General features: G+C 42.8%; 1 protein-coding gene across 1 annotated transcript; it reads right to left on the bottom strand.

Annotated features, from left to right (window-relative positions):
- Positions 1-54,797: 54,797 nt before the first annotated feature.
- Positions 54,798-130,626, bottom strand: LOC118370199 (neuroligin-4, X-linked-like). The gene is made up of 6 exons (XM_052499111.1): positions 130,265-130,626; positions 119,762-120,545; positions 99,105-99,257; positions 66,517-66,702; positions 62,306-63,095; positions 54,798-59,224 (listed from the first exon to the last, which is right to left on the bottom strand). Exons 2-6 carry the CDS (start codon positions 120,267-120,269, stop codon positions 58,330-58,332), a joined length of 2,532 nt encoding a protein of 843 aa, XP_052355071.1. The 5' UTR covers positions 120,270-120,545; positions 130,265-130,626; the 3' UTR covers positions 54,798-58,329.
- Positions 130,627-140,000: the final 9,374 nt, after the last annotated feature.

The following is a 140,000-nucleotide window of genomic DNA, read 5'->3' as shown; positions in this document are numbered from 1 at the left end:
CACATACAGATACCCATATATATACAGTTGAAGTAGGAAGTTAACATACACCTTAGCCAAACACATTTAAACTCAGTTTTCATAATTCCTGACATTTAATCCTAGTAAAAGTAGTCTACACTGCTATCTGCCCAGCAGCTAGCCAGCTAGCAAACGTCCACCGTCTACCGAATAGCAGCACTGTAGAAACTATTACACTCAACTGAACGACTTGATTAGTGTAGTGTTAGCTAGCTACATAGTTGTCTTTGCTGTCTTCGTATCCAAGATAATTGTGTAGTTTAGAGCGTGTAGTCTTAGAGTGATTATCTTAATTTACCGAGGTTAGCTAGCCAGCTATTTGTCGTCCTTAACGTAGGAGACACTGCTAGCTAGCCAACAGCTAGCCAACGTCTACTGAATAGAACTTCCGCACTCAACAACCCGGTCGCATTCCGCTTCGCTCCACAGGTAGTATCACATTTTCATTTCATTTCATTACAGCACAACGGTTTGATTTGTTTGATCGTAGCTAGCTACATAGCTAGCTACATAGCCGTCTGTGTATCAAAGATAATTGTGTAGTCTAGAGCGATTTTCATGGTTAGCTAGCCAGCTATTGTCGTTCTTTTAACGCAACGTAACGTAACGTAATCAACACTGCTAGCTAGCCAGCTAGCCCCCGAATAGCAGCACTGTAGAAACTATTACACTCAACGGAACGACTTGATTAGTGTAGTGTCAACAATGCAGCCACTGCCAGCTAGCCTACAAAGTCAACAACACAGCCACTGCCAGCTAGCCTACTTCAGCAGTACTGTATCATTTTAATCATTTTAGTCAATAAGATTCTTGCTACGTAAGCTTAACTTTCTGAACATTCGAGACGTGTAGTCCACTTGTCATTCCAATCTCCTTGCATTAGCGTAGCCTCTTCTGTAGCCTGTCAACTATGTGTCTGTCTATCCCTGTTCTCTCCTCTCTGCACAGACCATACAAACGCTCCACACCGCGTGGCCGCGGCCACCCTAATCTGGTGGTCCCAGCGAGCACGACCCATGTGGAGTTCCAGGTCTCCGGTAGCCTCTGGAACTGCCGATCTGCGGCCAACAAGGCAGAGTTCATCTCAGCCTATGCCTCCCTCCAGTCCTCGACTTCTTGGCACTGACGGAAACATGGATCACCACAGATAACACTGCTACTCCTACTGCTCTCTCTTCGTCCGCCCACGTGTTCTCGCACACCCGAGAGCTTCTGGTCAGCGGGGTGGTGGCACCGGGATCCTCATCTCTCCCAAGTGGTCATTCTCTCTTTCTCCCCTTACCCATCTGTCTATCGCCTCCTTTGAATTTCATGCTGTCACAGTTACCAGCCCTTTCAAGCTTAACATCCTTATCATTTATCGCCCTCCAGGTCCCCTCAGAGAGTTCATCAATGAGCTTCATGTCTTGATAAGCTCCTTTCCTGAGGACGGCTCACCTCTCACAGTTCTGGGTGACTTTAACCTCCCCACGTCTACCTTTGACTCATTCCTCTCTGCCTCCTTCTTTCCACTCCTTTCCTCTTTTGACCTCACCCTCTCACCTTCCCCCCCTACTCACAAGGCAGGCAATACGCTCGACCTCATCTTTACTAGATGCTGTTCTTCCACTAACCTCATTGCAACTCCCCTCCAAGTCTCCGACCACTACCTTGTATCCTTTTCCCTCTCGCTCTCATCCAACACTTCCCACACTGCCCCTACTCGGATGGTATTGCGCCGTCCCAACCTTCGCTCTCTCTCCCCCGCTACTCTCTCCTCTTCCATCCTATCATCTCTTCCCTCTGCTCAAACCTTCTCCACCTCTCCTCCCTTTCTGCATCCTTTGACTCTCTATGTCCCCTATCCTCCAGGCCGGCTCGGTCCTCCCCTCCCTCTCCGTGGCGGGAGGGGAACAGGGCTCCGGGCAGCCGAGCGGAAATGGAGGAAAACTCGCCTCCCTGCGGACCTGGCATCCTTTCACTCCCTCCTCTCTACATTTTCCTCCTCTGTCTCTGCTGCTAAAGCCACTTTCTACCACTCTAAATTCCAAGCATCTGCCTCTAACCCTAGGAAGCTCTTTGCCACCTTCTCCTCCCTCCTGAATCCTCCTCCCCCTCCCCCTCCTCCCTCTCTGCAGATGACTTTGTCAACCATTTTGAAAAGAAGGTCGACGACATCCGATCCTCGTTTGCTAAGTCAAACGACACCGCTGGTTCTGCTCACACTGCCCTACCCTGTGCTCTGACCTCTTTCTCCCCTCTCTCTCCAGATGAAATCTCGCGTCTTGTGACGGCCGGCCGCCCAACAACCTGCCCGCTTGACCCTATCCCCTCCTCTCTTCTCCAGACCATTTCCGGAGACCTTCTCCCTTACCTCACCTCGCTCATCAACTCATCCCTGACCGCTGGCTACGTCCCTTCCGTCTTCAAGAGAGCGAGAGTTGCACCCCTTCTGAAAAAACCTACACTCGATCCCTCCGATGTCAACAACTACAGACCAGTATCCCTTCTTTCTTTTCTCTCCAAAACTCTTGAACGTGCCGTCCTTGGCCAGCTCTCCCGCTATCTCTCTCAGAATGACCTTCTTGATCCAAATCAGTCAGGTTTCAAGACTAGTCATTCAACTGAGACTGCTCTTCTCTGTATCACGGAGGCGCTCCGCACTGCTAAAGCTAACTCTCTCTCCTCTGCTCTCATCCTTCTAGACCTATCGGCTGCCTTCGATACTGTGAACCATCAGATCCTCCTCTCCACCCTCTCCGAGTTGGGCATCTCCGGCGCGGCCCACGCTTGGATTGCGTCCTACCTGACAGGTCGCTCCTACCAGGTGGCGTGGCGAGAATCTGTCTCCTCACCACGCGCTCTCACCACTGGTGTCCCCAGGGCTCTGTTCTAGGCCCTCTCCTATTCTCGCTATACACCAAGTCACTTGGCTCTGTCATAACCTCACATGGTCTCTCCTATCATTGCTATGCAGACGACACACAATTAATCTTCTCCTTTCCCCCTTCTGATGACCAGGTGGCGAATCGCATCTCTGCATGTCTGGCAGACATATCAGTGTGGATGACGGATCACCACCTCAAGCTGAACCTCGGCAAGACGGAGCTGCTCTTCCTCCCGGGGAAGGACTGCCCGTTCCATGATCTCGCCATCACGGTTGACAACTCCATTGTGTCCTCCTCCCAGAGCGCTAAGAACCTTGGCGTGATCCTGGACAACACCCTGTCGTTCTCAACTAACATCAAGGCGGTGGCCCGTTCCTGTAGGTTCATGCTCTACAACATCCGCAGAGTACGACCCTGCCTCACACAGGAAGCGGCGCAGGTCCTAATCCAGGCACTTGTCATCTCCCGTCTGGATTACTGCAACTCACTGTTGGCTGGGCTCCCTGCCTGTGCCATTAAACCCCTACAACTCATCCAGAACGCCGCAGCCCGTCTGGTGTTCAACCTTCCCAAGTTCTCTCACGTCACCCCGCTCCTCCGCTCTCTCCACTGGCTTCCAGTTGAAGCTCGCATCCGCTACAAGACCATGGTGCTTGCCTACGGAGCTGTGAGGGGAACGGCACCTCAGTACCTCCAGGCTCTGATCAGGCCCTACACCCAAACAAGGGCACTGCGTTCATCCACCTCTGGCCTGCTCGCCTCCCTACCACTGAGGAAGTACAGTTCCCGCTCAGCCCAGTCAAAACTGTTCGCTGCTCTGGCCCCCAATGGTGGAACAAACTCCCTCACGACACCAGGACAGCGGAGTCAATCACCACCTTCCGGAGACACCTGAAACCCCACCTCTTTAAGGAATACCTAGGATAGGATAAAGTAATCCTTCTCACCCCCCTTAAAAGATTTAGATGCACTATTGTAAAGTGTCTGTTCCACTTGATGTCATAAGGTGAATGCACCAATTTGTAAGTCGCTCTGGATAAGAGCGTCTGCTAAATGACTTAAATGTAATGTAAATGTAAAAATTCCCTGTTTCAGTTAGGATCACCACTTTATTTTAAGAATGTGAAATGTCAGAAGAATAGTTGAGAGAATGATTTATTTCAGCTTTTATTTCTTTCATCACATTCCCAGTGGGTCAGAAGTTTGCATACACTCAATTAGTATTTGGTAGCATTGCCTTTAAATTGTTTAACTTGGGTCAAACGTTTCGGGTAGCCTTCTACAAGCTTCCCACAATGAGTTGGGTGAATTTTGGCCCATTTTGGCCATCTATTTTGTGAAGTGCACCAGTCCCTCCTGCAGCAAAGCACCCCCACAACATGATTCTTTCACCCCCCGTGCTTCACAGTTGGGATGTTGTTCTTCGGCTTGCAAGAATCCCCCTTTTACCTCCAAACATAACGATGGTCATTATGACCAAACAGTTCTATTTTTGTTTCATCAGACCAGAGGATATTTCTCCAAAAAGTTCCCATGTGCAGTTGCAAACCGTAGTCTGGCTTTTTTATGGCGGTTATGGTGCGGTGGCTTCTTCCATGCTGAGCGGCCTTTCAGGTTGTCGATATAGGACTCGTTTTACTGTGGATATAGATACTTTTGTATCTGTTTCCTCCAGCATCTTCACAAGGTCCTTTGCTGTTGTTCTGTGATTGATTTGCACATTTCACATCAAAGTACGTTCATCTCTAGGAGACAGAACGCGTCTCATTCCTGAGCGGTATGACGGCTGCGTGGTCGCATGGTGTTTATACTTGCATACTTTTGTTTGTACAGATGAACATGGTACCTTCAGGCAATTTGAAATTTCTCCAAGGATGAACCAGACTTGTGAAGGTCTACAATTATTTTCTGAGGTCTTGGCTGATTTCATTGGATTTTCCAATGATGTCAAGCAAAGAGGCACTGAGTTTGAAGGTAGTCCTTGAAATACATCCACAGGTACACCTCCAATTGACTCAAATGATGTCAATTAGCCTATCAGAAGCTTCTAAAGCTATGACATCATTTTCTGAGATTTTCCAAGCTGTTTAAAGTCACAGTCAACTGAGTGTATGCAAACTTCTGACCCACTGGAATTGTGATACAGTGAATTATAAGTGAAATAATCTGTCTGTAAACAATTGGAAAAATTACTTGTGTCATGCAGAAAGTAGATGTTCTAACCGACTTGCCAAAACTATAGTAACAAGACATTTGTGGAGTGGTTGTAAAACAAGTTTTAATGACTCCAACCTAAGTGTATGTAAACTTCCGACTTCAACTGTATATGGCACAGCTGTACATTTTGTTTGTCCTTAAATTTAGACATTACGTTGGTGAAAGCCATCACCAGGCAACAATCAAATTTTAAGACAAAAATTTCAGCTGCCTGGTCTCGTGAAACCAAAATAGGCTCCTGTTTATCTGACTGTCCAGCAGTAGTATTGAACATTAAAGGTGGATATGATCAGTCAGAGAGTACGTGTTGATAATGTCAGTCAGATCTGTCGGTTAGGGGAGCTCGATTCCTCCCCAGACTGCTATACTTTCCTGATATCTGACCTTTATTGTAATCTACCCATCTTTAATTGTCAGAGTGAACTTTATCTGAAATAGATTAATTATTGTACCCCCTCAGTGCTCCAACCATCTCTTTTCTCTTGCGGTGATGTATATTGATATTTTTTTAAATCTTATTCTTCAGACGGCACCGGTAACCCTAGAGATTTTTACAATTTATTTTTTCAGGAACTAAAAAACTGTCTGAGAGTGAAAGTGTTGGTTGATTTCTCTGTAATTATTTGAATTTCAATTCTGTCCTTAAACTGACTGAGTTGATTGAATGTAAGTGAATGTAACGTGTCAGTCATAGTAAAGATGGTAGAGTTGTTTGTAGTATCTTGGCAGTAATACATGTGTTCACCTCTTCAACACTAAGGGGCAAACCCCTGACTTGAGATTTACACACACACACTAACACACACACACTAACACACACACTTACCACTTCACGCACTCCTGCACTTGCCAAACACATGCTTATTGACACACACAGACACACACACACACACACACACACACACACACACACACACACACACACACACACACACACACACACACACACACACACACACACACACACACACACACACACACACACACACACACACACACACACACACACACACACGATCCTGTGCTGTTTCACCTGGAGGGACAGACTGTATACATGCTTATACATACCGTCTGCTGACGGTTGAAATCCCATTTTGTTTTCATCTTTACGGGTTTCCCTGTTGAGCTTCCATATGTAAAGCCTGCAGACATTTCTATTATAAAAAATGAATCTCTCCAGAAATAAGTCTCTCACTGTTGCCACCTATTATAGACCCCCCCTCAGCTCCCAGCTGAGCCCTGGACACCATATGTGAATTGATTGCCCCCCATCTATCTTCAGAGTTCGTTCTGTTAGGTGACCTAAACTGGGATATGCTTAACACCCCGGCAGTCCTACAATCTAAGCTAGATGCCCTCAATCTCACACAAATTATCAAAGAACCCACCAGGTATAACCCTAAATCTGTAAAGATGGGCACCCTCATAGATATTATCCTGACCAACTTGCCCTCCAAACACACCTCTGCTGGTTTCAAACAGGATCTCAGCGATCACTGCCTCATTGCCTGCATCCACTATGCGTCCGTGGTCAAACGACCACCCATCATCACTGTCAAACGCTCCCTAAAACACTTATGCAAGCAGGCCTTTCTAATCAACCTGGCCAGGGTATCCTTGAAGTATAGTGCCCTCATCCCGTCAGTCGAGGATGCCTGGCCGATCTTGAAAAGTAATTTCCTCACCATCTTAAATAAGCATGTTCCTTTCAAAAAATGTAGAACTAAGAACAGGTATAGCCTCTGGTTCACTCCAGACCTGACTGCCCTCGACCAGCACAAAAACATGCAGTGGCGGACTGCACTAGGATCGGATAGTCCCCGCGACTTTTCAGGGAAGTCAAGAACCAATACACACAGTCAGTCAGGAAAGCAAAGGCTAGCTATTTCAAACAGAAATTTGCATCCTGTAGCTTTACTTCAAAAAGTTTTGGGACACTGTAAAGTCCATGGAGAATAAGAGCACTTCCTCCCAGCGGCCAACTGCACTAAGGCTAGGAAACACTGTCACCACCGATAAATCTATGATAATCGAGAATTTCAAGAAGCATTTCTCTACGGCTGGCCATTCTTTCCTCCTGGCTACCCCAACCCCGGCCTATAGCTACCCCCTGCAGCAATTTGTCCAAGCTTCCCCAGCTTCTCCTTCACCCAAATCCAGATAGCAGATGTTCTGAAAGAGCTGCAAAACCTGGACCGGTACAAATCAGCTGGGCTACACAATCTGGACACTCACTTTCTAAAATTACCCGCCGCCATTGTTGCAACCCCTATTACCAGTCTGTTCAACCTCTCTTTCTTATCGTCTGAGATCCCTAAAGATTGGAAAGCTGCTGTGGTCAAAGGGGGTGACACTCTAGACCCAAACGGTTACAGACCAATATCCATCCTGCCCTGTCTTTCTAAAGTCTTTGAAAGCCAAGTTAATAAACAGATCACTGACCATTTCGAAGCCTGTTGTCCGGACCTCTGGCAGTCTCTATGGGGGTACCACAGGGTTCAATTCTCAGCATGACACTTTTCTTTGTATATATCGACTGCTGCGGGTGATTCCCTGATCCACGTCTTTCTGTATACATCTTCTTTGGACACTGTGTTAACAAACCTCCAAACGAGCTTCAATGCCATACAACACTCCTTCCGAGGCCTCCAACTGCTCTTGAATGCTAGTAAAACTAAATGCATCCTTTTCAACCGATCGCTTCCCGCACCCGCCCACCCGACTAGCATCACTACTCTGGACAGTTCTGACTGTGTGGACAACTACAAATACATAGGCATCTGGCTAGACTGTAAACTCTCCTTCCAGACTCATATTAAGCATCTCCAATCCAAAATTAAATCTAGAATTGGCTTCCTATTTTGCAAAAAAGCCTCCTTCACTCACATCGCCAAACTTACCCTCATAAAACTGACCATCCTACCAATCCTCGACTTTGGTGATGTCATCTACAAAATAGCCTCCAACACTCTACTCAACCAACTGGATGCAGTCTATCACAGTGCCATCTGTTTTGTCACCAAAGCCCCATATAGGCCAGCAGCATACCACCCTGCATATCACTGCTGGCTTGCTTCTGAAGCTAAGCAGGATTTGTCCTGGTCAGTCCCAGGATGGGAGACCAGATGCTGCTGGAAGTAGTGTTGGAGGGCCAGTAGGAGGCACTCTTTCCTCTGGTCTAAAAAATATCCCAATGACCCAGGGCAGTGATTGGCAGGGTGCCGTCTTTCGGATGGGACGTTAAACGGGTGTCCTGACTCTCTGAGATCATTAAAGATCCTGTGACACTTATTGTAAGGTAGGGGGTGTTAACCCTGGTGTCCTGGCTATAATTCCCAATCTGGCCCTCAAACCATTCACGGTCACCTAATAATCCCCAGTTTACATTTGGCTCATTCATCCCCTGTAACTATTCCCCAGGTTGTTGCTTTAAATGAGAATGTGTTCTCAGTCAACTTACCTGGTAAAATAACGGATTTAAAAAATAAAAAAAATGTACTACCCATCACTGTATGCTCTCGTTGGCTGACCCTCGCTACATATTTGTCTCCAGACCCACTGGCTCCAGGTCATCTTTAAGTCTTTGCTAGGTAAAGCTCCGCCTTATGTCAGCTTATTGGTCACGATAACAACGCGCTCCAGCAGGTATATCTCACTGGTCATCCCCAAAGCCAACACCTCCTTTGGCCGCAGTTCCTTTCAGTTCTCTACTGCCAATTACTGGAACGAATTGCAAAAATTGCTGAAGTTGAAGACTTATATCTCTCTCACTAACGTTAAACATCAGCAATCTGAGCAGCTAACCGATCTCTGCAGCTGTACACAGCCCATCTGTAAATAGCCCATCCAATCTACCTACCTCATCCCCATATTGTTTTTATTGACTTTTTTGCTCTTTTGCACACCAGTATTTCTACTTGCACATCATCATCTGCATATCTATATCACTCCAGTGTTAATTTGCTAAATTGTAATTACTTCACTACTATGGCCTATTTATTGCCTTAACCTCCTCACGCCATTTGCACACACTGTATATATACATATTTCTTTCTTCTTCTATTGTGTTATTGACTGTACAGTACATTTGTTTATTCCATGTGTAACTCTTGTGTTGTTGTTTGTGTCACACTGCGTTGCTTTATCTTGGCCAGATCGCAGTTGGAAATGAGAACTTGTTCTCAACTGGCCTACCTGAATAAATAAAGGTGAAATAAAAAATGTAAAAATAAATTAAAATGTGTTTTGTTAACACGGCACGGTAAGATGCAGTTTTGATTTATTTTATCGCATCTTGTCTCGGGTCTCTCTCTTGATTCCCCTGTTCACGTTTTTTTCCCACCCCCTCTGGACATAATGTATGCACCAAGCATGTCGGCCAGTAAATGGAGCATCAAGGTCATCGTTAGATGCAGGAAGCCTACAGTAATGAACCTTACAATCTACGATCTAGGAACCAGACTGCCTCAGAAGGCACTGCATTCTTCTCATTACAGCATGTTAACCTTATAAACAGTCAAAATACAAAATAAGGTAAGACTTTATTTGGGGCTCCCGAGTGGCACAGCGGTCTAAGGAACTGCATCTCAGTGCTAGAGGCATTATTACAGACCCTGGTATGATCCCGGGCTGTATCACAACCAGCCGTGATCGGGAGTCCCATAGGGCGGCGCGCAATTGGAACAGAGTCGTCCGGGTTAGGGGAGGGTTTGGCCTGGGAAGGCCGTCATTGTAAAATAAGGATTTGTTCTTAACTGACTTGCCTAGTTAAATAAATAAAGTAACACATTTAGATAGTCCCTCTGTAGATGCTCTACAGACTATCAGTAACATTTCAAGTAACTATCTACTAACCCTTATTCTTTACCTAACCCTAACTGTAACCTTAGCAACCAGTTGCTTATCAAAAGATAGTTTGTTGATAGTAGGACCATCTGTAGAGCATCTCCAGATGGACAATCCGGACTATCCAAATGAAAAGTGTGACCAAATAGCAATTTTACAATGAATATGATTATTTGTATTAGCTAGTGTACAACTTTTGACAACAATGATCTTTCTATTTTGGAAAAATACAGCCTTCACGCCTGAAATATTTGTGATGTTTGTTAAAACCTCACTGACTATAGTAATTTGTGTTGTCATCTTTGGGCACGTCTCCCTTGTAGAACACTGTAGTTGTGTAACGATCACTGGAGGTTTACAGGTAACTGCCGAAATAATGGAAACACTTGAGTAAATGAGGGATGCAAAGTATATTGAAAGCAGGTACTTCCACACAGGTGTGGTTCATGAGTTAATTAAGCAATTATGTAAAAAAAAAGGCTGGGCAGACCATTATCTTAGCTACCATGGCTATGCCCCCGTAGAATGACAATAGCCACAGCGCACGAGTGGTCACTGAATGTCTTGATGAGCATGAAAGCGATGTAAACCATATGCCATGGCCGTCCCAGTCACCAGATCTCAACCTAATTGAACACTTATGGGAGATTCTGGAGAGGCGCCTCAGACATAATTTTCCACCACCATCAACAAAACACCAAATTATGGAATTTCTTGTGTAAGAATAGTATCGCATTCTATTGGTAGAATCTATGCCAAGGTGCATTGTAACTGTTCTGGTTCGTGGTGGCCCAATGCCCTATTACAGGTTTTTACAATTGCTAGCAAGCGTTTACCTATACTTAAGATACTTTTTCTAAACTCTTAACACAAAAACACGCCTACATCATACAATTAGCCAAATAGTTGTTGCTCAAAACCACATTTTGTTCATTAAATACCAACTCTACATTTCAAAATGCAAAAAAACTTTCTCTACACACACTAACTCTATCAAAACACGGCAAACCCGACTCCATTTCTAATCGTTCTGTCTCAGCACTAGCACATGTTTTCTATCCAAGAGGAACATACAATCAATCACAGCACAACGACTTTCAAAATACTAACTGATGGTATTACAAAAACTGCACTGCTTTTCATGTTTCAGTTCTACCTGCATACAATAGACAATATGAAATACATAGTTTTTTATAATACAGTTTCCTCCTCCTTTATTACCTGTCCTATATATGTCACTCCCTTAGGATACTTCCCCATGTATCATTTTTTCTGTTCCTGTGTCTTGTCTGTGCGTTGTTTGTGTTTTAGATTATGTTACGTTTATTTATTAAAACACTCTGTAACGTTTGTCGTTAAGGGTAGAACAAGGCGCAGCGTGATTTGAGTTCATCATATTTGATTAAAATGTGAACCAGCAAAAACATAATTTTTAAAAAATATAACAAATTAAAAGCTTCGTCGTGCAAAAATACATGCAACCAAACAAATACAAGATCCCACAACTGAAGGTGGGAAAAAGGGCTGCCTAAGTATGATCCCCAATCAGAGACAACGATTGACAGCTGCCTCTGATTAGGAACCATACTAGGCCAACAAAGAAAAAGAAAACATAGATATACAAAAATTAGAGTACCCACCCTAGTCACACCCTGACCTAACCAAAATATAGAGAATTAACAGGGATCTCTAAGGTCAGGGCGTGACACACTCACTCCCTGAACTTGCTTCCCCACTCTTAGTGCACACGTTACAGTTGAGTGTCGAATGTGTGCATTTTTGGTAACATACTATCTAAAAGTGAATGAGTCATCTTTACTTTAGAGAATGTACAGTAGAAAAAAAATAGTAAGTGACAGAATTGCTGCAGTAAAATCTTTATTAGCAACATGAAATTGCTGCCAGTGATCAACACATCCAACATACATGGCCTTTGGTTCAACAACACATCCAACATACATGGCCTTTGGTTCAACAACACATCCATCATACATGGCCTTTGGTTCAACAACACATCCATCATACATGGCCTTTGGTTCAACAACACATCCAACATACATGGCCTTTGGTTCAACAACACATCCATCATACATGGCCTTTGGTTCAACAACACATCCAACATACATGGCCTTTGGTTCAACAACACATCCATCATACATGGCCTTTGGTTCAACAACACATCCAACATACATGGCCTTTGGTTCAACAACACATCCAACATACATGGCCTTTGGTTCAACAACACATCAATCATACATGGCTTTGGTTCAACACCACATCCAACATACATGGCCTTTGGTTCAACAACACATCCAACATACATGGCCTTTGGTTCAACAACACATCCAACACACATGGCCTTTGGTTCAACAACACATCCAACATACATGGCCTTTGGTTCAATAACACATCCAACACACATGGCCTTTGGTTCAACAACACATCCAACACACATGGCATCTGCCTGGTCCAACTACTCTACTCCTCAGCCTGGTTCAGCTACTCCTCTGCCTGGTCCAACTACTCCTCCCCCTTTGTCCAGCTACTTCTCTGCCTGGTCCAACTACTCTACTCCTCAGCCTGGTCCAGCTACTCTTCTCCTGGTCCAACTACTCCTCCCCCTTTGTCCAGCTACTCCTCTGCCTGGTCCAACTACTCTAATCCTCTGCCTGGTCCAACTACTCCTCTGCCTGGTCCAACTACTCCTCTCCCTGGTCCAATTACTCCTCTGCCTGGTCCAACTACTCCTCTGCCTGGTCCATCTACTCCTCTGCCTGGTCCAACTACTCCTCTCCCTGGTCCAGCTACTCCTCTGCCTGGTCCATCTACTCCTCTGCCTGGTCCAACTACTCCTCTCCCTGGTCCAGCTACTCCTCTGCCTGGTCCAACTACTCCTCTCCCTGGTCCAGTTACTCCTCTCCCTGGTTCAACTATTCCTCTCCCTTATCCAGACATTATCCAGACATTATTTTGTCTCTCTCTCCTCCTCTGTCTTGTTCTGTATCCACATTGAACAAAATCAATCCAAAGAGTCCCCCTTTTTACTGTGTATGTCCATGTAATTGAAAGAACTTCAACACCTGGCTATGTCTCTGATTGAGATTGAAATCCGCTGTGGTTAGCCAACTTTACACAATGTACAGTAAATCAGCTATTTTTCAATGTTTCAATGATCTGTTCATTCAAAAATGCTTATCAGCTGTTTCAATATAGCTTTTGAGCTGCTGTTGTTGCAGAAGTAGAGGCTTTGTACTATATTCAAGGTTTTGAACATTACGTCTTCATTTCTGGAATGTTGTGTGCAAACATTTGTAAATAAGACAATAAATATCCATAATGTTGGTATTGGGTAAGCTTGTATGTAAATAAAATGTACGCATTTTTAGAAACGTGTTAATTAACTGCATATTCTGTGAAAACAGCATGAATTGTGTTAATGGTATGGTCCTCAACAGACGGAATGTTGTGCTAATTGTGTTTAGAGTTTTGAAAATGTGACTACAGATTGGACAAAAGGATGTTAGCGATTGTAAAAAAAAAAACTGTAAGACACTTTATGTTGGTGTTTCACTTATTTTGGTAACCCAGCAAACCAAAATTGGTTCTGTGAAAGTTCCCAGAACATTCATTAGGTTGCGGCAAATATTCTCACAACAAAGAAACCTGTCCAGTTGTGCTGATAATTCTACAATGTTTGTATAAAACATTTGCCTGATGTTGCAAGAACATTACCAGGTTACCTAAATGAGAACGTTTGGAGAATGGTGGTTATTCTGTGGTGGTTGTTGCAGATGTTGTGCACAACATTTCAGTGAATGTTAGGAGAATGTTCCAAGGATATTTCATTTAAAACATTTCCAGATGTTTTTTTTATTTTTTTAATCAAAAACGTTATTTGTATATTAGGGTGTTATCATCCTAATGTTAGATAAAACCCCAACTTGAACTTAATGGGAACTTAATGGGAACTTAATACACAGTATGCTGGAAATACAGTATTCCCAAATGCCTCTTCTGATCTGATTTCTTTCAAGTGTGCCACTACAACTACCACTGAGCCTTGAGCAGGTTTACTTTGTTGTTGAGTTGTGTTGCCGCACCTACGGATCAGTCAGGGAGCATTTACATTTCACGGGAAGATCCCAGACAAGATTGACTCCATGACCAGCCATTCTGGCTCCGCAGCTCCCCAGGCAAAGCCAACATGGCCATCAGTTTCCAAACAGGAAGTGTCAGAACATGCCAGAGGGCAGCGACAGGTTGCCTGTCTGTCTGTTCCTTCTGCACCATTAGAGAGCAATGCTGCTCCCAGGGGCCATTTAACTCACTTTAAGTCTCCCTGGCATGTGTGATACTGTGACCATGGTGAGATATCACCAGCAGCACTGCCACTGACTGAAAGAAGTACCATGTCATAGATGTGAGAAGGATTGTGTTGAGAGATCTTGAGAGATCAATCATCCATGTCCAGATTCAAATCACATAGTATGATAACCTGCCCTCGGACTAGACATATTGCAGCTGCTTTGTAAACCAAATGACAAACATAAATCAAATCTAATTTTATTAGTCACATAAACATGGTTAGCAGATGTTAATGCGAGTGTAGCGAAATGCTTGTGCTTTAGTTCCGACCGTGCAGTAATTCTAACAATTAATCTAACAATTTCACAACAACTACCTCATACACACAAGTGTAAAGGAATTAATAAGAATATGTACATATAAATATATGGATGAACGATGGCCGAACGGCATAGTCAAGATGCAGTAGATGGTATAGAGTACAGTGTATATACATATGAGATGAGTAATGTAGGGTATGTAAACATTATATTATGTGGCATTGTTTAAAGTGACTAGTGATACATTTATTACATCCAATTTTGTATTATTAAAGTGGCTAGAGATTTGCGTCAGTATGTTGGCAGCAGCCACTCGATGTTAGTGATTGCTGTTTAACAGTCTGATGGCCTTGAGAAGCTGTTTTTCAGTCTCTCTGTCCCTGCTTTGATGCACCCGTACTGACCTCGCTTTCTGGATGATAGCGGGGTGAACAAGCAGTGGCTCCGGTGGTTGTCCTTGATGATCTTTTTGGCTTTCCTCTGATATCAGGTGCTGCAGGTGTCCTGGATGGCAGGTAGATTGTCCCCGGTGATACGTTGTGTAGACCACACTGCCCTCTGGAGAGCCTTACGGTTGTGGGCAGAGCAGTTGCCGTACCAGGGGGTGATACAGCCCGACAGGATGCTCTCGATTGTGGATCTGTAAAAGTTTGTGAGTGTTTTTGGTGACAAGCCAAATTTCTTCAGCCTCCTGAGGTTGAAGAGGCGCTGTTGCACATTCTTCACCACGCTGTCTGTGTGGGTGGACCAATTCAGTTTGTCTGTGATGTGTACGACGAGGAACTTAAAACTTTCCACATTCTCCACTACTGTCCCGTCGATGTGGATAGGTGGGGTGCTCCCTCTGCTGTTTCCTGAAGTCCACAATCATCTCCTTTGCTTTGTTGACATTGAGTGTGAGGTTATTTTCCTGACACCCCACTCTGAGGGCCATCACCTCCTCCCTGTAGGCCGTCTCGTCGTTGTTGGTAATCAAGCGTACCACTGTAGTATCATCTGCAAACTTCATGATTGAGTTGGAGGTGTGCAAGGCCACGCAATCTTGGGTGAACAGGTAGTATAGGTTGAGGGCTGAGGGGGAGGGCTGCACCTTTGTGGGGCCCCAGTGTTGAGGATCAGCGGGGTGGAGATGTTGTTTCCTACCCTCACCACCTGGGGGTGGCCCGTCAGGAACTCAGTTGCACAGGATGGGGTCGAGACCCATGGTCTCGAGCTTAATGACGAATTTCGAGGGTACTATGGTGTTAAATGCTGAGCTATAATCGATGAACAGCATTCTTACATAGGTATTCCTCTTGTCCAGAAGGGTTAGGGCAGTGTGCAGTGTGGTTGCGATTGCGTCGTCTGTGGACCTATTGGGGCGGTAAGCAAATTGGAATGGGTCTAGGGTGTCACGTAGGGTGGAGGTGATATGATTCTTGACTAGTCTCTCAAAGCACTTCATGATGACGAAATTGAGTGCTATGGGGCGATAGCCGTTTATCTCAGTTACCTTAGCTTTCTTGGGAAAATAACATAACATTAACATATAAATTCTCATAACATCATGCATATCCATGCCAATACATGATTTTAGTGTTTTTAAAAATGTTGTATATATATTTTGCATCACACTACTCACAGGTATTTGACATAGTGACCTGAAAGATTGAATCAAATAACCTCTAGATCTCTAACATAGAAGGCAATCCTGTGTGACAGATTATTAATGAGATATGGCTTATGTCCCAAATGGCACACTACTCCCTGACCTTAACCCTGTTGGCCCTGGTTAAAAGTAGTGCACTATCAAGGGAATAGGGTGCCTTTTGGGATGCACATACAGACAGACAGAAGAATCACATGATTTAAGAACATGAGAGCAACGAAGCTGCTCATTATCATTCAAAAGGAGATGTAAGACAATGACCTTTCCTCTGTCTGCATGCTAAAGCCATGTTGTATTGCTAAATCACAAGTGGACAATCATTAGCCACAGGTTCTTGAATGAAGAAAAACCCCTAGACTTTTACCATTCAGGATTATACATTCAAGAAATCGTGGACCTTGTGATGAAGGCTTGTTTAAAGTGTGTATTCAACCTAATGTAATGGCTTTTCTTTCTTTTTCTCTGCTTGATATGCTAAATGTTTTTACCTGATGATAAAAACAAATCTGTCCATCATCATCAAGTAACACAAAGCACCAGTGGACAAACTGGACCAGATTGAGGGGTGGTACAACACGCAATAGCCCATAATGACGAAGCAAAACAGATTTTTTTATTTATTTATCAAATGTATAAAAAATAAAAAAATAAATACCTTATTTAAATAAGTATTCAGATCATTTCCTATGAGACTCAAAATTCTCAGGTGCATCCTGTTTCCATTGATCATCCTTGAGATGTTTCTAAAACTTGATTGGAGTCCACCTGTGGTAAATTCAATTGATTGGACATAATTTGGAAAGGCACACACCTGTCTATATAAGGTCCCACATTTGACAGTGCATGTCAGAGCAGCAAAAACCAAGCCATGAGTTCGAAGGAATTGTCCGTAGAGCTCTGTAACAGGATTGTGTCAAAGCACAGATCTGGGGAAGGGTACCAAAAAATGTCTGCAGTATTGAGGGTCCCCAAGAACACAGCCGCCTCCATCATTCTTAAATGGAAGAAGTTTGGAACCACCAAGACTCTTCCTAGAGCTGGCCACCTGGCCAAACTGAGCAATCAGGGGAGAAGTGCCTTGGCCAGGGAGGTGATCAAGAACCCGATAGTCACTTTGACTGAGCTCCAGAGTTTGTCTGTGGAGAAGGGAGAACCTTCCAGAAGGACATCCATCTCTGCAGGACTCCACCAATCAGGCCTTTATGATAGAGAGCCCAGACGGAAGCCATTCCTCAGTTAAAGGCACATGACAGCACGCTTGGAGTTTGCCAAAAGGCACCTAAAGGACTCTCAGACCATGAGAACCAGGATTTTCTGGTCTGATGAAACCAAGATTGAACTCTTTGCCAAGCATCACATCTGGAGGAATCCTGGCACCGTCCCTACGGTGAAGCATGGTGGTGGCATCATCATGCTGTGGGGATGTTTTTCAGCGGCAGGGACTGGGAGACTAGTCAGAATTGAGGGAAAGCTGAACAGAGAAAAGTACAGAGGTCTTTGATGAAAACCTGGGGCGAAGGTTCACCTTCCAACAGGACAACATCCCTAAGCACACAGCCAAGACAATGCAGGAGTGGTTTAGGGATAAATCTCTGTATGTCCTTGAGTGGCCCAGCCAGAGCCCGGACTTGAACCTGATTGAACATCTCCGGAGAGACCTGAAAATAGCTGTGCAGCGATGCTCTCCATACATCCTCAAAGAGGTTGCAAGGATTTGCAGAGAATAATCTGAGGATCTCCCCAAATAAAACTGTGCCAAACTTGTAGCATACCTAAGAAGACTCGAGGCTGTAAATGCTGCCATAGGTGCTTCAACAAAGTACTGAGTAAAGGGTCTGAAAATGTATGTAAATGTAATATTTCCATTTTTTATTTCATATACATTTGCAAAAATGTTTTTGCTTTCTCATTATGGAGTATTGTGTGTAGATTGATGAGGAAAATAAATACATAATACTTTTAGAATAAGGCTGTAACATAACAAAATGTGGAAAAAGTCAAGGGGTCTGAATACTTTCCGAATGCACTGTACATACAGTAGGCCTACCTTCTCATTCCCAGACTAATAACTCAGCTGTCAAGCTAGAGTTGACCTTCTGGGTGATCTCAATTCAACCTATCATAGATTATGTGTGCCCCTGCTAGCCTCCCCTCAGCCAGTGGACACCAGGGTCAGATGCTCACCCAATTATCCTCATTCTGGAGCTGGCTGGATGATTGCCAGGCAGTAAAAGCACATATTTCTGGTCTTTATGCATATTAGGTACAAGCAACAAAAACATATGAAAAATGTTACAACAACAGAGTAAAATCTTTCTAGCAGCCCTGTGTCACGTATTATTGTCCCCCTCAACATCCACATCTGTGATAATATTGGCGGATTGTCAAAAAACTCTCACACACAGTGTTGTTGTCATTGATTTGGTGTGTGTGTGTGTGTGTGTGTGTGTGTGTGTGTGTGTGTGTGTGTGTGTGTGTGTGTGTGTGTGTGTGTGTGTGTGTGTGTGTGTGTGTGTGTGTGTGTGTGTGTGTGTGTGTGTGTGTGTGTGTGTGTGTGTGTGTGTATTTAGAACCCAGCCTCAGTACTAAGCCTTAATTTAACAAAAGCTACCCCCTGTGGTGAGGGTGGGGTACAGATGAAAGATGCTCTGTCCTACTTTGTTTGTGTTTTTTGTGTACATGTGTGTATTTGTGCCTGCCTGTGTGTGTGTGTGGCTGTGTGCGTTGTGTGTGTGAGTGTGTGCGCGTACATGCATGAATGTTTGCATGCAAGTTAGTGTGTGTATTTGCCTGTACGTGTTTTCGCTTGAGTATCTCAGCCAAGTAAAGTGTTGATTAGGACTCACACTGTGTGTCTCTGTAGCAATTAACCTATACTCAAAATGGCTAATTAGTCTGTTTTACTCTCTCTCTCTCTCCTCTCTCGCTCACACTCACACTCTCTCTCCTCTCTCTCTCTCTCTCTCTCTCTCTCTCTCTCTCTCTCTCTCTCACACTCACACTCACACTCACACTCACACTCACACTCACACTCACACTCTTCTCTCTCCTCTCTCACACTCACACACACACACACACACACACACACACACACACACACACACACACACACACACACACACACACACACACACACACACACACACACACACACACACACACACACACACACACACACACACACACACACACACACTCGCTCACTCACTCGGTCTTGCTCTCATTCAGACTGGCAAGGACATCCAAGAGCTCAAGGCAAAAGAAATTGGCCACAAAAACCCCCAGATACAGTTCCTGAAATCTTTGGTTGAATTTTATTTGTTATGTCATGACTCAAAGGAAGTATATTTTTTAAGAAAGGAACATTACTGAATTCTTGGGTACTGAAAACTGTTTCAGGAATCCCATACTGTGAGTTACCTCTCTACCCTGTATGTTTTCTGCCACTGTTGCTATGGTTTTTGATGAATAGAGAGATATAATGACAACAATATGGCGGTCACCTAAGTCAGAAAATGAAACATTCTCCTCTGCATTGAATTATCGAGAAAGCACAGATCATTTACCTACAATCCAAGGAAATATAATGAATTTCTTTGGCATTACATGACATACAGTTCTCTTTCAATCAAAGGTCAAATAGAGGGTGCTTATATTTGTGCTGTTCCACACATGTAACATGACTCATGGTAAGACCAAGATGCAAACACAGGCGGCAGACATTTAGAATCTCAGATGTTTATTAAAAAACAGGGGGCAGGCAAATGTCAGGTCAAGGGCAGGCAGTGGTCAGTAATCCAAGGCAGAGTTAATCAAGGGCAGGAAGGCTCAGGGCAGGCAGAATGATCAGAACCGGGAAGACTAGAAAACAGAAACTAGAGATACTGGAAAATGTGAAAACAAGCTGGTAAGACTTGAAAAGACAAGTACACAGGGGATAATGGGGGGAAAAACGGAGACACCTGGTGGGGGGTGGAGACAAGCACAAGACAGGTGAAACAGATTAGGGTGTGACAACATGTACAAGTATGTAGCCTGTACAAGTGTGTGGTGTGAAATGGAAATATGTGTCTAGCATATCCAAATTCCCCCTGAGACACCCTCAGAGAGGGGTAATGCCTCTTTATCATCTTTATCAGTGAGTGGTATTTATGCTGAACTGTAAATGGCCCTGAAAGAATTGTGGGAAAGGATATTAGTGATTATAGTTATTACATACAGGCATGTAGGCTTTGTATGGTGATGGCTGAAGAACATTGAAGATTTTTTTTTTAAATTGCTGTGGGAAATATGGTCAAAGATTTTTCAACGAATACTGTGAATTCAGAGGAAGCTCGTGGGAGGAGCTATAAGAGGACTGGCTCATTGTAATTGATTCCATTCCAGCCATTACAATGAGCCTGTCCGCCTATAGCTAGTCCCACCAGCCTACTCCAAGTGAATTGTAGGCCATTTCTGTCATACTGCAGTGTGACAAAGTCAACAAAGCTCCCAAGCTGCATATTCTTACCTTGTGTGCTGAACTCCTAGACATTTTCAGTGGGTACATGTAAGCCTTGGTGAGGGTACTCACACACCTATCTCTCAATCAATCGTAGGTCTAAGAGTAATATTCATTAATTAACTACATTTTACATTTTACATCTACAGCGTCATTTAGCAGATGCTCCAGAGCGCATACATTTTCATAATGGTTCCCCGTGGGAATGGAACCCACAACCCTGGCATTGCAAGTGCCATGCTCTACCAAGACTACTAGCTTAAAATTGTCTAAACAAAATATCTGAAATTTAACAGCAAATCATATTCACCGATATGGCCTGACATCATCGCATGTCATTTTCCCTTCTTACTTTCCTAATCAACAGACTCCCAGTGGAACTTTAAAGGGCATTCCATTCTGTGGTGCTATGCAGCTGGAACAGGAGCTGGGAATGCAACGTCTTGATTTTAGTTGACAGGTTTCCTTCGCACTGCGGCTTGTGTTCCTTGTGAGCTGCAGTGGATCCCATGTTTATAGACCAGAGGTCTCTCTCCGAGCAGCTCAAGGACAATAGATGGAGTTACAGCCGTTCATTTCTGCTACACTGCTCCTTGATGGGTTCGCTGGACAGAAAAGCAGACGCTGTGCTAGAGGGAAATCCTTTGTGGGAATTGTGTGTTATACCACTACGGTGTCAGAGACACTAAAGTTTGTCAACCAAATCAGGAGAGTTGTAAATCATATATGTTAATATAGTACAGTCAAATATTGTGTAATTATACAGTACATAGCATATACAACCCATAATTATCCTTCCCTGTGACATAAATAGAGCATTTGACAAATACATTTAGAAATAATGGAGATAATAGATCCCCTAAAAAAATAGATAGTGAGATAAAAGTGATCATATCAAACGAGCCCCTCCTATTTGTTTCATCAACTGGGTTGGCTACATCCAAACCAGGTCGTTCATATTTACACGTTACCCGGAGAGGGAAACCACATGATTGTAAACGTCCTGGAGTTCTCATTTTCTTTCAGCAGATACACAGGAGGTGTATCTCCGCACGGGTTGTGAAAAATTAAACGTAGTTACATTTGATGGGGATGGTGAAGATGGTGCTGGGGGTTGATTCGTGACATACATTCATACATCTACCACTTTCAAATCATGTTTTGTTAGCACTTTTAATTTAATTTATTGGGCATTTATTTATGTATTTTATTTTTTATTATTTCACCTTTATTTAACCAGGTAGGCAAGTTGAGAACAAGTTCTCATTTACAATTGCGACCTGGCCAAGATAAAGCAAAGCAGTTCGACAGATACAACAACACAAAGTTACACATGGAGTAAAAAAAACATAAAGTCAATAATACAGTAGAAAAATCAGTCTATATACATTGTGAGCAAATGAGGTGAGATAAGGGAGGTAAAGGCAAAAACTTTTTTCTTTTAAATAAGGGCCATTGTGGCGAAGTAAATACAATATAGCAAGTAAAACACTGGAATGGTAGATTTGCAGTGGAAGAATGTGCAAGGTAGAGATAGAAATAATGGAGTGCAAAGGAGCAAAATAAATAAATACAGTAGGGGGAGAGGTAGTTGTTTGATCTAAATTATAGAGGGGCTATGTACAGGTGCAGTAGTCTGTGAGCTGCTCTGACAGCTGGTGCTTAAAGCTAGTGAGGAAGATAAGTGTTTCCAGTTTCAGAGATTTTTGTAGTTCGTTCCAGTCATTGGCAGCAGAGAACTGGAAGGAGAGGCGGCCAAAGGGAGAATTGGTTTTGGGGGTGACCAGAGAGATATACAGTGCCTTGCGAAAGTATTCGGCCCCCTTGAACTTTGCGACCTTTTGCCACATTTCAGGCTTCAAACATAAAGATATAAAACTGTATTTTTTTTGTGAAGAATCAACAACAAGTGGGACACAATCATGAAGTGGAACAACATTTATTGGATATTTCAAACCTTTTTAACAAATCAAAAACTGAAAAATTGGGCGTGCAAAATTATTCAGCTCCCTTAAGTTAATACTTTGTAGCGCCACCTTTTGCTGCGATTACAGCTGTAAGTCGCTTGGGGTATGTCTCTATCAGTTTTACACATCGAGAGACTGAATTTTTTTCCCATTCCTCCTTGCAAAACAGCTCGAGCTCAGTGAGGTTGGATGGAGAGCATTTGTGAACAGCAGTTTTCAGTTCTTTCCACAGATTCTCGATTGGATTCAGGTCTGGACTTTGACTTGGCCATTCTAACACCTGGATATGTTTATTTTTGAACCATTCCATTGTAGATTTTGCTTTATATTTTGGATCATTGTCTTGTTGGAAGACAAATCTCCATCCCAGTCTCAGGTCTTTTGCAGACTCCATCAGGTTTTCTTCCAGAATGGTCCTGTATTTGGCTCCATCCATCTTCCCATCAATTTTAACCATCTTCCCTGTCCCTGCTGAAGAAAAGCAGGCCAAACCATGATGCTGCCACCACCATGTTTGACAGTGGGGATGGTGTGTTCAGGGTGATGAGCTGTGTTGCTTAGAACGCCAAACATAACGTTTTGCATTGTTGCCAAAAAGTTCAATTTTGGTTTCATCTGACCAGAGCACCTTCTTCCACATGTTTGGTGTGTCTCCCAGGTGGCTTGTGGCAAACTTTAAACAACAATTTTTATGGATATCTTTAAGAAATGGCTTTCTTCTTGCCACTCTTCCATAAAGGCCAGATTTGTGCAATACACGACTGATTGTTGTCCTATGGACAGAGTGTCCCACCTCAGCTGTAGATCTCTGCAGTTCATCCAGAGTGATCATGGGCCTCTTGGCTGCATCTCTGATCAGTCTTCTCCTTGTATGAGCTGAAAGTTTAGAGGGACGGCCAGGTCTTGGTAGATTTGCAGAGGTCTGATACTCCTTCCATTTCAATATTATCGCTTGCACAGTGCTCCTTGGGATGTTTAAAGCTTGGGAAATCTTTTTGTATCCAAATCCAGCTTTAAACTTCTTCACAACAGTATCTCGGACCTGCCTGGTGTGTTCCTTGTTCTTCATGATGCTCTCTGCGCTTTTAACGGACCTCTGAGACTATCACAGTGCAGGTGCATTTATACAGAGACTTGATTACACACAGGTGGATTGTATTTATCATCATTAGTCATTTAGGTCAACATTGGATCATTCAGAGATCCTCACTGAACTTCTGGAGAGAGTTTGCTGCACTGAAAGTAAAGGGGCTGAATAATTTTGCACGCCCAATTTTTCAGTTTTTGATTTGTTAAAAAAGTTTGAAATATCCAATAAATGTCGTTCCACTTCATGATTGTGTCCCACTTGTTGTTGATTCTTCACAAAAAAATAGAGTTTTATATCTTTATGTTTGAAGCCTGAAATGTGGCAAAAGGTCGCAAAGTTCAAGGGGGCCGAATACTTTCGCAAGGCACTGTACCTGCTGGAGCGCGTGCTACAGGTGGGTGCTGCTATGGTGACCAGCGAGCTGAGATAAGGGGGGACTTTACCTAGCAGGGTCTTGTAGATGACCTGGTGCCAGTGGGTTTGGCGATGAGTATGAAGCGAGGGCCAGCCAACAAGAGCGTACAGGTCACAGTGGTGGGTAGTATATGGGGCTTTGTTGACAAAACAGATGGCATTGTGATAGACTGCATCCAATTTATTGAGTATGGTATTGGAGAATATTTTGTAAATGACATCGCCGAAGTCGAGGATCGGTAGAATGATTAACTTTACAAGGGTATGTTTGGCAGCATGACTGAAGGATGCTTTGTAGCGAAATAGGAAGCCAATTCTAGATTTAACTTTGGATTGGAGATGTTTGATGTGAGTCTGGAAGGAGAGTTTACAGTCTAACCAGACACCTAGGTATTTGTAGTTGTCCACATATTCTAAGTCAGAGCCGTTGAGTGCATCCGGTTTTCTCTCCACTGGCTTCCAGTTGAAGCTCGCATCCGCTACAAGACCATGGTGCTTGCCTATGGAGCTGTGAGGGGAACGGCACCTCAGTACCTCCAGGCTCTGATCAGGCCCTACACCCAAACAAGGGCACTGCGTTCATCCACCTCTGGCCTGCTCGCCTCCCTACCACTGAGGAAGTACAGTTCCCGCTCAGCCCAGTCAAAACTGTTCGCTGCTCTGGCCCCCAATGGTGGAACAAACTCCCCTCACGACGCCAGGACAGCGGAGTCAATCACCACCTTCCGGAGACACCTGAAACCCCACCTCTTTAAGGAATACCTAGGATAGGATAAAGTAATCCTTCTCACCCCCCTTAAAAGATTTAGATGCACTATTGTAAAGTGGCTGTTCCACTGGATGTCATAAGGTGAATGCACCAATTTGTAAGTCGCTCTGGATAAGAGCGTCTGCTAAATGACTTAAATGTAAATGTAAATGTAATGTAAATGAGTGATGCTGGATGGGCAGGCAGTGTCCCAAGTGCAGGCAGCGATCGGTTGAAGAGCATGCATTTTGTTTCACTTGTATTTAAGAGCAATTGGAGTCCACGGAAGGAGAGTTGTATGGCATAGAAGCTCGTCTGGAGGGTTGTTAATTAACACAGTGTCCAAAGAAGGGCCAGAAGTATACAGAATGGTGTCGTCTGCGTAGAGGTGGATCAGAGACTCACCAGCAGCAAGAGCGACATCATTGATGTATACAGAGAAGAGAGTCGGTCCATGAATTGAACCCTGTGGCACCCCCATAGAGACTGCCAGAGGACCGGACAACAGGCCCTCCAATTTGACACACTGAACTCTATCAGAGAAGTAGTTGGTGAACCAGGCGGGGCAATCATTTGAGAAACCAATGCTATCGAGCCTGCCGATGAGGATGTGGTGATTGACAGTCGAAAGCCTTGGCCAGGTCAATGAATACGGCTGCACAGTATTGTTTCTTATCGATGGCGGTTAAGATATCATTTAGGACCTTAAGAGTGGCTGAGGTGCACCCATGACCAGCTCTGAAACCAGATTGCATAGCGGAGAAGGTATGGTGGGATTCGAAATGGTCGGTAATCTGTTTGTTGACTTGGCTTTCGAAGACCTTTGAAAGGCAGGGTAGGATAGATTTAGGTCTGTAGCAGTTTGGGTCAAGAGTGTTCCCCCCTTTGAAGAGGGGGATGACCGCAGCTGTTTTCCAATCTTTGGGAATCTCAGACGACACGAAAGAGAGGTTGTACAGGCTATGGGTTGCAACAATTTCGGCAGATAATTTTAGAAAGAAAGGGTCCAGATTTTGCAGCTCTTTCAGAACATCAGCTGACTGGATTTGGGAGGATACATGGGGAAGGCTTGGGCGAGTTGCTGTGGGGGGTGCAGTGCTGTTGACCGGGGTAGGGGTAGCCAGGTGGAAAGCATGGCCAGCCGTCGAAAAATGCTTATTGAAAATCTCAATTATAGTGGATTTATCGGTGGTGACAATGTTTCCTATCCTCAGTGCAGTGGGCAGCTGGGAGGAGGTGTTCTTATTCTCTATGGACTTTACAGTGTCCCAGAACCTTTTTGAGTTTGTGTTGCAGGAAGCAAATTTCTGCTTGAAGAAGCTAGCCTTGGCTTTTCTAACTGCCTGTGTACATTGGTTTCTACCTTTCCCTGAAAAGCTGCATATCATGGGGGCTGTGCGATGCTAATGCAGAACGCTATAGGATGTTTTTGTGTTGGTTAAGGGTAGTCAGGTCTGGGGAGAACCAAAGGCAATATCTGTTCCTGGTTCTAAATTTCTTGAATGGGGCATGCTTATTTAAGATGGTGAGGAAGGCATTTTTAAAAAAAATAACCAGGCATCCTCTACTGACGGGATGAGATCAATATCCTTCCAGGATACCCCGGCCAGGTCGATTAGAAAGGCCTGCTCGCAGAAGTGATGAGTGGAGGTCGTTTGACCGCTGACCCATTACAGATGCAGGCAATGAGGCAGATATCGCTGAGATCTTGGTTGAAAACAGCAGATGTGTATTTAGAGGGCAAGTTGGTTAGGATGATATCTATGAGGGTGCCCGTGTTTACGGCTTTGGGGTGGTACCTGGTAGGTTCATTGATAATTTGTGTGAGATTGAGGGCATCAAGCTTAGATTGTAGGATGGCTGGAGTTTTAAGCATGTTCCAGTTTAGGTTGCCTAGCAGCATGAGCTCTGTAGATAGATGGGGGGCAATCAGTTCACATCTAGTGTTCAGAGCACAGATGGGGGCAGAGGGTGGTCTATAGCAGGTGGAAACGGTGAGAGACTTGTTTTTAGAGAGGTGGATTTTTAAAAGTAGGAAGTTCAAATTGTTTGGGTACAGACCTGGATAGTAGGACAGAACTCTGCAGGCTATCTTTGCAGTAGATTGCAACACCGCCCCCTTTGTCCGTTCTATCTTGTCTGAAAATGTTGTAGTTAGGGATGAAGATAGGATGGCTGGAGTTTTAAGCATGTTCCAGTTTAGGTCGCCTAGCAGCACAAGCTCTGAAGATAGATGGGGGGCAATCAGTTCACATCTAGTGTCTAGAGCACAGCTGGGGGCAGAGGGTGGTCTATAGCAGGCGGAAACGTTGAGAGACTTGTTTTTAGAGAGGTGGATTTTTAAAAGTAGGAAGTTCAAATTGTTTAGGTAAAGACCTGGATAGTAGGACAGAACTCTGCAGGCTATCTTTGCAGTAGATTGCAACACCGCCCCCTTTGTCCGTTCTATCTTGTCTGAAAATGTTGTAGTTAGGGATGAAGATTTCAGAATTTTTGGTGGTCTTCCTAAGCCAGGATTCAGAAACAGCTAGAACATCCGGATTGGCAGAGTGTGCTAAAGCCGTGAATAAAACAAACTTAGGGATAACGGTTACAGACGTCATCAAAAGAGAGCGCCTGGCGAATAGGAGTGGAGCTAGGAACTGCAGGGCCTGGATTCACCTCTACATCACCAGAGGAACAGAGGAGGAGTAGGATAAGGGTACAGCTAAAAGCTATGAGAATTGGTCATTTAGAACATCCAGAACAGAGAGAAAAATGAGTTTTCTGGGGGCAATAAAATAGGTACAAGGTATAATGTACAGACAAAGGTATGCTAGGATGTGAATACAGTGGCGGTAAACATAGGTATTGAGTGATGATGAGAGAGATATTGTCTCTAGAAACATAATTGAAACCAGGTGATGTCATCGCATGTGTGGGTGGTGGAACTGAAAGGTTGGATAAGGTATAATGAGCAGGGCTAGAGGCAATACAGTGAAATGAGCCAATAAACACTAACCAGAACAGCAATGGACAATGCTTATTGACATTAAGGAGAGGCATGCTTAGTCGAGTGATCATAAGGGTCCAGTGAGTAGTGAGGTTGGTTGGGGTCACGGCAATTCAGACAGCTAGCCAGCAGCTAGGGACAGACAGCAGCTAGGGTATACCTGTGAGACGGTGTTGTTTATTGCCTCTATGCGTCTCTTCGTTGCCATTTGTTTCCTACTGCATAATACAGGAGCTTTGTGTACATTAAACACGTAGAGGGATGTGGTGAACTGAAAATCAATACAATCTCCTCCGGCTGTCACTATCTTCCTGTCTTCCTCCCACTTTGACAGGTCTTTACCTGGCCCTGATTAGATCCCTTGGCATCCTACGGGCAATGCTCGCTTGCATGATAATGTTGTCCACTTAGAATAGAGAACAGGGGCCTCAGGTGAAGAGAGAGTGAGAAAGAAAAAGAGAAAGAGAGAGGCAACAACTTTGTCCTCTGTTAAGAACCTTTCAAATAATTTTGTTGGATTGCTGCTTGCTTCCATCTTCTCTCTTTATCTGGAGTCCCAGGAAGGGGCATGACGTTACATTAATGGCATGATAATTACGGGTGACCCCATTAACCACAGGATAGTTCTACGGGAGAGAGGAAGAGCTCTAGATGATTATGTCCTTGCTAAGGGTTTTCAATGCGCTCATTAACCAATCCTAAAACTCCTAAACTTTAATTCGTAATGAAAAGGAGGAAATTAACATGACATTTTAAGGGGATTTAATAAAGCATGTATTCCTCTGCCTTTGACATAGCAATGCAAAATGTTTCCCCCAATCCTAGTTTTTGTTCAGCATCAATATCAAAATCAACTTAGTGTTCAATAAATATATCGGTCTGCATGTACTCCTGCAATTGGAACGCTGAAATATCAGTTGGGTATACAAAATATACATTTTCATGAGATTCAGTGGAATATACAGTATGTCTGCCAAATATATATATATTTTTAAATGTCCTTAAAAATAAATGAGAATGCATAAGACCTTTTGGTCATGTGTGAATCCTTTCTTTTTAGAAAGTTGTTCTCATTATCTCTTGTAACATGTGACCATACCATGGGTTTATTGACAGGGGTCAGAGGCCTTATTCAGCACTCTACGACTAGAATACCAATTGTATTAGACTATCCATAAACCAAGCAACAGCTGTAACCACATGAACATGTAACTTTCAATTACTGTGATAGAATGTAGAACTTAGAACATTAAACTATTGAATGGAAGCCCTAGAACATAGGTAACAAACTCATTCCACGGAAGGCCAAGTGTCTGTGGGTTTCTGTCAAAGGAATTTAACAATTCCTATATGTGTTCATTAACCAATTCAATTAAAATAATTCTGTCTGTTTCTATGAATTTGTAAGATCCTTATTTGCATGAAATAGACAGAGACCAGTCTATCAAAATTAGCCAATAGCATTTATTCTCGAGAGCGCGCTGCTCATAGAACCCTGTACAACAGTTTATATATAAAATATGACGTCATAGGTTTAAAATGTCCTTCCTCCTCTCGACAAGGACAAAGCAGGTTCAAAAGTTCATTCCAACTCACTAGCGCACATACATGACACACAATATATCTGGATTAACTCCTGAAGTCTCACCATCATTTATTACCACTTTAGCAGACAGTTCCAGATACGGAAATCCCGGAGGGGCTCTCGCTGTCTTATTTGATCGCCACAGAGTTATAGTTGAGCAGGTTCAAACATAGGTTAATGAACCTCTTTGCTTACTTAAGACACACACACATTCCTTCCTACACAATGGTTATCATTTCCAATTATCCCTTGTCCATGCTACATAACCTATTTCTTAGGAACTAACATTATTAAGATATTGTAAAACAGGGTAGAGTTTAATTAGTTATAGTTCTATTTAAATGTAAATATTGTTTAGTCATTATTCATAAAATTCCTAACAGTTTCCCCTCCTCCCTTGTACTTGATTGATGAATTAAGGTGACTAATTAGTAAGGAACACCCCACACCTGGTAGTTTAGGGCTTATTACAGTTTTTCTCAATTGCTAAAACACTAAAACCCATTGGCTGAACAAAGTTCTCAGTTGCCTGGACTCATTTAGCTAATTATGCAGTCTGTTGTCAATACCTTAACCTCTAGTGACACCCCATCCCTTGAACGGGACCGTTTTCATCATCTTACACTAATTAGCATAACGCAACGGACATAAATCTTCCTAGAAAATCTTCCTTTTCATGAAGATCACAAGTGAAATATATTGGAACACAGCTTAGCCTTTCGTTAATCACCCTGTCATCTCAGATTTTCAAAATATGCTTTACAGCCAACGCTAGATAAGCATTTGTGTAAGTTTATAATAGCCTAGCATAGCATTATGCCTTGCTAGCAGCAAGCAACCTTGTCACGGAAATCAGAAAAGCAATCAAATTAAATCGTTTACCTTTGATGAACTTCAGATGTTTTCACTCACGAGACTCCCAGGTAGATAGCCAAAGTTAATTTTTTTCCAAAATATTATTTTTGTAGGCGAAACGTTTGTTCTTCACGTTTGGCTGAGAAATCGCCTGGAAATTGCAGTCACCACAACTCTGAAATGTTTTCCAAATTAGCTCCATAATATCGACAGAAACATGGCAAACATTGTTTAGAATCCATCCTCAAGGTGTTTTTCTAATATATATTCGATAATATATCCGTCGGGACAATTCCTTTTTCTCTAGGACCGATTGGAGTAATGGCTACCTCTGCACTTTATGTGAGAATCTCTCTCGGAGCCACCATGTGACCACTTACGCAATGTGCATACAGCTACTCTTCAACAGAAATGCGTAAAACTACGTCACAATGCTGTAGACACCTTGGGGAATATGTAGAAAGCGTAAGCTCATTGATGGTACATTCACAGCCATATAGGGAGTCATTGGAACGCAGCGCTTTCAAAACCTGGGGCACTTCCGAATTGGATTTTTCTCAGGCTTTCGCTTGCGACATCAGTTCTGTTATACTCACAGACAATATCTTTACAGTTTTGGAAACGTTAGAGTGTTTTCTATCGAAGGCTGTCAATTATATGTATATTCTAGCATCTTTTCCTGACAAAATATCCCGTTTAAAACGGGAACATTTTTTTTCCAAAAATGAAATTACTGCCCCCTAACACCAACAGGTTTTAAAGCATTTCACATGATAAAACACAATTTGCAGATCTCACTTAGACATTTCAGCAAAACTCTAACCACATTCTCATTCTCAAAACACATTCTGCAATCTAATGCATATGTCATCCATACTGATAAACACAAGGGGCAACAATCAAATACAAATAGCGAGCATATGTCATTGATTGAACACAACCACTCAAAATTGATTTAACCTGTTTCAAATGATGCGACACAACCAATATAAGCCAGTTCAGAGAGCAAACAGGTTGTTGAAGGTGGGAAGGAGAAAGTCTGAGAATGGATACTGAAGTACAGTGCATTGTAGGCTGTATACTGTACAATGGACAAATTGTATGGCCCTGAACATTGTGCTTTCCATTTATTAACAGTACTGACTGCTCAATAGATTTTGACTGGTTGCAGGTTCATATCAACAAAGAACAAGAATTACAGTATCACAGAGACAAAGGACAAGTTTGTGAGATGCAGGGTACAGTACTGTAAAAATAGGGGTACAAGGAGGAGGAAGAACAAAAAACTAAATTGCAAAGAGCAAAGCAGAGTAGTAATTTCTGATCAATTTTGAGCTACTATGATAGATCATGTTTTCATTCATCAAAAGACAATGAGGGAAAAATATGTTTTTTTTTTTAGATTAAAAATGTACTTCTCCCTGAGAATTGTATGTTTTGAACAATGTGTTTTCTATTTTTCAGTGTATTGTTTACTGACTGCTTGAGAGTGTATATCATTTTGATCACTTTGTTTATGATTTGATAGCAGTGTTTGATTTTGAACACAGGTAAAACTGTTTTGAGGCGAATGTTTCATTTTGCAAGAGGAGTCAGAGGTTATGTAAATAGTGCTTGAAGATGAGCTTTTGTGTTTAATGTTTTCAGGAAATGGTGCAAGGTTTCAGAAATAGTGTTTTAGCAATTGAGAAAAACTGTAACTGAAGGGAAAAAACTCAAACCTGCAGTAACTAGGCCCTCTATGGAATGAGTTTGACACCCCAGCCCTAGAAAATAATAAAATCCCCTAAATATAACAGAGTAGAATGGAACAACTGTAGCGAATGTAATGTGCATGATACATTCTCTTATTTACAAAAGCCTATTTTACAGCAATAGAATTGGCCCTTTGAAATGAAAGAAAATTATTCTAATCTCACAAACACACTACTCCCTAGAGAGAGAGAGAGAGAGAGAGAGAGAGAGAGAGAGAGAGAGAGAGAGAGAGAGAGAGAGAGAGAGAGAGAGAGGGGGAGAGGGAGCTGCTGTGTGTAGTATAGGCTGTGTGCAGAATCATCTTTAAGATCCATAAGAGGATCGAAGCCAGGTAATTACAGATTTCTGATCCTGCAAATTGAAGTCAGTCACTGAGAGCACGGTCTATCAGATTTGATAAAAATATAGCAAATACGATGTGAAAATAAGTGCCATATCATTCATTCACACCCAAGCCTCACACACAGAGAGGAGAGATTTGTTAGCCTGTAAGACCATGACAAATACTATTGTAATACCTGCCATTTTTGGCATTACCCCTTCATCGGAACAATGAGGTATTCCAGTGTTCATACAGAATTATGAAGCTAATCCACTACAGGAATTTGACTACCACAGTAACCTACCAGGGTTGATGCTGAGTTTCTGTGAAGGAGCTGTCCCTTGCTGCGGAAGCCTACATTAAGCAAATGTTGAAGTGGCCGGAATTCTAAATTACACAAGAGGAATTTAAACACCTCTCGAGGCCAAAGATACAGTAGTACATGATTAACGTTAGCTAGGCTAGGGGTTAGGTTTAAGGTTAGGGTTCATTTTAGGAGTTAGGTTAAAGGGTTAAGGTTAGTGTTAGGGGAAGGGTTAGCTAAAAGGGTTACGACTAGGATTAGGGGAAGGGTTAGCTAACATGCTAGGTAGTTGCAAAGTTGTTAAAAATGTGTTAATTCGATCGCTCATCAAGACCAGTAACATAGGGCTGCTTGGAATCCGTGTAGCTGTTCAATAGTGTTTGATCTGTGAGCTAAGCCCTTAGACAGATGATCACTGAATGCCTTGCATTTGCTCAATTTCATGTCCATTTTACATTTGCGCAAAATGAACAGATGTTGATATTTAAATGGAGAAAATAGTACAATAAATACCCATAAATTAATATTTGTATGGAGAGGATACTATAGTGAAGGTTTGAATCAATACGTTCGTCATTGTCGGTAATATGATTTTCAATATGTGAAAGAAACGCCTCAATTTAACACCAATACCCGGCAACAAGCATTGTCCACAGATTACACACCAGCAAGGGCAAAAAAAATATCATATTTTTGAATTCCCGAAAGAGGCAGAGGAAAGATTACATTTTGTGTGGCCAGAGAGCTCCCTGTCATCCCGCATTATTAAAATGACCCCGTGGGAAGGAGTGACTGATTGAATTTGTTAGCCTGAGACAGAACCCTTTGCATTTTGTGAGTGACCCAATTTTCTGTTGCATCTGCTAGGCCACTGAAAAGTTGTTCGCCGTGGTCTTGTCATCCTGAGATGCAACATAAATCATAGCCGCCATTCTCACTGTGGAAAGCGACAGGGCAAAAATAGTCCCTGGCGACCCTTTTGTCATTCAGTGTGTGCATTTTATGTGCACTTATACAGGTACTTGATTTTTGATCACATCAGTATTGATTTGAATGTTTCCATAACAACCTATATTAACACACATTTGACTGATGTGTTAAGTTCAATGGTTATTGTTAAAAGGGCTAAGCATAATCTGTTTGTTTTTTAAACTGCTGTGTCTAGGAATCAAATGGGACACACAAAACAACAACAAGAGTGACATTCTTGGTCTCAGACAAATCTAGTCTCAGAGCACTTCGTATTATTCAGTATAGAAATCCGAAAATCCCAATTTAGAATGATATGTTACGTTTCTTATGGCATGTATTCATTTGTGGATCCATTTCGTATGATATGTTATGAATTGCAATTCGTATGATTTGTTATGAATTGTAACTCATACAATATGTTGTGAATTTGCAAATTTGCAAAACATACAATATGTTATGAATTGGCAAGCGTATGTTACTAATTCCAATTTGTTGTAGCTAATGTTAGCTAGGTGGCTAACGCTAACTTTAACTGGCTGGCTAATGTTAGCTAGGCTAGGGGTTAGGATTAGGGGTTAGGCTTAAGTTTAGGTTTAAGGTTAGGAGTTAGCTAAAAGGGTTCGGATTAGGGTTAGGGGAAGGGTTCGCTAACATGCCAAGTAGTTGCAAAGTAGCTCAAAAGTATTAAGTAATTGAAAAGTTGCAGATTAGCTCAAGTGATAAAGATGTCCATGATGAGATTCGAACAACATTTTCATTATACTGCCACCATTCACCCCGACCAACCACCCTACTTTCAATTTTGCCATAAGTAATCTTCTATCTTGTGTAACATACCAAACGTAACATATCTCACTAAATAAAAATATAAACCCAACATGCAAAAATTGCAAAGATTTTTCTGAGTTATAGTTCATATAAGGAAATCAGTCAATTGAAATGAATTCATTAGGCCCTAATCTATGGATTTCACATGACTGGGAATATAGATATGTATCTGTTGATCAGAGATACCTTAAAAAAAGTAGGGGCGTGGATCAGAAAGCCAGTCAGTATCTGGTGTGACCACCATTTGCCTCATGCAGCACCACACATCTCCTTCACATAGAGTTGATCATGCTGTTGATCGTGGCCTGTGGAATGTTGTAGCACTGCTCTTCAATGGCTGTGCCATGTTGCTAGATATTGTCGGGAACTGGCATACGCTGTCCTACACGTCGATCCAGAGCATCCCAAACATGCTTAATGGGTGACATGTCTGGTGAGTATGCAGGCCGTGGAAGAACTTTGATATTTTCAGCTTGTTTTGTACAGATCCTTGCGACAGGGGCCATGCATTATCATGCTGAAACCATGAGGTGATGGCAGCGGATGAATGGCATGACAATGGGCCTCAAGATCACGGTATCTCTGTGCATTCAAATTGCCATCGTTAAAATGCAATTGTGTTTGTTTTCCGTAGCTTATGCCTGCCATTCCATAACCCCACTGCCACCATGGGGCACTCTGGTCACAGCATTGACATCAGAAAACTGCTCGTCCACACGACGCCATCTGCCCGGTACAGTTGAAACCTGGGAGTCATCTGTGAAGAGCACACTTCTCCAATGTCCCAGTGACCATCGAAGGTGAGCATTTGCCCACTGTAGTCGGTTACAACGCCAAACTGCAGTCAGGTCAAGACCCAGGTGACCCTGGTGAGGATGACAATCACGCAGGAGAGCTTCCCTGAGACGGTTTCTACAGATTCATCAGCTGTCCGGGTGCCTGGTCTCAGATAATCCTGCAGGTGAAGAAGCCCGGATGTGGAGGTCCTGGGCTGGCATTGTTACACGTGGTCTGCGGTTGTGAGGCCGGCTGGACGTACTACCAAATTCTCTAAAACAACGTTGGAAGCAGCTTATAGTAGAGAAATGAACATTCAATTATCTGGCAACAGCTCTGATGGACATTCCTACAGTCAGCATGCCAATTGCACGCTCCCTCAAAACTTGGGACATCTGTGGCACTGTGTTGTGTGACACAGCTGCACATTTTAGGGTGGCCTTTTATTTTCCCTAGCACAAGGTGCACCTGTGTAATGATCTTGCTGCTTAATCAGCTTCTTGATATGCCACACCTATCAGGTGGATGGATTATTTTAGCAGAGGAGAACTACTCACTAACAGGGATGTAAACAAATTTGTGCACCAAAACAATGTATAAATATGCTTTTTGTGTGTATGGAAAATTTGTGGGATCTTTTATTTCAGCTCATGAAAACATGCGTTTATAGTTTTATTCAGTACAATTAAGCGTCTCGGATTTAGTTTACTTTATTACGTCTAGTCTATGAGACCAGGCTGCTCAGACAGAAATGCAAGAACAAACCATAATAATACAGTCTATCTGTCTTTAACGCCTCACACATGTCTGCCATACGCTAAGGCGAAAAGTTGGATCAGATCCATGGCAGAGCTGCTTAGCACACAAGATGGCACTGCATCTGTGCTGTGAAGTCACAAGCTTCCAATTATGTAATTATATTTCACCCCCCCTGAAAAAACGTTTCTGATTAATTTCCACCCTCTCTCTGAATCCGTCTGTCTGTCTCTCTCTCTCTCTCTCTCTCTCTCTCTCTCTCTCTCTCTCTCTCTGCATTTGCTATGTACACTATACATTATTTAATTGACTGGTATTAGTTGAATGTTTCTGTGATGTGACGTTGGGAAAGTAAAACATTGAGAGAAACAAGCTACATTAAGGAGGCACTGCTGTCTGTCCAGATGCCCAACGCAATACGTCCCAAATGGCACCATATTCCCACTCCTTTTGAACAAGACCCACAAGGCTCTCATCAAAAGTAGTGAACTGTATAGGGAATAGGATGCCATTTGGAATGCAAGCTCAATCTCTCAATCTTTCAGCCAAATGTCCTGCAAAAAGTATTTGCTCAACCTCACTACTTCCTACCAAGCAAATCAATACAACTGGAAATCAGAAGCTACTGTGTAGTCATGATAGTATCCTTTCAGTAACAATGCTGTGAATAACAAGCGAAATCCTTGACCCATAGCTCAAATATAATGTTTATAAAGGAAATACAGTACTAGACACAAACAGGACTTGTTTTATTTACTGGTGAGTGTACAGTCACACTACTGTATAGAAATGTACAGTATATACAGTGCATTTGGAAAGTATTCAGACCCCTTGACTTTTTCCACATTACAGCCTTATTCTAAAATGGATTAAATCTACACACAATGCCTCATAATGACAACCCCCCAAACGTTTCTTTGAACATTTTCCAAATGTATAAACAAAATAAAACAGAAATATATCATTTACATAAGTATTCAGTACTTTGTTGAAGCACCTTTGGTAGCGATTACAGCCTCATATCTTCTTGGGTATGACGCTACAAGCTTGGCACACCTGTATTTGGGGAGTTTCTACCATTCTTCTCTGCAGATCCTCTCAAGCTCTGTCATGTTGGATGGGGAGCATGGCTGCACAGCTGTTTTCAGGTCTCTCCAGAGATGTTAGATCAGGTTCATGTCCGGGGTCTGGCTAGTTCACTCAAGGACATTCAGATACGTGTCTTGACTAGAGGTCGGCCGATTAATCGGAATGGCCGATTCATTAGGGCTGATTTCAAGTTTTCATAACAATCGGAAATCTGTATTTTTGGACACCGGTTTGCCAATTTTCATTTTTTTAAATTATTTTATTTTTATTTTTTACACCTCTATTTTATCATTATTTAACTAGGCAAGTCAGTTAAGAACACATTCTTATTTTCAATGATGGCCTAGGAACGGTGGGTTGACTCGTTCAGGGGCAGAATGTCAGAGTCGTGTGTGTAGGTGGGAGGGAAGTCAGGCGCAGGAGAGTCAAACGGAGTGTAAATGGAGTCTTTTAATATAAGTCCACTTAACATGCTCCAAACACTAAATACGTACATACATAAACGAACATGGGTACGAGGACCCGTCGCGCACCTATACAACATAAAACAACACTTGACATAAAACAATCTCTGACAAAGACATGAGGGGAAACAGAGGGTTAAATACACAACAGGTAATGAATGGGATTGAAAACGGGTGTGTGGGAAGACAAGACAAAACCAATGGAAAATGAAAAATAGATCAATGATGGCTAGAAGGCCGGTGACGTCGACCGCCGAGCACCGCTGTGTGACACAGAAAGACAGATTTTCCCCTTGTCAGCTCAGGGGATCCAATCTTGCAACCTTACAGTTAACTAGTCCAACACAATAACGACCTGCCTCTCTCTCATTGCACTCCACAAGGAGACTGTTACGCAAATGCAGTAAGCCAAGGTAAGTTGCTAGCTAGCATTAAACTTATCTTATAAAAAACAATCAATCATAATCACTATTTATTACCTGGCGTGTCCTGTGTTGAATATAATCTGACTGAGCATACAAGTATCTAAGTATCTGACTGAGCGGTGGTAGACAGCAGCAGGCGGTAAACATTAATTCAAACAGCACTTTTGTGCGTTTTGCCAGCAGCTCTTCGTTGTGTATCAAGCATTGCGCTGTTTATGACTTCAAACCTATCAACTCCCGAGATGAGGCTGGTGTAACCGAAGTGAAATGGCTGGCTAGTTAGCGCGCGCGAATAACGTTTCAAACTTCACTCACTCTGAGCCTTGGGGTGGTTGTTCCCCTTGCTCTGCATGGGTAACACTGCTTTGATGTGGTGGCTGTTGTCGTTGTGTTGCTGGTTCGATCCCAGGGAGGAGCGAGGAGAAGGACGGAAGCTATACTGTTACACTGGCAATACTAAAGTGCCTATAAGAACATCCAATAGTCAAAGGTTAATGAAAAACAAATGGTATAGAGGGAAATAGTCCTATAATAACTACAACCTAAATCTTCTTACCTGGGAATATTGAAGACTCATGTTAAAAGGAACCACCAGCTTTCATATGTTCTCATGTTCTGAGCAAGGAACTGAAACGTTAGCTTTCTTACATAGCACATATTGCACTTTTACGTTCTTCTCCAACACTTTGTTTTTGCATTATTTAAACCAAATTGAACATGTTTCATTATTTACTTGAGGCTAAATTGATTTTATTTATGTATTATATTAAGTTAAAATAAGTGTTAATTCAGTATTGTTGTAATTGTCATTATTAAAAAATACATTTTTTAAAATCGGCTGATTAATCAGTATCGGCTTTTTTGGTCCTCCAATAATCGGTATCGGTATCGGCGTTGAAAAATCATAATCGGTCGACCTCTAGTCTGTACTGTGTGCTTAGTGTTGTTGTCCTGTTGGAAGGTGAACCTTCACCCCAGTCTAAGGTCCTGAGCACTCTGGAGCAGGTTTTCATCTCTCTGTACTTTGCTCTGTTAATCTTTTCCTCGATCCTGACTAGTCTCCCAGTCCCTGCCTCTGAAAAACATCCCCACAGCATGATGCTGCCACCCCATGGGTCGCCGTAGGGAGGGTGTCAGGTATCCTCCGGACGCTTGGCATTCAGGCCAAAGAGTTCAATCTTGGTTTCATCAGACCAGGGAATCTGGTTTCTCATGGTCTGAAAGTCCTTTAGGTGCCTTTTGGAAAACTCCAAGTGGGCTGTCATGTGGCCACTCTACCAAAAAGGCCTGATCGGTGGAGTGCTGCAGAGATTGTTGTTCTTCTGGAAGGTTCTCCCTTCTCCACCAAGGAACTCTGGAGCTCTGTCAGTGTGACCATCAGGTTCTTGGTCACCTCCCTGACCAAGGCACTTTTTCCCCGATTGCTCAGTTTTGCCGGGCGGTCAGCTCTAGGAAGAGTCTTGGTGGTTCCAAACTTCTTCCATTTAAGAATGATGGAGGCGACTGTGTTCTTGGGGATCTTCAATGCTGCAGACATTTTTTGTTACCCTTACCCAGATCTGTGCTTTGACACAATCCTGTTACAGAGCTCTACGGACAATTCCTTCAACCTCATGGCTTGGTTTTTGCTGCTCTGCCATGCACTGTCAACTGCAGGACCTTATATAGACAGGTGTGTGCCTTTCCAAATCATGTCCAATGAATTGAATTTACCACAGGTGGACTCCAATCAAGTTGTAGAAACATCTCAAGGATGATCAATGGAAACAGGAAGCACCTGAACTCAAATTTGAGTCTCATCAAATGTTCTAAAATTCTTATGTAAATAAGGTGTTTCTGTTTTTTATTCATAACACATTTTTGAAAATGTCTAATAACCTGTTTTTGCTTTTTCATTGTGGGCTATTGTGTGTAGATAGATGAGGAAAACAATTAATTGAATACATTTTAGAATAAGGCTGTCACGTAACTAAATGTGGAGAAAGTCAAGGGGTCTGAATACTTTCAGAATGCACTGCATAATGGTGAATGACGGCAAACCAAAGAGAGAACATAAAAGCCCATAGGTATTATCACTTGGATTGACAGCACATCCAGTCACATCAACCTCTGCATCAGTGTAGTGCATTCTGTGTTACTCAGAGGCCTGTCAGCTAGGAAGACAACAACAGACAAGCTGGAAAGCCTCAATGAGACAGACAAAGCTATCAGGGCGTGTCATTAGTTAGCAATGCCACAGATTTTAAGATTAAGACAACATACCAGTTAGAAACACATGTGAATGCCAATGAACAATCTTGCACACCCGGGCACCATGCACAAGCCTGTGCACGCACGTCCACACATACACACACACACACACACACATACATACACACACTTACACTTGCACATGCACACACACACACACACACACACACACACACACACACACACACACACACACACACACACACACACACACACACACACACACACACACACACACACACACACACACACACACACACACACACACACACACACACACACACGTACCTGATGTATGACTATCTGAGTCATCAAACAGCAGGCAGTCCGCTGATGGTTATTCTGTGGGGGCGTGAGTGTGTTTTTTATGACAGAAGCTGCACTGCTAGAAACCCGAAAAACTTATTTACATAAGGAAAGAAATTGGTCACACTTTACTTGCCACCCAGCGTCGTAACACGTTATGACACGGTCTTAACCATGTCATAATGGGTCATAACAGCTGACTTAACTTGTGATAACCAATTATAACATGGTCATGACACTGTCATGACACATATACTCAGACCTGTTGTTGCAGATATCGTGTTATTTTACGACTGGTTATGACACCTACAAAAGAGTGTCAAAACCCATATAACCTATCACACAAGGCAAACGTTCCATTACACCCTAACCTACGTGTCAACAGTATGTAAATTGACCGTATGAAATGATCAATGTAATTCCGCACATATTGATGTCAGACATGGACCAGCCCCAATGCTCTGTTGCTGATGACTGGGATGAATGCAGGAGCAGATTTCAGGAGCAGGACAAGACATCCTCTTTTTGACTGAAAACTGATATGAGGGCATGTTCGTGAAAGGCCTATCTGGCATTTAGATGGTCATAATGCTTCTTGACAGTTTCATAAAGTGCATCTTCTTCGTCCAAGTAAAGTGACACAGGATGATCAAGATGCTTGTGTCAGAACAAAGAAAAGGAACTTGGCAGGAAAAAAACTCATTGGAATAAATGTGGGTTTTGAAACTCTTATGTAGGTGTCATAACCAGCCATAAAATAGAGCAATATATGTCACAACAGGTGTAAATAAATGTCAAGACAATGTTATGACCATATTATGAACGGTTATGACAAGTTATGTCAGTTGCAATGACATATTATGACACGGTTATGACAGTGTCATAATGTGTCATGACACTAAGTGTCAAGTAAAGTTTTACCGAGAAATTAATTCTGCAAATTCCCCTCTCTCTCTCTGTGTCCCACAGTAATAGACTCTCTCTCTCTCTCTCTCTTTCTCTCTGTCTCTCTCTGTCTCTCTCTCTCGCTCGCTCTCTCTCGCTCTCTCTTTCCCTCTCTCTCTCAATTCAATTCAATTCAATTCAATTTGCTTTATTGGCATGACGTAACAATGTACATATTGCCTAAGCTTATTTAGGATATTTACAATATGAAAAAGAATTTGAATCAAAATTATCAACGGGACAACAGTAACAACAATAACCAAGGGTCAAAATAACCATACATTGAACGGTAACAATAAGCATACAGTAGAAGACATGTGCAGGTTGATTGGTCTGTCAGACACTGTCCCTCAACTTATGGCAAGCACCAATGTAGTGCGCTGCCAACCCACAGCTCTCTGTGTCCTCCCCCAAAAGGACGGGTAGCCTACTCTCATCAGAGAGGTCTTTGAAACCTTGAAAAAGGTTTTCAAATTTGGGGAAATGACACTCTCTAATTGTTTTATATTTTTCACATTTTGTCAGGAAATGCAGCTCCGTCGCAGGTTCTGCTCTCGCTCTCTCTCTCTCTCTCGCTCCCTCTCTCGCTCCCTCTTCACCGTTCTCTCTCGTTGTCTGAATCATTGAAATCATAACTTGAACTTGCATTTCATTATTTGAAACTTAACTGAATGAATATTGCATTAAGTTTTTAAATAAAATGTACATTTAATTGAACATTTAAATGTAATATTTATATATTCAGTGTGTATTTAGAGTTGATCAACCTTTTATATTTTCATTCAGATTCAGCTTTCAAAATCAGAGACAACATCCTGGTACTTTACCAGCTGGAAAGGTCAAATTAAGCTTCTGGTGGTGTCTGAAGCTAATGTTGCATATTCATTTATTTTTCTTCCTATTCATTTGGCTCCAGTGTTTGCACCATTATGGCTATAAGATGTGGTGTGTTTACCCCATTCCTGATAGCTAAGACTCTCTGGAACACGGACATGCCTTCTGTTCCCGCTAAGATAAAGGTCAAAGAAATAAGATGATCACAGGCCACGCAGGATAGGTTGGAAGGGAGTGTCACAAAGAAAACCTACATAGCCTTTCCACTCCCTGTTTAATATTTGAACTGACTGGATTCGAACCAGGTCTCCTGCATGTCACAAGATTGTGTTAGCCCACTTAGCTAAAGGCGAAAAGGATAAGTTCAGGAAGTTCATGTAAAGGACGACATGCTGCTTGATTATCGATTAACGCTTCCCCCTGATTCAGCTCATATCGGGGCTCAAACTCAGGACATCTGCCTTGCAAACAAGAAGAGATCCAACCCACAGCGCTGTTGAAAAAGGCCTTCTTCAATTGCGTAAGGGGCGACACTTCTGGCTGATGAGTGAGTTTCACAGATCCCATCTTCTGCATTCACCCCACAAACTCACTCCACAGCAGCTCCAGTGGTTGAGCTGAGCGCAATTGTAGATCTGAGTCCAGTGGCAACATTGTAAAGGACATCACACTGCCTGCTTAGAGAGTACCGCTCCCACTGCTTCAGCTCAAACGGAGACTCAAACTCAGGACTTGAAAACACATGTGACTGCCCTCATGAAGTATTCCAACGCATCGTGCTATTTAAGAAGGTCTTCTGCAATTGCGTAAGGGGGGACACTTCAGTCTAAGGAGGGAGTTTCACAGATCCCCATCTGCCACATTAATAAAAGTCCTCAAGATCCAGCAAGGTTACCCATCAAAAGAGCGCTGTTTGATGATACATGCTTATGTGATGATCAGCCGGAAGACATAGTTTCAAGTCTCCGGGCAAGGGTAGTCATTATAAGGGTAACATTTTTATGTTTGTGCTATTCTTTGAACTAATAATATTCTTGCAACTCATTTCTGTGTTACATTCATGCTCCAGACTTATTATGGGCAAGGCCTTTAACCTGTTGAATCTAGGGGTCTTTTTTCAAATTTATTTTTTAAATAACGTTCCCAAGGTAAATGGGCTATTTTTCAGGACCAGAAAATATAATATGCATATAATTGACAGCTTAGGATAGAAAACACTCTAAAGTTTCCAAAACTGTAAAGATATTGTTTGTGAGTATAACAGAACTGATATCGCAGGCAAAAGAATGAAAAAAATCCAATCAGGAACGCAGCGGTTTCTAAATAAGAGTCCCTTCCTATGCTTCCCTATTGAGCAGTGGATGGGATATCAACGAGATTCCTTTTCTATGGCTTCCTTAATGTGTCTAGTATGACAAGACATAGTTTCAGGCTTTTATTTTGAAAAATTAGCCTGAACGACAACATTGTGTTAGTGTCCACCTGATGGCTCTTCGTGTATTTCTCGCGCAAAAGACAGAGGTAGCCATTTTTCCATCCGGTCTTACTGAAAAAAGATCTGACCCGGCGAATAGATATTTGAAAAACACCTTGAGGATTGATTATGAACAACGTTTGCCATGTTTCTGTCGATATTATGGAGCTAATTTGGAATATTTGTCGGTGTTGTCGTGACCGCAATTTCCGGTTGTTTTCTCAGCCAAACGTGAAGAACTAACGGAGCTATTTTTGGCTACAAAAATATTTTTTTCTGGAAAAAAGGAACATTTGCTATCTAACTGGGAGTCTCGTGAGTGAAAACATCCGAAGCTCATCAAAGGTAAACGATTTAATTTGATTGCTTTTCTGATTTTCGTGACCAGATTGCTGCTAATTAGGCATAATGCTATGTTAGGCTATCGATAAACTTACACAAATTTTCTTGCTTTGGCTGTAAAGCATGTTTTCTAAATCTGAGATGACAGGGAGATTAACAAAAGGCTAAGCTGTGTTTGAATATATTTCACTTGTGATTTCATGAATATTAATATTTTCTAGTAAGATTTTTTGTCCGTTGCGTTATGCTACTTAGTGTCAGTTGATGACAATTCTCCCGGATCCGGGATGAGTAGTTACAATTAAATAATCATGTTTAAACAATGTTTAAATAATAAACATTTAATAAATATTGAAGAATATCCAACAGAGATTGGTAATAAAAATATTGAGTAACTTTTTGAAGGTATACTAAAATGAAAACAATGCCTTACAATATGGAGACAGCTTTCATTTTTTGCTTTGTTTTGTTTTAAACCTTGCAATAGGGAAAAAAGACAAATGTGGTTTGAGAGTGATCTGTGTGTGTTAGGAGTATTGATTGAGAATGTTTTTTTTCTACTGGAAAGAGTAGAAGGGTTTTAGTTGAAGGAAACAGCTTATGGAGATGAGTGAATGTAACAAAGTGAATGATTGGCTTTCAGATGACAACCTAATGATACAATATCTTAGACATTTGAAGGAGTAAGACAGAGGGATTGAGCATTGGGACTGATATTAAATTAGAGGCTGCTCACTCTTCAAGGCCTGGTCCACTGCTCTCGTGTTTATGACATCTGTTGTTTGGATTTGAGATCACCTTCCTGTGGAACAATAGATGGCCGCCAGTACACACTGAACTCAAACAGGCTGTGAGAGACACAGTGGGGAAGTTTGGGATGGTTTGTACAGAATTGTATGTCAATGCAAAAGGTCAAAAAGATTAAGATTACAAGTGTTTACTTTAGAAGGTGCCCAATTCAGCTATATGGGGCATCGTAAAGCTAGAGCAGAGATATCATCTGATATGTCTGAAGTATAAATGTGTCTGAAGTATAATACTGTATACGCATGGGTTTATTGAGACTTCCTGCCCAAGATGCAGCAAACTCGATTAATGATTAAGATTTTTTTAGGACTGATTAAAGTGTAGCATAAGTACATATTTTTTTTCTTTCTTCCGAGACTGATGGAATGTCCGCTATCAATTTTTCTTTCATGTTTATCAATGATTCTGTATCTCTCCCTTTGAAAGGCTTCCTGAGGCAAGGCCTTGGGAGAGCAGCACCACATCTACCGTGAGACATGAGTCCGAGCCAGCAGCCTGTGAGCATGAAGAGAATGGACAAAGAAAATGGACAAAGAACATTGGCGGCTCGGGTGAGAGACATTATCAAGGGCCATTCACTTTGAACATTTGTCAGTAAAAAAAATAACTGATACACTATCTGAAGAAGAACATGAAGAAACAAGAAGAAGGATGAGTACTGGGGAACGAGGGTGGTCAACCATGCCCGTAATTGATTTAGGCTTGTTCAAAATTGTTTATTTGGGGTATCTTCTTTATCTGGGGTATCAGGTTGATTGTGGAGGTCTGCACACTTAAAAATATAGTAGTTTAGACTAAGAATGCATTGAAATACCAATCTGTCATTACCACAGGTGATAAGAAAAGTGAGTGTAAGGGGCGCGTACTGGCGGCAGGAAAACAAAATGTCACGTTCTGACCTTAGTTCCTTTTTTATGTCTTTATGTTAGGTTGGTCAGGGCGTGAGTTGGGGTGGGTAGCCTATGTTCTTTTTTCTATGTTGTTATATTTCTATGTGTTTGGCTTATTATGGTTCTCAATCAGAGGCAGTTGTTGTTCGTTGGCTCTGAGTGAGAATCATACTTAGGTAGCCTGTTTTCCCCATTTTGGTGGTGGATGTTTAATTTCTGTTTAGTGTCTGTTCACCTGGCAGAACGGTTTCGTTTTCTCTTCGTTGTTATTTTGTGTAGTGCCAGAGCCGCCCGTCAGTCAGGAGCTGCCAGAACCGCCCGTCAGTCAGGAGCTGCCAGAGCCGCCCGTCAGTCAGGAGCCGCCAGAGCCGCCCGTCAGTCAGGAGCCGCCGTAGCCGCCCGTCAGTCAGGAGCCGCCGTAGCCACCCGTAACTCCGGCGCTGCCGGAGTCGCCCTTCACTACGGCGCTGCCGGAGTCTCCCATCTATTCGGGGCCCGCCGAAAGGGTCCCCAGTCTGAGGTCGGCGGCGAGGGTCGCTGCTCCAAAGGCGCCACTTAAGCGGGCAAAGACTATGGTGGAGTGGGGCCCACGTCCCGCGCCAGAGCCGCCACCGTGGACAGACGCCCACCCAGACCCTCCCCAATAGGTTCAGGTTTTGCGGCCGGAGTCCGCACATTTGGGGGAGGGGGGTACTGTAACGTTCTGACCTTAGTTCCTTTTTTATGTCTTTGTGTTAGGTTGGTCAGGGCGTGAGTTGGGGTGGGTAGCCTATGTTCTTTTTTCTATGTTGTTATATTTCTATATGTTTGGCCTTGTATGGTTCTCAATCAGAGGCAGGTGTCATTCGTTGGCTCTGAGTGAGAATCATACTTAGGTAGCCTGTTTTCCCCATTTTGGTGGTGGGTGTTTAATTTCTGTTTAGTGTCTGTTCACCTAGCAGAATTGTTCCATTTTCTCTTCGTTGTTATTTTGTGTAGTGTTCAGTTTGTTCAATTAAAATATGATGAACACTTACCACGCTGCATTTTGGTCCTCCTCTCCTTCCACCAACGAGAATCGTTACACAAAAACTGTGTTTACAACGGAGCAGTTTAACAATAAAAACCACCGGAAACCAGAACAATCAATGGGTACAAACCCGTCGCACACCAGATAAACGTGCACATGCACATGCACTTACAATAAACAATTCCAGACTAGAACTTGGGGGGAACAGAGGGTTAAATACACAACATGTAATGATGGAATTGAAACCAGGTGTGTGGGAAGACAAGACAAAAAAAAATGGAAAATGAAAAGTGGATCGATGATGGCTAGAAGACCGGCGACGCCGACCGCCGAACACCGCCCGATCAATGAGAGGAACCAACTTCGGCTGAAGTCGTGACAGTGAGGGTCTTAAATTAAAGTGATAGAACCAACGTGAAGCACAAAGGACAGTAATTCTGAATTTAGATTGAGTAATATATCAATAATTATAATTATGATTTGGAAAGGCAAGGCTTCTAGAGACAGAGCTGTGCCCTAAAAATGTGAGGAGAGACTAGATTGTAGCTTAGGTCCGAGTGCAGTGGCACCATTGTGAAGGACGTCACACTGCCTGCTTAGAGAGTATCGCTCCCCCTGCTTCAGCTCAAATGGAGACTCAAACTCAGGACCTCTGCCTTGAAAACACACATGACTGCCTTCCTGAAGTATTCCAATGCATCGTGCTAAAAGTCTTAGGGATAGCCCCCTTTTTTTCAATTTTCGCCTAAAATGATATACCCAATCAAACTGCCTGTAGCTCAGGCCCTGAAGCAAGGATATGCATATTCTTGGTACCATTGCAAAGGACACACTTTGGCATTTGTGGAAATGTGAATTGAATGTAGGAAAATGTAACACAATAGATCTGGTAGAAGAAAATACAAAGACAAAAAAACTGTTTTTTTTTCTACCACCATCTTTGAAATGCGACAGAAAGGTCCCAGTTCTAGCCATCACTCTGGTTGTAACTCAGGTAGTGTCCACACGATGACAGCAGTATATTTGCAAAGTATCAGATGGATAACTTGAAGTATGAGCGAACTACATGACATTTAGTTTGAAGTCACCCAGGTACAGTTGGGCAAATCGTGAAGGAGACATTTGCATTCATATTACATTTTTCTGCAAGAATATCGTTAAATCTGTATACTTGGACTTTGATTTAGCTTTTACAGTATTATTAGCCATATTATAAGTTCAACATTTGCAAAACAACCAGTTTTCATAAATTCATAACTCTGAATATTTGTTTAATTTTTGTCCAAAAGGAAAGGCCTGCTGTCGCACAAGGTTAGTAGCTACATTTTATGACAGATACAGGGTTTCCGGATACAGCCCAGCTCATTGGCTATCTAGCTAGCTTTGTTTGACCCGGATTGGTGCTTATTTGACAAAGTTAGAGTTGTTCAAGTGAAGACCACCTGTGTCATCAGCGTGCCATGAAGGCGTTGCTCTCTGACAAAATTTGGTGTCCTATAGGGTATACTACACCCCTAATAATATAGTGAAGTCTGGATACATTCTAGGATCTCTGAGGAATATATATGAACGTGATTTGACAGGTTGAAACAACGTTTAGGGTTAGATTTTCAAAGATTCCTTTCTTTGCAAATTGAACGAGAAGAAATACAAAATCGATCGTGCATGCTATATGGATCTTTTTAGGATATGAAAAAGGATTTTATCTAACCAAATGAAACTTTATTTTATCTCTGGGACCCTTTGGATGATAAATCAGAGCAAGATTTCAGAATGTAAGTACACATTTCACCTTCAGAGGTGAATTTATCAAACGTATTGTGGTGAAAAAAAGTGTTTTGTTGTTAGAAGCTCTCTTCAAACCATGGCATGGCATTTTTTCACAGTAAAAGCTACTGTAAGTTGGACAGTGCAGTTATATTAACAAGAATTTAATATTTTGGCAGATATAAGACACATATGTACGGACATTTGTTGTTTCTCTAAAATCTGCAATCGTGACACAAGCTGCTGCATGATTTACAACTGTCGGTTGACGAGACGCCTATTGCGTAAGGGGGGGGACACTTCAGTCTAAGGAGTGAGTTTCACAGATCCCCATCTGCTACATTAATAACAGTCCTCAAGATCCAGAAAGGTTACTCATCAAAAGACCGCTGTTTGGTGATACATGCTTATGTGATGAGCAACCAGAAGATATATTTTCAGGTCTCCGGCAAGGGTAGTCATTATAAGAGTAACATGTTGTAAGGGACATTTTTATGTTTGTGCTATTCTTTGAACTAATAATATTCTTACAACTCATTTCTGTGTTATATTCATGTGCCAGACTTATTATGGACCGAGTGCAGCATCTACTGTGGATGAGAAAGTGCCAATCCACTTAATACATATGGATCCCTCCAAAGCATTACATATGAATCTTAAAATAATAAACATTTAATAAATATTGAAGAATATCCAACAGAGATTGGTGATAAAAATATACAGTAACTTTTTGAAGGTGTACTAAAATGAAAACAATGCCTGACAATATGGAGACAGCTATCATTTACTTTTTTTATTTTAAACCTTGCAATAGGGAAAAAAGACAAATGTGGTTTGAGAGTGATCTGTGTGTGTTAGGAGTATTGATTGAGAATGTTTTTTTTACTACTGGAAAGAGTACAAGGGTTTTAGTTGAAGGAAACAGATTATGGAGACCAGTGAATGTAACAAAATGAATGATAATTGGCATTCAAGATGACAACCTAATGATACAATATCTTAGACATTTGAAGGAGTAAGACAGAGGGATTGAGCATTGGGACTGATATTAAATTAGAGGCTGCTCACTCTTCAAGGCCTGGTCCACTGCTCTCGTGTTTATGTCATCTGTTGTTTGGATTTGAGATCACCTTCCTGTGGAACAATAGATGGCCGCCAGTACACACTGAACTTCTGTAGCTCAGTTGGTAGAGCATGGCGCTTGTAACGCCAGGGTAGTGGGTTCGATCCCCGGGACCACCCATACGTAGAATGTATGCACACATGACTGTAAGTCGCTTTGGATAAAAGCGTCTGCTAAATGGCATATATTATTATTATTATTAACTCAAACAGGCTGTGAGAGACACAGTGGGGACATTTGGGACAGTTTGTACAGAATTGTATGTCAATGCAACAAGTCAGAAAGATTAAGATTACAAGTGTTTACTTTAGAAGGTGCCCAATTCAGCTATATGGGGCATCGTAAAGCTAGAACAGAGACACTAGATTGTAGCTTGCGCTAGCTAACCTTGCAACAATCTCATTCTTAGCAAGTTTGGTGTGAAACTGTTATAACGTGTTCTCTTTTTCTTCCCTGTGAAATGTTATCAGCATGCTGTAAGGCGATGTGCCTCTCTAACTGATAAGATTTCAGCAGCTATCTTGTTTTCTACTCCTCCAGAGGATGGTGAAACATTTAGATTGAAGGTTGTTTTCTTTTAACAAATTGAGGGTAAGTTATCTAAACCCTTAATGTCACGCCCTGGCCATAGAGGTTTTTATTCTCTATTTTGGGTAGGCCAGGGTGTGACTAGGGTGGGCAGTCTAGTTTCTTTATTTCTATGTTTTGGCCGGGTGTGGTTCTCAATCAGGGACAGCTGTCTATCGTTGCCACTGATTGGAAATCATACTTAGGCAGCCTTTTTTCCTTTTGTATTTGTGGGTAGTTGTCTCCGTTTGTGCATGTATAGCCTTACGGAGCTTCACATTAGTTTTTGTTGTTTATTGTTTTGTTGGCGAAATTTAACAATAAAGGAAAATGCACGCTCACCACGCTGCACCTTGGTCCGGTCATTTTCAAGACAACTTTCGTGACACTTAAAATTGAAGGACTATTATCAAACAGAGTGATAAGAGAAAGGGAATGTTTGTTCTATTCTTATAACTAATAATAATATCCTTATAAGTAATCTCTGTGTTCTTTTCATGTGCTGTTCTATTAACAAATTGCTGTGTTCATGCAAGTGGCTGACTGTACAAATCACACCTATCAGTAGATGCAATTTTGCAGCACGCCCAGACCGGGTTTTGAGAACGAATGATCGTGTTTTGAGATCAAACGAAAGATATCTCAGTTGTTGTTCTGTCACATATTATGAAACCGTATTGGTCGGTCACATGAATGAAACAAAACGGTAATGATTAATTAATTATGCTGAATTATGCAAATATAACCTGTCTGTGCATAGCCATATTTTATTTATTTATTTTTATTTCACCTTTATTTAAACCAGGTAGGCTAGTTGAGAACAAGTTCTCATTTACAACCTGGCCAAGATAAAGCAAAGCAGTTCGACACATGCAACAACACAGAGTTACACATGGAGTAAACAAACATACAGTCAATAATACAGTAGAAAAAGCCTATATACAGTGTGTGCAAATGAGGCAGGATAAGGGAGGTAAAGGCAATAAATAGGCCATGGTGTTGAAGTAATTACAATATAGCAATTAAACACTGGAATGGTAGGTAGATATATAAGACTGTTTGGACTGCCCCGACAGAGTTCTCTGACAGACACGTGTACTATGGTGCATTGAGTTGGTTGGAACCTCTCCAGCGTGCAGACAAATAAACAATGATTCATTTAAGATTGACTTTCAGTATCCCTGTGTAAGAATTTCCACAACAATGTGATTGACTGGGTTAAGACTGTGTTGGCCTGCTGATCTAAAACCTAGGCATTGGTCCTGTGACTTGGATGGGTCTCTTCAAGGAGGTCAAAGGGGAGTGAAATGTAAAACAGGTGGTTTGGTGACCACACTCGCGTGATGAGTTACCTTTCTGAGACCTGAAAAGTTGCATTGTCTGGTGAACAGGAGACCTGGGTTAGAGCCCCATCAGTCAAACTAACACTTGTCTTCAGGTCTCAGGTATAGTTGACCATTAAATGGGCTGCACAGATCCTTCTATCACGACTTCTTCCAAAAGTCGGTCCCTCTCCTTGTTCGGGGGACATTCAGCGGTCGACGTCACCGGTCTTCTAGCCATCGCTGATCCACCTTTCATTTTCCATTTGTTTTGTCTTGTCTTCCCACACACCTGGTTTCAATTCCATCAATTACATGTTGTGCATTTAACCCTCTGTTCCCCCCATACCCTTGTCCGGTATTATTTATTGTAAGTGCTTGTGCACGTTATGTCTGGTGTGCGTCGGGTTTTGTACCCATTTATTTATTGTTCTGGTTTCCGGTGGGTTTATATTATTAAACTGCGCCGTTGGAAACACAGTTTTTGCTCTCCTGCGTCTGACTTCTCTGCCGCCAGTACGCACCCCTTACATCTTCTGCTTCTGTTTGCCACAGAAAGTGATGTTGTGGGCCTGACATCGAACCCAGTCAGTTATTAATGGTGCCGTGATCTCTGAGTATGAGGTCAAAAAGTGGTAAAATGTGGCCGAGGTGGTTTGATGAACCACAATCTTTTATTAGTAACTTTGCTGGACACTTGAAGACTTGTGTTAGTTTCCTGAGCTCCTCCCCATGGGCTTTAGCTAAGTGTGCTAACACAGTCTTGTGACATGCAGGAGACCCGGTTCAAACCCAGTCAGTCACAAGAGCAAGATGAAATAGGGAGTGGAAAGGCTATCCTTAGAATGGCTATGACAGAGCTATTCAATTAAATTCTTATTGAGGCCAAATTACATTTTTGGGGGGACACTTCCTTCTAACATGTCTTGCGCGGTCTGTGAAAATCATAGAGGGTAACAGAAGGCACGTCCATGTTCCAGAGAAGCTTAGCTTTCTTGAATTGGGCCATATTAACTTATACCCAAAACGGTTCAAATGCTAAAACCAAATTCATAGGAAGAAAGTCAATTCTACATGCCACATTGGCTTCAAAAGCTGCCAGAAGCTTCTGTTTACAACAAAGAGCATTTAATTATATCTGTTACCTACCTTATATCTGTTACCTACCTTTCCTACCTGGTTGGAAAAGTGCCAGGATTTTGTCTCTGGTTTTGAATCTGAATTTAGAGAGTTACATTTGTGATCTGAAACTGAATGCCTCTGAGAAGTTGAATATATGGATTTTTGTTTTCTTTATATTACCAGGTAAGTTGACTGATAACACATTGGCAATTACAACAGTGACCTGGGGAATAGTTACAGGGGAGAGGAGGGGGGGATGAATGAGCCAATTGCAAGCTGGGGATGATTAGGTGGCCATGATGGTATGAGGGCCAGATTGGAAATTTGGCCAGGACATAGGTGTTAACACCCCTACTCATATGATAAGTGCCATGGAATCTTTATTGGCCACATAGAGTCAGGACACCTGTTTAACGTCCCATCCGAGGAAAGAGTGCCTCTTACTGACCCTCCAACACCACTTTGATGAACTTGAAATTATTGTTTGTAACCTTGATACACAGGTAATGAATGCAATATAAACCATTTTGAAACGGACTATATAAATACTGAATTTGAATATTCAATTAAATGTGACCGACTGCATCGATTCGGTCTTATGTAGCAAAATTTGAAATTGTGTTTTTTACATTGGAGAAAAATAGAGCTAGACTCAGAGCTAGAAAATGGTATATACTGCAGTTGAGGAACAATGGGAAAGTAATTCTGCTTTGAAAGTTGACCTTTAGCCCCACGTTTGAGAAAATACCCCTTGAATGTTTTGTTACACCTACTGGAGAGCTCTTCTTTATCTACATCTATTCCAAATAATTGACAGCCTCTTAAGCCTTAGCTCCACCCATCTCTTTAAGGATTTACATGGCCAAGTGCTAAACAGAGTGAGTAAGGTAGTGTAGTAAACAAACAATGTGGTGAAAGTAGTAGCGCACAATAAGGAAAACTCCAGGCAAAAATACACTTTATCTAGTTCTTGGCCTATATTCCAATCTAACATTGAAATTGTCCAGACACAAATAGATGGCCTTAATCACCCCCAGACACACCTGGCTAACTTGATGAATCATGTAATTATCTGGCAAAGTAGACTATTGTGTTTATACTTGTAGCTAACTAGCTAGCTAAACAATGAACCATAATCCCAACCCATAGCTACAGTACAAACGGTTAGTCATAGCTAGCCACCGTGCATGAAATGCTGGAGTATGAATCTGCAGGTAGCTAAAGCTAACCAAACAGGTTCAGCTAACTGCCTAACATTAGTCTATAACGAGCAATGCAAATGGTTTTCTGAGATACAAATAACAATACTACACAGAACCCTACACGTAACATTAGCTAGTGAGCCAGCAAGAAAACATTCGCTAGCTAGCTAACAGTACTCTTTAACTTTCAATGAATATGACTTTACAGTACTATCTGAAAATGTAGTTAGACTTACCCGTCCGTATACATGGATGAACACTTCAAGGCAGCATGTCTTCTATGTTTGCGTTGTAGCTAGCGACAGCTTGTCTGGCCCGTTGTTGTGTCAAGGCACCCCGGTTCACACGGACCGTGTGCAGAAAGTAGTCCATCTCAACTTTTCCCCCACTGATCTTTGTCATTAGCGCCTGCTAAATTCTGGGCAGCAATGTTGTTGAGAGCAGTAGCAACACTTTTGCAGTTCCCCATGGCAAACGTTATGTCTTTCAAAAAAATATGCGGTAGCAAAGATTATCTACACATACTGAGAAGCTCACATGATAGTGTGCTACATGGCAGACCAATCTGAACTCGTCTCTTGACATTATCTCAGCCAATCATGGCGAGCTGGAAGAGCCTTGTCTTTTGGCTAAACCAACTAGGCTCGTAATTTAACAATTTTATTCGTATTTACAGATGGCATAGAAGTTTGTTATTAAGGCACACGAAAGTTCACATGTTCCAGAAGGCATTTCTGCCTTTAAAAAATGAAATACGTGAGACATACGCCTAGCTTCGTGAAACGGGACACACATTTTTATTTCATTTTAAAACGAATTGCAATATTCATTCAAGCTTAATTTATGAATTCAATTATTACATTAGTGCATTACAAATTAAAAAGTCTTACATTCAAATGCAATATCCTAATACAAATTCAAAATGATGGAATTCTAATTCAATATCCTAATACAGAAACTAAATTGTGGAATTCTAATGTAATATCCTAATATGAAATCGACATTATGGAATTCAAATACAATTTTTGTTGCCACTGAAATAGCTCCATATCTCTTTTGCTTTCTCTCTGCACAACTGATTTAAAAACTATTGACAAGTACTGAGAAGGTGAAAAGAGGACAATATGTTTCTCAAAGTAAAAATCATGAAAAAAGTCAAAGGGGAATTTTCTCTAGGCCATTATCATTACCTTGGCAGCCAGTCAGGTCTTCACCACACACAGATGAGAGTTCCTCTCCACTTAACTGTTCAGCATATATATTGGCTTAGAAGATTTCATATTCATCTATTAGGGTCCTGCCACCTAGGGAGGGAATGCAATCAACTGACTTCGATGCAAGAGGTATTTACCTGCATCTAAATTCATCGTTGGAAGAAAAACACCACACACAGCAATAATGTGAAGGGAGGGTGTAGTAGTAGCAATGGCTGTGTACTAGCGAGCTATAAGCTGGTTACAGTGGACTTTATGCCTTTATAGGCCCTTCCCCAATGGTAGGGAGTCAGACTCCTCCCTCATTCCTGCCCACTCTTTATTTGGTTTGCTACCTTGTCACCATGGCGATCGATACCACTCGGTAATGGCTGCTTGGAGAGCCGAGGGACTTGAATGACAGACGGTGGTGGGACCGAGCTGAGCATGTCCCAGGCTGAGCTGCCTGACTCTGAGCTGAGTGATGGAACGCTGTAGCCTGGATTAATTAACTTCCAGTCGAGTCTGGAGTATTCATGCTCAGTGAACCCCACCCCATTACCCCTAGCATAAACAACATGCCAATTAAGAAGAAGAGCTGGTGTGCGTCCAAAATGACACCCTACTCTTTTTATAGGGCCATAGGGCTCTTGTCAAAAGTAGTGCACTGTAAAGGGAATAGGGTCCAATTTGGGACGGAGCCCTGGTATACTCTACAGACACACTCCATGCATGGTCCTGTGTTTTCACTGGTTGTCTTAAGATAGATATTTTGACATGCAGTTTGAGACAGAACCAGACTAGACAGATCATGTAGCTAATGAAGACAACATATTAAATGATCTTGGCACTTTGGCAAAGTTTTTCTCTTTCTGCCTCATAATGACAACCATTTTCTTCGCCCCCAACCTCTTGCATGGGGGCCTTATACACTGTAAGTCTACAAATGTCAAAGACAATCTACTTCGCCCCAGGAACTGCAAAGAAAATGGATTGAATTGCAAAACAATTGTAGATTTTCCTTCTGTCAAGTTAGTTTGAAGAGAGATCAATACATTGACCCGTGGGAAGGAAAGAGGGGCATCATTGTAAAGCAATTTTACACCATACAGGAAGCAAACCCTTGTATGCAAATACCACTAGAGACCCTGCAAACCCAATGTAGCGACACACTTGGCTAGTTTTTTCTTTCCCCTTACTGAGCAGAGTGGCAATTTATCAAGTCTGCAAGTCAATGGATTTGGATCGGCTAAACTATTTACAAATCCCGATATAACATTTTTAAAGTGTTGGTTGTTAAATTGCCAGCGTTGATAAACTCTAAATTGATAACTTCATGAGGTTCATGAGGAGTGATTCTGCACAAAGTGAATAGGAGTAGAGGACAGAATTGCAACAAGACACAGTATATCCATTTATATGGAAACGCATGACTTCATTGTGTTAGACAGCAAATGAAGAAGAGGTCTTATTCAATAGCACGTGTTCCAAATCCTGTGCATCATCCAACATTTCTTACGAACTCACATTTAAAAAAAAAAAAAAAATGTCCATGAAGCTTTTCTTTAGAAAATACTGTGATATTTTATTAAAAATGCTGCAGAAAATCTTTATACAGGTGTCCAGCCAGAAATATCATCTATCACTTAAGGCAAAACTGCAAACAATATCAGACAAACTAAAATCATTTCAAATCCTACATCAAAACCCTTGGTATCTTGCCAGTTGATGGACCAATGGTAAGGATATATTTTTTTCATTGAATTTACAAATGTAGCATTATTATCAACCTTTTTATATGGACTTGCTTTCGTTTTTTTTTTCGGTAATAGGATGCAGAACGGAAATAATTTGGGTTAATGTTGACTTCATATTGTACTTATAATTGTTATTATTAATAATATCATGTATCATTATTATTATTTACATTCATTCACTTGTGTTGTAGTAACCCAACATATCAAAAGCCTGGCACAATACTTTACATATTGCTAGCATATGACAATTTGAAATATCTAACATATACTTCTTTACAAACATATCCAACTAATATTGATACCAAAATCCACTGCCTTTTTTGTCTAAGTAATACATTTCTGGTCACATTTGAAGCTCAGGCAGTGGTGAGATTGCTGCTAGACATAAATGTTTTTAAAAAAGCTTACAAACAAAACGATCAAAAGCAGAACAAGATGAATCGGGTGACAAAAAAAAATGGACTCAAGCTATCGAAACCTCATTTTGAGACAGAATCAGAATGCTGTCGGAAAATGGAGATTATAAAGCAGTTCCCGGACTAGCGTTGTGTCAGAAATGGATCACACGGGACAATATAATGGTTGTCTAGACGATGCACAGTATTCTCCCAAAATGGATAGTGTTTTTTTTTTAAATCTGCTGCTGTGAAAACAGATTTTAATACAACAACAAAAAATGAATAATGGCTGATACTGTTTATTTACACTCACCTCAACAGAAAGAACACGCTTGGAAAAGCCATAGTTAAAACTCAAACAACAATAGAAGTTCTTTAAAGTTCTCTTTTTTTTTGTTTATTTTCACTCACAACTATATACTGTTTTTTTTTTTTTTACAAAGTTTTCATAAATACATTTCAGGCTGGGGGTAGTTTCAAATTCAGTGCCCATGACTAGTCTGTCATACTTTACTAATGCAGTAGAGTGGTATTTCACTGTACAATTGTGTGTTATTGTCCTCTGATGTACTTAAATGGCACAAAAAGATATTTGAGTAATCCTTGTCATCACTGTAACCCTTCGTGTTTTGTATTGTTTTTTTCAAGCATTCTAAAGCCGATTATTCCACTTGTCTTCAGGTGTTGATCTTTTGGTAAAAACTCTCTTCGATTCTTTCGAGAAGCTTCACTCTGAAAACGGCGTTACTATGGTAACATTCACTTTTCAAACGCGTCATTAGAAGTTCCTATTTGACTTTGATATATACTGTTCAAGAAGGCATGGTAGCAAAATAACATCTCGTCCACTGAGATGAGTTCTGTGTGAAACACAGTCAGTCACTCTGCTCTCGTTCCTCCGTGTTTGTCCAACACAGGCCAGGCCACATGGACGTTTGACTTCTCCACATTGAGCTATACCCTGGTGGTGGAGTGTCCATGGGGCAGGTTGGTACTGTTCTGACTGCCGCCAAACGTGTTGAAGTTGTGAAGCGGCTGCATGGCGGCCAGCGAGTTGGGGATCATGGTTATGGTGCTGGGTGTCATGAGGGGGATGTCGTCTGGCGACCTACGCAGCGTGAGGGTGTAGTCGGGGGGGCAGGTGAGGCGCAGCGCGTCGTGGGCCTGGAGCGACTCACACTCGTGGTGGTGCTCGTGATCCGTCTGCTGCTGCTGCTTCATCTGCAGGGACATCAGCTCCTCGCTTTGCAGGTGGGCGATGTCATTGGCGCAGACCGCCGCGTTGGCCGGCCCGGCGGAGATACGCTGTGGGCTTGGCCCGCGCCGGTTTGACTCGTGCCGCCGCTTGTCCTTCTTGTAGTAGAGCGCGGCGAACGCCAGGATGTTGAGGAAGAGCAGCGAGGCTCCCACGGCGATGGTGACGCTCAGCTCCGTGGAATAGTCCCGTTTAGTCTCGATAACCACGGCTGATTCGTCGGTGAGGTCCTCACCTTTCCGCTGGTCGGTGGTCTGCTTGGTGTTAGCGGAGGGAACCCCAGGGTGGCGGGTGGTAGAAGGCCGATTCCCCGGGAAACGCTTGGTGTAAGGAAACGGGGTGGTGTCCTGCGGCGGTATCTTGGTCGTTGTGGATACATACTGGAACAACTCATTTATGTTGTGGAGGTGTGGAACTAGTTCCAGCCAGAAGGCTACCTTAGTGGCCCGGTAGTGGTCCCTGACCCTGGGTTTCAGGCCGATGTGCAGGTAGAGCTGGTCCTTGGGGTTGTACTTCGACCAGGCAACCTCTTCAAAGCGGTTGGGTTTTGTATGGATGAACTTGGTGTCCTGAGGAACGGGCTGGTTTGGATCTCTGAAATAGAGAAGATTAAAAAAAGCATTTGTAATTATGAAATCATTATTTCAATTGTCCTTTCCAGGACAGTATTCTACAAGATGTTTAAAAAAGAGAGAAAAAAAGAGAGAAAAAAGGGAAGCATTCTGAATAATGGCCACCTAAGCACTATTTTATCTCCAGGCCTGTGAGTCAATGCTCGTGAAATTGAAAATTATTGACCCAAAATATTAAAATATACTAGAAAGAAATGTTATGTTATATTCCTCCCTGTAATATTTTCTTTAAGCCCACTAAAGGGAATCTTCAGATAAAATCACAAATGGCCACTAAAACTACGCAGTAGATTCACTTTAGTGCCGAGTCATACTACTGTACAGTTACAAGACTCAAATAATTGATTCATACAAAGCATATCCTGTGCCCCCGTTTTTAACGTTCATAACAAACACCTCCTGTTATTCATAGAAAAAAATCTGCAATAGTATGAAATGTCCCAATGTCCTAGATCATGTTAACATTTTACTGTAGTGCAGCCATTTTATCCTCCCATTGACATTTTGAAGTAGACATTATAGTGGACTACCTCAGAGTTGGAATCGAGCAATTCTCCTGTGACATTGTGACTGTGATTTCATTAACTTTCAAAGGGAGACCGAGGCAAGGAGCACAGTCGAGACGACAACCTTGGAGCCTGACACTGTTGAGTGAGTGGAAGGGCAAGAGGAATGGAATGGGAAGTGGGAATGTCCAGCTGAATGCTGAACAGAAATGCAGGCCTCATCTTGAGTCAAACACTGCACTCAGGCACCAGGGGACAGTCAGTACCCATCAGACCATTCAAGATGACCTCCGAAGCAGACATGGGTTCAAATACTATTTGACATCATTTCAAATACTTTAGCTGGGTTTGATTTAGCTTGCTTGACCCAATGAAACCGGTTGAACAGGCGGAAAACAGCTAACCCCGGACCACCTGGCACTCCAGGCAGACTAGCTCAAATATATTTGATCAATGTCTAAATAGCTATGTACCCAGAGGTCCGCTCTGCTTCCGAAACGAGCTCTTTGAGTACAGAGAGCCTGTGAGACTGGGAGAAGGCGGCCTTTATCACAGCTCCATCCGTCCATCAGCCGGCCTACTAGATAACAGTGGTCTCAGGGGATCAGGATATATTTAACTGGCTAATCCGGCATGACAGTATCTCCGGCTGTTTAATCCTGTCATTACCGATCACAGCAGGATCTAAGTATGTCACTAACTTGTCAATGGAAGCACGGGCAGAGCGAGAGAGAAACATTGAAAATATGTCTGCGCATCCCTGGAGAGTCGGATTCAATTAGATCTGATTCAATATGCTATTATTCAATACAAAGCTAATCTTGTGTCGTTTTGCTATGTCATTCTATTTGAGAGAACTTGTATATTTGGTTGCATCAGTCTTTGAACGTCCTGGGCCACATCCACTATTATACAATTGCAAAGATGTTACCAAAACGGGTATATTGCTCACGGTACTTTGTGTCAAACCCTAGTGCCGTGCTGACTATTTATTAAACACTACAGTCTTTTGTTAGTAACATCTTCTCATTTGACATGTTTTAACACTGTCAAAATGTCACCTCTGGGTAAATGAAGATAATCTCCCTGAAATGGATTCAGTCACTGTCTAGTAATAGTTACATACTGTACATAGTGTATGTCCATATGCTCCAGCTAGCATGTGGATCCCGGTACAATATCACATAAAGGCCCGTAGCCCTGATTACAATCATATGGAAGCGTCTGCTGTAACAATATGCCATTTTCTTCCGACACCAAAGACGTGGAATAAAGACAACGCTCCAGCCATCCTGTGCCCATCGGGCTGATACATACTTAGCAAGCTATTCACATGCGTCTCAGAAGGTCCATGAAACATGTGCTTCCACCATGCTGTCAATCTGTCTTGTGTGATAACAGAAGTACATTCAGATGGAGGGCTAGTCCACACGTCCTAAGAGACTTTGTCGTCGCAGGTTTATGGAAATAGCAAAGTCACAGATATAAATAAACCCCATGTCGGTCTACCCAGATTCAGCTTTCTCACCAGAGGGAGGTGGCTTGCACATAATACTGCCATGTATCTACTCAGATACTCACAAATGTATCCAATCCTATCTCCCTCTGCTTGACACAAAGCCTCTCTTTGCAGATGTAACAAAAAAAAAATCTAATTTTCCAGTCTGCCATGTGTTCACAGCTGTCTTAATTTTTTGTTTTGGCTATAGCCTGTGTGTGCAGTGTATACTAAGAAACGACATGCACTCACGCAACCATGCTCGCATGGATACACACACGCCTCACTCACTGTTCAGGCCTCTATCCACTACGAATAAGAAGAAGGCTTACCTGTGTATTGTGCTTTTCTATTTTGTATTTCACTCACTTTGAAAGCACTGAGATGCGTAGTTTAATGATATGCCTCTCCTCCCTCCGAATCCCCTGTCTATTGTTGGGAGCCCTTTTTTCTGAAAAACCCTCTATCTAGAGAGGACATTGAGGATCGCAACGGGAGTGTTTGCCTGCAGTTGGAGAGACTTGTGAAAAACGGGCACTCTCGAGGCGATGAATTTTCTTTTGGGTTCCTGCTTTGTTTGAAGCAGCACTACGGGAAAGCAAAAAGCACTCAGAGTAAAAGAGCCTCCCCATGTCAATAACGTTGCCAATCTATCCCCTGCTGAACTGGCATCAGTTGGACGCTAGCCAAGCCGGAGAGCTGGGGTAGGGCATTCTACAGCCTATGAAGCTTTTCAAGAATGTATTTATTCACCTAAAAATTAATTTTCAGTGTGACTGGGTCGCAAACATCCTGCTACCTGGCTAATCCCAGGGTTCAGGAAACAAAGACGTGATCCAAATATCAAGTGATATTTGCAAACTGCAAAGCCTTAATGAAAACCAAAGCCTCTATAAGACTAGAAACACTGATTTGTTCCGTTTGGGCGAAGCTATGCTCCCATAACTTGCAACGTGTCTTCTCGATCCATGACGGATATTTATCCACTTGAAACAAACAATCTGACAGACAGTAGTATAAACAGAATTGGACAACCTACCCTGTCTTGGCGAAGTTAGTCCAGTAAGTCATAACAACCGCGCTGAGCATGACGTCGTTCTTGGAAAAGTTGCAGTTGAACAGGTCCGTGGGTCCGATCATGGGGATCCCGAACACATAGGGAACCTCGTCCCCATGTGCCGAGTCAGCCCAGCTAGGCTTCATGTCGCTCTGGCAGTGGTGGTAGAAGGCGTAAAAATACGTCGGCGAACCATACTGGGCATGGAGGTCCGCTGTGGCTACGGCCGGCGCCACCCACTGGTGGTCGGTGAAGAGTGCGACTAACGTCTTCCTCCTTGTCTCTGGGTTCTCCTTGTCGGCCCAGTCAGTGTACATGAACTTAATGGTCTCCCTTAGCGTGTCCTTGCCCTCCGGGTAGCCGTAGAGGTGATCCACAAAGTCCGACACGGCAAAGTCGAAGTCGTTGGCCGAGACGCCGTCCTCGCTGTCCACGCTGCCCTCCACAAACTTGAACCCTTCGCCTTGGTTGACCCCCAGCATGATGTCGTAGTTGAGGAACTCGCCCTGCTCCATGAGGATCTGGGGGTCGTCCGGGATGACATCGCCGTCGATGACGGGGCCGAAGGCGATGTGGTATTTTGCGGGTAAGATGTTCTGTTCGATCAGCTCCTTGTAGTTCTTGCTCTGGAGACACTCCACCAGGTCGATGGTGTCCAGCATGTTGCAGCCCACCTTCTCAGCCAGCATCCGTGTGTACTTGGCAGGCTGGTAGTTAACCGCCCAGCTGGACAGAGCTGTACCACTCTGGATGATGGCTTTCTGGAAGAGATCTGAAAGGGTGAAAACTGATGTTAGACACAAGTCTAAGTCTAATCTCACACATGGTGTTTGGTGTTTTTCACAAATGGAAAACATTTATTGCAATAAAACTGGTTAAAGAATACACACCCCTGGAACAGCCACATTGGTATTAACTCAGTATAGAAATAATTGGTATTTTCTGGTATTATTTAAGTAATTCTGATGTAACAACTTCGGTGAGTTACAGTATACTGCATATTATCCTATACTGACACAATATGCAGCATAAGGATGATTAAGGAGATGGACAGGGACACCACATCTCGTCAACGCTGGTCATAATAAATGAATCAGACTGAAAATAAAATACAGATTTGTTTATTCTGCAATGAGGCTTCAGGACACTTATTCATCCTGAATTATGTTTTTGGTCTGTCTGCCACTGCCACTCTGCAAATAGGCCACAGCGCACTAGGAATACTTCTTGTATGTTACATCTCTTCCAGTATTTTCTTAGTTCTATTTATATCCTTGTGATGGAGACTCAAAAAGGACGACATGAAAAGTACGTTTCCGAGCCACAGAAGACGTCTCCCGCTAGGCCTAGTTAGCAATAGAGGTTTATTTAGCCCCCCATTTACCCTGGATGAAGAATATCAGTTAAAACCTGACTCACCAGAAGGGAATTTAAATATGTTGCATATGCCTCCTGTGTTTACCTCAGTCTGCTTGCTGAGGCGTGCCCGTGGAGCCGTGAAATAGAAACATATCATGTCCTACAAAGGGAGCAGCGACGAGGGGCTACGGCTTCCATGCCACCTGGGTCTGGCTAAAGGGGGTGATGCAAGAACATAGCTGCCTGACTAACAACAGCCCTAGCAAATCCGATTCCATCACCACACCAAACCAGATGATAGGATACTGGGCTAACCTCGGTAACCCAGAACCAAATCTCGTGGGATTTGGATTTTATTCCGGGGGGTATTGGTAAAATGTTTGCTCCTAGTGTGAGTGATGGGACCAGGGTGGCAGATGTTAAGGAAATGATCCACTCAAAAATGATCTTTCATATTTGTTTCATTAGTCCACTGATGATACAGTCCCGAAATGTTTTGCATGTCAGCGATCAAGTCTTCAAGATATCAGTACGGGAGTTGTAGCGATAAAACAAGATAGTAATTACTAACAATTGGATACCACGACATTGGGGAGAAAAGGGGGTAAAATTAAACAAATAAAAAATATTATGTTGTGGGGGTGTTTTGCTGCAGGAGGGACTGGTGCACTTCCCAAAATAGATGGCATCATGAGGCAGGAACATTATGTGGATCTATTGAAGCAACATCTCAAGACATCAGTCAGGAAGTTACAGCTTGGTCACAAATGGGTCTTTAAAATGGACAATGACCCCAAGCATACTTCCAAAGTTGTGGCAAAATGGCTTAAGGACAACAATGTCAAGGTATTGGAGTGGACATCACAAAGCCCTGACCTCAATCCTTATAGAAAATGTGTTGCCAGAACTGAAAAAGTGTGTGCGAGCAAGGAGGCCAACACACCTGACTCAGTGACACCAGCTCTTAGTATTTGGTAGCATTGCCTTTAAATTGTTTAACTTGGGTCAAAATTCACCCAACTTATTGTGGAAGGCTAACCCGAAAGTTTGACCCCAGTTAAACAATTTAAAGGAAATGCTACCAAATACTAATTTAGTGTATGTAAACTTCTGACCCACTGGGAATGTGATGAAAGAAATTGAAGCTGAAATAAATCATTCTCTCTACTATCACGCTGACATTTCACATTCTTAAAATGAAGTGGTGATCCTAACTGACCTACGACAGGGACTTTTTTACTAGGTTTAAATGTCAGGAATTGTGAAAAACTGAGTTTAAATGTATTTGGCTAAGGTGTATGTAAATGTCCGACTTCAACTGTACATACAGTGCCAGTCAAGGGTTTTTCTTTATTTTTTACTATTTTCTACATTGTAGACATCACATCTATGGAATAACACATATGGAATCATGTCGTAACCCAAAAAGTGTTAAAGAAATCAAAATATATTTTATATTTGAGATTCTTCAAAGTAGCCACCCTTTGCCTTGATGACAGCTTCGCATGCTCTTGGCATTCAATATTTGAATTGGACTTCTGACAGAATGACGATGAAAGAAGAATTCATCGTGGAATGTTCTTTTATTGGACATAATCCAGAACTAGATGTTTTCCCCTGAGGCTACTCCTGCTGTTGTCACTCAGTAGCAACAGCGGACATGGGGAGAAATTAAAGTCCATAGACGAGTGCAAGACATGTCCATTTCCTGCCATAACTGATATTGATTCATATTGACGGAAATAAAGTCTGAAGTTGTGTGATGTTGAGATCTAGCTGGGATTTTGCCCTATGGAGACTGATTAGGTAATGCTGTTTTCACAGTCACTTACTCAAACAGCTCCTGGTGAGATTCAGCTGCAGAGAAAGAGAGCGAGGAAGAGCGCGAGAGAGAAAGTACAGCTAGCTATTCAATTGTCTATCTCTGCGGGCGTCCCAACTGACATCCTATTCCCTATATACTGCACTACTTCTGACCAGAGAAATGAAGTGCACTACAAGGAATATGATACCATTTGGGACGCAGCCTTTGTTTGCCTCCACTACAATGAGAGGTGCACTGGGCTGTAGGAGAACAACAGTGACACTTAATGACACATTTCTAAGGAAACTACTTTCGAATGATAATTCGTTTTTAAACAACGAGATATAAATGTACTATAATGTTACGGGGGTGAGCCATTCTAATGTTCTTGATACCCAGCTACCACTTTTCTCTGGCTGGTCACACACATATCTAGTGACTGAGGCAGGCAATATTTGACACTTGAGTGAACCTGTGAACACACTCCAGTTGTTATCCCTGCCATGTGGCGATGAAATGTGACGCTCCATGTTCAGGTGTATTCTGACTGCTGAAAATAAATCGTAGGGGCTGCGGCCCCAAATTGAACCGTATTCCCTATGTAAATGCGGTATGTTTGATCAGGCGCCATAGGACTCCGGTCAAACGTAGTGCACTGGGCAGGGAATAGGGTGCCATTTTGGGACACGGCCCTACCCTCCCAGCGAGAGAGGTAATTCCTGTTTGAAACAAAAATCCCTCTGAAGATCTCTATCAAATAAAGCAATACATATAATAAAAGGTATTTGTTTCATTACTACGCTCCAAAATGATAGCTGAAGTTCATATGACCATGAATTGAATTAATAATAATTGGTTGCAGTGTATAAATCTCACAGTGGACATCGAGAATGATTCATTTTATGATTCATTAAACATTCAAAAGGAATTGTATTCACTGACTTTGGCTGAAAAAAAATATAGCACAATCTCAATGATCTCCGAGGAGGTAAGGGAACATTTTTGGGGACTAAAAATACCCTCTACATACCTTCTGAGTAGTGAGAGAGCGTGAGCAAGCTAACACACGATGCCCCTGCACCAGAGCCGAAGATTGTCACTCTCTTTGGATCTCCTTTGAAGGCCTGAATGTTCTCTTTGATCCACCTCAGGGCTTGGATCTGGTCCAGCAGTCCATAGTTCCCCTTGGCTGCCTGGTCCCCTGTGCTTAGGAAGCCTGTGAGAGCAACAAGAGACGGGAACAAACTCATTGATCACCTCCTTCTTGATCTCCCTCTAAAAAAAAAAAGCTTGTCATTGAAACAGAGGGGAGACAGACGGGAGAAATTCATATTGGACAATATTCTGTACTTGGTGGTGATTTAGAGATGTCTCATAAAGTTAAGTACATAAATAAATAAAGCATAACGTGTAAAATACAAGCACATTTAAACGAATACATTATTGCGCCTGCTAACACTTTTCAATGTTGATATTGCTGTCTCTGGGACCATGGGACAGGGAACCGTCGCACACACACACACACAGACACACACACACACACACACACACACACACACACACACACACACACACACACACACACACACACACACACACACACACACACACACACACACACACACACACACACACACACACACACACACACACACACACCTAAAGAACAGTGCTTGCATCCCTAGGAGGCGTCTCAAAACATACAGCAGTAGCCCGTCTTCCACTATATTTATCGCCACAACGGGCGGAGGTAAATGTGGCGGGAATACATTGACGTAAGTTCCAGCGATCAGTGAAATAATGGATGACCTCATCCAGGTATGAATGGCCTGTACAACACAGCACAACGGGAACAGGAACCCTCCCTATGGAACCCATTGGTACCGTTCTATTCATAAGAACGGAAGCACGCGGCGAGTCAGCGACACCTGCGTGCTTCCAGTCTTATTATCCAGTCAAATAGCTAAAACTCTTCAGTAAGTCACAGTGGTTCCAAATGACCTGGGAATCATCCCTTGCTGTTAAGATCGAGAGAATCATGTGGGATAATGTAGGGTTGTACTCCCTCAGTCATTCAACCTGAGATGGCTGGAGTGCTCCTGACCGGACCACCATTATACTGAGAAGACAGAGCGGAAGAGACAGAGAGAGACGAAGCTCCTTTTCATGGTCAACATTTACTTGGTTTGGCTTCAACTATACAGTGGAATATGCAGATAGAGAGAGAAGACAAGTTCCTTTTTCATAGTCTGAATTTCAACCACATGGCTTTGACTTGGATTCGACTCTATATAGCCGAGTGTCAGGCCAGACAGACAAGCTTGTTGATACGCTTGTCAAAATCAGAAACTTGTTGACAAATTAGCTGATTTGTCTAAACCCATTAGGTGGTGGGCCTTTAGAGTCTGCGAGGGACGGCCACCGGGGTGTCTGGTCCTCGCAAGCGCCAGGCCTTGGATCTCTAAGCCGAGCCCCTGGCATAGACAGCCCCCGGGTAGTGTCGCAAATGGTGCCCTATTCCCTACATAGTGTACTACTTTTGACCAGAGCCCTGGTCAAAAGTAGTGCACTATGTAGGGAATATGGTGTCCTTTGGGACACATGCTCAGCTCTCCGCTTCCATCCCAGGGGGGAGAGCCCAGACAGAGCAGTCTACAGGCTACAGGACAAATCGGATGAAAGGATGGAGAGAAGGAGGAAAAGGAGGAGGGAGAAAAGGAAAGATGTCCTGTGGCCCTGTGATAGGGAGCAGATCCAGTTTGTCATGGTCTGGCTGTGAGGTGGAGGGGATAGAGGAATGGAGGAGGGGTAGAGGGGATAGAGGGATGAGGAGGGGTAGAGGGGATAGAGGGATGAGGGATGAGGAGGGGTAGAGAGGATAGAGGGATGGAGGGATGAGGAGGGGTAGAGGGATAGAGGGATGGAGTGATGAGGAGGGGTAGAGGGGATAGAGTAATGGAGTGATGAGGAGGGGTAGAGGGGATTTAGGGATGGAGGGACGAGGAGGGGTGGAAGGGATGGAGGAGAGTTAGAGGGGATAGAGGGATGGGGGGATGAGGATGGGTGGAAAAGATGGAGGGATGGAGGAGGGGTAGAGGGGATAGAGTGATGGAGGGATGAGGCATGGTGGAAGGGTTGGAGGAGAGGTAGAGGGGATAAAGGAATGGAGGAATGAGGAGGGGTGGAAGGGATGGAGGGATGGAGGAGGGGTAGAGGGGATGGAGCAGGGGTAGAAGGGATGGAGGGATAGAGGAGGGGTAGGGGATTGAGGGGATAGAGGGATAGAGGAATGGAGGAGGGGTAGAAGGGATAGAGGGATGGAGGGATGAGGCAGGGTGGAAGGGTTGGAGGAGAGGTAGAGGGGATAGAGGGATGGAGGGATGAGGAGGGGTAGAAGGGATGGAGGGATTAAGGAGGGGTTTAGGGGATAGAGGGATGGAGGGATGAGGAGGGGTGGAAGGGATGGAGGGATGGAGGAGGGGTAGAGGGGGAGGAGGAGGGGTAGAAGGGATGGAGGGATAGAGGAGGGGTTGAGGGGATAGAGGGATAGAGGAATGGAGGAGGGGTAGAAGGGATGGAAGGATGGAGGAGGGGTTGAGGGAATAGAGGGATGAGGAGGGGTAGAAGGGATGGAGGGATTAAGGAGGGGTTTAGGGGATAGAGGGATGGAGGGATGAGGAGGGGTAGAAGGGATGGAGGGATAGAGGAGGGGTTGAGGGGATAGAGGGATAGAGCAATGGAGGAGGGGTAGAAGGGATGGAAGGATGGAGGAGGGGTAGAAGGAATGGAGGGATTAAGGAGGGGTTTAGGGGATAGAGGGATGGAGGGATGAGGAGGGGTGGAAGGGATGGAGGAGGGGTAGAGGGGATGGAGGAGGGGTAGAAGGGATGGAGGGATAGAGGAGGGGTTGAGGGGATAGAGGGATAGAGGAATGGAGGAGGGGTAGAAGGGATGGAAGGATGGAGGAGGGGTTGAGGGGATAGAGGGATGAAGGAGGGGTAGAAGGAATGGAGGGATTAAGGAGGGTTTTGGGGATAGAGGGATGGAGGAGGGGTGGAAGGGATAGAGGGATGGAGGAAGGGAGGGAGGAGGGGTAGAAGGGATACAGGGATGGAGGAGGGGTGGAAGGGATAGATAGATGGAGGAGGGCTGGAGGGGATAGGGGGATGGAGGGATGGTGGAGGGGATAGGGGGATGGAGGAGGGTAGAAGTGATGGAGGAGGGTTGGAGGTGATGGGAGAATGGAGAGATTGATGAGGGGTGGAGGGGACAGGGGGATGGATGGAGGAGGGGTGGAGGGGATGGAGGGAGATGGAGGGATGGAGGGGTAGGATGGAGGGATAGGGAGATGGAGGGATGGGGGAGGGTGGAGGGGATGGAGGGTGATGGAGGGGTAGAGGACAGACAGGTGGTGGAGGGGATAGGGAGATGGAGGATGGAGGGGATATGGAGATGGAGGGATGGAGGGGATATGGAGATGGAGGGATGGAGGAGGGTGGAGGGGATAGGGAGATGGAGGGATGGAGGGGAGGGGATGGAGGAGATGGAGGGGAGATGGAGGGATGGAGGAGGGTGGAGGGGATAGGGAGATGGAGGGATGGAGGAGGGTGGAGGGGATAGGGAGATGGAGGGATGGAGAGGTGGTGGAGGGGATATGGAGAGGGGAGGGATGGAGGAGGGATGGAGGGGATAGGGAGATGGAGGGATGGAGGAGGGTGGAGGGGATAGGGAGATGGAGGGATGGAGGAGGGTGGAGGGGGATGGAGGGAGAGGACAGACAGGTGGTGGAGGGGATAGCAGCAGAGGGTGTTGTGGGATTACAAGGCCCCTGGCAGGACTCACACTCCTGGGTATATGACTTCCAGGCCTCAGCTTGTCTCTCTCTCTCTCTCTCTCTCTCTCTCTCTCTCTCTCTCTCTCTCTCTCTCTCTCTCTCTCTCTCTCTCTCTCTCTCTCTCTCTCCATCTCCCTCTCTCTCTCCTCAGTCTCCACTCACCATGTCTGTCTGAGAAGAGGAGCTGGGGCGAAGGGGAGCGGAGCAGAGAGGATAGCCCACCAGTAACTCCTCAGGGTGTGTGAAAAGATTAGCGAAAGCTTCCATTTTAAGAAGCTGCTGCGGATATTACTGAGGAGAACGTTGCATTAGGATGTATTATGGACATGAGCTTTGAAGATATTTCTACTATTTGAACATATATTGATAACTGCTATAACTGCTATTGCAAAGCTTGTGAAAACACACTCTGCTAGTATATTTAACATCAATATCAATGGTTTGCATGTAAGAGCCTATCTTCACCTGTGTCAAAAGAAGAGCAACACAATGCCTGATTAAATTCACTGTCACAGACAACACAGCTTAAACCTCCATAAAAATGGAGCTCATCAAACATGCTCTTCAGAAATCAAATATTCCTTCAGCAATATATTTCACAAAGTATTTTAGTATTGATCTTACTCTGCCTGGGAATGCATCTGAGTAAAATATTATTTGCTGAATGCTAATATTGTTGCTACAATATCACAGGGTCGATGCAGAAATGACAATGTCCTTCCAAAGCCTTTTTTACGTCTCAGACCTAAGGCATCCACATGCTTCCCAGCCGAAACAGTTCGGAAGAGTTTGTGCATACATTATGACGACATTTTGTGACGTTTTTGTTCATTTTGGACTTCGGTGAGGGCACACACCGTTTTCTCTCGAGGTCAGCCGAAGTTCAGGAATCGGAGTCTACGCCCCTTCGTCTGTGATTGGTCAACTGTCGGGATTCTTCAATAAAGTCTGTTGTCATTCAACGAGAGACGACACGTTTTCATGCACATGTTTTCATTGACAAATACTGCACCAAACATATTAGTTAGATGTAAAATTGCGTCACTAAGATCGCGACAAAAATGTATGACTGTCTGTCTGTCTATCTGTCTGTCTGTCTGTCTGCCTGCCTGCCTGCCTGTCTGTCTGTCTGTCTGTCTGTCTGTCTGTCTGTCTGTCTGTCTGTCTGTCTGTCTGTCTGTCTGTCTGTCTGTCTCTCAATTCAATTCAATTCAATTCAAGCGCTTTATTGGCATGGGAAACATGTGTTAACATTGCCAAAGCAAGTGAGGTAGATAATATATAAAGTGAAATAAACAATAAAAATTAACAGTAGACATCACACATACAGAAGTTTCAAAACAATAAAGACATTACAAATGTCATATTATATATATATATATATACAGTGTTTTAACAATGTACAAATGGTAAAGGACACAAGATAAAATAAATAAGCATAGATATGGGTTGTATTTACAATGTTGCGTGTTCTTCACTGGTTGCCCTTTTCTCGTGGCAACAGGTCACAAATCTTGCTGCTTTGATGGCACACTGTGGAATTTCTCTCTCTCTCTCTCTCTCTCTCTCTCTCTCTCTCTCTCTCTCTCTCTCTCTCTCTCTCTCTCTCTCTCTCAGCCAAACTTATGCTGATGCTGCTGTGGCAGGGCAGGGGTTGCAAGCTTAATGGAATTCAGACAGCCATCATTCAGCCTCACAACAGAACAGCTCGAATAGATCTGGGTTTGAATGGCAGCAGTGACATAAGAGGTCTGCTTGGCCACACTGTCATTTAATGCCACTTGGAACGGCAAGTAAAGGGCTCCATCCGTGTTACCAAGCATGTAGCGGCTGGTAGCCTAACGGTGAAGGGCGTCGGTAAAGACCGCTGGTTCGAATCCCCGAGCCAACTAGTTGAAAAATCTGCCGATGTGCCCTTGAGCAAGGCACTTAACCCTAGCTGCTCTGGATAAGAGCATCTGGTGAACTGTGATGTCACCAAGCAAATTTCTCTATGGGACAATAAAGTACCCATTCATTCTCCCCTGCATGATACTGGGCACTAACACCGTCATGCATTGCCTAAGGAATGTTACAGTATGATAAAGGACTATGACAAATGCATGTGCTCTCATTGAAATGTCAAGATACTGTGGTCACACACACACACATCCCTTTCCACGTTCAGGCCATTTGGGGCTGCTGTCTATTGGATATGTTTGGACACCAGTGGAGGCTGCTGAGGGGAGAACGGCTTTTAATAATGGCAGGAACAGAGAGAATGGAATGGCATCAAACCATGTGTTCCATGTATTTGATACCATTCCACTGATTCTGCTCCAGCCATTACCACGAGCCAGTCCTCCCCAATTAGGGTGCCACCAACCTCCTGTGGTGGACACTTTCCCTAAATGGTATTGATCCTGTGGAACCATGCTGTGCATTGGCATGACGACTCCACCGATTGCACACCATGGGTCTGCAAGAGATTTTCCACATACTGTGCCAGCCGCTTGGCCAGATGCGAGGTAGGCTAAGAGCACAACATACACTGAGTGGACAAAACATTAAAGACCCCTGCTCCTTCCATGGCTTAGACTGACCTGGTGAATCCCAGGTGAAAGCTATGATTCCTTATTGATGTCACTTGTTAAATCCACATCATTCAGTGTAGATGACCGGGAGGAGACCGGTTCAGGGAGGATTTGTGAGCCTTGAAACACTTGACACATGGATTGTGGACAGTATGTGTGCCATTCAGAAGGTGGATGGCCAAGAGAAAATATTTAACTGTAACGCTCAACAGTTTCAGGTGTGTGTCAAGAATGGTCCACCACCCAAAGAACATCCGGCCAACTTGACACAACTGTGGGAAGCATTGGCGTCAACATGGGCCAAGCATCCCTGTGGAACGCTTTCAACACCTCGCAAGAGTCCATGGCCTGTTCTGAGGGCAAAAGGAGGTGCAACGCAATATTAGGAAGGTTTCCCTAATGTTTTGTACACTCAATGTATAGTATGCTGCTGTAGCACGTCTGTAAACGCATGGTCAATGCACAGATCATATGAAGTTGCTATATTTCTGGAGCATTATATTTCGATTTGACACCAAACATTACAGTGTTTTTTCAAGCTTCTTGCCACCAGCTGGTGCTTGCCTCATAGCCTGTATCTACACCTTGATCTGACCAATTAGTAGCACCGGCCTTTCCTATTGTACGCCTCTCTTAATAGAGAGGGACAAGTCTTTTCATTTTCCCAGGCCTTGTCTGTCACCAAGACAAAACAAACCATAGTTGGTATTGGATTGACAAGCCTGACTTTCTTTGTATCAACAGAACACATGGGAGCAAGGAAGAAAAAGCTCTGACCGGCGACTATCCATCTATCCGGACATTCATTGTGGCGGTAATAGTGCCTAACGGTGCTCTCTGTCCAGAGAATAATCCGCCCCGTGGCTCCCAGATGAAATTATAATTATCAAAGGGAGAGATGTGAGGGGTAATGTTTGGAATTAGCTGCTCAAGGAGGTCAGGTCACAGCTACAGCTAGCTCAGTGAAAGCCAGTGATTGGGCTAGCATCCCAAATGGCACCCTATTCCGGTTATCTCACAGGGCTCTGGTGAAAAGTAGTGCACTATATAGGGAATAGGGTGCCATTCGGGATGCTGACATTGACTCTCAACCTCTGTCTGTATGTCTGTCAAAAATGATTCTCTCTGGCGAAGTCCCGGGGAGCTGGGAACTCTCACAACTTTGTCGTCTCTGGCCAGTCTGTCATATCAACCCGTCAAATATGGTTTAGAATCCTTTATAGATGTACATCTGCAAGCCACCAAATAACCCCATCCCAAATGAAAGACATTGCACCCGCTATAGGCAAATGTAGCCTATCTTGTGAAGTAGGCATGTTGAAGTAGAGCCTGTATCTGTTCGTTTGATAGAGCAACGGAATAATGTGTGTGAAAATGTGGAAATGTGCAAAATGGGGACATAACAGATTAATCCGTACAAAGGAAACAGGCGTTGTCCTGCTATCTATCTCATTCCGTTCGAGTCTATAATCATGCTACAGAATTAAAGTACATCAGAGGCAGGTGGGCTGGTTACCCATAATCCCCAGTGATTGACAGACAGCGACCTGTGGAAGCAAAACATAGCAGCTGTCAAAGTGCATTCACTGATGCTGGTAAATTTGGCCATATTAGTGGTGGCGGATTAAAAATGACAGCAGAGCGATTACTTACACTCCAAATGGAATTATAATTATGAGTGAAAAAGACACATTTCCTCCCAGTTCTTTTTTTTCTCTTCTCCTCCCTGGCCGTCATCGTTTACACATTCATCAGGCTGTGCCCTAATGTGGTTGCTGCTGCATGTGTGTGTGTGCGTGTGCGTGTGCGTGTGCGTGTGCGTGCGTGCGTGTGTGTGTGTGTGTGTGTGTGTGCGCGCGTGTTCTGTTTGCGCAGGCAGGCCAGGGGCTATACATAATAATGTGGTTCAAAGCTGACATATTAGAGGCTTGTGATGAGGGGGGAAAAGTAGAGGTCACTCTGGGTTGTCAAATCAGTAGCTAAGTAAACAATTCATACTAGTAACAATGAATGGAGAAAAACAAAACACCCTGTCATCGTGTTCTGCTTTGATGGAAAGTTGGGATTGATGATTGATTCAATAACCTGGAAAACTCTCTTCCTAAGAGTTACATTATTATTGTGACATGTAGATGTTATTTCGTGGAAGCAGTTTGATGTTGCTGAACAATGCACACCTGACATGGGTTTTTGAAGAAACATATTTTGATGAGAGCTGACTTCACTCCCAGTGTGAAGCCAAGTGGTCAAAACAGAAGCATTTCCTTTGAGAAAATATATGGATTTGGAAACGTCAAAGAATGCAGCAACATTAGGTTCACGGCGTTCAAATGGGAAAATACTATTTTGACTCGCTTTTTGACTGAATTAATAATATTCATTCATTTGTACTTTTTAATGAATAACATTCATTCAAATAATGTGGCAATAACTCTTGCAGTACAATCTCTCTCTCTCTCTCTCTCTCTCTCTCTCTCTCTCTCTCTCTCTCTCTCTCTCTCTCTCTCTCTCTCTCTCTCTCTCTCTCTCTCTCTCTCTCTCTCTCTCTCTCTCTCTCTCTCTCTCTATCCTCTCTCACTATCCTCTCTCCCTCTCTCCCTCTATGAAAAAATGTGTCAACCCCTACAAAAATTGTCCATGAATTATAATCCATAATTCACATTTCCTGCTGCAGGATTATATCCCTGTTGTAACAAACTGGCTCAAATTAAGATCCTACATATGTACCATTAGAACAGCTCGTTTGAAATAACTCAGAATGTCAATAAGATTTGAGCACCTTTCCTCCCGCTAACAATCAATTAAGTTCCGTAATACAGCGGGAGGGAGCGGGAGGCGAGAGAGAGAGAGAGAGAGCAGTATGTTTCTCCCAACCGCGAAGAGTGCAATTGGTTACATCCACGGAGTTAGGGAACAACCCCTGTGATCCACCAGCGTATGTTCATTAAATTGTGCAGAGGTAATTAGAATCTATCGGACACCAGACCAGAGACATTTGCACTGCTTGCAGAGTTCAGAACTGCACAAACATTCCCCAGGCCCCACAGCTCTGAACTGCATTTACAATAGCAACGGTTTTACAGGAAATGCTGCAGTATGAGGTACGACACCAGAATAGTGTGTTCCACAGCTTAAGTACTTTTCTTCTGTACACCTACTGTGAATTTATCAGAAAATAACAGTGTACTAAATGCCACCCCTGACAATTTGACATGTCTGTCTGTTTCCAAGTTATATGACTTTTCAAGTGTTGCCCACTCTAAAAACAGCCGTGTAAATCAAGTGTTGCCCACTCTAAAAACAGCCGTGTAAATCAAGTGTTGCCCACTCTAAAAACAGCCGTGTAAATCAAGTGTTGCCCACTCTAAAAACAGCCGTGTAAATCAAGTGTTGCCCACTCTAAAAACAGCCGTGTAAATCAAGTGTTGCCCACTCTAAAAACAGCCGTGTAAATCAAGTGTTGCCCACTCTAAAAACAGCCGTGTAAATCAAGTGTTGCCCACTCTAAAAACAGCCGTGTAAATCAAGTGTTGCCCACTCTAAAAACAGCCGTGTAAATCAAGTGTTGCCCACTCTAAAAACAGCCGTGTAAATCAGCCCACTCTAAAAACAGCCGTGTAAATCAAATGTTGCCCACTCTAAAAACAGCCGTGTAAATCAAGTGTTGCCCACTCTAAAAACAGCCGTGTAAATCAAATGTTGCCCACTCTAAAAACAGCCGTGTAAATCAAGTGTTGCCCAAAAACAGCCGTCAAATAAAAACAGCCGTGTAAATCAAGTGTTGCCCACTCTAAAAACAGCCGTGTAAATCAAATGTTGCCCACTCTAAAAACAGCCGTGTAAATCAAATGTGTTGCCCACTCTAAAAACAGCCGTGTAAATCAAATGTTGCCCACTCTAAAAACAGCCGTGTAAATCAAATGCCGTGTAAATCAAATGTTGCCCACTCTAAAAACAGCCGTAAATCAAATGTTGCCCACTCTAAAAACAGCCGTGTAAATCAAATGTTGCCCACTCTAAAAACAGCCGTGTAAATCAAATGTTGCCCACTCTAAAAACAGCCGTGTAAATCAAATGTTGCCCACTCTAAAAACAGCCGTGTAAATCAAATGTTGCCCACTCTAAAAACAGCCGTGTAAATCAAATGTTGCCCACTCTAAAAACAGCCGTGTAAATCAAATGTTGCCCACTCTAAAAACAGCCGTGTAAATCAAATGTTGCCCACTCTAAAAACAGCCGTGTAAATCAAATGTGTGCCCACTCTAAAAACAGCCGTGTAAATCAAATGTTGCCCACTCTAAAAACAGCCGTGTAAATCAAGTGTTGCCCACTCTAAAAACAGCCGTGTAAATCAAATGTTGCCCACTCTAAAAACAGCCGTGTAAATCAAATGTTGCCCACTCTAAAAACAGCCGTGTAAATCAAATGTTGCCCACTCTAAAAACAGCCGTGTAAATCAAGTGTTGCCCACTCTAAAAACAGCCGTGTAAATCAAGTGTTGCCCACTCTAAAAACAGCCGTGTAAATCAAGTGTTGCCCACTCTAAAAACAGCCGTGTAAATCAAGTGTTGCCCACTCTAAAAACAGCCCCACTCTAAAAACAGTGTAAATCAAGTGTTGCCCACTCTAAAAACAGCCGTGTAAATCAAGTGTTGCCCACTCTAAAAACAGCCGTGTAAATCAAGTGTTGCCCACTCTAAAAACAGCCGTGTAAATCAAGTGTTGCCCACTCTAAAAACAGCCGTGTAAATCAAGTGTTGCCCACTCTAAAAACAGCCGTGTAAATCAAGTGTTGCCCACTCTAAAAACAGCCGTGTAAATCAAATGTTGCCCACTCTAAAAACAGCCGTGTAAATCAAGTGTTGCCCACTCTAAAAACAGCCGTGTAAATCAAATGTTGCCCACTCTAAAAACAGCCGTGTAAATCAAATGTTGCCCACTCTAAAAACAGCCGTGTAAATCAAGTGTTGCCCACTCTAAAAACAGCCGTGTAAATCAAATGTTGCCCACTCTAAAAACAGCCGTGTAAATCAAATGTTGCCCACTCTAAAAACAGCCGTGTAAATCAAATGTTGCCCACTCTAAAAACAGCCGTGTAAATCAAGTGTTGCCCACTCTAAAAACAGCCGTGTAAATCAAATGTTGCCCACTCTAAAAACAGCCGTGTAAATCAAATGTTGCCCACTCTAAAAACAGCCGTGTAAATCAAATGTTGCCCACTCTAAAAACAGCCGTGTAAATCAAGTGTTGCCCACTCTAAAAACAGCCGTGTAAATCAAGTGTTGCCCACTCTAAAAACAGCCGTGTAAATCAAGTGTTGCCCACTCTAAAAACAGCCGTGTAAATCAAGTGTTGCCCACTCTAAAAACAGCCGTGTAAATCAAGTGTTGCCCACTCTAAAAACAGCCGTGTAAATCAAATGTTGCCCACTCTAAAAACAGCCGTGTAAATCAAGTGTTGCCCACTCTAAAAACAGCCGTGTAAATCAAGTGTTGCCCACTCTAAAAACAGCCGTGTAAATCAAGTGTTGCCCACTCTAAAAACAGCCGTGTAAATCAAAACTCTAAAAACAGCCGTGTAAATCAAATGTTGCCCACTCTAAAAACAGCCGTGTAAATCAAATGTTGCCCACTCTAAAAACAGCCGTGTAAATCAAGTGTTGCCCACTCTAAAAACAGCCGTGTAAATCAAATGTTGCCCACTCCAAAAACAGCCGTGTAAATCAAATGTTGCCCACTCTAAAAACAGCCGTGTAAATCAAGTGTTGCCCATTCTAAAAACAGCCGTGTAAATCAAGTGTTGCCCATTCTAAAAACAGCCGTGTAAATCAAGTGTTGCCCACCCTGCTGCTACTTGCCTGAGTCAATGCCACTTCCTACATATTGCTTGTCATTCTGCGGCTGCATGGCATCTATGACACATCCATTACCCCTCAGCCTGAGGCAGGGCTGTTGCTCTCCTCCAACTCTGACTCACGTCATATCTTTAAGTCTGGTGGGATCATCAGTCTCAGAAATGCACTCCATGTTGACAACATTCTGGAGTCATCCGAGTCGCAGCGCTCCACGTGACTGATGACATTCTGCCGGGAGACCCACGAGAGCATGAAGTATGTAGTATCTCTGACAAACCTCCATCACCCACCCACTGGTCTGACTGACTCTACCCTGCTACGGACGCCCTGGTCCTGGCCCTCTAACACGCTAGCCCTGTTCCTTTTCCATAACATCGGGGGTATGATCCAAGCCGGTTAATCATATAGACAGAAGGACCTTTTGGACCTTCCACAAGGACACAGAGAGGATTGTGATGATTTTGGATGGTACCATGCATATATGTGCTATGGGTTTTGCATGGGGGTAACGGCCCCGAAGTCGAATAAAGTAATCATCCCTGTCTAGCTGTTATTAATCCCTCAGTAAAAACAATCCCAAACAGATCGTAATACTTAGTGTCATTTAATCTAGTGTACATAGATGATGGTGGATAATATGGAAAGAGTTTACAAAATACATCTCCATTTGCATCTGTTTTATTTGATTTATTGTGCTTGTCCTTGTGACACGGGAAAGAGAGGTTATCAAACATTCTGGCCAGGTGATGCGCTCCATCAACACACCCTGTGACTGAACACAGCTTCTCCACGTGTTCAGTACATGTGGTCTGAGGCTGTAGCTACAGATGCCATGTACTGTATGACAAAACAGTAGTGTAGTATGACAAAACAGTAGTGTAGTATGACAAGACAGTACTGTAGTATGACAAAACAGTAGTGTAGTATGACAAAACAGTACTGTAGTATGACAAAACAGTAGTGTAGTATGACAAAACAGTAGTGTAGTATGACAAAACAGTACTGTAGTATGACAAAACAGTAGTGTAGTATGACAAAACAGTAGTGTAGTATGACAAAACAGTAGTGTAGTATGACAAAACAGTAGTGTAGTATGACAAAACATTAGTGTAGTATGACAAAACAGTACTGTAGTATGACAAAACAGTAGTGTAGTATGACAAAACAGTAGTGTAGTATGACAAAACAGTAGTGTAGTATGACAAAACAGTAGTGTAGTATGACAAAACAGTAGTGTAGTATGACAAAACAGTAGTGTAGTATGACAAAACAGTAGTGTAGTATGACAGGTGCTAAAGGTATCAAGCCTCTGGGTGTGTGTTGGGGTGGGGAGTACAGTCGTGGCCAAAGGTTTTGAGAATGACACAAATATAAATTTTCACAAAGTTTGCTGCTTCAGTGTCTTTAGATATTTTTGTCAGATGTTACTATGGTATAATTACAAGCATGTGATAAGTGTCAAAGGCTTTTATTGACAATTACATGAAGTTGATGCAAAAGAGTCAATATTTGCAGTGTTTACCCTTCTTTTTCAAGACCTCTGCAATCCGCCCTGGCATGCTGTCAATTAACTTCTGGGCCACATCCTGACTGATGGCAGCCCATTCTTGCATAATCAACGTTTGCAGTTTGTCAGAATTTGTGGGTTTTTGTTTGTCTACCCGCCTCTTGAGGATTGACCACAAGTTCTCAATGGGATTAAGGTCTGGTGAGTTTCCTGGCCAATCGACCCAAAATATCGATGTTTTGTTCCCCGAGCCACTTAGTTATCACTTTTGCCTTATGGCAAGGTGCTCCATCATGCTGGAAAAGGCATTGTTCGTCACCAAACTGTTCCTGGATGGTTAAAATGTATAGGTAAAATATCGACTTCAATATTTTCACAATAAATAGGCTAAAGTCAATCAATATTAAGTATGTTCTAGATCCAGTGTAAAAAAAACAATTCATATTGAAATTACATTATTCCGAGTTTCTCTCTGAGGATGTGTTAGTATCATTCTTTATTCATGGCTGTGTTCTTAGGCAAAATTGTGAGTGAGCCCACTCCCTTGGCTGAGAAGCAACCCCACGCATGAATGGTCTCAGGATGCTTTACTGTTGGCATGACACAGAACTGATGGTAGCGCTCACCTTGTCTTCTCCGGACAAGCTTTTTTCCGGATGCCCCAAACAATCGGAAAGGGGAGAAAATTATTTTTACAACCATTCTTTGCTACCCTTCTTGACACCAGGCCATCCCCCAAAAGTCTTCACCTCACTGTGCGTGTAGATGGACTCACACCTGCCTGCTGCCACTCCTGAGCAAGCTCTGTACTGGTGGTGCCCCGATCCCGCAGCTGAATCAACTTTAGGAGACGGTCCTGGTGCTTGCTGGAGTTTCGGCACATGTTTCCTTGCAGGTAACCATGATTGACAGAGGAAGAACAATGATTCCAAGCACCACCCTCCTTTTGAAGCTTCCAGTCTGTTATACAAACTCAATCAGCATAACAGAGTGATCTCCAGCCTTGCCCTCGTCAACACTCACACCTGTGTTAACGAGAGAATCACTGACATGATGTCAGCTGGTCCTTTTGTGGCAGGGCTGAAATGCAGTGGAAATGTTTTGGGGGGATTCAGTTCATTTGCATGGCAAAGAGGGATTTAGCAATTAATTGCAATTCATCCGATCACTTGTGAAAATTAATATTTGTGTCATTCTCAAAACTTTTGGCCACGACTATACATAGAGAGAGAGAGAGAGAGAGAGAGAGAGAGAGAGAGAGAGAGAGAGAGAGAGAGAGAGAGAGAGAGAGAGAGAGAGAGAGAGAGAGAGAGAGAGAGAGAGAGAGAGAGAGAGAGAGAGAGAGAGAGAGAGAGAGAGAGAGAGAGAGAGAGAGAGAGAGAGAGAGAGAGAGAGAGAGAGAGAGGATGACAGACTCTGTGGAGTGACAGGTCGTCCAGGTAGGGGACAGCTGTGTGACAGTGATGGAGGAGGAGGGATACAGAGCAACTCAAGCACACACACGCTCTGCCTCACTTCCCAGATGTCACACAGCCACACACACACACACACACACACACACACACACACACACACACACACACACACACACACAAACACAAACACACTCACAGCTGACACAGTCACTCCTCCCTTCAGCTTCACCATTTCATGCATACACACAATGTCTGTCACTCTTCCTTCACTTTAATTTGATCCTCACCACACACACACGCTGGGGAAACCGCTGCTCAGTGCGGATCTGGGTCATGAAGCATTAAATCCCCTTGTTTATCAAGTACCGCCCTTCCACCACACACACACACACACACACACACACACACACACACACACACACACACACACACACACACACACACACACACACACACACACACACACACACACACACACACACACACACACACACACACACACACACACACACACACACACACACCACAGCCACAGCCTATCACCTCAATGCACACCATCTGTCCTCCAAAGCTGGGCTACCAAATCCATTAGGGCTTCATGCCGCGTTCACAACATTTCGGGAACATGGACATTTCCAAATTGCTTACTCGTTGTAGAAAGAAAGATGATACCATGTTTCCCACTTAAAGAAGTATCAGAATCAACCAATAGGAAGCTCTACGCAAATGACGTACTTTAATTTGAACTCGGAAGTCCCGGGTTTATAACATGACGTGAATGCTGCATCACAGACAGGTCTCTCTCCCTCTGCAGGAACGGACCACATGAACCAGCCATCTGACAGACACCCTGGACTCTCTGGTAGCCATGCTACGGCTAAAACTACTCTGAACTATCTGTTAGCCGCAGTGGTGCCTGGAGAAGTGGGTATAGTCTAATTTGGAAAAAATTATCCAAATGGACCGCAACAGTGAAGGAAAGGTGCCCTGTGTGAAACATTCTATGACAAACAGTGACATACACTGAATGAACTTAAATGATAAATCCCATATTGGTCTCTAACAGTCAGGCCAACCCAAGCTGTACTTTGCAAGTTGGCTAATAGTAGGTCTACTATCGAAAAAGATAAATGATTCTGTCAAGGTCACACTTTTTAATAGAAAAACAACACAATTGGATGATCTAAGTACACAACAGTGCTTAAACCACATCGGGGGACCACTTTTGAGGTCTCGGGAAATATCCAAGAAATGGCCAAGTTAAATATCCAAGTTGTTTCTTCGCAGTTACCCTTTAATTCAAATGCCCAGACATCGGTCCTTCTGTAGCTCAGTTGGTAGAGCATGGCGCTTGTAACGCCAGGGTAGTGGGTTCGATCCCCGGGACCACCCATACGTAGAATGTATGCACACATGACTGTAAGTCGCTTTGGATAAAAGCGTCTGCTAAATGGCATATATTATTATTATTATTATTATTACTGTTGTTTGGTTAGTGGTGTCTCTGTAACCCCCCATTAGCCATGCTACCGCTAAAACTACCCTGACACCTCTGTTAGCCATCCTACCGCTAAAACTACCCTGACCCATCTGTTAGCCGTGCTACGGCTAAAACTACCCTGACCCCTCTGTTAGCCATGCTACCGCTAGAACTACCCTGACCCCTCTGTTAGCCATGCTACCGCTAAAACTACCCCGACCCCTCTGTTAGCCATGCTACTGCTAAAACTACCCTGACCCCTCTGTTAGCCATGCTACCGCTAAAACTACCCTGACCCCTCTGTTAGCCATGCTACTGCTAAAACTACCCTGACCCCTCTGTTAGCCATGCTACTGCTAAAACTACCCTGACCCCTATGTTAGCCATGATACCGCTAAAACTACCCTGAACCCTCTGTTAGCCATGCTACCGCTAAGACTACCCTGACCCCTCTGTTAGCCATGCTACCGCTAAGACTACCCTGACCCCTCTGTTAGCCATGCTACCGCTAAGACTACCCTGACCCCTCTGTTAGCCATGCTACCGCTAAGACTACCCTGACCCCTCTGTTAGCCATGATACAATATACAATGGCAAAATAGTCCAATTTCCCAGTTAGAGGTACAATCTGCAATATTTCTAGCGGTAGAATAGTCAGTTCAATACACCCACTGACTGTTGAAGAAAATGAATGAAAGAGCATCATAAGGAGAATCCACAGCTCTGTTAGCCATGCTATTGCTTTCCATTTAAAGATCAATAACTACATAGTGGAAACCATCACACTCTCCCAGGCTTGTACATAGGAAATCTCTTAGTTGGTATAAATTCAACTATTTAATCCATAAATACAAAAACACAGTAAGTCCACACTCAAAGAGCATTGCAAAAAAAGCTAACGTAAATGTACAATATGTGTAATGTTTTTTTTAGGCATCATAAGGAGAAACAGCACAGCCTCATTATCTTGCAGCTCAAGCTCAACGGCATGGGGGAGTTCAGTGTCTCTGTCACACTTCAAAGCAAACAGGTTTGCAAGCCAGCCAGCAGAGTAAGATGGTTAATGATTTAGCGGCACATAAACACGTCGGAGGAACTCCTATGGATTGTCACCCCCGCCACAGCTCAAAGAGAGATAAGGGACTCCAAATGTCCTTCCTTTGGAATTGAAAATGGAGTATATGGGGTACTGCAGTTAAACATCTATTTGTTTGAGTCAGGATGAGGCGAGTGAGTTTCAGAAAACATAAAACAACAGTGATCACTATCTTGTCTATACAGACAAGACTATAAGACGACCCAGTATTGTCTCCAACCAAATTATACATTTGCTGTACATAAAATGCTGTTTGACAATGGTGTACTGCCAGTTAGTTGTGACTGGTCCATCCATCCAAACCCTTAACACAGAAATAGATCTGCTTTTCCTCAACCAGGCATTGGCCCAAGTACTGTAGATGCGCTGTCCCAAGCAGCATGCTGCCAAATCATGTGTTATAGCACCATTATAGCATCTTCTGAGTGGTTCTCCAAGACCCACACTGAGCATGATTTACCCCAAATAGTGTAACCAATAAGAAACATCAAGACGCCCCTGTATTAACTAACTGTCTGCAAAACATAAAGAAATACGGCCAAACTGTTTATCTTTAAGGACCCCAAAGTGGCACTGATCGAAGAGTGCATGTGTCATTGGTTGTTGTCGTATTTCTTATTGGCTTGCCTGGCAACACATGGGGTGCTACTCCACACATCCTCTCCACCGATGTTTAGTCAACAGAAGTAGGTGCCTGGGATCGAGGCAGAGAACACATTACACAGGGAATCGATACTAAGCAAATACATAACCATGTCAAGAAGTGGATAATCCTTTTTGTCTACAAGAGGCACAGCTCTTACAGTAACTCAATCCAAACAACAACACTGTCTGATGGCTAACTGCATCCCAAATGGCACCATATTCCCTACAAAGGGCATTACTTTTGACAATAGCCCTATTGAACCTGGTAAAAAAAAGTAGTGCACTAGGGACTAGGGTGGCATTTGGAACGGAACGAGCGCTGTGTGTAAATGAGGTGAAGAGGAGGCTTCCAAAAACCCTCTCTAGAAAATCAATGTGCCACAGTGCTCTAATTGGGTGATAAAAACAAAAGCCTGTCATACAGTAATTGCATAGATGGTTATTTGTTTATTTTGTTGTTTGTCCTTGGTTTCCCCTGACGACATGTTTAAAATATAATAATTGCCCTTCAATAATCAAACCGGAATTTGTCAGAAAAAACACCCTGTCTTCTCTTGCTGTCAGTTAGATGTTGCCATGGTGACATTCCAATTTTCTTTGCACACCTCATTCTCTCCTCCATACAACCTTTGCACTGTTTTGACTGTTGCTTTTGACAGCCTTTGCCTTGTATATGACAACTGATGAATTCGAGGCTCACTTGTTGCTCTCACCAACTCGCTGTCTGTGAATGAGAACATGTTATTACGTTGAGTAATAATAATAATTTATTCAACCGTTATAGCACTTTTCATTACAGACAGAATCGCAAAGCGCTTGATAAGCAAAATAAACAAGTAGCGATTTAAAAATAAATACAGGCTACAACAGCTAGATCAAATCTGTTTGGCTGAGCATAGATGCCTTTCCTGCAGTCACATGACCAAATTTCCCTCTAGTGGCCTCATGGGTGGAATGTTATTCATATTTTTCTCAATTTTATAATGAATAAACATTCTCTTTTTTTAAATGTTGAAAATCTGATGTTTCTTTATCAAACGGTTTTGTTATATTTCAGTCTTCTGTGATGTATATAAAGTGTAATATTGGAATGCAAATTCAAAATGTAATACATTTAAACTCTATATCTGACATGGTACAGGTGTCTTCTTTTTTTAAAGCCCATAACCATATGTGTGAGGTGTATACTTCAGTTTCAAAGTATATTTGTTTAAGACTACCAAGAACCCCGATTTAGCCCACTGCAGTGAAAAGATAAATACCATTTTAGAAATAGGCGTTGTTTGTAAAAGAGCAGATTTACATGAGTTCCTAACCAAATTACTATCTATCAGAGAGGAAAAGCAATCTGGTGAGAATGTACTGTATGTATGTATGCGTATTCATTTGGATTCAGTCTGGTTAATTAGGGAAAGTACAAACAGTCTCTGAACATCAAAGACTCTTGGTGGTTGGCCTCTCTCTCTCTCTCTCTCTCTCTCTCTCTCTCTCTCTCTCTCTCTCTCTCTCTCTCTCTCTCCCGCTCTCTCTCTCTCTCTCTCTCTCTCTCTCTCGCTCTCTCCCGCTCTCTCTCTCTCTCTCTCCCGCTCTCTCTCTCTCTCCCGCTCTCTCTCTCTCCCGCTCTCTCTCCTTCCCCCACACTCTCTCCCCTCCCTTTCTCTATTGCTCTCGCTCTCTGTATCTTCCCTCCAGTTGTTGAACGACATTACATTCCAATAAGCTTTTTCATCTGGGGAGGAGACCTCGACCCTAAAGAAATCTGATGCAAATGAACCCAACCCAAAACTCTCAGCTTCATTGATTTCTTAATCTGAGGAATCACTGTGGCAAAGACTGTAGTGGATTGGTACTCAAAGTTTTGTGTTATATCTTTGTCATACAGTATTGCTAAATATACATACTGTATATACTATATCCAGCAGTGTGAGGACATAATATCATAGGTTGGTTGCACAGGTTAAGTTTGACCAATAAGAGAGTTCCTATGTTATTCCCCAGCCTTAAAGGAACAGAATTGTACCGCTTAACTCACCAATTCAGCTCTGGGCACAGTGTGGTGGCCTGTTTCAGCTTCCAGCTGGATGGAGCGAAAGTGATCCGACGCTCCTCTCTAGAGAGGTGTCTGGCGGGTGGACACACACACACCCACACACACTCACATGCACACGCACGCACACAAACACAGCGTGGGTGGCCACTTGGGTCAGTGAGCACGCGCACATTGGCTTGTTGTGCCTCCCCCTTGTCTATTCTCAAGTCTTAGTGGTGTGTCTATGGCCAATAATAGCCAGCCCCAGCAGAATGTACTGGCTAATGTTCCAGACAGAATAAAGCCATGACCTCTGAGACATTCCTATTCTTATAGGAAGAGCCTGAAGAAATACAATATCATATCCTTTCTGAAGACATTATAAGACAAAATGGCCCTGAAATTTCCGAGCAGTATGAGGGCAAAGAGAATTATGTAGCCTATGTTTGTTTAACTGTAGGAGACAGAGTGGACCATTAGATGATATCTTACAAATCATTCAAAGGTTTATTTTTTTTTGGGGGGGGGGGGGGGCGACATATTAACATCTTTTTAAGATCTTTCTTTCAGATTGTATGTCCCCAGTTTTATGATCACATTTTACTCATTGAGCACAGTGGTAAAGCAAGGAGCAGACTAGCAGAGATAACACTTCAAAGGAAAGACTGGAACGCTATAAACACACAGTTGATTCATGTTGATTTATGGCAGTAAACACCTGTATTTAGCTGTCCGAAGAACACAGTTGGTTCCTTACTGGGGTTCAAATGTTGTCACTTTGTGTTTCCAAGCGAGATAACTGGCAAGTGTTATATTCAGTAGCAATATTTTTCCAAAGGAAATGAAAACGGCAGTCATACCTTAACCCTTTCATGCGTGAGTTCCAAATATCTCTAACGGTCGCCCCAGCGTGAGTTTTTTTATGCACGTGATGTTAGAATGTTCTCTCCATTCCAGAATGTGATTGATACGTAACAGTACATTTTATCCGCACTGCCCTCAAACTAAAGCACGCAGCCTGTTTATATTTATAGGTTGTTTTAACTTCAATTTCAAATGATTTTCAAACAAGTTTTTATTTTCTAAAAACAGTTTGAATGTAGGTGTGTTCCGCCTCCTCATTCATTCACATAAAAATAGTCATTTTTACTTTTGCGGATAATTACATTTTTGGGACATTTCTGACACGGACAAAATTCCCCAAGCACTTCCCAATTGTTTGTGCATCTCCCGTCAGAACAGGATCTGCACACGTGTTCACATTTTCTATTCCACATTTCTATTGTAGCGTACTGTATGTATGGAGCATAATATATTTGAGTATATTCTTTATCACCGCGGACACTTGAGGTAACGTTACTCATTGTATAACCTTTATGGTGTTATAGTCAATCGTGCTTATGTAGCCACATTCTTCTATTAGCTCTGTAAAACAATGCTAAATGCGTCAGAGAAGTATTATCTTGTGTTGCATTTTGAAGCTACCATGGCCTTATGACTCAAGTGGTGCAGCGGTCAAAGGCACAGCACGTCAGTAGTACTAGAGGTGTCACTGACAGGTTCAAATCCAGGCTGCGTTTCCATCAAAGTACTGATTATGATGAGCTAAGCTAATTCCAGCTGTGTAGCCATGTTTGTTGACCTACAATGCATTCTGGGATTCACGTCTGTTTGACCAAAGATGTTATAACAAAATGAGGTGAGTAAGAGTTCACTAATTTTTTGAGGACTTCCGGAAATTAAAATGGTGGGATGTGAACGACGGTAGATGACACACCCCTTCAACATACATACTACAAACAGACCAAACTCATCTCGTCTTCTCTTATTATCTTCGGTTTCTGTGAGGAAAAAATGCATGGCTGCGCGCTGAAACTAATCGTCGGATTACTTTCGATTTCTATAAAGTGTTTTACCTAGTTATTTCGATCAATGGTGAGCTCATCCTTGATGTGATTACTATTGATATATTGTAATTGCTATTAGCTAATTCATATTGTAGTTTACGTCAGCCGAGAGTTAGAAAAAATGACTGCTTGTGTTGGGTCAATCTTTCCTCAGCGCTAGGACAAATGTAGCCTACATTTTTCCGGTTAGGATGATTGTGTTACGCTATATTTACTTCTGTGAATATCTGAACAATGCATCCAAAAATAAACTGCTGACATTCTGGACATAACTTTGTAAGGACTGTGTTTGTGTAAATAGTTTCTGTCAAAAGTGTGGCCAGCTCAAACGCGGATTGTTGCGTCATTCGAAACTGCCGTTCTAAACTAGCATTCTAAATGAGTGTTCTAATCACACGGGGTGTGATCGTACGCTTCAGGGACCACTGTAGACGGCAGTCATACCTTAAAACGTCTGCAGTATGTCATTGACTTAGTACCCAAATGCTGTGATCAAAATCTGTCGCCTGTCGTATACTACATGGCATTTGGAAGATGTTTAAAGCGTGCCAAGAGAATATCTCAAGTGTTCTTAATTAGCCATTTAACGCGGTCCTTTAACAACCAGGCATGAATCCAACGTTCTTAAACTTAGTCTTAAATCATCTTTTTCGTGATCTTTTTCGTAAAAAAAAAAAAAGTAGGTGTTACCTAATCTAAAGTGTTCTCCCTCCATTCTCAACAAGTAGCTTCTTTGAACAACACTTAAAAGCCGGCGGGATCAATATTTTCCAGCAGGCATCCAGGAAAAGTGCTAATCGGATTCAAGCTCATGAAATTAAAATGACTCAGCAGGCTGTAATTAGTGTCACGCTATTAACTTTCTGATACATGTCAACTGGTAACTGAATACTTAAACACGGGCTTCACTTTAATCACGAACATCATACACAAACTGTATAGCACCATAGACTTCCGTTTAATCCGAGTACCATACACGTCCTGCCTCGATATGTGTTATGAGAACACATTAGGCACATCAGCTATAACCCCTGACATGGGAATACCACTGCTCATCAACAAATCAAAACACATCTTCAACCAAGCACTATCTAGAAAAATCCATTATCCGCAAAACAGTGAATTTGTGTGTCTGTTGCATCTCCCTGGTATTTGAGTGTCATAACATTTCAGATATCAAAAATAATCCATTCTCTCCTCATTTCCAGAGTTATACAGCCAGGCCGTACTGTGTGTGGCTTTGCTGTCATTAAAGGGCTCATCGAGGTGGTATTGTACTGTCGTAATTCAAAATGTCTTCATCCCTCACTTGTGTTGAACATCACCGCAGCGTTGACAACACTCTTAGAAAAAAAAGGTGCTATCTAGAACCTTAAAGGGTTGTTCGGCTGTCCCCATAGGTACATGTACGGTTGACATCATGATCAAATAATCCCTGTGGCTATCTGGCTACGGCAGGAAACATCCCTTATTTCCTGTTTCTCTCTCGCTCACGCTACCTACCTCTCATTTCCATACCACTTTCGCCTGAGTGTATGAATAAGCATGAACAGATAAGAGCATTTTTGTAATATCCACTGAAAGAAGCTTAAGACGTCTACACTGGATGAAGTGCTGTGTCTCTGATGTTACCAGGGGCACAAGTGAGGGGGACATAATTTTAATTTTTCTTATCTAGTCGGATAAACACTCCATACAGCCTACCCGACCGCTCGGAGGCGTCCGCATGGTCCTAAAGCACACCGTTGCCTGTTTTATATCACATTCCAAGTATAAAACTGGTGGGGGACAAAATTACATTTCTGAATGTGGGGTGGGGTACATGTCCCCCCCGTCCCCAGTGAAAGTTACGCCCCTGCATGTTATAGAAGAAGGAGAATATTTGAAGGAATTTTGTGTAAAATGACATTATCTAGTCTTGCTCAATTCCTTTCCTCACTATTATACATTGCCAGTCTGTTACTGTTAAAGTGAGTCTTCATCACCACCTCAGGGAACTGAAGCATATTAACATCTTGAGCTTTGCAAATAAACAAACTCTGAACATGAATATGCAAAACATTTGACTAAATCGTGACGCTTAGAGGCTCCCAAAACCTTTAAAAACGGAATACTGTGTAAGAGAAGGTCAAACACTTTTACAATAAGACTACAGCACCGCTGAGCAGAAACGAACAGCATCGGTACTGGTACTACACTGGGAGTTGACATCATCATCATCATAATAATAATAATAATAATAATGATGATGATGATGATGATGACAACGATGACGATGACCATCATCATCATAATATAAAATAACAAAAATATGACAACTTTATGTATATATAAAAGTGTATGGCCATATTTCAGTAAACTGCAACAGGAAATCATATCTGGGTTGCAACTCATGTGGCTTAATATAGCTGTAATATCACAGATATTTTGAATCTGTACGAGTATTTAATTCCAGAGGCACTCCAATGAAGAAAGTCAAAAAGCCTGGCTCTACAGTAAAGTCCCATACCGTGGAACCATAACATTGAGCGATACAAGTTTATTGTTGCTTGGTTGGGTGGGTTTTGATTAAATCTGTCTCTTGCTGTCTTCTAAACTCAACAGACTCACTGTAATCTCAGAATAATAGTGATCGTCAACTGATGGCAGATGATGTGTTTGCTATGTTAAATCCTTCTTGTGTTTTTTTAAGCTATTTTTGTTACTATCTGACAATTATGTTGATATATAAAACTGGAAAAGATAAACTATATATATATTTTTTGCAGCTATAGCAAACAGTATCCACAAGAAACAGGCAGACACAACACACTCTCCTAGGCTTTGACTGTTTCACATTACAGCGGGTATAATAGCAATTGAACCTGAATAGTGTGGGTCGCGAAATGTGCGACCTCCAAACACAGAGGGAGTCACGGGGAGAAATGGACTGTGATAACCTGGTGTTGTTCAGCCACACAGTCCGCCATAGTGGTTAACCCAGAGGTGGAAACATTGCCACCATCCTTACCCGTTTACTAGCCCCCAGCAGAACCAAATCAACCCCCCCCATTGTGTAGTGACTGTCAAAATTACGGCCAACCCGCCACTCTACTTAGCCATTTGCAAATCAGTCATTTTTTTGGCAGTCTGAGTCTCATTGATTAATGTTTACCGTGGCATTTTCCATCCTGCCTCATTATCCACCAGACTGGATAGCGGAAGCCGAGGCTTTCTTAAACCACGGAGGAAGATGAGCGAGCGATGCCCGGTCATCTCAACCGATTGTAATTGCCCGAATTCAATGCAGCGTGCAATTACATTCACTATACTCTGTGTACCAGACCACTTACTGAAAGCAAACTCTGCAGGATAAACAATGCATTAGGGAGAGGGAAGGAAGACAGAAGGGGTGAGAGAGGAGGGCATCATTTGCCATTTGCAGTCATCCTCTGGCGTAACAAGAAAAAAGGATGCTTCCAGTAACATGGAGATTTACTGAGCCACTGACCAAATCCATTTAAAATACCACCCAGATTTCTTTGTTTTTTATCATCCTCAATCTTTCTACTCATCTGAGATTCAGTATTTGCTGTTATCAGTACATCACACACACATAGTATGTGCGTGTGTGTGATGTGTGTGTGTGTGTGTGTGTGTGTCATTTGTTCTGTGCGTTGCTTGTGCACGTGTGTTGATCCACACGCTGACGATGTCCATGTCCCCTCTCCTCTCCATCTGGGCCTGCGTGGCACTACCCAAATCTCTCCAGTGCATCTAGTCTACTGTAGCTTTGCTTGACACAACTGTGTCAGCTCTGTGTGGAGCTCAAGCAGCTCAAAAGCCAATAAAACACAAAGGTGAATGAATGTGAATGTGATGAAATATCTCTGTATGGCGGTGTTGGAGAGAGCCTACAGTACATGCCTACTTCCAGAAAAACATAGCTGGCTTGTGTGTTTAGATCCTGTCCATTCTCATATTTACAGTATGAGGACATGAAAATAATGGGCACTATTTTTGGCCAAGTACTTTTTTCCCCCCGAAAAGAACATTTACAAACCACAGAGAAGAGAGAGAATATATCAATACCAATATCAATATATTTCAGGGTTTTGTTTACAATCTTCCACCGAACCATCACGACAACAATGACCTTTAAAAGTGAACCTGTCTGCGATCAGCCTTGTTTCGCGAAATATTGTTACAAAAAGCAGGACGTGAAAAGCTCAATCACATCCGTCCTCTAAAGGTGAACAAAAACAAGCTATTCGTATTCACGATAAAAAAGCCAAACGTAAATCCATAACGATCTGACAATTACTCAACAGCAAATGACGATTTATTCGTTTCATTTCTGATGTGCAAAGTGGTTTTTCACTACGCCTTTGTTGTTATAGTCGCATGCTTTACTCATTCTTAGTTCAAAAGGTAACTGCTCCAAAGAAAAGAGCGATGATGAATTGTTATTCAAGGATCTGAATCAACCGTGATAATGATAAACAAACAGTCAACATGACGTCAATGCCATTTTCATTGACACTTATTTGACCAGATAAGTTGACTTGAGAGTGTACTCTCTTTTACAATTATTTACCACTACTACAGTTGAAGTCCAAATCAACCAGTGTGAAGTAAAGAAAGGACTAGCCTCGTGGAACACTAAGCCAAACAGAAAACTCAGTGTGCTCTTTAACACACCATAAGAGAGGGGAAACCTCTAACTCACTGAAATATTACGTTTTCATGTCTTCCGAATGTTCTGATCTACGCTGCTAAAAAAAACAACGACATTGAAACGTAAAGAATATTTCACTGAATGCAGGTTTTGACTTTATTCCAGGATATTCCTTTTGAACCCGGCCTGCAAAGACTTGTTACGGCAAACTTCTGAGCTGAGCACGTCAACTCCTCTTTCTATCTATCACACACCGCCATCTTCCCTGAGACACATCAGAGCTCATTCTGATATTAAGGCTTTGTGTGGAATAAAGGTAGCTAATAGCAGTCAGAGTGGCGACTGTTCATTTGTCAAAGTAGGCGTGAGACTGGCGCACATCGTCAAAAGGAGCATAGTGAGAGAGGGCCATTTGTCATGCTAATGAATGCTTTGCCCTCGTTTTCCTGCCACGGCCCATTCCTTGCGTGTACAGGCCTAAAGGAAATGTATGTTTGTTTGTTAGTTGTTCTACTTTTTAAATGAGCTGGGGCTATTTGAAAGAGAGCTGACCGGGCATCAACACTGGGGCAGTGGGCTGACTCTGTGTTCTCTTCTCATCTCTGTCACGTCACTAGCTGGGGGAAATCAACAGGGGTTCAGATCTGACCTCCTCCTGGCACTAGCTGTCCTTGGCCCAGTGTGAGTGGAGTTTAGGCCCCCTGGGGGCCCCTAGGGCCACCACCAAAGACCAACAATAGCCTAATAAAACACAACAGCATAGAAAAAACCCCCACAAAAAATCACGACATGTTGTTGTGAGACACATCATTCACTGTCTCTCTCAGTTGTTGATGTGGCCAGTGTTGTCTAGTGTGTGTATGCAAATTCTTCTTTACCTTCACAAACAAACTGATTCCATGACAGAATCTCAGGACATTGAAATTCTGCTTTGTCAATATTAAGAAACCAGGAACTGACCAGCATCTTTCTTATGTATCTCTGTCTCAATATCACTGATGCTATGGCTACACTAATACAGCAACCGATAGACTATTGAAATCTATAACATACAGTAAAACCTTCATTGTTGCTTAATCTTGTTTTGATTAATTGATGAATAGAAGCTGTCAATACTGGTGGTCTGTATCTAAATCATCCTTTTACATACATTTAAAACATTAACATAGACATCGCATACTTACAGTGCATTCGGATCGAATTCAGACGCCCACGTTTTGTTACAGTACAGATTCTAAAATGGATTAAATAAATAAAAAATCTTCATCAATCTACACACAATACCCCTGTCGTAACTCTCCCGTGACGATCTGAAGGGTCAGGTTACAGTAGGTCCTCTCTACAAAGGGGGGTCGGCTGTTTTATGGCGGTCATAAAATACTCTGACTCTATGATCTGTAATGTTGGAATGTTAAGTGTGGGTCACGGAGAGACCATTGGACATCAAAAGTTTGAATAATTAAACAATATTTCTATTTTTGAGAATGTGGGAGTGGCCCGTGGACAGTTAAGGGACAGTCATGACGAGTGTGTTTCATTTGGTGATCTCATGAAGGACAGGAAACACTTATTACTGTGTCTCTGGGTGTGTACACTTCTTAATTATGGGGTTTGCATCTAAATATTGTGACACGTATGTGATTAAACATGAAACTAACCTTCTAAATGAGAAAATATGGGTATTCATATAAAGTTAACCAAATCAGTGGCCACGCCCACGTGAGCGGAGACATTACATGGACTTTTGTTTTAGATTCTGTCTCTCACAGTTGAAGTGTACCTATGATAAAACACGACAGACCTCTACATGCTTTGTAAGTCGGAAAACCTGCAAAATCGGCAGTGTATCAAATACTTGTTCTCCCCACTGTATATAACAAAAAATACAACAATAGACACACAATTGTACATGACATTTTCATTGATATAATAGTATTGAATAAATGTAATGCTCTCTCTCGTAAACCTCTTCAGAGTGCAGGAAACTGCAGTTAAATATGTGGCTGCTGACACAATCAGCAGGGGCAGGGAGGAATAGAGGCTTCAAGCTGTTTAAGATCTATGGACACTGACAAGTCCAACTGAAGCAGAGGCTATCCTAATATGGACACTGAATTCAGATCAATCAGCTAAAATACTATTGTGTTAAAATTGTTCTACTCATCTGACTGAATAGGCCAAGAATGTTGGACATATCGTGTTCCCAAAACAACATTTCCATTCCATTACTGATTCACCAGTAAAACAAACTATTGGTAATCCCCATTATATTTCCAGACCTTGTAAGGGTGTAAAAGCCCTTATCTGGACCTATATCTGGACAGGATTAAGTTGGTATTAAATTGTATTTTAAGACCTAGATGCCAAACACTCAGAACCTGCGTTTACCAGGCAGAGAGAGAGCGAGAGAGAGAGAACAAGAGACAGAAATAGAGATAAAGAGATAGGCAGAGATGGTGTGGGGGAAGGTGAGGATGGGAAGGGTTAAGTGAAGGCAGACAAGACACATGTGTCTGTATCAGGGAGACATCAGCAGGCCCCTCACGTCTCGCCATAATAGGATGGAGAGAGGAGGAGAAGAGCGGAGTGCCATGTGGCTCTGACACATCCCAGCACAGAGTAATGGAGCTCAGGGAGAGCTCGTCACACAGATCGGCCCATGTGGCGCTTGGACACAGATGGTGCAGTGTTACGAAAGCAGCGTGGAGGCATGGCATGGTACCAATGCGGCCACAGCCAGGGCCAGCCACTGGATACAGAGTCGGAGATGCTGCCGGAGATACACGCGCACGCACACACACACACACACTGCACAGATGACCCACTGACTGCTTTTGATTCCATCCCACACACACTCGGACACCATGCCATCCTTCTGTGCATTTGAGAGATTAAGAGGCTAAAGATACCATCCGGCACCATGACAGTTGGTTACATAATATAGCACTGGTTGGTTACATAATATAACACTTCTCTTGTTTTTAAAATTAATTGAATCTTCAAACCCATCAGAGTCTTGAGTTAGTTTGAATTAATGAATCAATACAGTGTGAAAGTGTATTAAGTTCACAAAATGAGGATGTTTTTTTAATATATTTCAAAACACAAAGCTTTGCTGTTTACTCCTGGTATATGTGACCTTATTGGAACCCAACACACCCGTATGACCTGAGATTATCTGATCACACTATTCAGACATTAGACTACCTGAATAAACTATTCAGACATTAGACAACCTGAATAAACTATTCAGACATTAGACAACCTGAATAAACTATTCAGGCATTAGACTACCTGAATAAACTATTCAGACATTAGACTACCTGAATAAACTATTCAGACATTAGACTACCTGAATAAACTATTCAGACATTAGACAACCTGAATAAACTATTCAGACATTAGACTACCTGAATAAACTATTCAGACATTAGACTACCTGAACACACTATTCAGACATTAAACTACCTGAATAAACTGTTCAGACATTAAACTACCTGAATAAACTATTCAGACATGAGACTACCTGAACACACTATTCAGACATTAAACTACCTGAATAAACTATTCAGACATTAGACTACCCGAATAAACTGTTCAGACATTAAACTACCTGAATAAACTATTCAGACATCAGACTACCTGAACACACTATTCAGACATTAGACTACCTGAATAAACTATTCAGACATTAGACAACCTGAATAAACTATTCAGACATTAAACTATCTGATCACACTGTTCAGACATTAGACTACCTGAACACACTATTCAGACATTAAACTACCTGAACACACTATTCAGACATTAAACTACCTGAACACACTATTCAGACATTAAACTACCTGAACACACTATTCAGACATTAGACTACCTGATCACACTATTCAGACATTAGACTACCTGAACACACTATTCAGACACTAGACTATTTCATCACACTGTTCAGACATTAGACTACCCAAATAAACTGTTCAGACATTAGACTACCTGAATAAACTGTTCAGACATTAGACTACCTGAATAAACTATTCAGACATTAAACTATCTGATCACACTGTTCAGACATTAGACTACCCGAATAAACTGTTCAGACATTAAACTACCTGAATAAACTATTCAGACATTAAACTATCTGAATAAACTATTCAGACATTAGACTACCTGATCACACTGTTCAGACATTAGACTACCTGAACACACTATTCAGACACTAGCCTATCTTGCAGAGACTGTCAAATGTTCTGGGAGAGGATGGTGTGAGGAGAATGAACCTCTTGGTCCTTATCTTTACCTGGGATGAATACATTTATATGGGAGAATAGAGACCATGTAGCTGAGGGATGCTCTAGCCTGAACCTCTACTCTGAGAGACACACAAACACGCGTGCATGTATAGGTACCCACAAACATGTACATGCGCGCACACACACACACACCCCTCATCTCTCTCCTCAACCAGTCTATCAAAGAAGCAGAGATACAGACTCAACGAGGGCCTCCTTTCTCCTCTCTCTACGTTTCTTTTCTCCCTTTCTTCCGCAGTGCACACTTTCCCAGAGAACCTTTTCCCCCTGGCTCTCAATCGCGAAACTAAATATAGCGAGTGGTGCAGACAGCTCGGCTTCATAACAAATGGAAAGCAGAGCAGCAGTGGATACCGGGGTGTGAATATGAATTGAACACCCTGGATGTAGCTTTTTATTTTCTCATGGGCTTAACAACACTTCAGCATCTTGGTCTCCATGGAACTACCAGGTATAGTTTCAGCTCGTCCCCAGGCTCAATTATTACCATGTATAGACAGTGAGGTGTTGTACTTATAGACAAGAGAGGTGTGAAAGAGACAGAGCCGGCTGGTGGACGAGATTAGGAGTCTATCTGAACACTGCAGAAAGAACAGCGAACTGTACTGTACAGTGGATTTAGAATATAGACATGGATAAATCTTCCAGATGCTTCTGACTAATATTGCTGTTGGTAAAAATAGATATAGGGACCAAGCATAACACTCAAGTAAGACAGTATAGCTTGAGTGTTTGTATATCTTCTAATTTGTAGGTGTAGTATAATTTGCTAAAACATGCACAGTATCACTATTAACTGGGATGACAAAGCCTATCAGATGATAACCTCTCCGACTCCATCATCCCCAGAGTTCATACTGGAGTTACAGGAGATGATATGCTGGGGGGAAATTGCTTAATTCCATGTCGGAACATTTAACGTTGTTTTACCAGAAACCTCTCCTATGATAAATATTCTCTCCTACCATCACATTCTCCTCTCTTATACTATTAGAGCAATCTTATCTGAGATGTCCCACTTCTGCCAAATCAGGTAGAAGTAAAAACAAAATCTTAAAATCCTCATCCTATTTACTCCCCATTCAATTTGTATGGGTTTATTTCCTGCTGTGCCATCAGTTGAGGAAATATTGAATACACATATGGAAAAATACAAATTATACCACATAAACCTCACAATTTGAATCGCCAGCATTTACAGTACCACAGCCAACCAAAACACACATCAAACACACAACATGGATGAATCGCTCAATCCATAGAAAACACACCACAAAACGCCAAGAAGACCCCAAATGATATGCTGTGACTTACCTAACACTCCGAGCCTGTAGTTTATGGTGATTACGATGACGTTTCCGTAGCTCGCCAGGATGCTCCCATCGATCATGTTCCCCGTTCCCTCCATGTAGGATCCACCGTGGATGTACACCATGACCGGCTTCAGCCCGTTCTCGTCGTGGATGTCTGGAAAGAAGAGCAACAATGAGCGCCTGTAGATAACACTGGGTCTGGTAGTCCGTCCCAAATGGCACTCTATTCCCTATATAGTGCACTACATTTGACCATCGCCCTAAGGACCTCCTACATAGGGAATAGGGGTGTAATTTGGGTGGTTAGGAAGCCAGCCAGTCACATCCTTTACTTTGGATGCATATGTTTTTGACATTTTTAAAAATCAGCAGGCCAGTGGAATATGGGTAGTCCAAGGTGGGTGTCATATGTAAACGCTATTGGATGAGAGAGGTTCACTGTAGTATTGGAGATACTGTACGAGGGGAAACTTGATCTCTTTAAATATGTGATAGAGGCATCATTGTGTAGATATCTGTACAGGGACTATGTTCTTGGAATGACATCAACACCCAAGGACTGTTTCCCAAATGGCACCATGTCTCCTATATAGTGCACCACTTTTGACCAGAGTCTGTATCAAGGGAATAGGGTGGAATTTGAGATGCAGCCAAGCATGACTGCTACAGTACAATTAGGTAGGGTGAATGCCTTATTTTGGAGCTTTGCTACTCTGATTGGTACATGTGCAGGAGTTGATTATAAATAAAGAGGGTAGAGTCTTAGTATTGGAGACGGATATCATGTTCCACAAACAACCAGCCTGCTAGCAGGATAAATCAACACTCGGTTCAGTCAGCAGTCAGCAGGCCTCATTAGGGTGTTTCTTAACTTGCAGTTGATTCCTATGGGTCCAGCATTTCAGAAGTCACAGCTCAGCATTCTACCACTGCTTTCCACATTCTACCTCCTCAGGACATGGTGGAGAAGCAATGAGTTTAGAATCAATGATTTGGGGAAGGAGGGTTTTTCAAGGATTTCATTACTTAAATAAAAAAATAAAAGGTGTCCTTCTAGCCTCTGGGTATAAAACACTAGACTGTGCATTCGGAAAGTATTCAGAACCCTTGGGTTGTTCCACATTTTGTAACAGCCTTATTCTAAAATGGATTCAATTGTTGTTTTTTTGCAAATGTATTTAAAATAAAAATGGAAATATCACATTTACATAAGTATTCAGACCCTTCACTCAGTAGTTCGTTGAAGCACCTTTGCCAGTGATTACAGCCTCAAGTCTTCTTGGGTATGACGCCACAAGATTTGAACACCTATATTTGGGGAGTATCTCCCATTCTTGTCTGCAGATCCTCTCAAACTCTGTCGGGTTGGATGGGGAGCGTCGCTGCACAGATATTTTCAGGTCTCTCCAGAGATGTTTGATCAGGTTCAAGTCTGGGCTCTGGCTGGACCACTCAAGGACATTGAGAGACTTGCCCCGAAGCCACTTCTGCATTGTCTTGGCTGTGTGCTTAGCATCGTTATCCTGTTGGAAGTTAAACCTTTGCCCTGGTCTGAGGTACTGAGTGCTCCGGAGCAGGTTTTCATCAAGGATCTCTCTGCACTTTGCTCTGTTCATCTTTCCCTTGACCCTGACTAGTCTCCCAGTCCCTGCCACTGAAAAACATCCCCATAGCATGATGCTGCCACCACCATAGGTGTGGTGCCAGGTTTCCTCCAGGCGTGATGGCTTGGCATTCAGGCCAAAGAGATCAATCTTGGTCTGAGAGTCCTTTTGGTGCCTTTTGGCAAACTCCAAGCTGGCTGTGATATGCCATTTATGGCCAATCTACCACAAAGGCCTGATTGGTGGAGTGCTGCAAAGATGGTTGTCCTTCTGGAAGTTCTCCCATCTCCACATAGGAACTCTGGAGCTCTGTCAGAGTGACGATCAGATTCTTGGTCACCTCCCTGACCAAGGCCCTTCTCCCCCGATTGCTCAGTTTGGCCGGGTGAGAGTCTTGGTGGTTCCAAACTTCTTCCATTTAAGAATGATGGAGGCCACTGGGTTCTTGGGGTCCTTCGTTGCTGCAGAAATGTTTTGGTACCCTTCCCCAGATCTGTGCTTTGACACAATCCTGTCTCGGATAAAAGTTGCTTATATGTGCCTTTCCAAATCATGTCCAATCAATTGAATTTACCACAGGTGGACTCCAATCAATTTGTAGATACAAGGATGATCAATGGAAACAGGATGCACCTGAGCTCAATTTCGAGTCTCATAGCAAAGGGTTTTTCTGTTTTTTATAAATTTGCAAACATTTCTAAAAACATGTTTCTGCTTTACCATTACGGGGTATTGAAACGTGTTTTTAAAAATGTATTACATTTTAGAATAAGGCTGTAACTGTCACACTTTGATGTGATTCACCTGTCTTTGTGATTGTCTCCACCCCCCTCCAGGTGTCGCTCATCTTCCCCATTATCCCCTGTGTATTTATACCTGTGTTCTCTGTTTGTCTGTTGACAAGTCAACCAGCATTTTTGTGTCAACTCTGGCTTTTCCCCAGTCTCCCTTTTGACCCTTGCCTGTCCTAACATTTTGCCTGCCCGCCTGACCACTCTGCCTGTCCCTGACCCTGAGCCTGCCTTCCTTTGCCCCGCCTCTGGATTACCAACCTCTGCCTGACCGGACCCTGACTGCCGTCTTGTACCTTTGCCCCTGTTGCTGTAATAAACATTGTTACCTCGACACGGTCTGCATCTGGGTCTTACCTTGATACCTGATAGTGACGTAACAAAATATGGAAAAGGGAAAGGGGTCTGAATACTTTCCAAATGCACTGTATATACAAACGTATGTTGACACCCCTTCAAATGAGTGGATTTGGCTATATCAGCCACACCAGTTGCTGACAGGTGTATAAAATCAAGCATGCAGCCATGCAATCTCCATAGACATACATTAGCAGTAGAATGGCATTACTGAAGAGCTCAGTGACTTTCAACGTGGCACCGTCACAGGATGCCACCTATCCAACAAGTCAGTTCTTAAAATTTCTGCCGCGCTAAAGCTGGTCAATTGTAACTGCTGCTATTGTGAAGTAGAAATGCCTCGGAGCAACGGCTGAGCCACGTATTGGTAGACCACACAAACTAACAGAACGTGACCACTGAGTGCTGAAGCGCGTAGCGAGGAAAAATAATGTGTCCTCGATTACAACACTCCCTACCGAGTTCCAAATTGTCTCTGGAAGCAACAATAACTGTTTGTCGGGAGCTTCATGAAATGGGTTTCCATGGTCGAGCAGCCTCACACAAGCTTAAGATCACCATGTGCAATGCCAAGTGTCAGCTAGAGTGATGTAAAGCACGCCGCCATTGGACTCTAGCGCAGTGGAAACGCGTTCTCAGTAGTGATTAATCATGCTTCACCATCTGGCAGTCTGACGGACAAATCAGGTTTCGGTGGACGCCAGGAGAACACTACCTGCCCGAATGCATAGTGCTAACTGTAAAGTTTGGTGGAGGAGGAATAATGTTCTGGGGGTGTTTTTCACGTTTGGGCTTGGCCCCTTAGTTCCAGTGAAGGTGTAAAGAGCCCTCACCTCAACTCAATCGAACACATGAACTGGAACGCCGACTGTGAGCCAGGCCTAATTGCTTAACATCAGTGACCGGCCTCACTAATGTTCTTGTGGCTGAATGGAAGCTAGCCCCCTCAGCAATGTTACAACATCTAGTAGACAGCCTTTTCAGAAGAGAGGAGGCTGATGTAGGGTGGACCAACTCCATATTAATGCCCATGATTTTGGGATGATATGTTCGATGAGCAGATGTCCACATACACTAACTACGTGGTCAAAAGTATCTCGCAAATATCTACTACACTGGCTGAACATCATCCGTGACCATATCATCAGGGCTCTATGGAACTCTTCAAAATGTCACCAAGGATGAGAGCATCAACGAGGGAAAATCGTAGCACAGCCCCTCCACAGGATTGGATAACAGTCAATATGAGTGTGTGTATGCGTGACTCACCAAGGTATTTTTGAGTATGTATGGTGATCCTCAATGTGAGTATGTGTGAGATAATGTTAGTCAGCGTGTACAGCAATGTAAATGTGTGTGAACTGCAATGCTATTTCAAATCATGGAATTCCAAATAAATAAGATTCCACTTGGTCTAGTGTTGCAGGGGCCAAAGCATTGGTCATGGAAGCAGGCAGCGGGCTAAACGAGTCAGGGTTTACCCAGCCATGACCCGAACTATGTAATTGGTATTCAACCAAGGCTCTCTCAGTACACCCCGATTATTGGTTTCTGTTGCATCCGCCGTTGGCTGCTGCTGAAAAGTGGGCGGGCCAGCTGCCTGGCTGTCGTCTAGGTCACATTGCTTCTGCATCCGCAGGCTTGGCAGTGAGTAGCAGGGCCTATGGGCAGACAGACGACTGCCTTGCATTGGAGCTCAGCTGTGTGTGTGTGTGTGTGTGTGTGTGTGTGTGTGTGTGTGTGTGTGTGTGTGTGTGTGTGTGTGTGTGTGTGTGTGTGTGTGTGTGTGTGTGTGTGTGTGTGTGTGTGTGTGTGTGTGTGCGTGTGTATATATATTCCCCTCCTCCTCCGCAAAAAAAACCCACCAATATATAGAAAGGAGAGGTGAAAAACAACCCACAGTGGTTATTAATCTCCACTGTGTTCTGAGTGGGCGCCTAGTGCTACGATAATGTGAATATATCTATTTCACAACTCCTCACGTTTGACCAGCCTATACCGTGTGTAGCCTGCATTCTGCTGTTGTGGCCGAGGCCATCTTGAGAAGGACCCCACTTCAGCTCTGCCACGCTCCTCTTGGGCAGGCAGCCAAATACATTGCACGTCAAATTCACAGATAGACTGGGTCGACGAGACAAGTTGGAGGAAGGGTAACTAACTCATATCTTCTAACTTATTTATTGGGCCACTTTCAACATTCCATTGCTAAGGTTATTATTTGAATGTATTAGTAGGATAGGAGCTGCTGAAACCAGGTGGAAAATTCCAGATGCCCAATAAACAGAGGGGCAGTACATGAAGTTGTCAGGCTCACAGAATAAGTTAGAGGAAAAACAAAATGGAGGAACTTATTCAAGAAAGATCCAGTGTAATATATTATAAAAAATAAAGCAAACTGGATGGAATATGGCGAACAAGGCACCACATTCTTTTTCAATCTTCAATATAGAAATGCTACCAAATGTATTGAAACTTGTTACAAATGATGGAGTCACGCATGATTCACCAAATTATACTTTTCGTTTCAGTCTCCTCCATCTTTACTAACCAAAGCTAATTTTATGGATTATTTTCCTAATATTAATGTAAAATTAACATCTGTACAGAGAGACTCATGTGAAGGCAGAGGAGGAATTTATTGATGCAATTAAAGCCTTTAAGGCTGGGAAAACTCCAGGGCTGGGTGGCATACCAGTGGAAGTATACCAAACTTTTTTTTTATATACTCAGAGGACCATTATTAGCATGTTTTAACCACTCCTATATAAATGGTAGATTATCAGACAGGCAGCAAGAAGGTCTGATATAATTATTACTGAAACAGGACCCAAGTGGTATACGTACATAAAGATCCAGTCTGTTAAAAAAAATTGGAGGCCTCTTACACTTCAGTGTTGTAATGCAAAAATCCTAGCTAAATGCTTGGCGCATAGAATAAAACAATTATTGTCAGATATTATTCATCTTAATCAGATTAGTTTTTTATATGGACGATACATTGGAGATAATATAAGACAAGTACTGGAAACAATAGAATACTATGACATTTCGGGGATTTTGAAAAGGCTTTTGATAAAGTACGACTGGAGTTTATATATAAATGCCTGGAATATTTCAATTTTGGGGAATCTCTTATAAAATGGGTTGAATTTATGTATAGTAACCCTAGGTGTAAAATAGTAAATAATGGCTACATCTCAGACAGTTTTAAACTGTCTAGAGGAGTAAAACAAGGTTGTCCACTATCGACATATATATGTATTATTGCCATCGAAATGTTAGCTGTTAAAATTAGATCCAACAATAATATTAAGGGATTAGAAATCCGTGGCTTAAAAACTAAGGTGTCATTGTACGCTGATGATTCATGTTTTCTTTTAAAACCACAATTAGAATCCCTCCACGGCCTCATAGAGGATCTAGATACTTTTTCTAACCTCTCTGGATTCAAACCAAATTATGATATATGTACCATATTACGTATTGGATCACTAAAAAATGCTAATTTTACATTACAGTGTAGTTTACCAATAAAATGGTCTGACGGGGATGTGGACATACTCGGTATACAAATCCCAAAAGAAGGAAAGGATCTCACTCCAATACATTTGTAGAGAAAGTTAGCAACAATAGATAAGAACTTGCTACCATGGAAAGGAAAATACCTGTCTATTTGTGGAAAAAAAAAACTAATTAACTCTTTAGTCATATCACAGTTGACCTATTTGTTTATGGTTTTGCCTACACCTAGTGACCTGCTTTTTAAATTATATGAACAAAAAAAATCAATTTTATTTGGAATGGCAAGCCAGACAAAATTAAAAGGGCCTATTTATATAATGAATATGAATTCAGAGGGAAGAAATGAATAAATATAAAATCATTAGACCTCTCACTAAAGACATCAGTCACACAAAAGTTATACTTAAATCCAAACTGGTTCTCTAGTAAATTGGTAGGAATGTCTCATCCTATGTTCAAGAATGGCCTTTTTCCCTTTATTCAGATTTACACCTGCTCATTTTCGGTTGTTTGAAAAGGAAAACATCTCCAAAATATAGTTATTTTTTAAACAATCCTTAGAAAGTTGGTTGCAATTTCAGCTTAATCCACCTGAAAAGACAGAACAAATAATACAACATATATTGTGGTTAAACTCAAATATACTAATTGATTAAAAAAAAACATTTTTTTCGATGAAATGTTTCAAAAAGGTATAATTTTAGTGAATGATATCATAAATAGGACTGGTGGCGTTATGTCACAACTGCAGCTAACACAGACATATGGAAATGTCTGCTCTACCCAAAATTACAACCAACTAATTGCAGCATTACCACAAAAATGGAAAAGGCAAGTAGAAGGGGAGAAAAGTTAAGAACTTGTCTGTCGGCCCTGTATTAAAGAACATAAATGGTTAAAGAAAAGTGTGATAAATAAAAACATATACCAATTTCATTTAAGGACACAGCTGTGTCATATAAATTGCAAAATAGTTGGGAAGACATTTTTGATGATGAATTGTGAATTGACTCGCAAAACAATGACGGATTCAAAACCAATACAATGTTATATATATATATGGGGGATACAATCTTCCCAGCTCTGCAGAATTTGCTGTGAGGAGGCAGAGTCATTAGATCATTTATTTTGGTACTGTCCATATGTAGCTCGTTTTTGGACACAGGTCCAGGAGTGGCTGAAGAATTCCAACATTTGCCTAGAACTAACGCTGCAGATAGAAATACTGGGTGATTTGAAAAGCCATAGTCAATCAATCAATACTATAATATTTATTTGAGCAAAAAAGTCTACCTTCAACTTACAATCCGTAGAAGCTATGAGAATAGAAAGGTCCAATACTTGTGTGAAACATCACAGCAGAGTTGAAAAATATATGGCAAATAGAAATCCAAAATGGATGGTGTTCAGAGATAGATGGGAGGGGTTGAATGGAGCTGAAGGGTGGGACTAATAACCAAGATAAGATAGATAAGATAACCAATGTAAAACATACGGGGTCTATAAAATGTATTTAGGTTTAAAATATGTTGCGAAATAACACAGTTACAAATAGAAATGAAACTGGGTGGACTTCATTAATAGAGGAAGGACAAAAAACACAAAAAAACACAACTATTGTCAAATAGATTGCGTCTGACAAATGTGTCTGTATGTCTATAAATATGAAGGTAGAAGCCTAAGTGTTACTGTTTATTGGTTTACTCCCAATGGGGGAAGGGTGGTAGGGTTTGCGAATAATAATAAAGGTATATTCTTTTTTTTTAAGTATGTATGTCTATATACAGATGAGTGTTGGAAATTTACATACACTTATGTTGGAGTCATTAAAACAACCACTCCAAAATGTTCTTGTTAAACAAACTATAGTTTTGGCAAGTCGGTTAGGACATCTACTTTGTGCATGACACAAGTACATTTTCCAACAATTGTCTACAGACTATTTCACTTATAATTCACTGTATCACAATTCCAGTGGGTCAGAAGTTTACATACACTAAGTTGACTGTGCCTTTAAACAGCTTGGAAAATTCCAGAAAATGATGTCATGGCTTTAGAAGCTTCTGATAGGATAATTGACATCATTTGAGTCATTTGGAGGTGTACCTATGGATGTATTTCAAGGCCTACCTTCAAACTCAGTGCCTCTTTGCTTGACATCATGGCAAAATCAACAACAAGGTAGTCTACAAGAGGTCTACAAAAAACCTTGTAGACCTCCACAAGTCTGGTTCATCCTTGGGAGCAATTTCCAAACGGCTGAAGGTACCACGTTCATCTGTACAAACAATAGTACGCAAGTATAAACACCATGGGACCACACAGCCGTAATTCCGCTCAGGAAGGAGACGTGTTCTGTCTCCTAGAGATGAACGTACTTTGGTGAGAAAAGTGCAAATCAATCCCAGGACAACAGCAAAGGACCTTGTGAAGATGCTGGAGGAAACAGGTACAAACATATCTATATCCACAGTAAAACAAGTCCTACATCGACCTTAAAGGCCGCTCAGTAAGGAAAAAGCCACTGCTCAAAAACAGCTATGAAAAAGCCAGACTACGGTTTGCAACTGCACATGGGGACAAAGATTGTACTTTTGAAGAAATGTCCTCTGGTCTGATGAAACAACAATAGAACTGTTTGGCCATAATGACCATTGTTATGTTTGGAGGAAAAAAGGGGAGGCTTGCAAGCTGAAGAATACGATCCCAACCGTGAAGCACGGGGGTGGCAGCATCATGTTGTGGGGGTGCTTTGCTGCAGGAGGGACTGGTGCACTTCACAAAATAGATGGCATCACGAGGAAAGGAAAGTATGTGGATATATTGAAGCAACATCTCAAGACATCAGTCAGGAAGTTAAACCTTGGTCGCAAATGGGTCTTACAAATGGACAATGATCCCAAGCATACTTCCAAAGTTGTGGCAAAATGGCTTAAGGACAACAAAGTCAAGATGGCCATCACAAAGCCCTGACCTCAATCCTATAGAAAATGTGTGGGCAGAACTGAAAAAGCGTATGCGAGCAAGGAGGCCTACAAACCTGACTCAGTTACACCAGCTCTGTCAGGAGAAATGAGCCAAAATTCACCCAACTTATTGTGGGAAGCTTGTGGAAGGCTACCCGAAACGTTTGACCCAAGTTAAACAATTTAAAGGCAATGATACCAAATACTAATTGAGTGTATGTAAACTTCTGACCCACTGGGAATGTGATGAAAGAAATAAAAGCTGAAATAAATAATTCTCTCTACTATTATTCTGACATTTCACATTCTTAAAATAAAGTAGTGATCCTAACTGACCTAAGAGGGAATTTTTACTAGGATTAAATGTCAGGAATTGTGAAAAACTGAGTTTAAATGCATTTGGCTCAGGTGTATGTAAACTTCAGACTTTTATATGGATATATATATTTACCAAAAAAAGATATGGGGGATTGGAAATTATGCAGATAATTGCATTGATGGAAGTAACAAACTTTCTGCAATATTAAGCTGATCCACCTCTAAAAATGTTTTATTTAAATAAAAAGTTTTCAGGCTCTTCTTTAAAGCTAGGTTCTGAGTTCTTTGCTCTGAGATGGAATTTGGCTGGCCTTCGATCAAACATAGAAGGCAAATTGGCTGTCACTCTTCATCTCTAATGTTGACTTCCTCTGGGGATGTTGAACTGGAGGAGACTAAGACAGATAAGCAACTTTGATCCGTTCTAACAGACTATGGCAGATTTTAGGAGCATGGTTTTTTATTTTTAATATTTTCGGAAGGGGGTCGTCTTAGGGTCTCCTTGTCCCAGCGTGTCCCCATCCGGTCACTGCAGAGCACATAAAACAGAAATAGAGAGAGGGAGAGGGAAGAGAGTGGAGACAGAGATAGAGGAGAGAGAGCACCACGAAAGAGAAAGAGAGAAGAGAGAGGAGGAGAGAAGAGAATACTTTTCTCGCTTCTCTCTTCCCTCTACATATCTCTCTTCTCGTCCCTCGTACCCCTCCCCCCACTCTCTCTCTTTCACTCTCTCTCTCTCTCTATTCTCTCTAGTCTCTCTGGGCTCTGTCTCTGTAAAGGAGCTGCATGGAGCTGCCTAGCTGAGAGGTCCCTGGCTGGGTGACTCCGCAGTGAGCATGCCCTAGATATTCATCACTGCCACACCGGGCTGAGGGGATAATATATTCCTCCATGGCACAGCGGCGCCACACACATTACTCATCTCTATATGGAGCGGGAGAGGGAGGGAGAGGTGGGAGAGAGGGAGAGGAGGGAGAGAGGGAAAGGGAGAGAGAAAGGGGGAGAAGGGAGGGAGCGAGTCGGGGAGGGTGGGTCATCAGAATTTTCCATTGGTTTCAGCATTTTCCAAGTGTTAGTAATGGGATAGAGGGATGAAAGGGAGGGATGGAAGGAAGGAAGGGAAAGAGGGATGGGAGATGGCAGTTAATGACCATACAGGGGGAACAGTGAGCTCCTCCAAACCCACAGTCAGACAGGAAGTAGCTGGTCACACTTCCTGTTCCTGTCTTGAGAGAGCTGGGTCGTAATCATTAGAGCACATCGTAGCAAAATGTTTCGCAACCGTAAACTAGTGTTTCTTATTGGAAAAGTTAAGGTAATCCGTCCCTGTTTCAGTACGTTTTTTTCCCAGTTTGGTGTCAATCTGGATACGATCTTGCTTTAACACAATCTCTACACACGTCTCTATGTGCCATACAAAGACCTGTCAAGGAAAACAGAAGAGCAATTAACAAAAAGAAAATTGTGCAGAGCTTAGTCTCAGATGTCTCAAAGGCATTATATTAGCTACCACACTATAGTTTTGAAGTATGTACGTACACACTCCACTCCTCTAATGTACTTAGACATGGTCTCAATTCCAGAGACATTTCAAATAATACCCTTTCTTTCTTACTCCAAACTAAGTCATGAAATAATAAGGATATAATTTGATCGCTCATTTCAAAGTTTCCTTGAGGCAGCCCTTTAAAACTTCCAAGAGAATAGGAATACGCTTCTATCTCATTGAAGCCTGAGGTGAGTGTTTTTAGTGAGGGAACTGCAACAGAGAAGGTAGTAGTTAGAGGAAGGAGGGACTCAGTGAGCTGCATTGTTGTGCTGTGAGCGAGGTGCGCATGTGTGCGTGTGTGTTTGTGCGTCCCTTCCGTGCGTCAGTGTGTGTGTGTGCGCGCATGTGTGTGTGCGTCCCTTCCGTGCGTCAGTGTGTGTGTGCGCGCATGTGTGCGTGCTTCCCTTCCGTGCGTCAATGTGTGTGTGCGCGTGCACGGGAATGCTTGCATGTGTGCGTGAGGTGTCTCTGTACTCTATGGCAGCAGGGTTATAATCTCAGGGGAATGGGGGGTTGTAATTCATCGCCAGTGGCAATGTTCAAACAGTCAGTGAGCATGGATTCTGCACTGGTAGTAGCACTCCTGAAAACACAGGCGTGGGTTTGACACGACAAGGCAGTACTTCTTAGAATGAAGCACTGCCGTGTACTTTTGAAAGGCCTGGATGGATAAAATGTTTATTTCTATTTCTTCTTCAACAGAAACAGCCTGAACAGTTAGTTAAACTTGTGCATCTGTACACACAGAGAGATTCTTACCCAGTTGATCAGACAATACACATTGAGAAAACAGTAAAGGCATTCATGGAAATTACCAGTAGATTCTAAAGGGGACAATATATACTTCTGAAAAACGTTTGACGATTTCTGAGGGGTAAAAAAAAGTAGAAATAAACATGTCTGATAATGACATGAGAAAAAGGTTATGAAGAAAAGTTAAAGCACACAGGATGGCCTTTAGCAATCTCCCCTAATAGGGATTTAAGGTGAACCTTATTCACAGCTTTCACTCCTACCTACCTAGGCCTATTACCTTTCACATTATCAAGACGGCTATAAGAAGGCAATTTCTACAGTACGTCACTGAGAGGTAGAAAATGCCTGGATAAAGCCCGGTATGTTCTGAGGAGTTAAAAACGACACATTCTCGTGTTGCAGCTTTCGAGAAAGAGAATGCCAACCGTCGTGGCACAGTGATCGAAAAATGTCAGCGCTCTGCCCTTTGATTTTAAAACCATGAAGACAACCTGTGCCTTATCGTGACTGAAACATTTCCCCAGTGCTTTCACTCATCTCCTAGCCATCCCCAGATCTTTAGAGAAACACAATCGAACCACCATTTTGGGTTAACAGTACCAAGCAAAAGAAAGCGAACAGAAAACATATGACAGAGACTTTGACAGAGTTACAAATGAACAAGGTCTCCAACTGTCAAAACTGAACAAACGTGGGTTAGTGTCGTGCTCATGCTTCACCGAGCAATGAAGACAAAGAAAGAAGAAAATAACCTAAAGGGAAAACATGACTGTTTAATAACCTCACCTCCGAGGAGGCCAGAGAAAATACATGCAGAGTTTCAATTTAACATCTTTCACTTTGCAGCAAAGGTGGGAGTGAGGCGGGAGATTCTTGGAAACGGTGACTATTGGAGCGTACACCTCATTCCCCATTTAGAGGTGACCTTTCACCCTTAGTACACAACCTTCTGGTTCGCTGTAAATTATGATCTGCATCTCCAAAGAGGAAAGAGGTTGTTTAAAAAAAAATTAAAAAAGGACGATCCAAGAGGTGCCCATTGATATGCACTTCAAGGGATAAAAAGGGGGAAAAAACTACAAAAAAAAAACAAAAAAAACTATTTTTTAAATCTAAAAATAGTTGTGCACATGCATGAATATCAGGCTTTTCTTTTTGGGGGTCAAAAAGGGAAAAAGACAGAAAAATACCTTTGTCTTCGTCACCATCATTATTGGTGAAATCACCGCCTTGACTGTTTGAGTTGGCTCCTACGGCCAACAACAGGAGGGAGAAAAGTAGAGGGGAAGAGGGGAGACAGAAATAAATAAAAAATATATTTTTTAAACTGGCTCTTATAAAAAACAAAAACTAATGATAAAAATGCATTGAAAACTTACTAAATCTTTGGCATTTGTGTTGAGAAGAAAATTATTGTGGAAACATTCATTCTAACAGTAACCAATTGGTTAGCATGACACACAAAAGTAGGAGCACCAACACAGCATTCTGATAAGAACTGTTCACAAAACACAGATGTTTAGTACAGGTAAGAACAGATGAAGTCGGAAGTTAACATACACCTTAGCCAAATACATTTTAACTGTTATTCACAACTCCTGACATTTAATCCTAGTAAAAAGTCACTGTCTTAGGTCAGTTAGGATTACCACCTTATTTTAATAATGTGAAATGTCAGAATAATATTAGAGAGAATGATTTATGTCAGCTTTAATTTCTTTCATCACATTCCCAGTGGGTCAGAAGTTTACATACACTCAATTAGTATTTGGTAGCATTGCCTTTAAATTGTTTAACTTGGGTCAAACGTTTTGGGTAGCCTTCCACAAGCCTCCTTGCTCGCACACTCTTTTTCAGTTCTGCCCACAAATGTTCCATAGGATCGAGGTCAGGGCTTTATGATGGCCACCCCAATACCTTGACTTTGTTGTCCTTAAGCCATTTTGCCACAATTTTGGAAGTATGCTTCGGGTCATTGTCCATTTGGAAGACCCATTTGCAACCAAGCTTTAACTTCTTGACTGATGTCTTGAGATGTTGCCTCAATATAACCACATAACTGTCCTGCCTCATGATGCCATCTATTTTGTGAAGTGCACCAGTCCCTCCTGCAGCAACGCATCCCCACAACATGATGCTGCCACCCACGTGCTTCATGGTTGGGATGGTGTTCTTCGGCTTGCAAGCCTCCCCTTTTTTCCTCCAAACATAACGATGGTCATTATGGCCAAACAGTTCTATTTTTGTTTCATCAGACCAGAGGACATTTCTTTCTCCTCATGTTTCTCCCCATGTGCAGTTGCAAAACTGTAGTCTGGCTTTTTTATGGCGGTTTTGGAGTAGTGGCTTCTTCCTTGCTGAGCGGCCTTTCAGGTTATGTTGATATAGAACTCGTTTTACTGTGGATATAGATACTTTTGCACCTGTTTCCTCCAGCATCTTCACAAGGTCCATTGCTGTTGTTCTGGGATTGAGTTGCACTTTTCGATCCAAAGTACGTTCATCTCTAGGAGACAGAATGCGTCTCCTTCCTGAGTGGTATGACGGCTGCGTGGTCCCATGGTGTTTATACTTGCATTGATGTCAAGCAAAGAGGCACTGAGAGAGAAGGTAGGCCTTGAAATACATCCACAGGTACACCTCCTATTGACTCAAATTATGTCAATTAGCCTATCAGAAGCTTCTAAAGCCATGACATCACTTTCTGGAATTTTCCAAGCTGTTTAAAGGCACAGTCAACTTGGTGTATGTAAACTTCTGACCCACTGAAATTGTGATACAGTGAATTATAAGTGAAATAATCTGTAATCTGTAAACATTTGTTGGAAAAATGACTTGTGTCATGCACAAAGTAGATGTCCTAACCGACTTGCCAAAACTATAGTTTGTTAAACAAGAAATTTGGTTGAAAAACTAGTTTTAATGATTACAAGTGTATATGAACATCCAACTTCAACTGTATGTGCACATTATTAAAGAGGCATTATTTAAAGTGACTAGAGATCCTTTCATTAAAGTGACAGTGATTGGATCTCAATGTAGGCAGCAGCCCCTCTGAGTTAGGGAATGCTGTTTAGCATAGAAGCTGTCTTTCAGTCTCTTGGTCCCAGCTTTGATGCCCCTATAGTGACCTCGCCTTCTGGATGGTAGCGGTGTGAACAGGCAGTGGTGTGGGTGCTTGTTTTCCTTGATGATCTTTTTGGCCTTCCTGTGACATTGGGTGCTGTAGGTGTCATGGAGGGCAGGTAGTTTGCCTCCGGTGATGCGTTGTGCAGACCGCACCACCATCGGAGAGCCTTGCGGTTGAGGGTGGTGCAGTTGCCGTACCAGGCTGTTATACAGCCCGGCAGGAGTTTGTCTGTGATGTGTAAGCTGAGGAACTTAAAACTTTCCACCTTCTCCACTGCTCTCCCTTCGATGTGGATAAGGGGGTGCTCCCTCTGCTGTTTCCTGAACTCCACGATCATCTCCTTTGTTTTGTTACCCTTGAGTGAGTGGTTGTTTTCCTGACACCACACTCCGAGTGCCCTCACCTCCTCCCTGTAGGCTGTTTCGTCGTTGTTGGCAATCAAGCCCACTACTGTTGTGTCGTCTGCAAACTTGAATGCTGAGCTGTAGTCAATGAACCACATTCTTACATAGGTATTCCTCTTGTCCAGATGGGCTAGGGCAGTGTGCAGTGTGATGGCGATTGCATCGTCTGTGGACCTATTGGGGAGGTATGCAAACTGAAGTGGGTCTAGGGTGGCCGGGAAGGTGGAGGCGATATGATCCTTGACTAGTCTCTCAAAGCACTTCATGATGACAGAAGTGAGTGGTAGTCATTTAGTTCAGTTATCTTTGCCTTCTTGGGTACAGGAACAATGGTGTCCATCTTGAAGCATGTGGGGACAGTAGACTGGTATAGGGAGTGATTGAATATATCCGTAAACACACCAGCCAGCTGGTCTGCGCATGCTCTGAGCCGTTGATTTGCGACTCCACTTTGTCCCCGGACCGGCATTTCGCTTGTTCGACTGCCTTGTGACAAATAACATTTGATTTAATTTGATTTAGTCGTGTTATGAGGCATTAGAGACACTGCAGTGATTTCCACCGCCAGCCCGGTAACAGTGTGTGATATATGAATACAGGGGCTGTATGGGGTTGTAATAGTGTATGTACTGTAATGTGCAGGTAGTGTTAGACCCGTTCTCCACAGGGGTCTGATTTGGGTCCTGTGCTATTTGAGATGGACGTGTTGTTAAGATGACGTGATTAGCCATGGCTAGATCGACAACTGGACCGTTAGCCTGCTGTGGTCGTGAGAATACCTGGTTGATTATAGACTTCATTCTCAGATAGGCACTGCGGATTGACTCACTGACAGACCCATCAGAGTTGTAACGATGATCATTATTAAGACTAAGACAGCTGAGACAGGAGTAGCATCCTGTGACATTGCGTAGCCACTTGGCCGGTCTCAGACTGTGGTTGCATCCCACCCGCCTTCAAGAGAAACCATATGATTAGACGTGTGGAAGATCACATGATTTCCCATGTCAAATCATGTGAAAATGTCTTTTTGGAACACTTTGATTTCCACTGGGCAGACACTGGTTGAGTCAATGTTGTTTCCATGTCTTTTCAATGAAATGATGTGGAACCAAGATGGAATAGACTTTGAATTGACGTCTGTGCCCAGTGGGATGCGATCACATGTTTTCACGTGTAGTGCCATGTGATCACATGTTGCTTTACACGTAATCACATTAACTTCACATGAGATCACGTGAAATCACATGAAAACATGTGTTTTTGGAACACTTCACATGTTCACGTGAAATTCCTGTGATCTTCCATAAGGGCCTATCCTCTATATAGTCCACTATATTTGACCAAAGCCCTATGGGCCATGGTGACAAGTAGTTAACTATACAGGGTAAAGGGTGCCATTTGGATTGCATTCTAGTTCTAATTAAACTATTATTTCATTTAAAGAAAGCAACAAACATTGCTATGATAACTGTTTGTTTTGACACTATGTTGGTCTGGTGTCTCTGAGGCGCTAGATCGCAAGCTGGTTAGTACATAATGAGGCCTAAGGCTTGACACACACACACACACGCACACACACACACGCACACGCACGCACGCGCACACACGCACACACAACTGAACAGGCCTGTAATCTCCCAGTTAACGGTATCTCAAGCTGTACAAACAAAGGCAAGTGGCCATGTCAGTTTAACGCAGCAAAGCATAAACTCCCACATCTGTCCTGCACAGAATGTCGTCCCCCCCCTCCCCCCCTCACGCGTGGTACGACCATCAGACAGACACCCTGCACATCGGTCAGACCAGATGAAAGAAGAAACCAGTCTTCAGTGTTTGACTGAGTCTGGGTTTGTTTGTTGCCCTTGAAAAAGTAAAAAGGGAAAACCGAGAGCGTGCAGAGTTGTCCAAGGTTTGTAGTGATGCATCCCAAACGGCTCCCCATTCCCTATAGTGCGCTACTTTTGACCAGAGCCCTTTTCCTCTTCCCTAAGGAGGCAACCTAGTCCCTATAGTGTACCAACTTTTCACCAGAGCCTTCTGGGTGCCATTTGTGCTGTATCATGACCTAGCCTGGAGATATTGTCCCCTCTCTGCATGCCTGGCCTTGCCTGCTTGGCCTTGCCTGCCTCTCCATGCGTATGACTGGCTGTCTGAATCACACACTCACCACAGACAGACTGGCAGCTAATAGCTCAGGCTCCAGTGCTGTGAACCCAACTGGGATTGGCAGGCTACTTATGCTCAGAGAAGGGCCAGCGTCCCAAACGGCTCCCCATTCCCTTTCAGTGGACATTCCCCATGGGCCCTGGTAAAAGGAGTGCACTATATAGGGAATAGGGTGCCATTTGGGAAGGGCCCGGCTCTCTCTTACACAAGCCACTCACACAAGAAAAAGCACTAGGGCAAGGTAAACCTACTATAATACTGTATTGAGCTGTCATTCAAGCCCTGTCAATGTATTTGTTCTCTTTCTTCAATGTACTGTAGCTTTTCTCCCTCCTGTGTTTCTATGCAAAGGAGAATTGGATTCATAATGAAATACAAGAATACTGCACTATCCCATTGATGGAGGTGAGTCTGAAATGGCACCCTATTCCCTATATAGTGCACTACTTTTTACCAGAGCCTCATGAACAGAGCCAACTACAGTATGTAGGGAACAGGGGGCCATTTTGGATGTACTGTAGCCAAGGTGTGGGCCACAGCCATACACCCCTAAAACCAACAAAGATCTGATAAATCACAGGCCATTATCTCTGGGAGCACACATGTGGGTAACAAGCAATACATTTGTTGTCATTTCTGCTTTCTATTTCTGTTCCAGTGTTGATAAGTAACACAGAACTAATATAGGAGGGTGTTCATAATTAAAGATGGAGAGAGAAAGAGATGAGGCCTGGGATGTATCCCAAAGTGCACCCAATTCCCTGCATAGTGCACTATGTTTGACCAGAGCACTATGAGCCCTAAAGGTGCCATTTGGGACACGGACCCGCTGTGGTATTGTCTTCTCACCCAGAAGAGCCCTCAAGAGGCTCCATATTCACTCTGATTAATTCACAATAAAACAGGTTTACCTCCCGGGTCTCCGCAGTAGTACCCAGTCTGCAGCAACTGCAGAGGCAGATAAAGACAGCTCCAGCAACAGCTCCAGGAGCTATCACACACACACACACACACACACACACACACACACACACACACACACACACACACACACACACACACACACACACACACACACACACACACACACACACACACACACACACACACACACACACACACACACACACACACACACACACACAGACACACAGACACACAGACATACAAACACACACAGACACACACACAGAGACACTGCACCTCAAATTAAAGGAGCTCTGGCATTAAAATACAATCCCAAATGTACCACTTTTCACAAGCCAACCCTTGCTAGCCAAAACAGAATTCACCACCCACACTGCACAATCAAAAAGGATACAAAAGAACAGAACTTGTGCAGGTTATCAATATTGAACTATATATGGCGCAGTCGTTTGTACTTAAATCAGACGACACAATGGAAGCGTTCTTAATCTGTCAGTCCATTTCAAAAGGAGAACTATAAAACTATAAATCCTCTTTTCTGATCCCGAGCTGTCAGGATGTCTCCACATTACACAGGATTTGAAAAGGCCAACTCTGAGGGCGTCTGTATGGAGGAGGAGAAGATGAACAGAACAGGGAGAGAGAGAGAGAGAGATGTCTTCCATGAAGCACTGACTCCTCAAGAGGAGACAGAGCCTGTGTCCCAAATGGCAAACGTGGTGCACTATATAGTAGGGAATAGGGGCCCTGGTCAAAGGTAGTGCACTATGTAAGGAAATAAGGTGCCATTTTGGATGCACTCAAAAATAATATGGAGAGAGTTGTCTTCTAGGCTCCTGAAGAGGAGCTGTTGAGTCTTTCCTTCGGACCAATTGCCATGAGCTAAGAACTGTAGCGTTAGTTCAGGAGATTCTTAACACATCAACATTCATGGCCTGCATTCATACATTTTAATGCCGGCAAACGTATCCTAATGTACTGATACTTGAGACTGCCTGCATTCTGTAATTGACATCTATGAATTCAGGTTAGAAGGCATAATGTATCCAAATGAAAGATACCCGAGGCTCGTTATGTGACCCGAGGGTCTAATATTACCAATACACAGACCAAGGAGTTCAGAGGCCTCTGCTAAAACCAGCGGAGAGACAGCAGCAACTGCTGCAATCTGTCCACCAGAATTCTAACCCTTGATCCACTCCACTTCTACAACCATATCTTTCCTATCACATTATTGGTAAAGCCACACGGCAACAGAAATTGACTGGATAGAATGGATACACTTGGACCTCCTACATATTTGAGTCCAGTTGCCTACACGTAAACGAGAAATTGCACACGGGGGGATAGAGATTTCAGTTCACGCCAGTGATTATAAGAACTGTTCTTATAATTCTCAGGAGATTGTGTGTCAGAGTAACGACCCAGGCTGTGCATCCGGACTGGGATTGTCAGATTATCTATCGCCTTCTGTGGTACTTAATCTCGCAAGAGCTCTGGCTAAATGTAGCATAGAGAGGTCTAGAGTTCCGCATAAATACATTGGAGAATTCTCTTCACATTGACCTTCGTAGACCGGAAAGAGTCTGTCTCTTCAGAAGAGACAGCGACAGCCCAGCGACAGTTCACGGTTCGACCTTAAACATCTGTGTTCCAGTTGCACTAAGTTAACCAGCTCTTTATTTTCTTTTATCTCGCTGCAGGAGTCTGATGGTGGGGCCTGAAGGGGGTAAGTGCATTACATCCGTGGTGTAAGTGTCAGAACTACTCCGAGTCAGGAGTGCTCACTCAAACCCCATACAGGACGTCTGCACTGCACCCAATTCAACAGGAGAGCAGGTTGACTGCTACAGAATAGAATAGACAGGAGCGGGACATCCTACGCCCTCAGACAGTAGGGAGGTCTAAATATCTATTTTCTCTCTCTAGTACACCACATACAGTAGTCCACATTCATTTCAAGCCTTCAGTCAAAAAATCATTGTGCCCTTTGGTAAAAGTATCGCACTTTGATCAAGAGTACACCACCGTTTCTGGTTCAAGTAGTTATCCCAGCCACTTTGAACTGCTTCAGAACAAATGGACCTGCAAAGTGAAATGTCAAATCAAACAAAAAGGCAAACGGAGGATAACAAGACATTTGTGTTAGTCAAGGTGTCACATACCATCCTCAGTTGGCACGTAAATGTTTAGGTACAGGCAGTCCTCGTTCTGGTCCTGCATATAGGTTACCACTGTATCCAAGTTGGCTGTGAACCACACTGGCAGCATGTCGTTGAGTAACTTTTCCTCCAGGTACTGTGGACACACAGAGGCGAACTGGGTAGCATTCCTGATCCCAGGCCAGGACATCGGCGGCTCGGGGGGCTGGAAGCGTCTCTCCCCTGTAGGGGCCAAAGCGTACGGGATCCCCAAGTACTGCTCCACGGGCCCTAGGATCTCATTGGGCAGTGTCGTCTTTAACCCCCGCAGCTTCCCGTAATTCGTGGTGACAACAGGGTGGACTTGGGTCTGAGCCACGACCGGCAGACACACAGACGCTAACAGGAAGCCAATCCATAAGAGAAGGTAGACCTTGGATAGGTAGACCATCCCCATTCCATGGGCTATAGTGGCTCCTCCAGAGCTCAATGGAGAGGTACTGGTTCCCCCTGGCCTGGCTCCCCTCAACATGCTCCTGCTGCACTCAGCCAAGCAGATTGTGGTCCTGGAAGTTCCCGGAACTCCTCTCCCACCCCCCACAGCAACCCAGACCAATAACCTGCTCCTCAGGCTGTGATTGACAGCTGACAGACAGAGCTCCAGCCAATCAGAGCAGTTTTGTGCAACTCGGTGCCCCCCATCCCAAGAGAGTGGGTCTACGTGTAGGTCATTGGCCGGGGGTGCAGTGCCTGTATTTGTCTCCAGATGTCTTTGCTCGTCGACCCACTTCCAGCTTGGTTGGTTACCCTGCAGGGAAGAGAGAATGGGACATGTAAGTTAATCCTCGACACATCAAAGGCTACATACAGTATGCTGTCCAAATCCCTTCCAATAGATGTCCGCTTGTTGAGCATATAGCAAATCTATGACTGCAAGTCCCCTCTGTGTGTGATCAAAATGTGCAAGAGATGCAAGGCATGAAATTGTATCTTTCTAACGAATCAATAGCATGAAATAGAGAACAACATAAAAGTGTGGTTTCGAGTGGAAGCAACAACAGAGATACTATATTGGCAAACTGCTTTATTACCTTGTGTGACATTGTTATGGTCAGGATAACGTTGCACATAGCAGCAGTTTCAATAAAAGAAAACCTAAAGTGTGCACTTGCACACTTGCCATTATGGAGTTAACCGTGGTGGAAACTCTCTAGCCAATGATTACACCAATCCAATGCTTGTAAATTCATGACAGGAAGGGCGCAAGTACACAGTTCTGGAAAAGGGGGGAGAAAGAGGATGCCGCCCAAAACACACGTATAAAAATACTACAGTTTACTATAGAATACTACAGTACTTACTATAGAATTCTGAAGTTTACTGTAGAATACTATACTACACACTGTGGTATCCCTTGATCATGTGTACTGTAGTACTTAGTATTTGTTGTGTACTGTTGAATACGTCCTGGTCTGTTTCACCTGTCCTTGTGATTGTCTCCACCCCTCTCCAGGTGTCGCTTATTATCCCCAGTGTATTTATCCCTGCGTTTCCTGTCTCTCTGTGCCAGTTGTTTTGCCAAGTCGACCAGCGGTTTTTCCTAGCGCCTTCTCCCAGTCTGTTTTTCCTAGCCCTCCTGGTTTTGACCCTTGCCTGTCCTGACGCCTAACCCACCTGCCTGACCACTCTGCCTGTCCTGACGCCTAACCCACCTGCCTGACCACTCTGCCTGTTCTGATCTCAAGCCTACCTATCCAATTGTACTGTTTGGACTCGGACCTGATTACTGAAACCATGCCTGTCCTGGCCTAAAGCCTGCCTATCGCTGCCAAACTAACCCTGATTCAGATGACCATCCTACCCATGCTAGATTACGGAGACATAATTTATAGATCGGCAGGTAAGGGTGCTCTCGAGCGGCTAGACGATCTATACCATTCGGCCATCATATTTGCCACCAATGCTCCTTATAGGACACATCACTGCACTCTATATTCCTCTGTAAACTGGTCATCTCTGTATACTTGTCGCAAGACCCACTGGTTGATGCTCATTTATAAAACCCTCTTAGGCCTCACTCTCTCCTATCTGAGATATCTACTGCAGCCCTCATCCTCCACATACAACACCGGTTCTGCCAGGCACATTCTGTTAAAGGTTCCCAAAGCACACTCATCCCTGGGTCACTCGTCTTTTCAGTTCGCTGCAGCTAGCGACTGGAACGAGCTGCAACAAACACTCAAACTGGACAGTTTTATCTCAATCTTTTCACTCAAAGACTCAATCATGGACACTGTTACTGACAGTTGTGGCTGCTTGGTGTGATGTATTGTTGTCTCTACCTAATTGAACTTTTGTGTTGTTGACTGTGCCCAATAATGTTTGTACCATGTTTTGTACTGCTACCATGTTGTCTTGTCAAGTGTTGCGGCCTTGCTATGTTGTCTTAGGTCTCTCGTTAGTGTTGTGTTGTCTCTCTTGTTGTGATGTGTGTTTTGTCCTATATTTATATATTATTTATTTGAATCCCAGGCCCCTGTCCCCGCAGGAGGTCTTTTGCGTTTTGGTAGGCCGTCATTGTAAATAAGAATGTGTTCTTAAATAAAGGTTCAATTTAAAAAAAAATATTGCCTGGTACTGTTTGGCTCTGACCTGGTTCCTGACCCCGACCTGGCTATTGCCTACCCATTTTATTATAACAAATATCGGAGCTCAACCATCTGCCTCCCGTGTCTGCATTTCGCCTTGTGCCCTTATAACTACAGTATTATCCACACACAAAAAAAAACTGTAGTAAACACGACAGAAATGTCTGCAAAAACACTACGGTCCACAAAAACACTGTCCAAAAAATATAGAAAATATGACCGTATTTCATTCACATCTACCCTACCCATTCCCCTCCCCCATATCCCAACGTGTGCCCACCTGTAAGTGACACACCTACATGCCAAGTATAGACCATATTGTTTGCTTTGAAATCTCCGTTCAGAACCCAGTTCTACGTACCTGCAGGTTATGGAAAATTTGCTTAGTGTTTAGCATTTCTCCAGTAAGTTTCCTCAAGGAAAAAGCCCCCCACTACTATGTCAGATATAATAAAACAAAAACACTATACTAAATACTACAGTAATGTCCCCAAACACACAAGAGTAAATATTACAGTATACAGCATTATATTCTGAAAAATACACTATAGTAATTACTATAGTACATACTACTCTTATTTTACCACAGCATTTATACTATAGTAAACACTACAGTATACTACATTAAATACTACAGTATTCACTGTACTGCTTTTGAGGACTTCAGCCCACAAAAACATGACAGTGAATACTACAATAAAGTCCAAAAACACTACAGTGAACACTATAGTATTCCTAACACAGTACAGTTGTAGTCGGAAGTTTACATACACTTAAGTTGGAGTCATTAAAACTCATTTTTCAACCACTCCACAAATTTCTTGTTAACAAACTATAGTTTTGGCAAGTCAGTTAGGATATCTATCTACAGTCGTGGCCAAAAGTTTTGAGAATGACACAAATATTAATTTTCACAAAGTTTGCTGCTTCAGTGTCTTTAGATATTTTTGTCAGATGTTACTATGGAATACTGAAGTATAATTACAAGCATGTGATAAGTGTCAAAGGCTTTTATTGACAATTACATGAAGTTGATGCAAAGAGTCAATATTTGCAGTGTTGACCCTTCTTTTTCAAGACCTCTGCAATCCGCCCTGGCATGCTGTCAATTAACTTCTGGGCCACATCCTGACTATGCAGCCAATTCTTGCATAATCAATGCTTGGAGTTTGTCAGGATTTGTGAGTTTTTGTTTGTCCACCCGCCTCTTGAGGTTTTGACCACAAGTTCTCAATGGGATTAAGGTCTGGGGAGTTTCCTGGCCATGGACACAAAATATTGATGTTTTGTTCCCCAAGCCACTTAGTTATCACTTTTACCTTATGGCAAGGTGCTCCATCATGCTGGAAAAGGCATTCTTCGTCACCAAACTGTTCCTGGATGGTTGGGAGAAGTTGCTCTCAGAGGATGTGTTGGTAACAATCTTTATTCATTGCTGTGTTCTTAGGCAAAATTGTAAGTGAGTCCACTCCCTTGGCTGAGGAGCAACCCCACACATGAATGGTCTCAGGATGCTTTACTGTTGGCATGACACAGGACTGATGGTAGCGCTCACCTTGTCCTCTCCGGACAAGCTTTTTTCTGGATGCCCCAAACAATCGGAAAGGGGATTCATCAGAGAAAATAACTTGACCCCAGTCCTCAGCAGTCCAATTCCTGTAACGTTTGCAGAATATCAGTCTGTCCCTGATGTTGTTCCTGGAGAGAAGTGGCTTCTTATCTGCCCTTCCTGACACCAGGCCATCCTCCAAAAGACTTTGCCTCATTGTGCATGCAGATGCACTCACTCACACCTGCCTGCTGCCATTCCTAAGCAAGCTCTGTACTGGTGGTGCCCCGATCCCACAGCTCAATCAACTTTAGGAGACGGTCCTGGCACTTGCTGGACTTTCTTGGGCGCCCTGAAGCCTTCTTGACAACAATTGAACCACTCTCCTTGAAGTTCTTGATGATCCGATAAATGGTTGATTTAGATGCGATCTTACTGGCAGCAATATCCTTGCCTGTGAAGCCCTTTTTGTGCAAAGCAATGATGACGGCACGTGTTTCCTTGCAGGTAACCATGGTTGACAGAGGAGGAACAATGATTCCAAGCACCACCCTCCTTTTGAAGCTTCCAGTCTGTTATTCGAACTCAATCAGCATGACAGAGTGATCTCCAGCCTTGTCCTCATCAACACTCACACCTGTGTTAACGAGAGAATCACTGACATTGTGTTTTTTGGGGGATTCAGTTCATTTGCATGGCAAAGAGGGACTTTGCAATTAATTGCAATTCATCTGATCACTCTTCATAACATTCTGGAGTATATGCAAATTGCCATCATACAAACTGAGGCAGCAAAATGTCTTGGCCTCGACTGTACTTTGTGCATGACACAAGTCATTTTTCCAACAATTGTTTACAGACAAGATTATTTCACTTATAATTCACTGTATCACAATTCCAGTGGGTCAGAAGATTACATGCACTAGGTTGACTGTGCCTTTAAACAGCTTGGAAAAATCAAAAGAATGATGTCATGGCTTTAGAAGCTTCTGATAGGCTAATTGACATCATTTGAGTCAATAGGAGGTGTACCTGTGGATGTATTACAAGGCCTACCTTCAAACGCAGTGCCTCTTTGCTTGACATCATGGGAAAATCCAAAAAAAAATGTAGACCTCCACAAGTCTGATTCATCCTTGGGAACAATTTCCAAAAGCCTGCAGGTGCCACGTTCATCGGTACGAACAATAGTATGCAAGTATAAACACCATGGGACCACACAGCCATCATATCGCTCAGGAAGGAGACGCGTTCTGTCTCCTAGAGATGAACGTTCTTTGGTGAGAAAAATGCAACTCAATCCCAGAACAACAGCAAAGGAACTTGTGAAGATGCTGGAGGAAACAGGTACAAAAGTATCTATATCCACAGTAAAAACTAGTCCTATATCGACAGCAAGGAAGACACTGCTCCAAAACTGCCATAAAAAAAAGCCAGACTACAGTTTGCAACTGCATATGGGTACAAAGATCGTACTTTTTGGAGAAATGTCCTCTGGTCTGTTGAAACAAAATAGAACTGTTTGGCCATAATGACCATCGTTATGTTTGGATGAAAAAGGGGGAGGCTTCCATGCCGAAGAACTCCATCCCAACCGTGACGCACACGGGTGGCAGCATCATGTTGTGGGGGTGCTTTGCTGCAGGAGGGACTGGTGCACTTCACAAAATGCATGTCATTGTAAAGGTAGGAAAATTATGTGGAAAATTTTAAGCAACATCTCAAGACATCAGTTAGGAAGTTAAAGCTTGGTCGCAAATGGATCTTCCAAATGGACAATGACCCAAAGCATTCTTTCAAAGTTGTGGCAAGTTATTGGAGTGGCCATCACAAAGCCCTGACCTCAATCCTATAGAAAATTTGTAGACAGAACTGAAAATGCGTGTGCGAGCAAGGATGCCTACAAACCTGACTCAGTTACACCAGCTCTGTCAGGAGGAATGAGCCAAAATTCACCCAACTTATTGTGTGAAGCTTGTGGAAGGCTACCCGAAATGTTTGACTCAAGTTAAACAATTTAAAGGCAATGCTACCAAATACTAATTGAGTGTATGTACACTTCTGACCCACTGGGAATGCGATGAAAGAAATTAAAACTGAAATGTATTATTCTTTCTACTATTATTCTGACATTTCACATTCTTAAAATAAAGTGGTGATCCTAACTGACCTAAGACAGAGACTTTTTACTAGGATTAAATGTCAGGAGTTGTGAACACTGAGTTTAAATGCATTTGACTAAGGTGTATGTAAACTTCCGACTTCAACTGTGCATACGCTTTAGTATTTGTTTCATATGGGAATCACTCCACAGTGTAGGAAACATTTCCTCATGGTTATCCATATAAAACCAGAGCACCCTATTCACAAAATGAGCCTACCTAGGTCCTCCTACACTCCAATACAATCTATCAGCATTCTGTTAGTAGTATCATAGCCAAGCAAGGGGGGGGATATACTCCAGACTACTGAGTAGATTATTTCTCTCAGGGTAATTTACTCCACCAAGGAGCTTATGTGTGAAGTCTCGTGAATAGGAGAGCTGGCCGGTTAAGAAGCCTCTCACAGACATTTGTGTCAGAAGTAGATGGCTTATGCATGCAGCAGGTCATTTCATTTCATTTCGGAGGGAGAAGAGACTCTCCTCTCTCACCTCATTCCCCTGCATGCCCTCGCATGGTGTTGAGACTGAGACGATGGTGGTCTGCTAGTCAAATCAGGGACGTCGATGAATTACTTTCCCACTCTTGTAACACAGCATGACAATGGTACTCACACTGCCAGGGGGGATTACATCAAATGCCTAACTGCCATTGTTGAGTTCATATATTCTGTTTGACATCAAAAAATTGAATAATTCGGTAAATAAGTCAAAGTTGAAGATAAGAAACAGAACCAGAATCTAAACAAAGACAGGATAAGGAATGTGATCCAAGAATATGGTCCAGTTTAATGTTGATTGAGGAAATAATAAGATGGAATGGACTATGTTCATATATTTCAGCAGTTCCTGTATAAACGCAATACATTCAGTCTGCCTTAGTTCCAGTAACACAAAAGAAAGAGAGAGTGAGGAGAAAAGGCGAGAGATGGAATATGGAGAGATGGAAGAGATGGAAGAGACGGTGCAAACTATTCTCACTGTCTGTATGATCACAAGAGATACGTCTTTTGAATTTCAATAAAGGCTGAAGCCATCATTTGCGCTTTAATTATTATAAAACATGTGGTTCGGGGTGCTGTATCTCCTCACTGAAATAGGTAGTCGGTAGAAAATGTCCTTGAACGGACAAAAAAATGAAACATCACTACTCAACGTCCCAAATGGCACCCTATTTCGTATATAGTGCACTACTTTTGACCAGGGTCCATTGGGAATAGGGTGCCATTTGGGACGCGCACCAAACAAAACTCAAAACTTTACTTGACCTTCTCATGACACACATACAGGACATCTTTTACTGGCCTCTTAAAGATGGTGATAAACACTGCACAATAGAAAAGAAGACAGACTTCCTCCCTCACTAAAACGAGATAGAGGGCCAACAGAGATCCTTGACAACCAATAAAGGAATGATATTTATCAAAGTTGACAGTACTGAACACGAAGATATTGTCAACTGCTGAGCCCTCACTGGAAGAAAAAAGTGTGTGTGTGTGTGTGTGTGTGTGTGTGTGTGTGTGTGTGTGTGTGTGTGTGTGTGTGTGTGTGTGTGTGTGTGTGTGTGTGTGTGTGTGTGTGTGTACGTGTGCGTACGTGTGTGTGCCATTTATAATGATAGTTTTGTTGACAATTCATGTTGAACTTGGACGGAGCAAATACATATTTATTTTTTCAAACAGGATTGATTTGATAAGGATAGCGCATGACGTTGTGATACTGTAATAACCTTGCTCTTTATAACCATGCCAGCAGACAGGGGTAAAATGTGTGTTCCACTAACATCCAAATATCCATTTCCTAAATAGTAGGGGATGCATGTAACAAAGTGCTAAACTATTGAACTTTACTCCAGTAGGCTACTGTGTAGGTCCTGTGTGGCTCCGTTGGGAGAGCATGGCACTTGCAGGGCCAGGGTTGTCGGTTTCATTCCCACTGGGGCCGCACATATGAAAATGTATGCAGGCACAATAATCACTTTGGAGAAAAATGTTTGCTAAATGATAGATAATTGTGTATTATAATAATACTGTTGTTTTATGCAGTCTTACAGTGAATGGCTATGTCTACTATTGGATTCCAAATTTAAATGCTGTACAATATATTTGGACAGGCAGGCATACGTCCTATTTTGACACTTATGCCATGTTATACACAGATTGTTTTCTATAGGCCTGTCACCCATAGGCCTGTCACCCATAGGCCTGTCACCCATAGGCCTATTCTTGAGGAAAATTGCACAAGTGAGGTAAAATGTCTCCAATTGTGAATTAAAAAAAAAAAATTCTGATGGTGGGGCCTGACTGACCGTCTCAAATAGGCCTATAATGATGTTACCAACTGGGAGAGCTATGATAACAGTGTGTCACTCCAAATATGTCAAGTGTATTTGAAATAGGCCTAATGTTCAAATAATGTCAAAAGTACGCCTATTTGGTAACACTTTCCATAAAGTACATACTTATGATGCTTTGTAACGTATTTTGTAATGCATTAAAACACTTATATTGTGTTATGACAATATAGAACAATTATTTACAATAAATATTTGGGTTGCGACCTGATGCCTCTCCAAAGCGTTCAGTCTACCATCACATCGAATCAAAAATGCACGCAGGCCTATTAGGGACCAGAATGTTGACCTTTCGTTCATTACAAATAATATTGTTAAACCCTGTTACATTTCTGACAATGTCTATAATATTACTCTCGGTGTCAATTCGAGCAGCACACGCCTATTTATAATCTGGAGGAAGGCAAGGGTTTGGTGGAATAGACTTGAAGACAGCTTGAAGAATCTTTCATAGGAGAGTGACAGCCTCCTCTCATGCTTGTCCGTCAGCTTTCGCAGCGACTAAAAATATTACAAATATTCAAATGCAACCAAGATTTTTTTTTAATGGCTTACAGTTTTCGAGGTAGCAGAACATAGCAGGATTCGTTAAGGTGAATGTTCAAGACACTAGCCTACACATTTTTCCCCAATTTGTCTCGTCCCCAAATATCTACCAGATATCCACAGTACCATCTTGTGGTTCTCCGCTGAACTCACTCTGGTGATGTGGTGCCAGATTCAGCCTGGATGGGAATCTGCAGTCTACAATGCACCTCACACCTTTTGATAGGTATACGGAGGTGTTCAAGTTATGCTGAATGGTGGGTCAAACACACATTCACTGCTAGACGCTCCTCTTCCATTCTAAAAGCCTGCAATTGTGTAGAATATAGATGACAGACAGACAGACAGACAGACAGACAGACAGACAGACAGACAGACAGGCAGGCAGGCAGGCAGGCAGGCAGACAGGCAGACAGACAGACAGGCAGGCAGGCAGGCAGGCAGGCAGGCAGGCAGGCAGGCAGGCAGGCAGGCAGGCAGGCAGACAGACAGACAGACAGACAGACAGACAGACAGACAGACAGACAGACAGACAGACAGACCTGGCCCTTCAACACTGATGGTGAGTGTATGGTTACAGTTGCACTTATAGTCAGTCTATATTCTTAAATGGCATTAATTATGGCATCTCCATAGCAGTGCTGCCAATAGTCGCTTTGTCGTCTACAGGGATTAAATAGCACTGGACATCATGGGTGCTGCATTCTGTTCACACACAGATAGCCTTTTCCAAGGGCTTGTGTGAAATAGTGTGGCCACAGCCGATTAGGGTTATGAATGGCATGTCCCTTAGGCTATAATACGTTTTTGCGCCTTTTTCTCCATAGCCAATTTGTCATTATCGAATCCAACACATGTTGCTGTGTCCCTTTACATAAGAAGCCGAATAAACCACAATTTGATCATTCTGGCTTTGAGCAAAGAAACCCCTCAACACGTCTTTAAAGTGCGTAGAGCATGGCTCAATCGTCTTTGCAAAGCCAGGCGATTTCGTTCAACACATGGCTTGTTTTCATAATTACATTGAATAATGATTATACACATTTCTGAAAAACTGGTTGCGCACCACGCACTTTAAGCAAATTATTAAAAATTAATTCCCTGTGGTAGTCAAGCTCTTCTCAAAATGTCTGCAGCGCGAGTCCGGACAAGCCATATAATCGGAAAGCCGCCAGAAAACAAACAAATTATAGGTGGTCTAAATTAAACTAAACTGTGTGAAAGAGAAAATGGGTTTACTGACTATTTGTAGGCTAATAACAAGACTTACCTTTGCGGTATTCCAACTGTGTGAATTTAGCTCGTAGTCCTGACTTCAAGGGATGTGATAACAAAATATACACCACCACACGGGCAAAAAATAAAACTCCACAGTGTGCGCTCCTCTGAAAATCCCAACGTGACAGTGGGGTCCAGATAAAAACAAGTCAAACTCCGCTTCAGGTTCTATGCAGAAAATACAAATGGATCTTTCCGGTTGTTAATGACACGCATTGCCTATAAGGTCATTTCAGTGAGTCGTTGTAGTAGCACGGTCAATTGTGCTGCATCTAATTGCCGTAATAGAGAGAAAGCGAGGAGAGATCGGACAGCAAAGACGAGAGATTTAAGGATAGAAAGACCAGGGTTGTTCAGTCGCGCGCCCCCCACCCCCCACCCTCCCTCTCGCTCTCTCTCTCTCTCGCGCGCACTCTCTCTCTCACTTTCTCCCTTTCTCTAGCTCCAGTTGCTATTGGACTACACTAAATGAAATGTACAAAGCCTGCAGCCAATGGATTGCCGCATTCTCTCCATCACTGTTAACCAGCTGCCAGTATGGACCAGTTTTGGCATCCGTGAGGAAAGGACAGGAGGGTAGCAGGTGTAGTAGGGCATACTGTAGTTTTGTTTTGCTGATCATATTCACCCAGGCTGGCTGTTCGACCCATGTAGGTACCTGTAATGAAACGTGTATCAAATATCTATTAACGAACTATTCAGCTATACAATGGGCCAATTCATTACACCTGATATGCAACATGAATTCAGCTTCAGCAAAGTTTCGATCCAGTAGCCAAGCACTAGCATATCCTATTTGAACCGTTAGTGTTTTCATATGTATTTAATTACGAGGAGATCTCCCTCTGAGTTCTGTTTCCAGCATAGAAGAATAACGTAAATTCGGAAAACCAATTTAGCAAGCTAGCAACCAGGCTAGGTAGTGCTAGGTATCAACAGTCAATCCATTCGGGGCTGGAAACTATAGTGAGCTTTCGACTGGTCAATATCAACGCGATGTCACGGAGTATTTGTATAAAGTTCAGCTTTCCCCAACTTTGGTCACACGCTGTTCACTCTGCTGTGCTCATGCTTGCATCACCCAGCTTTATTGAGAAGGAAAAAAGGAAACCCTCACAAGCTCACCGAACCTATGTCAAATCATTTGACATTTCTGTATATTTAATGCCATTAATCTCTAGCTAATCTTTAGTTTACAAAGTAGCCTAGATGTCAATTAATTTTGTGTAAATCAGTCTTTAATTTACCCAGATGTGTTAGCATGTAGCCTGTGCTGAATGGTTTTGTGAAAGGCAAAGGACTTCCTGTGTTTCTCTTCAGAGTTCCTCTGGCAGCACTTTACCGTCGCTGTCCGACGTCCTTTGGTGCTGAACATTAGATCGCGGGATCCAAATTGTGCGGCTGCTGAAATAACCTCTCGGCGCTATTTGCTTGTCTGTTTAGGCCTACACATCTGAACTTTCTACACACGAAAACGTCGCTATAGTAGGCTAATGAATTGCCTTCACGCCATGTTTACCATTTCCCCTAGGGTTGGGTTGCCAAATTCCTCATAATCACTACAACATGGTGTCGCCAGTCAGAGGTCAGTGTGGACAGAATCACATACGTTGTGTCCCAAATGGCACTCTATTCTCCACATATTGCACTATTTTTGTTAGGGATTTTGGCACTGAAGCCCTTTATCTACTTCCTCAGAGTCAGATTAACTTGTGGATACCATTTTAATGTCCCTGCTTGCAGTTTGAAGGAAATTGCCAACTAGCATTAGTGCAATTACTCCAAGTCTAGGGAAACAGCTAGCATTAAAGGGAAAGTTCTACCTCTCTAACTTCCTTCATACTGGACACAAAGTTAATCTGATTCTGGAGAAGTTGATTAAGGGAATCATTGCCAAAATCCCTAACAATCCTTTTAATCTCAAAGCCACCATTGTTTTAAAACATAGAGGTGACAAAACATCACTGAACATATTATTCTAATCTTGAGCCACACACACACACACACACACACACACACACACACACACACACACACACACACACACACACACACACACACACACACACACACACACACACACACACACACACACACACACACACACACACACACATATGCCTGTACAGTCTACCTAAGGTATGTGTCAAAATATAAACTTTCCCATCACATGGTAACAATGACATTCTCATTTTTGTTATTTTTATTCATACAAATTTAGATGATTTCTGGTCATCTTTTTAGCCAATCAACTGCTGTGAAACTGAAAGTTTGCCAAGTCTGTAGACGACAACCATTCTCTCTCTTGACATGTTGAACGCCCTCTTCTCATCTCAATATAGCTTTTCCTCTTCCTGTAGTTACTGTAAAAAGGCATGAATCTATTAGGTGTGTCCCAGAGGAGGCTGGCGGGACGGGCTATAGGAGGACGGGCTCATTGTAATGGCTGGAATGGAATCAATGGAATGGTACCAAACATGTCAAACAAATGGAAACAGTGCGTTTGACTCCCTAGAGGTCATTCCAGCCATTACAATGAGCTCGTCCTATGGCTCCTCCCTTACTGTGATCGTTGTATTTGAATGAGGAAAGTGAGGTGCCCAGACGACTCTGAGCCTCATGAACTTGGAGTGATTTTATGCCCATCGGGGTTGCCCCAGCCCCACCTCTGAACATGGAAAGTCCAGACCTTTTGATCAAAATCACAAATGGCAGTTTGTTATACACTCAGATAGAAATAGATTTGGTAGATATCCAACATAACAAAACACCCTGATTGCAACAATGAAGAAAGTTCAAAGTCCTCTGACTATCGCTGTTAGGTATTTCTTACTGGATTCTCTCTCGTCATTTACTGTACCACTGATCCTCTTTAGCCGCATCTATGATGTCTTGACTATAGTGTACATGTTGGTTCCTGGTCATCTATGACCTCTACTGACTCACCATTTCCCAATAAACGTGGCTATGATCACCACAAATCATCTCCAGTCACACCCTCTTCTTCGGCTGAATCTGGATGCTAAGGTAACATACTGGATCCAGGTGTGGTGAATTAATGAAGTTCTCTGTATGTCTGGTCTACAGTAAAATGGCTTTCAGCTAGATTATGATGATCTCTAACACAGTGGGGAGGAGTGTGAAATTCCTCCATTCTGAGGGTGATTAGGAAGTCTTTAGCCTGGCTAATTTGTCAACGAGAGGCCCCTTCAACGGTTGGACTGTGAATAAGGCCTGGGATGCTCAATAAAGGACTCTGTTAATCAGGGGAATGAGATGACGAGGACTGTTGGATTCCCCGTGGATTCAAAATCCCCTCCTAAATGGGGTTTATGATGATTGACTGGACTCGGGAACAGATTGTAAATCATTAGGAGCAATGACTTCTGTTGTCACAGGGTAGCCTTCAATCTTTTTCGACATCCATATTTTTGTGATGATTTGTTTCACATTATATGGTATCATACTTTGTTTTTCGAACATTACTGTAGTGTAAAATGTAAATTGGCCTCTAAAAGTAATGTTTGTGCTATACCTTTGTGCCTTCCACTTCAGTTGGTGATTACCTAACATAACATGCAATGCTCTCTTACCTAAGCCCCTAAGTCACCTCTTGTCCTGGGTGGCTGTGGAGTGTGGAGTGTGGAGTGTGGAATGTGGAATGCACAGGAGGCCTCAGGTTCTATCAAGAGGAGTCTTTGCAGAACACCTGAGCCCGCATACATAAAACAGTGTGCTGATCTAGGATCAGGTCTTCTCTGTCAATATAGTCTTATTCAATATGATCTAAAAAGGCAAAACTGAGAGGGTCTTACATAGTGGGCTTCAGTGGATGACAGCTTCATGCAACATCTATCCACAGAGTTCCTGTCTTTCACTGTTATAGGGAATGGTTTCTCAGACCCGGAGTAAGCCTAGCAAGAAGCATATTTCATGGATTTTTGCCATTTAAAAAGTGCTTTTTACTCCAGGATTAGGCTTAATCTGTTCCTGGCAAACCGGCCCTAGAGTTTGTTTGTTTAAGTGTGTTCAGTTGGATCAGTAGCATCGATGTCAAGATCATTGAGGGGCAGCGGGACAAACATGGGAACATGGAGTGTTTCCTGACAGGCTGCGGCCTGGGCACACACACACTGTTGATGGAAATGCTCATGTACTTACCCTCGGCTTTAGGCAAAACATGTTATGATTGCCACTGCCATGAAAAACAATGGTATTTTATGTATTTATTTGCCTTGGGCAATCTGAAAGCTCATTTGTTGAAGCAGTCTATTGTTGGTGTCTATCTAGGGATGTCAAAATGCTGCAGCTGCTGAATTAAGTAGCAAAACAGCGATACTTATGCATTGATTCATTCATTTCACATTTGTGAACACCGTATACACATGAGAGAAATGCGATAGACATTTTAAAGGTTTACATTTTTTCCAAGCCAAACCAAAATACAGTATGAGCACCAAACATGGTTAAATATATGCTTCCAATTTGTCATCTGCCGAAATTGTCTGTTTTGGCAACACTATTCCACTCATTGAGAAGAAACCCATGACCTATTATGAAAGACAGACATTACATAAAACAATTACTGATAAATCAGTGTCAATTTACAGTGAAATAGCATGAAATATGGGACTGAAGCTACAGTATATTTAGATATGAGCACCAAGCATGGAATCCTTCACCAGCATGTGTTTTTTTGCATTGGGACTAATAGTCTCTCTATGAAAAAGAACCGTCACCCCTCAACCCCTTCTTGTCATGTATTTCACTCAAAGTCACATTGTGAACTTGTTAATGGTAAGGTTTGAGGCATTCCCATACTGTATACTATTCATGTAGGAGTCCATCCCACTCCCATTTTTTATACATGTTGTCACAGAGACCTGTGTAATGGACTGTTCTGTGTCCCAAATGGCACCCTTTTCCCTATTTAGTGCACTACTTTTGGCCAGGGCCTATAGGGAAACCCATAGAGCTCTGTTCAAAAGTAGTGCGCCACATATGGGATAGGGTGCCACTTTGTGACGCAACCTGTGCTTTTACATATCTTTTTCGTTTGACCAGAACATTCTGACCTGGTCTAAAACTCTGTTGCACAAACTCAACTGCAGCTCTCTTTGCTGCGATCGAACACACAGGGAACCAACTTTTTAGTTATAAAATGCATTTTGAGAAGAGCAGATAGTTGGTCAAGTATGACATCACCAAACCAGTTATATCACCCACAATTCATCTTTAAGACTTCCACTGTGAACATCTTTAAGGTAGAGGCCCAGTGGGCTCATGGGTGCTGGTCTTTAAAGCAAAGCTAAAGCATAATAGTAGCCTATAGTGTATCAGTGAATTGATGATGGTCAGTTTACTAAAACATAACAACCAGCTAACAGGGACAACAGTAGCTGATGATTCAACTCACATGGCACATACACAATGTACACTGCTCTTCTACATGGCTTGGTAATGTGAACATGGCCAGCCAAGGTGCACCTGGTGCACAGGGTTCAACCTATACACCTTTCCCAGAAGTTCTCTCTCGCTCTCTCCATTTGTTTTTTTATTCATCATAAATTCTCTGAAACCACTTAGGTCTTCCATGAGTCTGGGACAATGCAACTGTAGTTGGGTTTCTCTTGTTGTTGTTGTTGTTGTTGTTATTTTGGTTGTTGTTGTTGTTTTCTCTAACCTTGTCTCTAGCTCTCATACTGTTCATGACATGATGTGAGGACATGACTGGCCCATGACTGACCCATGACTGGCCCATGACTGACCCATGACTGACCCAGGACAGGCCCATGACTGGTCCATGACTGGCCCATGACTGACCCATGACTGACCCAGGACAGGCCCATGACTGGTCCATGACTGACTCATGACTGACTCAGAGCCATCCAGGCCGTGAAAGAGTGAGGCTGAGAATTCCCACCCCTCACTTCAGGCTCAGAGGCTCTGCTTTGGGCAACACTCCCTCTGACATGCAGCATCCCTCCACAACCAATGGCTCTCCACACCCCATGTAACTGGCACGCAGCAGCAGCACTGCCCCACTTCTCCCCTCCTGTTGTGAAAGTATTACCGGATGGCGCCCATCCGCCTCGCCCACACGCGCCGAGAGAGGACATGCATAAAACAAGACTGAGCTGAGCCCCAGAGGTTAGTGTGTGGACGAGGGCACGGACGCAGAAAATACACTGACACAGAATACCTCTTATAAAACAAGAGAGGAAAGGATACACTGCAGGACATGTTGGGAGTTGTATGCAGAGTGCAAAAAAACAACATAATTATTTACACCTTTGCGTGTATTTGTTTCTATATTTCATGAGGAGTGACATCTTGAGGTTAGATACTGTACACGAGAGTCGTCTTCTGTATGTTTGTGGATATTACTCTAGGATTACAGAAGCTGATCAAGGTAGGAGAAAAATCAGTCATCCAAACGCATCAAAGAGGGATCGGATAGCTTGGCTTGTGTCCTTTATGATATACAGCAGAGTACACATCAGTAAGGGACAACAGATCACAGGGGCTGAATCCCAAACGGCACCCCTACATAGTGCACTACTTTTAAACAGAGCCCCTTCCTCACCTTATGGGTCCTGGTCAAAAGTAGTGTACTATTGTAGAGCCAATTGGGACGCATCCAGAATGAGCCATGAACAGGGCGTTGGATCCATGGGACATTTTCTTGGAATGACTTGATGGGTTCGGTTCGGGTCGATGCAGTCACCACCTGCTGCCCATCTGTAATGTGTTGCTGGCTCCATCCCTCACGTCAACACCTGTGTGCCGCCTGTCTAACCCTGCAGCTTCTCTTGGAGAAAGCTTCCTGTCCAAGCGGTTACAACTTCCTCTGCTAAGAGGGCAATAGGGGTGTCGTATATAGCCTTAACATATAGTCATGGCTCTGGATGTGGTTGTCACGCCTACTCCCGCTCCGGCACTCAACGTCGCCGGTCTGCTAACCACCGGCCATCAGTAGTCTCAGTCTTCTGGTGGTATTGGTTTAGTTTTTAATGTCCAGTATGCTTCTCTTGTTTTGTATATCTTCATGTTCCTTGTTCTTATCGGACCAATACGCAGCGTGGTAAGTGTTCGTCATATTTTTAATCAAAACTGAACACGGCACAAACTGAAAACGAAACAGTTCTGTGTGGAAAACACAGACACAGAAAACAATCACCCACGACCAAAATGGGGAAAACAGGCTACCTAAGTATGATTCTCAATCAGAGACAACGATCGACAGCTGCCTCTGATTGAGAACCATACCAGGCCAAACACAGAAATACAACATAGAAAAAAGAACATAGACTACTCACCGCAACTCACGCCCTGACCAAACTAACACACAGACATAATAAAGGAGCTAAGGTCAGAACGTGACAAGTGGTTGTTGTTCTGTCTTGTGCGTTCACAATCAATCTTGGAAAAATAAAGTCAGGAAAACGATTCATAATTTATCTTCCGTTATAGAAATGAACTTGTTTTGAAATGTGACATATTGTCAAAGCTACTTTAACTACATTTGAATGGGTGTCAGATATATTAACCATTTGATGGGAGGGAGGCCTTGACCCCTGAGCTAACTTGGGGAATACAACGTCTCCATTCTGCTGAGCTAGGAAGGGGGCCTTAGCTTGGATCGTCCATCAACTCTACCAGGCTCTCTTTATAGGCTACAGGAGCCTATGTTGAGGGAAGCAGTATTACAGTACATTACTTCCATCAAGATGCGTTCAGACTGAGGTGCTCTGGTGACTTCTAGACAAGAAATGACACATTTCAATGAACCATTCATGCCATAATGAAGCTTCTGAATTAGCCACTTCTTGTTATCTCTTGAGGAAAAACAAATCTTCCCTCATTGACATTCTTAGAAGGAAACAGGCGTCGCTATAACAGGAGAGTGGAGAAGTCATGCGATATAAATCAGGAACATCTTAAACATGGTTCTGATTGATTAATCATCGTAGACACCAACGGTTGGGAGAATCAATTAGGTATTGAACCAGCCTCCGGCTAATAGCAACCATTTAACTGGGCCTAAACAGCGAGACTGGTGATTGCATAAATCACAAAATCAACATCTGTTTGTGTGTGTGTGTACGTGCGCGCGCGTGCATGCGCGTGTGTGTCCCAATCCTTCGCAGGCATCACTGAGTACTCTATCCAGCTCTAGTCACAGGACCATAAGGAGTGGCTGACCATAGTGTCCCCAGATAGGCTGTCCCGTCCAGTAATGGTCAGTCATTGGATCTATCTGGAAATACCGTGGTGGCAGTCCAACCCAAGGGGACGCTGCCAACGATGGCTTCATTTGAAGGTGGAAATTAGAACAGTCACCTCTGAGTGTGTGTGTGTGTGTGTGTGTGTGTGTGTGTGTGTGTGTGTGTGTGTGTGTGTGTGTGTGTGTGTGTGTGTGTGTGTGTGTGTGTGTGTGTGTGTGTGTGTGTGTGTGTGTGTGTGTGTGTGTGTGTGTGTGTGTGTGTGTGTGTGTGTGTGTGCACGAGTGCCACTGTGTAAGTTCCATCAGCTTTCTTGTTCTGTGTCTATAAAGTATAACGTGTAGGTATACTATGTGAAAAGTCTGTTTATATTACATGAACTCGGTTCAACTGTGCCTGGAACTGCCCATGCTCAGGTGTTCCAGTGAGGCTTACTCAGAACCCTACGGGCAAATAAGTCATTGGATCACAGGTGTAAAACGAATCCCTGCCTGGACTATAGTAGTTGCTAGGCGGATTTGTCAACAATTACAGAACATGTCCTGGATTTGATAGCCATGGAGTAGGGTTATTACAAAAGACAGACAGGCAGATGCTGCCTCCTCATCCTTCCTGAAATGTCTTCCACAGCCAAGGACACATCTGACAACGCAATTAAATAATCAACAGATCATTTATTTTGAATTATACTCAAAATGATTCAAATCTTTTTGTATTATTAAGGTACAGTGAATAGACAAATTAATCATCACAATTAAAGAGACCGCCCTTTAGATGATGATGCTTCAGGTTATAATCATCAAATGTTTATTTTAACTATGCTCAAAATGATTCCATGCTTTTCCTCATGAAGCCATGAAGTCGTAGTGAATGGTTGACAATAATATCTCTGAGCTGGACTGTTGGCTGACAGTAGTGTTGCAGCTGGTCTCTCTCTCTCTGTTGAGCTGAGCTGCCTCTCTCTCAGTCTAACTGTCATAGTCTGAACGCTTCATTCCTCTCTTCCCCCAGCTCTCTCTCTCTCTCTCTCTCTCTCTCTCTCTCTCTCTCTCTCTCTCTCTCTCTCTCTCTCTCTCTCTCTCTCTCTCTCTCTCTCTCTCTCTGTCTCTCTCTCTCTCTCTCTCTCTCTCTTCTCTCTCTATGTCTCTCTCTTCTATTTCTCTCTGTCTCTCTCTCTCTCTCTGTCTCTCTCTTCGCTCTGTCTCTCTTCTCTATCTCTCTCTCTCTATTTCTCTGGTGAAAGCTATGATCCCTCATTGATGTCACTTGTTAAATCCACTTCAATCAGTGTAGTTGAAGGGGAGGAGACGGGTTAAAGAAGGGTTTCTAAGCCTTGAGACAATTGAGACACGGATTGTGTTTGTGTGCCATTCAGAGGGTGAATGGGCAAGACAAAATATTTAAGTGCCTTTGAACAGGGTATGAGGGGGGCGTGAAACTCAATATTAGGAAAGTGTTCCTACTGTTGGTATAATCATTGTAGGTCAACTTAAGATCCTACAC

The sequence above is a fragment of the Oncorhynchus keta genome, chromosome 37 (assembly GCF_023373465.1).
Source record: "Oncorhynchus keta strain PuntledgeMale-10-30-2019 chromosome 37, Oket_V2, whole genome shotgun sequence".
NCBI lineage: Eukaryota > Metazoa > Chordata > Actinopteri > Salmoniformes > Salmonidae > Oncorhynchus > Oncorhynchus keta.
The sequence above is the reverse complement of the archived record's forward strand: the minus strand, read 5'-3'. Positions and strand labels throughout refer to the sequence as shown.

Excerpts from the sequence above, each read along its gene's own strand:
- LOC118370199 (XM_052499111.1), bottom strand. The coding sequence starts at position 120,269 with ATGTTGAGGGGAGCCAGGCCAGGGGGAACCAGTACCTCTCCATTGAGC. Across the intron at positions 66,703-99,104 it reads CTACAGGCTCGGAGTGTTAG|GCTTCCTAAGCACAGGGGAC; the intron begins GTAAGTCACAGC and ends TTGCTCTCACAG. Across the intron at positions 59,225-62,305 it reads ACTAACTTCGCCAAGACAGG|AGATCCAAACCAGCCCGTTC; the intron begins GTAGGTTGTCCA and ends TCTCTATTTCAG.